At 36.6% G+C, this 144,179-nt stretch overlaps 1 protein-coding gene across 1 annotated transcript; it reads left to right on the top strand.

Annotated features, from left to right (window-relative positions):
* Positions 1 to 30,400: 30,400 nt before the first annotated feature.
* On the top strand, positions 30,401 to 131,388 carry LOC150088546 (aftiphilin-like). Its single transcript, XM_090370798.1, has 6 exons — positions 30,401 to 31,886; positions 47,215 to 47,345; positions 53,974 to 54,094; positions 66,981 to 67,103; positions 107,645 to 107,792; positions 130,688 to 131,388. The coding sequence occupies exons 1-6, from the start codon at positions 30,741 to 30,743 to the stop codon at positions 130,924 to 130,926; spliced, it is 1,908 nt and encodes a 635-aa protein (XP_090226924.1). The 5' UTR covers positions 30,401 to 30,740; the 3' UTR covers positions 130,927 to 131,388.
* Positions 131,389 to 144,179: the final 12,791 nt, after the last annotated feature.

The raw sequence follows: 144,179 nt of genomic DNA, 5'->3' as shown, positions 1-144,179 counted from the left end.
CCAGTTTTCTCTCTGATCGCTCACTGAGGGTGAAGGTAGATGGCTCTCTGTCTTCTAACTTCTCCACTAATGCCGGTGTCCCCCACGGTTCAGTTCTTTCCCCCACTCTTTTCCTCTTGTATATCAATGACCTTCTTCCATTGACTGGAAATCCTATCCATAGTTTTGCCGATGATAGCACATTGCATTCAACTTTCCATTTTGAGAAATCTTGTCCAGCTCAATCAGCTTCAAGTTCTCGAAAATCTGCTGCCAATTCCTTAAATGCTGATCTTCAGGTAATTCTCCAGTGGGGCAAAGACAACTTAGTTGATTTCAACCCTTCTAAAACTCAGTCTTGTCTTATATCTCGCAAAAAGGATTCTTCTGCTCCTATGCTTATCTTTAGTGACACTCCAATTTCTAGGCAAAATGATATATCTCTTTTGGGGATTACCCTGACTTCTAATCTCTCTTGGCACAATCACATTACAAATATTGCTTCCTCTGCATCTAAAAAAGTTGGTTTTCTCTTTCGCTCTTGGCGTTGCTTTTCTTCCAAACAGCTGCTCACTCTGTATAAATCGCAAATCCACCCTGCCATGGAATATTGTTCCCACATCTGGGGTGGTGCCCCCAAAACCTCTCTTAGGCTTCTTGATTTCATTCAGAAGAGGGCAGTTAGGTTAATGAATGATTCATCTCTAACAGAGTCTCTCCACTTGCTTTCTCATAGATGTACTGTTTCTGCTGCATGCCTCTTCTACAGATACTTCCGTGGGCACTGTTCTTCTGAATTGGCTTCTGTAATTCCCGCTCTCTGTTTCGAGACAGTCCGAACACGTGCCGCCACCAGCCAACATCCATTTACTGTCCAACTTCAAACCCACAGAACCAACTTTTCATCTTCCTCATTTTTCATTCAACTGCCGTTTTCTGGAACAACCTTCCTTCATACGTATTTCCTGAAAATTACAATCTACAGAAGTTCCAATGTCAACAAATATCTTCTTTCTTCTTCTCAACCTCCAACCCAAGCACGGTACTAAGTACTATAGGTTCTAATACCTCTCGTGTTTGGAGTTCACAAAAAAAAAAAAAAAAAAAAAAAAATAGAAAAATTCCTGTATATCATTGATGAGACGCCATGAGCTACTCTTGCAGCCCGTCTGCACTGCTCAGAGAACTTCATATCTGCCTGCACAACCACCCCCAAGTCCCTTTCATTCTCTACCACTGTCAGTGTAGTACCACAGAGTTGATACGTTGCTCTGGGGTTGCTGTTTCCCATGTGTAGTACTTTACATTTTTCAATGTTAAACTTCATTTGCCACCTCTCAGCCCATCTGCTCAACCTTTCCAGATCCTGTTGCAGCAGCATAGTGTCAGTAGTGTCCTTAACAACCCTGCCAACCTTTGTATCATCTGCAAACTTGGACATTAAGCTTGATATACCATCATCAATATTATTTATAAATACAGAAAACAACACTGAACCCTGAGGGACTCCATTAATAACATTAGTCCACGATGAGCAGTGTCCATTAATTACCACTCTGTCTTCTGCCTCTCAACCATCCCTTTATCCATAGCAATAATTTGCCACCAATGCCACACTGCTCCAATTTGTGTGTCAGTCTTCCATGTGCAACAGTATCAAAAGCCTTTCTAAGATCCAAATATATAATATCAAAGTTATTCCCTGCATCCAATTCTTTTGTGACTATATCATATATCCAATCAAATTGGTCAGGCAAGACCTTCCCTTAACAAAACCATGCTGTGTCTGAGCTATAACTGAATACTGGATACGGCAGGGGTGGCCAACTTAATTTGTGATGTGATCGACTTTTTTCTTCAAAATGTGTTGAACATTTCTTCAAAAAGTTCATTGAACATGGTTAAAAAGGTTAATCAACACATATTGAAAAAAGTTGTTTATAAATTTTAAAATTAAATACAATTCAGAATTCTTATTTTAAACTCATATGTATTTAAATTTTTAATTTATGTGCAGTTTGTTTCTTAATTTCATCTGCCAAGCTTTCAAAATCAGGGATATACTGTGAAAAGGTCAACCATAAAGAATCTTCTATATGCAAGTCCGTAAGTGTAGAACAATCCATCTTTTTTTTGTTTCAAATACTAAAAGGCCAATTCACATAGATATATGGAATCAAAACAGGAATTTAAAATTTCACTGCATTTTTTTACAGTACTTTTCTCAGCAAGCATTAGCATTAGTAGAGGCATTTGATGCAAGAAAGCAAGCTTATGCAGCATCAGCCAAAAAAAAAAAAAAAAAACCACTTCCACTTCACCCCTCTGTTTGTTCAAAATACAAGTCCAGCTGAGCCTTAAACTTATTTAGGCTATCAACTTCCACGACAAGGGATGGAAGTCTGTTCCACCAACCAACCACTCGCTGGCTAAAGGGGCGCCTCCGTAGCCAGGTGGGCAGGAGCAACAGTGCATAGCACACGCTTCTTGATTAGACCGGGGTTCAAGCCCGTGACAACCAAATACGGAGGATGCGGAAAGGTCAGGGAATGACCACCGCATATCCCCGGAGCAATATGGCCTTAGTTGCTAATGCTCCTAAAAACCAAATAACAAACAAACAACAAACAAACAGCTGGCTAAAGGCAAATTTCCGCACATCTATCCTACATCTGTCTTTCCTCAATTTGAATTTATGCCCTCTCAGGTGATTATTCTGAGCAAGAGGAAGAATCCCATCAGCATTGAGCATGCTCAAACCATTCAAGGCTTTATACACCTCTATCAGATAAACTCGCTGGTGCCTAGTCTCCAGACACTGTAATTTGCAAAACTTAAGCCTTTCTTCGTAAGAGCACCCCTTTGTTCCATTCACTAATCTTGTTGCCCTTCTCTGTACTCGTTCCAGCAGCTCTACATCCTTCTTGAAATGAGGCCTCCAGGCCTGTATACAGTACTCTAGGTGTGGCCTGACCATTGCCTTATACAAGGGAATAATCACCTCCATATCCCTGCTAGAAAAATTCCTATATATCATTGACAATACACCATGAGCTACTCTTGCAGCCCGTCTGCACTGCTCAGAGAATTTTATATCTGCCTGCACAACCACCCCCAGGTCCCTTTCATTCTTTACCACTGTCAGTGTAGTACCACAGAGTTGATACGTTGCTCTGGGGTTGCTGTTTCCCATGTGTAGTACTTTACATTTGTCAATGTTAAACTTCATTTGCCACCTCTCAGCCCATCTGCTCAACCTTTCCAGATCCTGTTGCAGCAGCATAGTGTCAGTAGTGTCCTTGACAACCCTGCCTACCTTTGTATCGTCTGCAAACTTCGACATTAAACTTGATATACCATCATCAATATCATTTATGAATACAGAAAACAATAATGGACCAAACATATTTCCAAAAGGCTTTTTCCGATGACCTGGCTTTTAAGAAGATATTATTTCGCAATGTAATAATTTCATTTTCAAATAATATTTTCTCCATATGAAAAATCTCAGCAATTTTTTTTCTGCAATTTGTTTCGTATCTAAGTCGACTTTAAATAGACAAGAGATATATTGAACAATGTCTTCAATTGTTTTAAAACCACGGAATCTGGTTTCAAAATCATCCACAACTTTCTCAATTTCAGAAACATATTTCTCACCATTAAATTCAAAAACAGAATATTTTTGCAAATGATCTTGCATATTTGCAAAATTATTGAATTTTTTTTCTTTGAGATCATTAGCCATTGCCAAAAATTGATATTTATATGCAGAAATACTACTAATCGTGTCACCCACATTTTTATTTTTTCCTTGTAATTCCAAATTCAGATCACTTAATTTACTGGTAAAATCTGCCAAAAAAGCCAGATCACACAACCACATTGTATCTTGCAGCTGCTGATAATCATCTCACCTTTGATCTACAATTTTTTAATTTTATTCAGAAAATTTCGAAATCTGCAGGAACTCTCTCCGATTCAACCACCTCACATCTGTGTGTAATATCAGATCTGGTTCATTTTCATCGAGGTGCATTTTGAAAAGTCTCCTTTTAAGAGATTGTCCGCTTAAATTACGTATATGCACTGTCCAGTTCTTAATATTAAGTAGGCTAAATAAGAATTCAACACATACGCTATGCTCTCCTCAATGTAACAGCATGAATTTTCACTAGATAAGCCTAGTGGCTGCGTGACGACAAGAGTGGTCATGTGGTTCAACGGATTTGTAATAAGCATATGCAGTGGGGTGCATAATAATAATATTTAGATTTTAACTAATCTCTTTTTTTATATATATTTAAAATTTGTTGTGATCGACCGAAATTAAAGCTGCTGTCGACTTGTTGGCCACCCCCGGGGATATGGGATCTATCCAGTTATATTAAGCAAAGTAAGCAAACCCTTAGTCATAATTATGAGAGCTTCCTTGGACTCGGGAGGTCCCCATGGACTGGAGATGTGCAATGTATCGCCAATTCACAAAGGGGGTTAAAAGGTGACACAAGTAACTATAGACCTGTTAGTTTAACTTGTGTTCCAGGAAAAATAATGGAGTCACCGTTAAAGAAGCATTGCAGGATCGTCTAGACAAGACTGCAGTAATAGTTAAGACATATCATGGGTTTGTTAAAGGGAGGTCTTGTCTGACCAATCTAATTGGACACTATGATGTGGTCACAAAGGAACTGAATGTCAAAAATAATTTTGATATCATATACTTGGATTTCAGGAAAGCTTTTGATACTGTTGCACATGGAAGATTGCTGTACAAATTGGAGAGGTATGGTGTCAAGGGTAAGTTGCTACAATAGATGAAGGGATGGTTGAGTGTGAGACTACAAAGAGTGGTAATCAGTAGACACTGCTCTTCGTGGACAAATGTTATTAGTGGAGTTCCGCAGGGTTCGGTGCTGGGCCCATTGTTGTTTTGTGTATTCATCAATGATACTGACAAAGGTATATCATGATTAATGTCTAAGTTTGCAGATGATACAAATTTTGGTAGGGTTGTTAACAACAGTAAAGACAGTATGTTACTCCAACTGAATCTAGACAAGTTGAGAAAATGGGCTGAGAAGTGGAAACTGAAGTTTACCATTGTTAAATGCAAAGTACTGCATATTGGTAGCAATAACCGAAGAGAAACATACCAACTGTGTGGTACTACACTCATGGAAGTGGAAAGTGAAAAAGACCTGGCGATGATTGTGCCGTAAAATATCAAGTTTGCTGAGCAGTGCAGACGGGCTGCCAGGTCATGGAGTTTTGTCAATGATATATAGCAATTTTGCTGACAGAGAGGTGATTATCCTGTTGTACAAGGCAATGTGCCTTGTACAACAGGATAATCCTAGAGTATTGTGTACAGATCTGGAGGCCTCATTTTAGGAAGGATGTAGATGCTAGAACAAGTACAAAGAAAGGCAACAAGATTGGTGAGGGGAACAAAGGGATGCTCTTACCAAGAAATGTTTAAGTTACAAATTGCAGCACCTGGAGAGTAGGCACCTGCGAGGTGATCTGATTGAGATGTATAAGGCCTTGAATGGGCTGAGCAAGCTGAATGCTGATGGGATTCTTCCTCTTTCTCAGATTACTCATCTGAGGGGCCATAGATTAAAATTGAGGAAAGACAGTTGTAAAATAGATATGTGGAAATTTGCCTTTAGCCAGTGGGTGAATGATTGGTGGAACAGACTTCCATGTTTTGTTGTGGAAGTTGATAGCCTAAATAAATTTAAGGCTGATCTGGACAGGCATTTGGAATGAATGCAGGGGTGAAATGGGAGTTTTATTTTTATTTTTTTGCTGATGCTGCATAAGCTTGCATTCTTGCATCATATGCCTATGCTAATCCTCACTTTGAAGTGTGACAATATTGTGTTCGTTTTTATTGACCACGGTTGCACTACTAAAAGTACTTTGCTTCTCGTTTTAAAGTTCCTTTTTTCAACCACAAATCCATGGTCACATATTTTAATAATAATATTTTGAAATACTAATAATTATTAAAAAAAAAAAAAAAAATTTATACAAGGAAGTGAGTTTAGTGATGATATCGGTACTCTTCCTCGTCTCCTTTGATCGGTATACTCCAGGCTAAATTGCATGCGAATGGGATATGAGATCACGACATTGCTACTTTTTCATAGATATCATTACCTCTATGCATACTTCTCTATACAAAGCTGGCGAAAATAATTTGTTCCACGGTCTATTTGGTTATTAATCCATGCCAGTACATTAATAACCAAAAAAAAATAATGTTAAATATTATAATGATACAAAAGTGGTGTACGCTACAAAGATGAAAAATTATTTATTTTTTTAATTATTAATTACATTTTTTCGCAGAACAGTTTGAGAAATGCTGATATAATTAATATATTAATTATATAATGAATATATTAATACAATATATTTTAGTAATATATTAATTAATGAATATATATAATATTCATTAATTAATAGTGGAATGGCACGTTGATACAGGGTGGAATGGGCAGCATTAGGCTGCCCATTCCACCCTGTATCAACGTTGGAATTAATATATATATAAGGTAATAATAATAGCTTCTTAATTTAGAAGCTGGTTCAAACTTATTATTTTTCAAGAGAAATTCAAAATGTATAGCCATCTCTCTTTAGAAATAAAGATGTTGGAAACAAAAAATATATTGCTTGTTCAGTGTATGTGAAATATTAATGTAAATATTTTTACATTAATATCCTAGATAGGCTATCCTAGAAACTTAAAAGCTCTATATTATGACTCTCAGTAAATTACCGAGAACACCTATTACGAAATCATAAAGAAAAAAGCAATCAACAAGTACAAAAATGAATTTTTAAATTGGAGGACAGTAGTTCTCCATGTGATGGATGGCATTATGAAATCACCATGACCAGGGAAGTATTAAGGGGAGATCTGATGCCATCCATCACATGGAGAACTACTGTCCTCCAATTTAAAAATTAATTTTTTACTTATGGATTGCTTTTTTTCTTTATGGAAGGTACAAACAAAATCTTGGGGAATAACAGAAAAATTTTGAAGTTCACATATTTGCAACGGGCTGTCAAATGTTGGAATAAAATTGCCTCCCACTTTGAGTTTAGTCCAGCTCCCTGCCTGTACCACATGGCAAAGACAGGGAGTCTGGCTAAATTCAAAGCAGAATCGGAATGTGGAAAAATGGTAATAGCATGAATATTATGCTTCATTTATTTTATATTATTTATTTGTTTTTTATTATTTTTTTGGGTGATGCAGAAAAAGTAATTTCCTTGTTTCCTACCCTTACTGATACCAAACTTTCATACCCATTGTTACCTTTTTGCAAAAGGAAAAAAGCATGTGCTATTCACGGAATGTTGTTTTTTGAAAATTGTATTGTTGCAAGATCTTTTTTTTTATATATATATAACCTAATAGCAAAATTTCAGGAAAAACTTTTCAATTGGAAGCTATGTTATAAACAAATTGAAAATAAACTGGAATAAATTAGATTTTTTTTTAAAATCCCATTTATTCCAGTATCTGTTTAAAGAAATAGCTACTGCTATTATTAATAAGAAATTTTTGCTTTGAGAAATATAGTATTGTTAACCAGGGGGGAAAAATTAATTTTTGTGAATGCTGCTGCATTACTGAGTTTTTAAAATTATGTGCAGGCAGAGTCACTTGACCCTGTGCAAGTGTAAAAGTTCTGTAAATGTACACACTTGCAGCTTAAGGAAATTGAAACTGCTGTGGAAGCTCCTTTCCAAAGAGTGTGTACTGTTCTATCAACCATAAACTTAAAAGTATAGGCAGTGATATATAAAGAGTATGAAGCTAAGTGATAGTAGTAGTAGTGGCATGCGATGCAAGAAAGCAAGTGTATGACCTTATGCAGCATCAGCCAAAAAAAAAAAAATCACACCATTCCCTCCAAATGCATGTCCAGTTCCTCCTTAAATTTATTCAACCTATCAACTTTCACGACAGATGGAAGTTTGTTCCAGCAATTAACCACCCGCTGGCTAAAGGCAAATTTCCACACATCTATTCTACATCTGTCCTTTCTTAATTTGAATTTATGCTCCCTTAGATTCGTAATCTGAACAAGTGGAAGGATCCCATCAGAATTCAGCGTGCTCAACCCATTCAAGGCCTTATACACCTCAAACAGATCACAGTGCAAGTGCCTAGTCTTCAGCCACTGCAATTTGCAGAACTTAAGCCTCTCTTGGTAAGAGATCTCTTCATTCCCCTCACCAATCTTGTTGCCCTTATCTGTACACGCTTGAGCAAATCTACATCCTTCTTAAAATGAGGCCTCCAGACGTGTACATAATACTCAAGGTGTGGCCTGACCATTGCCTTATACAGAGGGACAATCACCTTTTCCCTGCTAGCAAAATTCCTATATATCATGGACAAAACCCTTATGGCCTGCCTTGGAAGCATTGCTCAGAAAACTTTATATCTGACTGCACAATTACTCCCAAGTCTTTCATTTTCTAACACCTTAAGTGTAGTACCACACAGTTGGTACGTTTCTCTGGGGTTACTTCTACCCATATGCAGTATTTGCTTTTTCAAGGTTTAACTTCAGTTGCCACTCCTTAGCCCATCTGCCCAAATTAACTAGGTCCTGTTGCAGTAGCACACTGCCATTTCTGTCATTAACAACCCTGCAAACCTTTGTATCATATGCAAACTTTGACATTAAGCCTGATATACCTTCATCAATATCATTGATAAATATACAAAACAACAGTGGACTCAACACCGAACCCTGTGGGACTCCACTAATAACATTAGTCCACGAAGAGCAGCACCCATTGATTACCACCCTCTGTCTTCTCCCACTTAACCATCCTTTTATCCATTGTAGCAACTTGCCCTTAATACATTCTGCTCCAATTTGTGCAATAGTCTTCCATGCGCAACAGTGTCAAAAGCTTTCCTGAAATCCAAATATATGATATCAAAATTATTTTTTGCATCCAGTTCCTCTGAATTATTGCTGCAGTCTTGTCTAGATGATCCTGCAATGCATCTTTAACCAGTGACTCCATTATTTTATCTGGAACAGAAGTTAAAACTAACTGGTCTGTAATTACTTGTGTCACCCTTCGATCCCCCCTTTGTGAATTGGGGATGCATTTGCACATCTTCAGTCCGTGGGGACCTCCCCTGAGTCCAAGGATGCTCTCATAATTATTGCTAAGGGTTTGCTTAGTTGCTTTGCTGCCTCCTTTAATATAACTGGATAGATCCCATCCCCACCAGGTGCTTCTCTTATGTTTAACTTCAACAATTTTCCTCCACTTTGCTCTCAGTTATTACAAAATCATTAAGTATCCTGCTACAATTTGATAACTTTCTGCTGTTTTCAAATCTTAATAATTCCTCATGTGTGAATGTAGATGCAAAATACTCATTCAGTTTGTTTGCTATCTGAGCAGGATCATCAACAGTCGAACCGAACCATCGATGTCAATCGGATTCATCTCCTTCCTTTTAGAGTTTATATAAGTAAAGAAATCTTTGCTGTTTTTCTTAGCATCTTTTGCCAAGGATTTCTCGTAATCTGCCTTCACCTGCCTAACCTCCTTTGTGACCTGATTACAGCCTGGCTTATATCTGCCATAGGCCTCTGAGTCACTTGATAATTTATATGCATCCCATGCATTTTTCTTCTTTGTCATGAGTCTCATTAGTTCATTAGATAACCATTTAGGCCTAAACCTTGAACGATATTTCTTAATAGGTATGAAACTTTTAGTAGCATCCACGATTAATTCCTTGAATGCTTCCCACTTAGAATTTACTGTTGGTAACATCGTCAGTCGATCCCACTGTACAGAATTTAAAAACTTTCTGAGACCACTGTACTCACATTTACGGAAGCAAAAACCCTTTCCTTTACCCCTGATGGTAATTAAATCTTTAAGTAAATCCCACATCAGTACACTGTGATCACTACCACCTAGTGGTTCCTTTATGTGCAAATTCTTAATACACGAATGATCACTGCTGATAACCAGATCAAGAGTATTACTCTCTCTGATTGCCTCTCGAACATGCTGCTGCAGTAAACAGTCATCCAATAAATAAATCCACAAAGTCTGACTAGTGTGTGAGTGACCAACCCACAAGTTCCAGTCAATATCTGGGAAGTTAAAATCCCCCATTATAAGACGTTGTGATTTACTAGCCCACTCTATTTCTCTGTGCAATTGTTCATTGTACTCATTCGAGTCATTAGGCCTATAACACACTCCTACTCTTATTTTTGCTTTCGCAGTGCTTATGTCACACTAAACTGACTCAACAGTGCACTGTTCATCTATATCAACTGGGTGCACTTCTTTTGATTTTATGTTTTTCTTAATTAACAGCATAACACTTCCTCCATTTCTATCCTGTCTGTCCTTTCTGTACACATTGTATTCCCCAAATTCCAGTTCTGCATTCCTTATATCTGTGTGACACCACGTCTCTGCTACCCCAACAATATCCACCTTTGATGTCTTAACCAGCACTTCAAATTCATCAAATTTATTTACTATACTTCTAGCATTGGTATACATGCTATTCCTAGTTACCCTAAAACATCCCATATACCCACCTATTTCACGATGACTGCCGTCCGTCCCTGAAACCCCAACACCCTTCGTCCCAGGCTGCTACTTATTCTAATAGAAGTTGCGCAAGAATCACCTTCACCTCTGCCTGCAGCGGCGCTCCGTAGCCAGGTGGGAAGGAGTAGCAGTGCATAGCACACGTTTCTTGATTAGACCGGGGTTCGAGCCAGTCACCACGAAATACGGAGGATGCTGAAAGGTCAAGGGAATGACCACCGCATATTCCCGGAGCAATATGGTCTTAGTTGCTAATGCTCCTAAAAACCAAACAAACAAACAATCTGCCTCCAGCTACTGTTAAATTATTAGTCCTTGTATCCCCCAAGCTAGCAGTTTTCCGACCCACCTAACACTGCCTCGATAGCATCAGCAAATATTCTTGCACCCTTTCTATTTAAGTGTATCCCATCCCTGTAGAAGCAGTCTCTCCTGTTAACAAGTACAGACCAGGCTGAAAAAAATTTTATCCCTTGAGCCTTGCACAATCTTTCCAGGGCCGAATTGATTGACAAGGCTCTCATTTTACTCCCTTCTATCGTGTCTGGGCAAAATTGGAGACTCTTTCAAATTCAACCCTATAATTCCTGGCTTTTTTTTCAACAGTGACCTGTACTTGTTAAGTAATTCTGCCAGTCTCCTACTCTTAATATCATTAGTGCCAACATGTACAACTATATCACCTTTTGTGCCCTTAAAAGATGATATCCGCTCTACAATGTCATCAACCTTTACCCCTGGCAGACATACCTGGTCCTGTTCCACCTATCTTTTTTACCAAGCATGTTCCTAAAAACTTCCCTGTTTTTCTGTTCCTAAAAACTTCCCTGCATTCCCTGTTTCATTGAAAATAGAGTCACCAACAACTACTAGTTCCTGTGGGACCAGCGCATTCTGCCTTGGGGTTTGCCGCTGTGTTGTGTGATGACCAAGTGCAAGCTCTGCCTTTGATGGGCCCCTCAATTTAGATCCTTCGAGGGCATCCACCCTGTTCTTCAAGCTCTCATATAGGCCCATAACAGCGCTGAGTTGTCACCTGATTTCCTTACATCGCGCGCACACAGAAAGACATCCCCCATGGCAATATCATGTTCCATTCCAGAGAGTTTGGCAAACATTTCACAAGTTGCACATTTTTTTAGGCTGTGATGCGTTGGAGAATCGCCCCCCTCAGTTCTCCCCCGAGTCACAGCACCCTTGCCACTTTGTGCTGTTGCTTTGCTGCTCTAGTGTGGGGCATGACTTTTTAAATTAATAAGATCAATAAATTAAATTAATTAAATGTCAATACTACGCTATCTAATAGAAACAGTGAAGCGTATTACGCTATATAATTATACATTAGAGCTGCCTAGTTACCTGAATTAAAAAATTTGAATTCCCTACCACTATATACAAAAACAATGGCTGCAAGATTCGAACGAAATAACGGTTTTACGTATATTAAGTAGTAATCCACAAAAAACTCTTTATCTAAATTAAAATAAAAATAACCAGCGTAACTATAACTATAAGACTATGTATTAAGTACAATATAAAATAACAATTATGTAAATAAAAAGGCAAACACTTATCGCTTTTTCGGAGCCTGTAACTCACAGCTGTAATTTTTAAAGAGAGTCAGCGCCCTCTCTTTAAATAGGAAGGTCATAAATTTTATTACAGATAATGGTTGGAGGCATTCTATATAAGAATGCAGCCCAAGAATCTTAACCAAAATCACAGTACATTCATCTGGTATTGAGTCACTTGTGCTATGGATGGACCTACACAGAACATCTTTCTGAGATGCCTCCATCTGACTGTTGCTGGTGTACAGCCTGCTTTCTGCTCATGTTATCTCCTCCTTTTCCTCCATTTCCCTTTCTTTCTTCCTCTCTTATCCTTCCCAATTCCCTCCCCTTTCCTCACATTCTCTCCTTTTACTTCCTTCTTCCTTCCCTTTCTTACTGGCTTTTAGTGCCTTCTGCTGATACGTGACCTTCCTGTCATATATCTTGACATCCTTTATGCATTGTTTCCTCTGCTTTTGAGTTTCTGGTTAATAAAGATTATAGCTTGTATTCAGATGGCTTTCTATGTGGCAATTTTAATTTTTCTTAGTATTATTTTATCCATATACAGTTTTATTTGTATATAGTTATTTTATTTTAGTTTTTACATATATTGCAGCAATTTATTATTCAAGCTGAACTTTCAGCTCTTTCTTCAACTCCAAGAATAAGGTGAAATCACATGGTGCAAGGTAAGGAGGGTAGAGGGATTTTGGCATTATGTTTGCATAACATTAGTAGTGTGTGGTCTGGTAATCCCACATTGCAAAAATCATTTTTAATATCAAAGCTGAGGAAACTTCTGATGTGTTTGGGTATGATTTCTTTTTCAATATTTCTTAACTGGCAACCCTCCCTCGCGACTCCTTGAATTTCTTCCATGACCCCCAGGTTGTGCACCCTTGTTATAGATTAAAATTTTATAGATAATTTTTCAGCAAAGCTGATTTTGTATGGTAGTCTACCTCCTAAAAAGTGCTCGTGTACTCTTAAGGACGTGCATACCACTCTCTGGGGGGAGACACTGACCTGGACCAGAGTTCTCAACTGTTTTGCCTCTTTATAACACACAAAACATATTTCTCATGGACATAACCACTATATACTTCTATCTGCTGAACTTAAAAAGTAACATTTTAAAATCCCAGTGTTACTTTAGTAGAGAGGCGCCTCCGTAGCCAGGTGGGAAGGAGCAGCAGTGCGTAGCACACGCTTCTTGATTAGACCGGGGTTCGAGCCCGTCACCACCAAATACGGAGGATGCGGAAAGGTCAGAGAATGACCACCGCATATCCCGGAGCAATCTGGCCTTAGTTGCTTAATGCTCCTAAAAAAAACCAAATAATAATAACAACAAATAAGTTACTTTAGCCCAAATGTGAATGTTCCACCAAAAATTATCACTTATCTACATTTTAATATTTTGATGCACTTTAAAATAAAAATAAAATATACTTAATATACTTACACTAAAAATAAATTCTCATTGTGTAATTACAATAAAATCTCTAATTAATGGATTCTATAGGGGTTAGGCTTGTTCACTAAGTCCAATTTTCCATTAAACTCAAAACAAACATATCAATCTTTTCAGTTGCCAGTATGCCACAAAAAGAGTGCTGCAATAAGAAATAAAAAAAAACATTAAATGTTATAATACTGTATTTTATTGCAATTATTGTGTGGAGTAGAAGAGCTTGAAATATTACTATTTTGTACAGCAACAGTGAAAACTCTAACTAAAGCTCATTCAGAGTCTCAGTTCTCGAATACCCTTGATTGGAGGTTCATATGACATCTTTACTGATGTCTGACATGCTTCCTGATGGAAGGTGATAGTGAGGAAAATCCTTGCTTCCTCACATTCCTGTGAAAATATTTTAATGTGGGACCACGTTCCGTACAAATTTTTATTTCTGCGGAACCTGGTTCATATCACATTATGTCACCAGGTTCCATACAAATGAAAAGCCTGGTTCGGCAGATGCTGACTGTTATTTACAGAGTTTGTTAAATTGAGGATTTTCCATATTTTTGTTTCTAGTCATGAAGACAAAGGTGAAGGGAATATAATAAAGTTATGCATTCAGTGGTCTGCAAATATTATTATTATTATTATTATTATTATTATTATTATTAGCCGTACGGTGCAAAGAAGCCTGAGGCTTATGCTGCACCGGCCAAAAAAAAATTTTCCGAGGGGGGGGGGGGGAGAGAGAGAGAGAGAGAGAGAGAGAGAGAGAGAGAGAGAGAGAGAGAGAGAGAGAGAGAGAGAGAGAGAGAGAGAGAGAGGGAAAAAACCCGACAGTATATAAATGTGTCCAGGTGGGTCCTTATGGACATGCAAACATGAGGTGTATTAGGATTACTAAAAGTAAAACAGGTACACATATATACATATTTATTCCTACAACAGTGCTAAGAATATAGTAAAAAAATTTGGTGAATTTGAAGTATTGGTCATCAATTCATCATTATTGGTCATTTGAAGTCATTAAATGCAGAGATATCGGAAATATGGTACCACCAAGATGTAGAGGAAGAGCAATCTGAATATGGTGAGTACAGTGTGTGTGTGTGTGTGTGTGTGTGTGTGTGTGTGTGTGTGTGTGTGTGTAGATAGGACAAGAGGAAGGGAAAAGTTATGCTCTTCATTAAGAAGCATGTGGAATCTAAGCCAATGCATCCGGTTAACATGGCAGTGTAATGATGAGTCAGTTTGGTGTGACATAAGCTGGAGAAAACAAAAATGACAGGAGTGTGTTGTAGGCCTAATAATTGTGATGAGTGTAACAGACAACTATACAGATAAATACAATAATAGAACCTGCCAGTAAATCAGAATGTATTTTAATGATGGTATTTTAATTTTTCAAATGTTGACTAGAACTTGTGGCTTGAACTTCTCTAGATTTATTGGATGACTTGTCTTCAACACTAGATCATTAGAGAGGCATCAAGTGAGAGCTGTATTCTTGATTACCAGTGTGACCTCTCCATATATTAATCTCCATGTAAAGGAACTTCTACATGTCAGTGATCATAATGCATTCATGAAGGTTACTATAGTGGTCTTAGTTTTTAAATTCTTTTCAGTGGAACCAACTGATTGATTGTATTGATAACTGTGAATTCTAAATGGGAAGCATTCGGGGAAGTAATAATAGAAACTACCAAGCTTTTTATGCCAACTAAGAGATACTGTCCAAAGTTTAGACCTAAATGGATGTCAGATGAACTGATGAGATTAATGACAGAGAAGAAAAATTCATAGTATGATTATAAATTATCAGGAGACAAAGAAACCTGCAGTAAGTATAAACTAGTCAGCAATCGAGTCATTAAGGAGATTAGGCAGTTTAATGCAGATCACGAGAATTTCTTTGGGTCGGATTGCAAAGAAAAGTAGCAAAAAATTGTTTGGTTATGTTAATACTAGAAGGAAAGGGATGAACCACATTGGTTCACAGATATGAATGGCATAACTGTTGATGATCCTGTTCAGGTTGCTGACAAACTGAATAAATATTTTGCATCTACACTCACAAGTGAAGATTTTGGGGATGGAGATATAAGTATACCAGGTTAGAATTAGATATTAAATAATTTTGTGATAACTGAGAAGAAAGTTGAAGAAAAATTGTTGAAGATAAAGTATATAAAGCATTTTGGGCTGATGGTTTCTATGCAGCTATGTTAAAAAAGCAGCAGAATAAATTAAGCAAACTTTTGGTGATAAACATGAGAGCCGTGGATTTAGAGAAAGTCCCTACCATTTGGAGATGTGTAGATGTTTCTCTTATTCATAAAGGTAGATCAAAGTGTGAATTGAACAATTACAGACTTATAACCTTGACATCTGTCCCAGGGAAAATAATGGAATGGAGTCAGTGGTTAAAGAAGTAGTGCAGGATCATCTTGACAGGAATGCAGTTATATAGCAATTGGAGCAATGTATTTGTTAAAGAGATATCTTGACTGACCATTTTGATTAGCTACTATGATGCAGTAACAAAGGAACTAGATGAAACAAAATGATTTTGACATCATATTCACCTATATTTAAATAACGCTTTTGATACTGTTGCTCATAAAACACTGCTGTACAAATTGGAGCAGTATGGCATTCAGGGCAGGTTACTGACGTCAATAAAGGGATGCTATAGTGAAGGTGATGGAGGGTGGTTATTAATGGAATGGGCAAAGCTTTTCTTGTACTGTTGTTATTAGTACAATTCTTGAGGGTTCATTGCTGCCCCTTTGCTGTTTTCATATTTATTAACAATATTGATGAAGGCATATCAAGTTAATGTCTTAAGTTTGCTGGCGATTAGACATTAGATAATATGAACTTAAAAATATGGAAAATATGCATTCAAATATTTAATAAAATATATGAAAATATGCACTGGAATATTATATGCAAAAACATTTTTATATTTTATAATATATAATATAGTTATAAAATTTTAAAATATACTTAAAAATAATTTTTATTGAATATTATAGTAGCAAAATACACAACTAATTTTTACAGTGAAAAATATAGGAAAAATCATCTAATATTAATATCTTTAGCAAGTTTCTAGAAAAAACTTTACCACCCTCCGACCAAAGACTTTTCTCAGTATCTTCCAGTTAAGACCAACTACTCTGATCCTGTGTTTAGATTTAAGCCACCTACATCTTATAATAATTTCAAATTAAAAAATATATATACAGGTAGTTCTCGACTATACGAGTTAATTCATTCCTAGCGTACGCTCTTAAAGTGGGAATTTATTTTCCATAGACCTAATGTTAAAAATAGGGGTAAAGTTATCAACAGTGAAATTAGTTAGCTAATTAGTTTGTTTAAACAATGATTGATTTATCCAAAGGAATGAAAACATAGCCTGTAAAATCAAGCAAATTATAATAATAAAGAAATTCGAGTTTTAAAGAATGTTTATTCTTCATTATCGATTAAATGCACACTCGTTGATCACTCATTATTAGCTTGGCACTCGATTTGTTACAAGGAGTCGTCTTCTTCAGAAATGCTTCAAGAGGCATTTATTTCCAAGATAAAGTAAAGTAAAAAGTAAAGTGCAGCCATTATCAACCCACTGCAGGATGGAAGCCTCCTCAACAATTCATGTTAAGGGAAATGGACCATAATCTGCCACGCTGGTCCAGTGCGGGTTGGCAGATCGACCATATTCAGCAGTCAGGGGCTTGAACCCCGGTCTACTCAAAGAGCGTGTGCTACTGCACTCCCGCTCCTGCCCACTCGGCTACGGAGGCCGTTCCAAGATAATCTTACCTTTTCTTTATAAATTTCAATAGCATGCATAAGCATTTTTTAATGGAATGCACAAATTACAACTAACACGATTTGCGCAGAGTAACAAGTTTACGAAGCTTAAAAAAAAAAGAATGAAGAGAAGATTCTGAAAATTTATTTATGTTTTTTATACAATTGAAGATTTCAGTAAAGGACAAACACATTTCACCATAATCGCGTAAAAACCCACACAATTCCAGCTATCGGTATTTTTGCAAATGCAATAACATCAAGTTTACTACCCGTTTATAATTGCTTGCAGTGACAGAAAAGCCCAATAAACTGGAAAATACAAATTGTTTTAATGTCGTGACCTTCAGAAATGTGCTTTAGAAAAATATCACAAAGCCATTCAAAATTGGTTCTTATAACAAGATAACAATGAAAGTGTAGGGCTTTAATGATTTGAATTGGTAACTAATACAATTTACATTATAAAAATGACCTTTTAGGGAGTTATATAGCGAAAATTGGAACTTTCAAGATCATGGAATGAATTACCAAAAACAATTTGTTATTGGGTTCACGTTACGATATTTTCGCAATACAATGGTAATGGATTAATATTGTATACCTTCATGCGTGGTTTGAAATGCGATATTTATGAATGTTTAACATTTATTTTTTGCGATTAATGTTCATATTTTCGATTTTGTTGATATTTGAAAAAAACCCAAAAAACTTGTAAACCCAGGAACTCACTGAAAGCCTTAGACCATAGGTTCCCAAAGTGGGTGGTACCGCCCCCCAGTGGTGCCAAAGTCTTCTAGGGGGGCGATAGTGGGTTCAGAAGCAATTGGGGGGGTGGTCTAGGGGTCGGTGGTTCCTTATCTGTATTTTTATCTCCTCGGGTCCAGTGGACTCAGTTCAAAGGTCAACTAATAAATTCTATAATTTTTACTCTACGGACACAGCTGAAATTCACTATAGGTGAAGCCAGAACTGTTTTCTTCGATTTTCCCACTTCAATTTTCAAAACCTTCTATTGAATTTCACGCAAATGACAAAAATGTGACTTCAAGTGTGTATTTTTTTAGGCCTTTTTCTGTTATTTTTCTAAACCCACCCTAGGCTAATTAGGGTGGGTTTAGAAACACGACAATGCGAGCTACTGTGAGTTGACATAAGAAGCAATAAAGCGAAACAGTAGCAACAACTGTTTTTGAAAGTGAACAGATCGTATTTCCTTTCTTCAACGTGTATTGCTCCCACGAACAGAAAATCAGGGAAATTCATCTTTTAGAAACGAGAAAAACTGGTGTAAAACTGATAACACTACAATGCGCATTTGATAAAAAAAAAAAGAAAAAAAGTTTGCTTTATTGTAATTGTTTTTAGTAAACAATATCGGAACAGTAGTTTCCTGGGTTTGATCCTCTAATGAAATTTCGAGAAAATATTTCTATTTGTAGCTGCGTTATAAACTTAGAAAACTGGTGTGCAAAAGAAGGGAAAAAAAATCATTCGTTATGAATAACGTATTGTTTCTTGAAATGTGTATTCTTCATAAAACTGCAATATTTTCTAACAGTACAAAGCTAACAGATTGCGACTAACAGCTACCGAAAAAGTATTCTTAGAAGATATTTGCTTGTTACGCTTTGATGTCATTGCAAAGGGAGAAATTCTGTTTTAGTACAGAAGCCGAATAAATTCACTATCCACAGTCATAATGCTGTTCTGAACTGCAATAAACAGATAAACCCCGCTGAAAAATAGATTTTCTCCCCATCACTTCTCTTGCTTTGCTGTGGTTATTGGCAAGTAATTTCACACAATCAAGTCGGTGACTGATAAATATGATGCGGTTTCTTGTATTCTCTCTCTATTTCGGGATCTCTGACCGTGTGGTCATCATGGAGTATAAACAGAAAATTTGTTAGTCGGAATGCTGCCCACCAATGGCACCAATTATCAACTGTTTTACTGTCCTAATTTTCAATATGTGCAGATAAGACTTGGGCAAAATTCGAAAGTGCTACTTCAATTAGGAGCAAAAACCATTTGCCCCAACATTAAAAAATTACTTTAGGTACAATAAAGGACGACTACTGATGATTTTACTGACTGGAAGGAAGTGTCCACAACTGTACAAGGCTGTCACTCAAAGGAAAGTAACTGTAGTCATTTGTATTCAAGGGCAAGCTATACGACGATGTTTGAAATGTATAATGCAGTTCACTGGCTAATATTTCCAGGGGGATTATAGCAAAATATTGTTCCGAAAAACAATTACAATAAAGCAAAGAGGGTTTTTTATGGAATGCACACTGGACAAAAATCGGAGTAATCTGAACTTAGGCATCCTACAATGAAGCTGACTTATTAGAACTTTAGCATCTGTTGTGAAACTGAATGCAATAAAGAAATACTTTCGAATCTGCGATGAAACTAACTTACTAGAACTTCAGCATCTGTGATGAAAGTTACAGTTGTGTACCTTTGACAGTCTCCTGGCCTTCCTCCCACCAAAAGAGTATTTTTATTTCTTTCTCTCTGTCTCTTTCCCTTAGGGTCGGACTAGAAAGGGTGAACTCCCTCCCCTAAAGAGATTTTTTTCCCTCGAGTGAATGAAAGGAAGTGGAAATTTCAGGAAAATGAATCCAGTTTTCCTTCATTTGGCAAACAGCAGCTCTGTCAGCACAAGAGAAGTGAAATTACATTTGCAGCTCAGAATGGAATTCAATCAAGCAAACACTTTATGGTGAATTTTTCGGGCATGTGTGTGATAGTGAAAATTCAATTTTCCCCTCAAATTTTTTGATGGTATCAAATGCATATAAAACAACCTGTTGCTCGTAGCATATATATATATTTCATTTGCACACCAAATGGATGCATTTGGTGTGCAAATGAACTTCGAAACCAAATGCATGCGAAGTGAACGCCTGCATACTTCGCTCCATTACATTATTAGAACAGTCAACAAGATTTGAAACAATTCATAGAGTGACAGATTGTTTAGCCAACTTTGTAGTGAAAACGATGAAGATTTCAATCGTTTGCTGCTTCACACAGAAGTTCGTTGGATTTCAAAAGGTATTTGTCTGAATCGATTTTACAATTTGTTTGATTCAGTACTAGAGTTCCTAGAAAACAGAGACGATGGATTGCGGGCCAACCTGATTACATCCAAAAATGACATCGCTTATTTGACAGACCTCTATAAAATATTTAATGAAGTCAATCTACAATTACAAGGTGATGAATGGAATTTAATTAAAACTAAAAACGTTATTGCTGCTTTTGTGGGGAAACTTCTTCTGTTCAAGCGGAATCTAGGCCGAGGGGAATAGCCACTTTTCAAATTTATCAGCAGTGTCTCTCAAAAAGGAAGATTTACTTACATACTGCCAACACTTGGAGTTTCTCCATGCTGATTTTAATGAGTGATTCAAGGATATTCTAAACGTGAATATACCAAATTGGGTTCTAGATCCTTTCTCACATGTAAACACAGCAGGATCATCAAATTTAGAAGAGGAACTCACAACAAATGAAGAACTAAAAATAAAATTCAAAAGTGGACACCAAGAGTTCTGGCTTCAGAAATCAATACCGACACTGTACCCCGGATTATGGGAAATAGTGCAGAAATTTTTAATTGCATTTCCATCTTCTTATTTGGCTGAGCATGGGTTTAGTGCTGTAGCGAATTTACTATCTAAGAAAAGGAACCGATTGCATATAACTGAGCGTGGCGATTTACGACTGTTTTTAATGAAAGTCGAACCCGATGTTAACAAACTTTTAAAAATGCATCAGGCTGATCCTTCACATTAATTTGTTATTTTTTCTTTGTATTTTTACTTTGTAAGTTCGAAATAAACAATTTTGTAATATATTTGATGGTGTTTTAATTATTACAATAAGATTCTTACTAATGCATTTGCAATCTCTTAATATGTATTCAGAATTTTCATATTTAAACCATTGTATGAAACTGTGCATAATGTTATTTGAGCATACACTTTACAATCTTTACATGTGGGCTATGTTTCATCAAAATTGGTATAGCAATAACTGTGTTCAAGATGAAGCAAATATTTGCCACTACTTTTTCAATAATTTAAGGGCATAAGCAGTAATATATCATTAGTTGCTATTTATGTCAAAAATATTAAACGGCTTGAATGCTGAAAACTGTTATAATGGGGGGCGTTACAAAATTTATGTTTTGCAAAGTGGGCGGTGGCCCGAAAAAGTTTGGGAACCTATGCCTTAGACTATGGAAAATTCACTAATCGAACAAGTTAGTGCCAAGCATCATTTTAGTTTGTAGTAAACCACCGAAGTAGGTGAAATCACCGTTTCTGTTATATCTTATATTATGACTACCTTTACGAGTTGCCCTGATATTGAACTACCTGAACTATACAGGAATACAGGAATTTTGCTAGTAGGGAAAAAGAGGTGTTATCCCTTAGTATAAGGCAATGGTCAGGCCACTCTTTGAGTGCTGCATACAGGTCTGGAGGCCTCATTTTAGGAAGGATGTAGAGTTGCTTGAGTGAATACAGAGAAGGGCAACAAGATTGGTGAGGGAAACAAGGGGTTGCTGTTACCATGAGAGGCGTAAGTCTGCAAATTGCAACATCTGGAGACTAGGCACCTGCGAGGTGATCTGATTGAGGTATATAAGACCTTGAATGGGTTGAGCAGGCGTAATTCTGATGGGATTATTCCTCTTGCTTAGATTACGAACCTAAGGGGGCATAAATTCAAATTGTGGAAAGATAGTTATAGAATAGATGTGCAGAAATTTACCTTTAGCCAGCGAGTAGTTGATTGCTTCCATTTGTTGTTGTGGAAGTTGATAGCTTAAATAAATTCAAGAAACTGGAAAAAACTGTTGTAGGGAATGGATGTGTGAAATGGTGTTTTTTTTTTTTTTTTTTTTTTGTTGATGCTGTGTAAGCTTGCTTTCTTGCATCACATGCCTCCTCTGCCACTACTTCGCCAATGGATTCTTGGTGGGTATGACCACCCCATTGCTGCCGAAAATAAGTAACATTAGCATTAGTAAAAGCATATGATACAAGAGAGCAACCTTATAGCTGACCGGGCTAGCTGGGTGGGTAAAGTGCTTGCCTGGCAACCCAAAGGTCGCGGGCTTGGATCAAAGTACTGCAAAAACCTTGGGAGGTGCATTATGGCCACAGAAGCCTATGCGCCAACAACTACCAAAAAAAAAAAAAAAAAAAAAAAGCAACCTTATATAGCATCAGCCAAAAAAAAAAACCCCTTCTCATTTCACCCATCTACTCGCTCCAAATGTTTGTCTAGTTCTGCCTTGAATCTCTTTAAGCAATCCACCACCTGCTGGCTAAAGGCAAATTTCTACACATTTATCCTACAACTTTCTTTCCTCAATTTGAATTTATGCCCTCTCAGGTGATTATTCTGAGCAAGAGGAAGAATCCCATCACCTCCCATCATGCTCAAACCATTGAAGGCTTTATTCACCTCAGTCAGATCACCTCGCAGGCACCTAGTCTCCAGACACTAATTTGCAAAACTTAAGCCTTTCTTTGTAAGAGAAAGGCTGTACTCATTCCACTGGCTCTACATCCTTCTTAAAATTAGGCCACCAGACCTGTACTCAGGGTGTGGCCTGATCATTGCCTCATACAAGGGGATAATCACCTCCTTATCCCTGCTAGAAAAATTCCTGTATATCATTGACAAGACACCATGAGCTACTCTTGCAGACCATTGCACTGCTCAGAAAACTTCATATCTGCCTACACAATTACCTCCAGGTCCTTTTCATTCTCTACCACTGTCAGTGTAGTACCACACAGTTGATATGTTACTCTGGAATTACTGCTTCCCATATGCAGTACTTTACATTTGTCAATGTTAAACTTCAGTTGCCACCTCTCAGCCTATCTGCTCAACTTTTCTAGATCTTGTTGCAGCAGCGTACTGTGATTAGTGTCATTAACAACCCTGCCGGCCTTTGTATTGTCTGCAAACTGACATTAAGCCTGATATACCCTCATTCGTCTTCTCCATTTGAGAAGTGTTTCTTATTGGCGGTAGTGGAATATCAGGGCAACTCGTGAAGGCTTCCACAATATGAGATACACGAATATCAAAAATGATGCCATTTCGCCTAATTCGGTGGTTTACTATGAACCAAAATGATTCTTGTCACTAACTTGTTTGATTACCAAATGTTTATGTTGTCTAATATTTTTTAATAATAAAAATAAATAATTTATATATTTAAAAAAATGTATTAAGTGGGAAAACATCATTATAATAATATGCTGTGTATTATTATTATTAAAAACATCACGAACTTTTTATGCAGGGAAAACTTTTTATCCGGGAAACTTGTTACACAGGAAAATAATACATTACAACATATAGAGGTGAAACTAGGACTGAAGAAACCAAACCTAGTACAGGGGAAAACTTCTTATGTGGGAATTTCTTATCCAGGTTCTACTGTGTGTGTGTGTGTGTGTGTGTATATATATATATATATATGAGACTAGGCAATTTTTTGGGACCGAAGGCTGAAATTTAGGACTGTTTTTTGCCTACTACAAGACTTTTCTCATTTATTCATTTATAAATGCAGTTCTAATGATAAGCTTCTTCACAATAAAGAAGTTTTGATTACATTAATTAATTGTATAAATTCCTTAACCATCATCCCGCTTTTGGATACTGTGCTTTCAGTCTGAAAATGTAGCAGTAGTTACAAAAAAAAAAGGAAGGAAAATGACTTTGTTACAGAATTCATTAATTATATAATATCAGTGTCGATATACCATAGTTTACCCATAAATTTGAACTCCATTTGTAGTTCAAATTTATGGCTAAACTATGGCATCGTTTTAATTGTAACTCATATTGTGGCTGCCTTCACAACGAGATAGCAGTTATTGCACTACTTCGAATTAAAAAGATGCCATTACACTACAATTGTAGTTCAAATTTATGGGTATCTACACCATATTATATAATTAATTACCTAAACCCGTGTGAAATTTTGCCTTGTGCATTTCATCTTCAAATACAGAATTCATTTATAAATTAGACCAAATTGTGCACCAAGAAAATTTCAACTATGTAAATTTATGAATTTTGACTTTACATTTCCAGAACTTCAGAATGAGATTCTCAAATATATTGGTATTTGAAATTATTTCATAATTTATCAACTGCATCATTTGAATTTCTTTCTTAAATAAAATTTTTAAAATAAAAATGCATCTTAAATAACACTTACATTGCTAGATCATATTTTAGCATTAGCATTAGCATTAGTAGAGGCATATGATGCAAGAAAGCAAGCTTATTCAGCATCAGCCAAAAAAAAACAACCACTACTCCCATTTCACCCCTCAATTCGTTCGAAATACCTGTCCAGCTGAGCCTTAAATTTGTTTAGGCTATCAACTTCAACAACAAGCGATGGAAGTCTATTCCACAAACCAACTGCCCGCTGGCTAAAGGCGAATTTCCGCACATCTATCCGACATCCGTCCTTCCTCAATTTGAATTTATGCCCTCTCAGGTGATTATTCTGAGCAAGAGGAAGAATTCCATCGGCATTGAGCATGCTCAAGCCATTCAAAGCCTTGTACACCTCTATCAGATCACCTCGGCGATGCCTAGTCTCCAGGCTCTGTAATTTGCAAAACTTAAGCCTTTCTTCGTAAGAGCAACCCTTTGTTCCATTCACTAATCTTGTTGCCCTTCTCTGTACTCGTTCCAGCAGCTCTACATCCTTCTTGAAATGAGGCCTCCAGACCTGTATACAGTACTCAAGGTGTGGCCTGACCAATGCCTTATACAAGGGAATAATCACATCCCTGTCCCTGCTAGAAAAATTCCTGTATATCATTGACAAGACACCATGAGCTACTCTTGCAGCTCGTCTGCACTGCTCAGAGAACTTCATATCTGCCTGCACAATTACCCCCAGGTCCTTTTCATTCTCTACCACTGTCAGCGTAGTACCACAGAGTTGATACGTTGATCTGGGGTTACTGTTTCCCATATGTAGTACTTTACATTTGTCAATGTTAAACTTCATTTGCCACCTCTCAGCCCATCTGCTCAACCTTTCCAGATCCTGTTGCAGCAGCATAGTATCAGTAGTGTCCTTAACAACCCTGCCAACCTTTGTATCGTCTGCAAACTTGGACATTAAGCCTGATACACCATCATCAGTATCATTTATAAATACAGAAAACAACAATGGACCCAACACTGAACCCTGAGGAACTCCACTAATAACATTAGTCCACGTTGAGCAGTGTCCATTGATTACCACTCTCTGTCTTCTGCCACTCAACCATCCCTTTATCCATAGCAGCAATTTGCCTCGAATGCCACACTTCTCCAATTTGTGCAGCAGTCTTCCATGCGCAACAGTATCAAAAGCCTTTCTAAGATCCAAATATATAATATCAAAGTTATTCCCTGCATCCAGTTCTTTTGTGACTACATCATAGTATCCAATCAAATTGGTCAGACAAGACCTGCCCTTAACAAACCCATGCTGTGTCTGAGCTATAACTGAATTCTTGTCCAGATGATCCTGCAGTGCTTCTTTAACCAGTGCCTCCATTAATTTTCCTGGAACCGAAGTTAAACTAACAGGTCTATAATTACTTGTGTCAGCCTTTGATCCTCCTTTGTGAATTGGGGTTACATTTGCACATCTCCAGTCCATGGGTACCTCCCCTGAGTCCAAAGAAGCTCTCATAATTATGGCTAGGGGTTTGCTTACTTCCTTTGCTGCCTCCTTTAATATAACTGGATAGATCCCATCCACCCCGGGTGCCTTTTTTATGTTTATCCTCAACAATTTCTCCTCCACTTTCCTCTCAGTTATTAGAAAATCATCTAGCTCACTGCCAATGTTTACTTCACCTACGACATTCCCCTTCCTGAATAACTCCTCATGTGTGAATGTAGATGCAAAATACTCGTTTAGATTGTTAGCCACCTGAGCTGGATCCTCAACTGTTGAACCATCAACATCCAGTGGACCAATCTGATTCATCCCTTTCCTTCTTGAGTTTAAATAGGTAAAGAACTCTTTTCTGTTTTTCTTTGCATCCTTTGCCAAGGATTTCTCATAATCTGCCTTTGCCTGCCTAATCTCCTTTGTGACTTGGTTACAGACCATCTTATATCTATCATAGGCTTCCACGTCACCCATTAATTTGTATGTATCCCATGCATTTTTCTTCTCTGCCATATGTCTCATTAGTTCATCTGACAACCATTTAGGCCTGAACCTTGAACAATATTTCTTGGTTGGTATGTAAAGCCTGGTAGCTTCCAAGATTAGTTCCTTGAATGCTTCCCATTTTGAATTTGCTGTTGGTAACATCATCAGTTGGTCCCACTGTATAGAATTTAAATACTGTCTCAGACCAGCATAGTCTCCTTTACGAAAGCAAAAACCCTTCCCTTTACCTCTGATGGTAGTTACCTCCTTGAGTAAATCCCACTTCAGCACACTGTGATCACTGCCACCCAGTGGTTCATTTATCTGCAGATTCCTAATGCATGAAGAATCACTACTGATAATCAGATCAAGAGTATTACTCCCTCTAGTTGCCTCCCGAACATGCTGGTGTAGAAAACAATCATCCAATAAATCCACAAAAGCCTTGCTAGTGTGTGAGTGACCAACCCACAAATTCCAGTCAATATCTGGGAAATTAAAATCCCCCATTATAAGACTCTCTGATTTACTGGCCCATTAGGCCTATAGCACACTCCTACTCTCAATTTTGATTTACCTATGCTTATGTCACACCAAACTGACTCAACACTGCACTGTCCAGCGATGTCAACTGGCTTCACTTCCTTGGATTTTATGTGTTTTTTAACTAATAGCATAACCCCTCCTCCCTTCCTATCCTGTCTATCCTTTCTGTAGACGTTGTACTCCCCAAATTCCAGTTCTGCATTCCTTATATCTGTGTGACACCACGTCTCTGATATCCCAACAATATCTGCCTTTGATGTTTTGAGTAATACCTCAAATTCATCAAATTTATTTACTAAACTCCTAGCATTAGTGTACACGCAAGTATACATGCACCTGTTTCTATTCTTAGCTACCCTAACACAACCCATGTGTTTACTTGTACCGCAATGACTTCCAGCAGTCTCTGAAATATCCTGCATCTTGTTTTTCAGGCTTCTGCTCATTCCAATAGAAGCAGTGCAAGAATCTCTTTCACCTCTGCCCGTGGCTACTGTTAATCCATTAGTCTTTGTCTCCCCCCAAGCTAGCAGTTTTCCGACCCACCTAACACTGCCTCGATAGCATCAGCAAATATTCTTGCACCCTTTCTATTTAAGTGTATCCCATCCCTGTAGAAGCAATCTCTCCTGTTAACAAGTACAGTCCAGGCTGAAAAAAATTCTACCCCTTCAGCCTTGCACAATCTTTCCAGGGCCGAATTGATCGACAAGGCTCTCATCATATACTCCTAATTTTTATTGGGGATTACCTTAACTTTTAATCTCTGTGGCATTATTATTATAATGTCTGTGGCATAAGCAAATCACAAATACAGTATTGCTTCCTCTGTATCAGAAAAGCTGGATTTTAATTTTTGCTCTTGGTGTTACTTTTCATGTAAACAGCTACTGACCCTGCATGAATTTAAAATCAATCTTAGTACCATGGAATATTGGTTATTGTCTCCAAACCCCTCTCACACTCCTGAACTCCCTCCAAAAAAGGACATTCAGTTTCATTAATGATCCTTTCTTACAAACTCTCTCCATTCTTTGGACTTAGATGTTCAGTTTCTACTGCATGCCTTTTCTATGGATGTTTTTATGGGTACTGTTCTTCCGATATATCTTTTGTAGTCTACAACTTTGTTTCAATCCTGTTTTAACACATAGACTAATCAACATCTGTTCACTGTCTCTTACTGTTATTTCATGAATGCTACTTAAAGGAAGCTATAGCCTGAACTTGTTGCTGATTTCCCTGAATTCCAAAAGAGATACTTGGAAAAAAATGCAGCAAAGAATTGTTGAGCTAGATAACTATTAAGTTTGGAATTAGGGCACTGTGATGTTGAAGAATGGTTGGTAGCATATGCTGAAGAGCTCAAGACCTGGTTCAATTTAATAAATTCAAGATCCGAGGACATTATCTGATTAAGGAATTAAGAACTTCAACACTGATAAGTTTCTTCAAGCATTGATTGAGAGCAATGGAGTTTTTAGTTGATTACCAAAATCCAGATATAGAGGGATTTTCCTTGTAGCGATGATGATTAGTTTCTACTGATCTTCATTACTACAAGGAAGTTCTGAATAAGAGGAAAAAGGTTAGGAAGCATTGAACTCCATATTCCTTTTCCAAGAATAAGGATGATGCTTCAGGAAATCCACAGTTAACTTCTGGATTTTAAGTTCCCCTTCAAGAAATAAACTGATATGCACATTGTGTTTAAATTGTGCATATATTTAAACCTGTTAAAATCAATAAAACCTATTGTAAAATTTTTTTATTGTTTAATCTGAAAAATGAGTTAGTGCTAAGGTTTGACTTCCCTAGTACCGATTATCATTATAACATGTGAGTCTATTGCTCCATTTCCTTATGTCACACTTTTGAGGAATCAGTTAATGACATATTAAAAGCCCCCTGTATTCAACAATTTTTTTTTTTTTTAATTCAGTAAACAGTAGGAAGAATTCGTAAATACACTATTTACAGAAGGGTTCATCACTTTGACTTCTCAGTTTTTCATATCCAAATTATAACTAACAAAAAAAAAAATGCATCTCCAATTAATACCATCAGGAAAACCGAGTGATTAAATAAAATGCGTAATATTTTATTAATATAATTTACACAAAAACAAGTACTTATGCATTACTACATATTTTATTTTTATATGTGATCTTTATGTTTTACTCATTCTATGAACACCCAGAATTTTTTGACCCAGAAAATTTGAGATTTTCAACAAATCCAGTTATATCTCACTGGTTTTTGCCAATGGTATATAATTGGCTTTGTTGAAAAATCATAAATTTAATATTTATATGGTAAATTTATTTCTATTAATCATCTTTGTGCGTCAATTTGTCAGTCATTATTGGTATTATCTTGAATATTTTGGGGACAGATTTCATACAACAATATAATAAAAGTATAGTATTCTTCAAAGAAATTGTAAGGGTATGCCGACAAAAAAGGTTGAATTGTAATCAGTATGTTAACAAAAGATAGAATTGTAAGTTTATACACCAGCAGAAAAGGTTGAATAATACTGATTTATGCTATTTACTAGTGTGAATTTTCAGATTGAGCTGTTCCATCAAATCATAAAATAAGTTCTGTTAATAAGTTTTTCTAAGTTAAATTTTATAGATATCTTTTCACTGATATCATTTTTCTGCTTAAGTATAATATATGTATATAATTTTATTATAGGATGACACAGGTGAGGACAGAGATGTAGAACTCTGCTGCCAAAGCAGAGTTCATTTAGATGATGGCATCTAATTTCTTTCCTATGCTTTCCTCCAGTCCACCTCCTCTTGATGATGGAGATACTCCTGATGATGATGATTTTGGAACTTTTGCTTCTGCTCATCCAATATTTAGGGAGACTTCAGAGACCACTTCATCTGTTCCTTCCCGGGCCACCAGTGTCAATGCCAAATCTCAAAACAGTATTCACATTTACGATCAAGAAAATATTACGAAAAAAGTATCTACACAGCGTGTAATTTGTGGTGGTGATGGATATGAAGATTTTGCAAGGTTTTCTTCCCGTGCAAATATAAGTGAAGTAGTGAAACATAATAATCAATCAAATGATATAAATCATGAATTTAAAGAAGCTTCCACAATTTCAGATTGTGGAAATTATGAGGAAAGGCTTCCCAAAATTGCATTCAGTTGCTCAACAGACTGCAATGAAGTTAACTTCCATAATTATAAAGAAAAATCACCTACAGATGGAATAGGATTACAAAATAATGAATCACTTAATAACCTCTGTAGAGCAGTGGCATTTGAAGATGAAGTTGAGAGGTATAGTCTTAATGATGAGGAATTTGATTTTGGAAAAAAGTCTCCTGTAAGTAGACAGTTATCGCCTAGATTAGAACAACAGGATAATACTAGTCAGGAATCTGTGCCAGATTCTGGACTGTGCAATAGTAGCCAACACAGTGAAACGTCACCACCTCCTACATCTGAAGGTATATTTTCTGATATGTCACCTGAGAGAGAACTTCCCTCAAAAGTACAGGAAACTTCAAATGGCAGGATTATTTTTCAGGAGACAGAGAAATCAGATGTCTTGCATATTGTAAGAAATAATTCTCTTGATGATGAAATTAGAGTGCCACCTATCCAGGAAAGCAAAAATACTAGTGTTGGTGAAACTTGTAACCCCGTTAATATCAGTTCAGCGCAATCTTTTCAAAATAGTATCGGCGATACTAGTGAACTAAAATTCTCTACATCCAATCTGCAAAAGGATCACATGGTTTCAGAATTGGAAATACCAGCACATACAATTCCAAATGGACTTTGCTCAGCAAGTTTGAGCCCAATGTCACAGAGTGAGGAATATAGCTCTGTACAGGAGGTTTCAAGTAATGCTAATTTTAGTAGTGACACTTCACACTTTGATACTGCTTGTACATCTTTAAGTTCTCCTTGTTCAGTGAAAGATGGCATTTCTCAGGATGAGAACAGTATTTCATTATCTGAGGAAATCTGTAACCAAGATAGGACAACCACAAAGAAAATTACTAAAGCCTTTGCAGAAGCTGCAGAGCAAAGGTACTGTCTAAGTAAAAATGAAATGAGTGAAATGCATTCTCCACACTCTACCAAAGAGTATTCAGATTTTTCTGAATTTACCAATAAAAATATTGCAGAATATCCAGTATATCCAAGTGATGTTCCTGAAATATCACTGGTGAATTCCAGTCAAACTTGTGATGACTTTGATGATTTTTGTCAGGCTCCTGAAGTTGTACCTACCAGTACTACTCAAATTGAGAATGCAAGAGTATTAACTGTTGATACTGTTTGTTCAGATGTTGATTTTAATTTACAGGAGAGTAATGTATATAATGAAGATGATTTTGGAGAATTTGAGGAGGTGAAAATGTTTAAACCCTTAAGCATGCCTGAATTTAATAAAGAAAGTGGTGGTTTTGCAAAATTTGAAACCAGTGATCATGTTATTTCTGAATCATCAAGCTTAGCAATGAGAAATGACGTTCACAACACAGATGACTTTGCAGATTTTGAAAATGTATCTTTTGAGCAGCTGCCTCATCCAGAATCAAAACAGCTTTTAGTAAATAACAATGGTATAAAGCCAACTTCTCAGTTAGCAAAACAGGCAAGTTTTTCTTCTGAATTTATAATTTAAGAATATACTTGCATACTTTATATTCAAGTAACTTTCTAATTCTTTATTATTTAATTATAAATTTATAAATGACTTGATGTTTTATTTCAGTATTTATTTTTTATAATTTGAGTGGCAGCTATCTTGTTTGAAGAATTCCATAATGTGTGTGTGTGTATACACACACACATATTATGGAATATACACTTTTTTGTAAAGTGTATATTCAACAACAGACTTTTGTAAAGTAAACAAAAAACTAAGATTTTTGCACATTTTGCTGTTCTAAATATATATGCAAATTGATTTTTGGAGGTGTTAGATAATGTAATAATGACCTTGACAGCAAAATGCTTCTACTCAATTGCTAGTTAAAAAATAAGTATTGCCTTCTGATTTTTGTATTAATTAATTTTTGCTATTAATAAAGTGGCAGATGGAATTGATGATTTTTAGAATATTTAAATTTTTCAAAGATGTTCAAATTTCACTATGATATATATACTTTATATATTATAGTGAAATTTGATATGAAGACATAGTAGCTAATGCATATCTGGCATTGCCTAGAGTAATTTAATGTTAAATATGAAACATTGGTAAACCAGAGGCACTTGATTTTTAAATTTCTTTGATAACTTACTTGCCTTGATAAACAATTTTAATAACTTCTAAATTATTTTGGAGTTAAAAAAAAAAACTTCTTGGAAAAATGTTTTGATTGTTTCACTGACAATTGGATCAAAAAAATTGCTTAACATGACAGTATTACTGGGGATAGTGAAATTGAGGAAAGCCAAAAAAGAATCGGTATATGACTGCCCAACATTACAAGTAACCCGGGGAGGGGAACGGGGAATACAAGACATTGTTGTCAAAAGTTTGAATCCAAATGTGGACCTCCACTTTCCTTTGGATGAAAGAATAAACCACTTGAAAACTGTCTACTGCAGTGAGGCAGTTAGCATTAGCATTAGTAGAGGCATTTGATGAAAGAAAGCAAGCTTATGCAGCATCAGCCAAAAAAAAAAAAAAAAAAAACCACTTCCACTTCACCTCTCTGTTCGTTCAAAATACCTGTCCAGCTGAGCCTTAAACTTATTTAGGCTATCAACCTCCACCACAAGGGATGGAAGTCTGTTCCACCAACCAACCACCCGCTGGCTAAAGGCAAATTTCCGCACGTCTATCCTACATCTGTCTTTCCTCAATTTGAATTTATGCCCTCTCAGGTGATTTTTCTGAGCTAGAGGAAGAATCCCATCAGCATTAAGCTTGCTTAAACCATTCAAGGCTTTATACACCTCTATCAGATAAACTCGCTGGTGCCTAGTCTCCAGACACTGTAATTTGCAAAACTTAAGCCTTTCTTCGTAAGAGCACCCCTTTGTTCCATTCACTAATCTTGTTGCCCTTCTCTGTACTCGTTCCAGCAGCTCTACATCCTTCTTGAAATGAGGCCTCCAGACCTGTATACAGTACTCTAGGTGTGGCCTGACCATTGCCTTATACAATGGAATAATCACCTCCTTATCCCTGCTGGAAAAATTCCTGTATATCATTGACAATACTCCATGAGCTACTCTTGCAGCCCGTCTGCACTGCTCAGAGAACTTCATATCTGCCTGCACAACCACCCCCAAGTCCCTTTCATTCTCTACCACTGTCAGTGTAGTACCACAGAGTTGATACGTTGCTCTGGGGTTGCTGTTTCCCATGTGTAGTACTTTACATTTTTCAATGTTAAACTTCATTTGCCACCTCTCAGCCCATCTGCTCAACCTTTCCAGATCCTGTTGCAGCAGCAGAGTGTCAGTAGTGTCCTTGACAACCCTGCCAACCTTTGTATCGTCTGCAAACTTGGACATTAAGCTTGATATACCATCATCAATATCATTTATAAATACAGAAAACAATAATGGACCCAACACTGAGCCCTGAGGGACTCCACTAATAACATTAGTCCACGATGAGCAGTGTCCATTGATTACCACTCTGTCTTCTCCCCCTAAACCACCCCTTTATCCATAGCAGCAATTTGCCTCCAATGTCACACTGCTCCAATTTGTGTAGCAGTCTTCCATGTGCAACAGTATCAAAAGCCTTTCTAAGATCCAAGTATATAATATCAAAGTTATTCTCTGCATCCAGTTCTTTTGTGACTGCATCATAGTATCCAATCAAGTTGGTCAGGCAAGACTTCCCCTTAACAAAACCATGCTGTGTCTGAGCTATAACTGAAGTCTTGTCTAAATGATCCTGCAGTGCTTCTTTAACCAGTGCCTCCATTAATTTTCCTGGAACAGAAGTTAAGCTCACAGGTCTATAATTACTTGTGTCAGCCTTTGATCCTCCTTTGTGAATTGGGGTCACATTTGCACATTTCCAGTTTATGCGTACCTCCCCTGAGTCCAAGGAAGCTCTCATAATTATGGCTAAGGGTTTGCTTACTTCCTTTGCTGCCTCCTTTAATATAACTGGATAGATCCCATCCACCCCGGGTGCCTTTCTTGTGTTTATCTTCAACAGTTTCTCCTCCACTTTACTCCCAGTTATTTCAAGATTCTGTAGCTTACTGCTAGAGTTGAATACACCTCTGGCATTCCCCTCGCTGAATAACTCCTCATGTGTGAATGTCGATGCAAAATATTCATTTAGTTTGTTAGCTACCTGAGCAGGATCATCAACAGTTGACCCATCAATATCAAGTGGACCAATCTGATTCATCCCCTTCCTTCTAGAGTTTACATAAGTAAAGAACTCTTTGCTGTTTTTCTTTGCATCCCTTGCCAAGGATTTCTCGTAATCTGCCTTCGCCTGCCTAACCTCCTTTGTAACTTGGTTGCATATCAACTTGTATCTATCATAGGCTTCTGTGTCATGTGTTAATTTGTAACTATCCCATGCATTTTTCTTCTCTGCCATATGCCTCATTAGTTCATCTGACATTCATTTAGGCCTAAACCTTGAACAATATTTTTTAGTTGGTATGTAAAGCCTAGTAGCTTCCAAGATAAGTTCTTTGAATGCTTCCCATTTTGAATTTGCTGTTGGTAACATTATCAGTTGGTCCCACTGTATAGAATTTAAATACTGTCTCAGTCCATCGTAGTCGCCTTTACGGAAGCAATAACCCTTCCCTTTACCCCTAATGGTAGTTACCTCTTTGAGTAAATCCCACTTCAGCACACTGTGATCACTGCCACCTAGTGGTTCATTTATCTGCAGATTCTTAATGCATGAAGAATCACTGCTGCTAATCAAATCAAGAGTATTACTCCCTCTAGTTGCCTCCCGAACATGCTGATGTAGAAAACAATCATCCAATAAATCCACAAAAGCCCTGCTAGTGCGTGAGTAACCAGCCCCCAAATTCCAGTCAATATCTGGGAAATTAAAATATCCCATTATAAGACTCTCTGATTTACTGGCCCACTCTATTTCCCTGTACAGTTCCTTATTATACTCATCAGAGTCATTAGGCCTATAGCACACTCCTACTCTCAATTTTGATCTCCCAATGCTTATGTGACACCAAACTGACTCAACACTGCACTGTCCAGCGATGTCGACTGGCTTCACTTCCTTGGTTTTTATGTGTTTCTTAACTAATAGCATAACCCCTCCCCTCTTCCTATCCTGTCTATCCTTTCTGTAGACATTGTACTCCCCAAATTGCAGTTCTGCATCCCTTATATCTGTGTGACACCACGTCTCTGATATCCCAACAATATCTGCCTTTGATGTTTTGAGCAATACCTTAAATTCATCAAATTTATTTACTAAACTCCTAGCATTGGTGTACACACAAGTATACCTGCACCTGTTTCTATTCTTAGCTACCCTAACACAACCCATGTGTTTACTTGTACCGCAATGGCTCCCAGCAGTCTCTGAAATACCATGCATCTTGTTTTTCAGGCTTCTGCTCATTCTAATAGAAGCAGTGCAAGAATCTCTTTCACCTCTGCCAGTGGCTACTGTCAATCTATTGGTCTTTGTCTCCCCCCAAGCTAGCAGTTTTCCGACCCATCTAACACTGCCTCGATAGCATCAGCAAATATTCTTGCACCCTTTCTATTTAAGTGTATCCCATCCCTGTAGAAGCAATCTCTCCTGTTAACAAGTATAGTCCAGGCTGAAAAAAAATTCTACCCCTTGAGCCTTGCACAATCTTTCCAGGGCCGAATTGATCGACAAGGCTCTCATCATATACTCCCTCCTATCGTATCTGGGCAGAATTGCAGACACTTTCAAATTCAACCCTAATTCTCTGCTTTTGTTCAGCAGTGACCTGTACTTGTTAAGTAATTCTGCCGGTCTCCTACTCTTAATATTATTAGTGCCAATGTGTACAACTATATCACCCTTTTGTGCCCTTAAAAGATGATATTCGCTCTACAACGTCATCAACCTTTGCCCCTGGCAAACATACCCTGGTCCTGTTCCACCTATCTTTTTTACAAAGTATGTTCCCCGTTTCCCTGACAATAGAGTCACCAACAACTACTAGTTCCTTCGGGACCAGCGCATTCTGCCTTGGGGGTTGCCTCTGTGTCACGCGATGCCCAAGTGCAAGCTCTGGCGTTGATGTGGGCAGCTGAGAGCTTGATGGGCCCCTCAATTTAGTTTCTTCGAGGGCATCCACCCTGTCCTTCAAGCTCTCATAAAGGCCCACAAGAACACCGAGTTGTTGCCTGATATCGATACACTCCTTGCATCGCGCACACACAAAGACATCCCCCATGGCAGTATCATGTCCCGTACCCGATTGCTCTGCAAACATCAAGCAAACAGTGCATTTTATAAGGCTGTGAGTCAGAGGACAACTGCCCCCCTCAGTTCTGCTCTGAGCCACAGCACTTCCATTAGCTTGAGCCTTTTGCTTTGCTGCTCTGGTCTGAGTCATGATTCTATTAATTTATTAATTAATTATACTATTATATATTAATTATAATTAATTTATTAATTAATTATCCTTTGGATGAGAGTGGGGGAGGATTAATTATACTATGGGTTGGTTAAAATTTAAACCTAAACCAAAAAAGTCTAGGTCTAGCCCTTTTGATTGTCCTTGATGAAAGAGAAAGTCATGCAAGGTTTAGTTGCATATTGCCATGTATACAACAGAGAATATATGTATTACCATATATAGTAGATAATTCAAAATACAAAATATTGAGTTTCCTATCCATCAAAAGGATTCTGTTAGCTGAGAATTTGATTTAAAAAAAAAAATTTTCTCCCCACTTGCAAAATATAACAATTTCTATGATTGGTTTATGCAAAAAGATTTCAAGCAAAAAAAAAAGAGAAAAGTTGCTGAATGGTTTACTTATTAAAATACTTAATATCATTAAGTTACTAATTGAATAGCATAATATGTTAGCAAATTGTAAAATAACTTGTTGCTCATCAAAATTCCAAATCCAAAACTATTTATCTTATCACTCTACTCATGGAGTCCCTCAATGCTTAGTACTTAGTGCTACTCTGTTTAACATAAAAATAAACTCAGTAATGAAGAACCTATTTCCAACAGTCATTGCTACTTTTTATGCTGATGATTTTAGTATCTCTTTCTATTCCTGTGTGAATGATAGAAAAACATTTGCAGGGAACCATCAACAAAGTACCCACCAGAATCCATAATAATGGTTTTTGTATTTCAACGCTGCAATATACTTTGCAGGAAACAACCTGTACCCAGATCCACAACTACAATTAGAAAAACAAAAAATCAATATTTTTGGTCTCTAATTCTCATTTCTTAGATATAATCTTTGACAGAAAACTTAACTTCTAGAACATTGAAAGCTGTTTGAAATATTTGCCTTTAAAATTTAAATTTTGTATGTATGTTATCTGCTACAACTGGAAAGCTGAGGCATTTACATCATGCCTTAATGCAATCATGTCTGGATTGTGGTCCCCCTGTCTGTAATTCTACCAGACTGATTGCTCTCAGATTGCTGAATCCCATCTTCCACAATGCTCTGCATGTAGCAGATGGGATTGTACGGTAGGGGGATGTATGCTAGGTGCCTTGGGCACCTACCATGCATCTCCCATTCAAAGTTTATATGTTGAAGCTAATAAATCCCCACTGCAACTACTTATACAAACACTCCTTTTAAACTATGCTATTAAAATAAAAGAACAACCAAATCATCCAACTTGCAGAGCACTTTCTTCTCCAAAATGGGAAAATATTTCTTCTCCAATATGGGAAAATATATACGGGGTGTCTCAAAAATATTGGTACAAACGTTTAGGGGAGGTAGGTAACATCTAAAGGAATCTGAATCGCATAGGAACCCATAACCGGAAACGTCACCGTAAGTCAGTAGACGGCACTGTTCATCAGTTCGCGAGAGGGAAAATTTCTGGTTTACTCATTCAAGCAGTAGTCGCCGCACGAAGAACATGCATCGATATACAAACTGTGAGCTGGCAGACATGCACCTAGTGTATGGATTAGCAGAGGGCAATGGACAAGCCGCTCAACGAATTTATGGAGAACACTTCCCAGACAGACATGTACTGGACCACCATTTGTTTACACGTGTGCATCAAAATTTGTGCGATTATGGGTCATTTAGAGGTAACAGGAGTAGTGTGGGCAGACCACGTTCGACACGAACTCCCGCCATGGAAGAAAGTGTGTTGAATGCTGTCCAGAATAATCCTACTACCAGCACACGCGCCGTTGCCTCTGCCTTAGGAGTGTCTTGTTGCAGTGTACAGTGTGTCTGGCACGACGATTCCTCATCTCCAAAGGGTTCAGTTACTGCTCCCCAAGATCATCCTGCATGTGTGGCTTTTGCGCAGTGGTTTCTCCAAGAAAGTGTTCAACAAGACTTGAATTTTCCAGCCTATGTTTTGTTCACGGATGAAGCTTATTTCACTCGGGAAGGCTTATTCAATCAGCATAATGCCCATATGTGGGCTCACGACAACCCACACTGTGTGCGGCCCCATGCGGCACAACATCGCTTCACAATAAATGTGTGGGCAGGTATGGTCGGTGACTGCTTAGTCGGCCCATACCTATTACCATCCCGCACGAACTCCTCTAAATATCGGATCTTTCTTGAACAAGTTCTACCAGGGTTACTTTACGATGTTCCAGCAAATGTGAGACGTGACATTTGGTTTCAACATGATGAGGCGCTTGCCTATTATGCAAGGTGTGTTTGTGACCATTTGAACAGGCATTTTGGGCGTTGATGGATTGGCCGTGGTGGACCCGTTGCCTGGCCCCCATGCTCCCTGATTTATCGAGCCTTGATTTCTTTCTTTGGGGAGCCCTCAAATCTATCGTGTATGAATCGCCTGTGGAGACGGAAATGGATCTATTGGCGAGACTCGTCTGCGCTGCTGCTGCTACTGTCAAAGAAACTCCAGGTGTGTTCGACTGTGTCCGCCAATCCATGCTGCGTCGGTGTCACGCATGCATCATGTCTCATGGTGGAACCTTCGAGCATCTGTTGTAACATCACGAAATGCATCAATCTCGTACTCCATTGTTAATATTATGTGAAATAAATGTTTGCCACTAATTACTGTCTTGTGTAATTTCTGCTTCTTGTGCCTCTGCTACTACTTCCCTGTGACGTTTCCGGTTATGGGTTCCTATGCGATTCACATTCCTTTAGATGTTACCTACCTCCCCTAAACATTTGTACCAATATTTTTGAGACACCCTGTATAAAGAGCTTAACCATCAAAGGCATCCCAACAGGATACACCCTCAAGTTGTACTTGGCAAATGGTGGCTTGGCCTCTGAAATAATGCCCCCAGTACACTTGCTACTCTGTTAGCTCTATGGCCTCAGAAAAAGTGAATTCAAATAAAGGAACAATAAGTATAAGTTTTTATTTTTGTTCCCATACAAACTGTGTTGGATAATAATCTTCAGCGTAACTGGAACCTAGCATTAGTAGAGACATATGATGCAAGAAAACCAGCTTATAGAGCATCAGCCAAAAAAAAACAAAAAACCTTCCATTTCACCCATTCATTCATTTCAAATGCTTATCTAGTTCTTCCTTGAATTTATGCTATCAACTTCCACAACAACAGATGGAAGTTTGTTCCAGCAATCAACTGTCTGCTGGCTAAAGGAAAATTTCTGCACATCTATTCGACAACTGTCTTTCCTCAGTTTCAGTTTATGCCCCCTCAGGTTTGTAATCTGAGCAAGAGGAAGAATCCCATCAGCATTGAGCCTGCTCAATCCATTCAAGGCCTTATACATCTCATTGCCTAGTCTCCAGACGCTGCAATTTGTGGAACTTAAGCCTTTCTTCTTTAGAGCACCCCATTGTTCCTTTCACCAGTCTTGTTGCCCTTCTCTGTACTTATTCTAGCAACTCTACATCCTTCCCAAAATGTGGCTTCCAGACCTGTATGTAGTAATCAAGGTGTGCATTGCCTTATACAAGGGGATATCACCCACTCATCCCTGCTAGCAAGATTCCTGTATGTCATTGACAAGACCCCATGACCTACTTGGGTAACCTGTCTGCACTGCTCAGAAAACTTAATATCTGACTGCACAATTACTAGATAATTGGTAAATAACTAGCATTAACATTTCATTTTCTGCTTTAAAAATTCAGAAGAAATATTCAACAAAGTGTTTGAGACAGGTGAACTACGTCGAAGCACTTCAGAAAAACCCCCACAATGTCCAAACCATGTGGATTGTGTTCCATCTGTTATTTCTTTGAAGAAGTACACTCTAGGCCTTCATCTCTACATCCTTTCCTTCCTTTCTTTCTGGATTGTAGAGTCAGTTCAGTTTTGTTAGAGAGCGAAGTGGGGGCTTTTGTTTGCATTTTGTATGTAATATTTGTTGCACATTGGGTTATTGTGATGAAGTTGAAATTCACATTGCCTAATCATTTTCAACGACTTCGCATCAAACTATCATCATGTAGTGTGTGCTTCATTTACATGTTGTAAACTGTGACAGCATCTCTTGTAAACTTAATCCTGTGAAGTTCTTTACAGAAAACTTCATTTTGACCATTATAATGGTGCCATCTAAGAGAATAAGTGAAAGTGGTATCACTTCACTGCTGTCCCCAGATAAAGTTTTTAATTGTTATGGTATATAGCTATTTTTCTTCATTCTTCTGAGGATATTATGTGATTTTTGTGATTTTGGCATATCTGGGATAGAGTAGCAATATTTTATTAATCTTTCTCGACTTACGTAAGAAATCCTGGAATGTATCTCTTACATATGTCAGGGACAGACTGTATTCTGATTGATACAGATAGCTCCATTTCTGGAAGTGGCTGTCTTTTCTGATATTATCTGATGCGGAAGTTTTTTCTGATATTATCATAACCAGAAAACTTGCAACTGAATGTAGTAGTTAACTGCTGAACTTTGTGATCAAATTAGCTTTAACCCATGTTTGGAATGTATCACACATTATGTACATATGGACTCAGTTTTCTGATATTTGTAAAACCTACAGCTTTCTGATAAAACTATACACCATAATAATCCATTTGAAAAAAAGTCATATTCAGTTACTTGAGAAAATTTATGATATTTAATAATAATAAATGATAAAAAAACAAGTTATCCTCTTTTGTTGGATTTCTGGCCACATAGACATCCAGGGAATGAACCTTCAGAGGAAGCTGCCAAATCAGTAACAGATCCCTAGGGTGCTTACACATAAAACACAGCTAGCCACTTACTGGAAACCAGCAGTGACATGCAGCTGAAGCTTCTCATTGACTATGAACACATAAAAAGCAGTTTACCAGTGCAACTTCTTGGTATATGATGGGGTAGGTTTTACGGGCGCCATTGCGGAGTGTATGATTTCTATTAATAAGCTAAATATAAGGTGTACTTTTCAAAATAATTACATTTCATTTAATGTTAATTTCAGATGGAAAAATCTAGATTAATTAGGAAATATGAAACCTGTGAGCATTAGCAATTGCTGTCTTTTTTAGGCCATGCTTTAAAATATTAATGCATTTTTATGCACTGTGCAGACTGCAATTTGTTGTAGAAGACAAAACAGTAAGAAACCTTTTGCAAAAAATCAATGATAATAAAACACAGTCTGATATTTTCAGAAACTGAGTAAGTATAAATCTGAAAATGAAGTAAAAAAAGTAATTTAATTTTACATATTCCAAAATTTTATTTCTTCATTGTCATACTGATAAATTTTTGCTTGTTTTTTTTTATTTATTTTTTTTCCAAGATTTGGAAACAGTAAGGAACTGTACATTGCAGTCGACAAACATTTGGATATCATAATTTATGTAATGAATTGGAAATTTATGAAGGACAATTTTAAATATGAATCGAGTTTAAATGTGAATTTTAAATGTGAATAATTGAATGAATCGAGAAACATTGTTTTAATTTGATTAATCAAAACATGGACTAACTGATTAAGTCTACTTATTTATTAGTACTTTAAAAAATATCAGAAAAAAATGAACCATGATATTCTTGTTTGAATGCAGTTTGATATTTTTGTTCCATATTGCACATTTTACATAAATCCATAAACGTTTGAAATTAAAATTTCAGTATTCATGCCTAAAACTTCTGTATTACAAATTTTCTGTACATCATCATGAATTCTTGCTTTCCATAGCAAAAGCAGTTCTTATAATCGTCTAAAGGGCAGAGGTGCGAGCAATGCATACCCAGTTGAGTGACATCTGTACTTCTGCTGGGAACCAGCAAGCTTAATTTGCTGAGGTAAGCTGGTGGATTAACTCATCAGTGGGCTTGCTGGCCAGGTACCCTGGTAATGCAGACATGCCATCTTGTTGTGAAGGTAGCCACAATATGAGATGAAATCTAAACGATGCCGTTACACTACACATGTAGTTTAACTTATGGTTAAACTATGGTGTATTTACACCGATATTATATAGTTAATTTCAACCCATAACGTATTATGCCTTGAGCATTTAGTCTTCAAAACATTATCATTATCTTCACCATTTGGCATCTGATATTGTGGAATTAACTTCGCAACCGTGATGGCATGTCTGCATTACCAGGGTACCAGCCTGCCCACTGATGAGTGAGCCAACAAGCTCCGAAACGTGTCTGGATGGTGGTGCCCACTGAGAATAAATAACAGTAGTCTCCTCTACTAGAGAAGCGTTATTTATTTGAAGTAGTGCAATACTAGGTATCTCATTGTGAAGGTAGCCACAATATGAGATAAAATCTAAACAGTGCTGTTACACTACGTATGTAGTTAAACTTATGGGTAAACTATGTTGTATTTACACCGATATTATATAGTTAATTTCAACCCATAACGTATTATGCTTTGAGCATTTAATCTTCAAAACTCCCATTAACTTACATTGTTCATTTAGGCTACTTGTGGCTGCTTGTTAGAGGTATGCATGCCACCTACGTAATACGTGTAAGCACCTTAAGTTAAGTTATACCCTTCAGTGATTATAAATCTATTATAAAAGAATGATGTATTGAAAAATGGCAGTACATCTGGCAAAATTAAGTGAATGATATTCTATATGGCATTAAATATAGGCCTAAAGTCTTGAAAAACCAGTTTTTGAGATGACAGACACGAAGAAGTTGTGCTAACTAGACCACACTTGTGGATAGGCCACACTTGATCTGCCCCAGTGCTTAAATTGTAAGACTTTACTTACTGTCCAGTAAATCATTATACAGGGTGTCCAGTAGAATTACTACCAATAAAAAATGTATATATTTAGTAAACTAATAATGATAGAATAAGTTTTTTTGAAGGTGCAGAAACCTGCTAAATGTGTGTAGCCAGAAGAACAATTGATCATGCATACGTTGTGCACGCATAGCATCAAAATGACGCTATTTATCATGTAAAAGAATGTTCAGTGTTGCTTTTTGGCTTGCTGAATAAAAATTTCCTGTTGCTGTGCAAAGGAAATTCAGACAGGAATATGGCAGGCCCCACCTGATCATCATAGCACAGTTTTTGGCCAGTACAACAGAAGCCTGTGGCTTCTGTTGTACTGGTCAAAAAAAAAAAAAAAAAGAAAGAAAAAAAATAAACAGATAAGAAAATACAAATTATGTGCTTGCACCTTCACAGGTAACTGTCCAGTTAACTTTTGAATTTATTTTTAACCTTAAAAATAAATTTACAAGTTAAGATTAAAGAAACTTTTAACCTTAACTACCTGCAAAGGCTACCTGAATACGATCGATCTGCCAATCCGCACTGGACCAGCGTGGCAGATTATGGTCCATTTCCCTCAGCATGAATTGTTGAGGAAGCTTCCATCCTGCAGTGGGTTGATAATGGCTGCACTTTACCTTTTTTTTTTTTTACCTGCAAAGGCAACTTGTTTCAGCGATCAGTGACTTGCTGGCTAAACGAAAATTTCCTACAATCTAGTCTAAACCTCTTCTCCTGTAATTTGAATTTATGGTCCCTAGTTCTGGAATTCTTTATAACAATGTAAATGCCACCTTCATTCATTTTACTAACCTCTCTTGTGGCCTTATAAACCTCAGTCAGGTGGCCTCTGATGTGCCTGGTTGGGAAGTTCTGTAGCCCACATAATTGGAGTCTTTCCTGGTGTGGCCACCCATTTGCTAATGTCACCATGTGAGTTGCCCATCTTTGGACCCCTTCAAGAAGCTCTTTTTTTCAGATGAGATCTTTGTACTTGAACACAGTATTCCAAATATGGTCTTACAATTGCCTTATACAGTTGGATTATGACTCCCTATCTTTACAGGATAATATTCAATAAATCATTGATAGGGCACCATGTTTTTTTTTTTTTTTCTTTTTTCCTGGTTACCTGTTTACGCTTCTCAGAAAACTTCTTACTGCCCATGTTGTAACACTCAGATCCCTTTATTCTACTGTTTTTAATTCAACTCCACCAAGTGTATAATTTATTTTGGGGTTGCTATTCATTCCCCAAGTGTTTTGCATTTTAAAAACCTTTCATTTTATTGATAAGAATATTGCAACCACTGACATGAACCTTAAACAGTTTATTTAAAAATACACTACATAGGCATTAAAATAACTATAAAAGAAAACCATTAGAGCATAAAAGATATTAAAAAAAAATAAAAGTGCATGATATAGCAGTTAAAAGTGATAAGAATGCAATATGTGCGAAACAGCAAATAAATGATAAGATAAACATACAAGAAGCTTTCAAGGTGTAGGGACCTCTTTTTAAACTTTGACTGAAGGAATGACAACAGCCTTTCTTGCAACCATAAGCTGTGCTGGATATACAACACTGTGTGCATTGATGAATGATTGGCTGAATTACTGGATGTTAATTCAGGAACTGGATGTTACAATGCTGCTCAACCCAATAATGCTCCATAATCGCAGAGCTGCTAAAATCAGCCTAGTGATTAAACCCAGAAACACAATCATATAGTCTGCACTCAGATTCGCCAATGTAACCTACTCCACAATTTGGGCAAGCAGTACAGTATACCACCATTGAACAATGTAACAATGGGCCTATTTTATCCTAGGCTTAACAGATTGCAGTCTTCTACCAGGAAGTTATACCCAGCCAATACAGTAGCCTCATAAAATCCTGGCATGACGAGTGGGGACACCCAGATAGTAGGGGATGTATGCGGTGGCAATGCATAAATCATTGTGCCCAAAACAGAAATCAATTTCATTGCATTGAATCTGTATTCTATCCAGAACATGAAGGGGGTGGATTTGCTCCGTTAGTTGGTAATACTGTATACAGTAGAGCGTATATAATTGGGACGGTGGGGGGGGTGTAGTTTGGACTTCCGATTTGCTCAGATTTTCGAACTTATCAAAAATATTGTTCTGGAGACTAAAAATAAAAAGTTTGGTAAACTTAGAAATAAAAACACTAAGTTTTACTTACATGTTTTAATTCATAGGTAATGGAAAAAATGGAACTTTCAGCCAGAACGACACACGTCATTATGGCTTTTAACAAAAATAATTACTTATTTTTTGCTGCACCATTTTCGAACTTTGTTTCTTTGCTGCTAGAGCTCTCACTCTTTTCAGAAAGAGTAGTTGAGTTGGACAACATTGTTTGTTGATTTTCACGTGTCATTTAATTTTGATAATTGATAAGGTAATAAAAGTGTAAATTTGTGTTTTATATCTTCATCTTTATAGCCTGTGGATAATATTCCTCTGATTTTCGCTTATTAGAATTGTCGTTTAATAGAATAAAAGTTCAATTTGCAAACCTGATCACAACAACCTGCACTTACTGTAATTATTTTATGGCACCAGCATAAAAAAAAATAAATGCTGACTTATTCAGCTCATTGGTATTTGGATTTTCGACACTCTACTGTACCTGGTTAGTAGTACAATTTGTAGTTCCCAATTTTTACAAGTTGTTAGACAATTTAATACTTTGGAGAGTGAGATCATGGTTTCCTTCAATGTAGTTTCCCTGTTTACCTGCATTCCCATCCAACCTACTGTTTGCTTTTGCGAAGTGGTTAGCGAGGGATTCCACGTTTGGGGACAGGACCTCCCTCTCCATCGAGGATATATGCCAGGCTTTGAGTATTTGTCTAATTGTGCCATTGAGTTTGGTGGGGGTTTGTATAAACAGATTCAAGGGACTGCTATGGACACCTATTGCAAATGTCATTATGGAGGTGCTTGAAGAAGAAATATTTGTAGGTTTACCTGTCCCCCCCCCCATTTCAGGTTGAGGTACAGATATGTGGATGATGTTTGTGGTTATTCCCTGGTGTGTTCTGAGGTGCTGCTACAACAATACCTCAATTCTCTGTTAACATACATCTTTTACTATGGAAATGGAGGCTGGACAGTGCCCTGCTGTTTTTAAATATTCTGATCTGCCACTTGGGGTAAGGGTGGCTGATTGGTTACCTCAGTGTATAGGAAGCCTACGTGCCGGGGTCAGTTTACAAATTATAAATCAGCCCATGCTCTGGGGCACTTGTATAGTACAACACGGAAGTGTTGTTCCACCGAGCTTGGCTGCATACTGACAACATTACTGACAGAGAGACTGAGTTTTCCAGAATTCAGGCCGATTTGTCCAAATGCGGCTACGCCCCACCCCATGTTTTGGAAGAGAGATTGTGGCCTTGGTTGCTCTTGCACTTAAACTCTGACAACAGTGAAACCAACATGTCTTTATGCACATGTGCACAACTATTATATATATGCAGAATATGATGATTAGGAAAGTAATAGTTACATTTGTATAAGCAGAATAATTTCTTTTCAGCTTTGATGGGAGTCAGTTAAATTTTTTCTTTCCTCTATATAGGACTGCAGTGGCAATCGAATAGCTCAATTATTTATTGCCACATTTCCAACATCCTGTGAGCAGTTTGACTTAGAAGATATCTCAGTGGAAACAGATTATGAAAGTTTGCTACTTGAGCAGCATTCAAAAAGGTTAGAATTTTAAACTGATTTTTTTTTTTAGCTAAATGCTTTTATTGAAAAAAATATTTCATTGCATAATTTGGCAAAATATTTAATTACAGATCTTTTCAGGATATGGATAGAAAACTATATGTTACATTAAGAGGATGTAAAAATAAATCGCTAAAATAATTTATGGCTGGCTAACAAGATTACAAAAAAGGAGAAATAGCCATGATCTCTAGTGAGTTGTTTGGATGGAGGGCTCTTATTGGAGCTGGTCCATGATTAACTTCAGTTCCCTAGAACAGCGTTTTCCAAACTTTTTTAGTCAGGGAACACTTTTCATCTCACAATACATTGACGGAACACTTGCGAAACAAGTTTAGCGGGAGCCAAAGAACTGTTTGTAATATTTTATTACATATGACGCACTGTGCATCAGGAACATCTTTATTTTCAACACATGTAAAGCTGAAATTCAAATAATTGTCATTATACTTTCGTTTTGGTCTTTTATTAGTTGGTTCTTGTTTTTTCACTTTGGAGTTTTCGGGAACGAAAGACTGCGATTGTTCATCCTCACTTTGAAGTGCGACAGTATTGTGTTCCTTTTCATTGACCATGGTTGCAATACTAGAAGTACTTGCTTCTCATTTTAAAGTTCCTTTTTTCAACCACAAATCCATGGTCATTTATTATAATAATAATATTTTGAAATACTGATAATTATAAAAAAATATATATTTAAACAAGGAAGCGAGTTTAGTTATGATATCAGTTGGCTTCCTTCTCTCCTTCAACCCGTATACTCCAGGCATACGAGTGTCATACTAGCATTGCCACTTTTTAGTAGATGTCATTACCTCAACCATACTTCTCTATGCAAAACTCTCCAAAATAAACAGTTTCACGGTCTATTTGATTATTAGTCTATGCCAGCATATTAATAACCAAAAAAAAAAATAATGTTAAAAATTATAATGATACAAAAGTGGCGTCTGCCCAAATATGAAAAATTTTGTTTATTTTATTTTAATTATTAATTACGATTTTTCGTGGAACACTTGTTCACATCCCACAGAACACTAGTGTTCCGTGGAACACAGTTTGAGAAACACTGCCATAGAATATGTGCTTGTTGATAGCTCCCAGTCAGCCATTTCTACTTTGTATTAGTAGTGTCAAATGCTGCAAGAGAGCAAGCGTATACTGCATCGGCCATAAAAAAAAAAAATAAAAAAAAACACATCACAATTCCCTATAATATTGTCCATTGTCTAGTTCTTTGAATTAATTCAGACTACCCACTTCTGCAACACCAGATGGAAGCCTGTTCCAACAATCAGCTACCTGCTGGCTGAAGACAAATTTCTATATATCTGTCCTGCAACCATCCCTTCCTCAATTTGAATTTATGCCCCCTCATGCATATTCTGAGTAAGAGGAAGGATGCCATTGGCATTGAGCTTACTCAATCCATTTAAAGTCTTAAACACATCAGTCAGATTTCCTTGCAGGTGCCTAGTCTTCAGACTCTTCAATTTGCAGATCTGAAGTCTTTTTTGGTAAGAGCACCTCTTCTGTTCCTCCCACTAATCTCATTGATCTTCTCTGCACCCATTCCAACAGAGTCACAAATGAGGCTTCCAGACCCGTATGCAGTACTCAAGGTGTAGCCTAACTGTTGCCTTATACAATAGGATAATCACCTTGCTCTCAAAATTCCTTTATATTTGCCAAAACTCCATGAACTGTCCTAGCAGCCTGCCTGCATTGCTTAGAGAACTTTGTCTGACTGCACAATTACCTCCAGGTCTATCCAGCATGGGGGATTCTGTGCTTTCTCATTAAATAAGAGAGGAACCTTCTCTGTGCCAGACAGTTTGCCACCAGGAGAATGGTAATCCATTTATTTGCCTTTTTTCTGCCAATACATTTCTCACCTTTAAATAAAAGTGTTTTATCTAGTATTAACTGAAAAAAAAAGTCCAGTTTCATCAGCATTGAAGATGTCATTCTGGTTGTATGTCAACAAAATATATTTTTTAAACAATTTTTTCCATTCTTTTGTAGCTTCAGTGTTGACAGTTGCACATTTGCCACATACCTTTTTTGAAAGGTAGCCTGTTATGAGTTTTAAATTTCTGTAGTTGTCTATCGGAAGACTTCAAATTTTCAATATTCATCTGATGTGCAAACAGTTTGGCCTTAGTTTTTAAAAGATTTGTCTACTGGAATGTTTTTTGCATGTATCATTGTTAGCCATTCCAAGAGTACCTTTTCAAGATTTAGGTACTTTACATTTTGTGCTCTGATCCTACTTGGTGTGGAAGATTGTGCTAAGCTTTCAATTTTTTTTTTTTTTTTTTTTTTCAGTTCTCAGAATGTTGTGAACAGTATATTATTAGGAATACCCAACTGTTTAGCAATATCGGTCTTAGAACACATACCATTGTTTGCAACTTGTAAAATCATAATTTTGTCTGCAATTGATAAAGCTATCTGCTTTGTAGGAGCCATACTGATAAACCAACATATCTATATAATGAAACAAACTTCTAGTCAAAGTTAATTTGATTATGCCAATGGGTGTGAGAAACTGCTAATGAGGGTGGAAAATTAGTAATTTCTCATGCTGACTGAGAAATCGCTAGATAACAAGCTTGGCACTAGTTTTAATGTTATTTCATTTTGAAATAAATATTGCAATAAAACCATAAAAAACAAGATATAGAGTGGTGAAAATTTTTGGATTGTTATGGAGAATTTGTGCATCTTTCAAGGTTGTTATAACAAATGTAAAATAGTGTTAGGTTTATGGGAAATGGGTTAGGACCTACTACGTGGTTTTTAGAATGTGCTATGTTGTTAAAAAGAGTTGGCTCCTTATTGTTGTTAACAATAAGGAGCCAACTGCAAACTGTGTGGTATCCCATTTGTAACATTAGTCCCTGAAGTGCCATGTGGGCAGCGCTGGATTGAGGATGAAATAGGCCCCTGGCCATATTTAAATTTGAGGCCTCTTTATATATATATACAGGTAGTTCTCGACTTTATGAGTTAATTCATTCCTAGCGCATGCTCGTAAATCGGGAATTTATTTCTCATAGACATAATGTTAAAAAAAGGGTTACGTTATGAGCAACAAAATTAGTTAGCTAATTAGTTTGTTTAAACAGTGATTGATTTATCCAAAGAAATGAAAACATAGCCTGTAAAATCAAGCAATTATTTATGACTTACAAATGTTAAAAGAATGTTTATTCATCATCATCGACTAAATGCACACTCGTTGATCATTCATTATTGGCTTGGCACTCGTTGGTTTGTTGCACAAGGAGTTGTCTTCTTCAGAAATGCTTCAAGAAGCGTTTATTTCCAAGATAATCTTCTCTTTTCTTTATAAATTTCAATAGCATGCATAAGCATTTTTTAACGGAATGCACAAATTGCAACTAACGTTATTTGCACGGAGTAACAAGTTTACGAAGTTTAAAAAAAAAAGGAATGAAGAGAAGATTCTGAAAATTGTTTTTTTATATGATTGAAGATTTCAGTAAAGGGGAAACACATTTCACCATAATAACATAAAAACCCACACAATTCCAGCTATCAGTATTTTCGCAAATGCAATAAGATCGAGTTTACTACCCATTTATAATTGCTTGCAGTAACAGAAAAGCCCAATAAACCGAAAAGTGCAAATTGTTTTTATTGTTTTGTGGTCGTGACTTCCAGAAATGTGCTTTAGAAAAATATCACAAAGTCGTTCAAAATTGGTTCTTAACAGAACATATGATAATGATGTAAGTGTAGGGCGTTTAATGATTTGAATTGGTAACTAATACAATTTACACAATTAAAACGACCTTTTAGAGAGTTATATAGTGAAATTTTGAACTTCTGAGGTCGTGCAAAAAACAATGTCTTATTGGGTTCACATTATGATATTTTCGAGATACGATGGTAACGGATTAATATCATAAATCGGGGTACACTGTATTGTATAGCTATGTGCGTGTTTTGAAATACAGTATTTATGAGTGTTTAACATTCATTTTTTGCAATTAATGTTTATATTTTCGATTTTGTTGATACTTGATACTCGGGGGGGGGGGAAATCTCGTAAACCTGAGAACTCATAAAATGAGAACTGCCTGCACATACATATAAATACAAATACTACATAATTTTTATATTTATATTGTGAAAAATAATTCCTTGATGAAAATGTAAAATAAGAGGACAAAAATGTTTGTCGTCTTATGTCAAAAATGTTTTGTCTCTTATTGTAAAATAAAATGGTATAAGAATAAAATTTAAACACTTAACGAGTTAAGTATGCTTTTATATTACACGATTTCTTGGTTTATTATTATTATAAATTTTTATCACTACTTTAGAAATTATTTAGACTGAAAATGAGGCCCCTCTTCGGGTGAGGCTCCCCGGCCATGGCTGGTTTGGCCATAGCATTAATGCAGCCCTGCCGGTGGCCATTAATCATCTCACAAGTAGAAGGAATCGACTTTGCTTTCTTTAGATTGGGAGAAGAGTAATGTTTGGACTGCTCCTTTGTCTATGGCTGAAAGTGATGGACCCATGTCTCATCCATGATCACAAACCTTTCAAGGAAATATGCTGTATCTGCTTGAAAACGATGCAAATGTTCACTTGATTTGACAATTCTTGTGAGTTTTTTTTTTATATGCTGTCAGACTTTGGGACCTATCATGCTGACACCTTTTTCATAGCAAGAACCATTGTTATTACGTGGTACACATGTTCAGATGCCCAAGATGCTGGCAAGGTACCAAACTGTCACTTGCTGATCACTCATCACCAAATCATGCACTCTGTCAACAACTTTTGGAGTGATGGACATTGCAGGTCTTCCACCGTGTGGGTCATCTTCCAGGCTCTCCCTACCGCATTTAAATTCTGCAGCCCCCTTCTTAACCATGGAATAGGAAGGGACATCCTTCCCATCGTTGTAATCATATCCTCATGAATTGTCTTTAGCATTAGTCCGTCCTTTTTTTTTTTTTTTTTTTTTTTTTTCCAAATATTGGATGACTACACGATGACCTATTTTATCCATCTTTCCTCATTTGCACAACTTTGGGGACTTCCGGGACCTGTAATTTAAAAAAAAATTGTTTTTGAAACTACATGAAACTATTGGGTTACTATTTGAAGTAGTGTTATATGTTAAGTACAAAAATGTTTAACAGTGTACCACCATTTTTGTACTCAGGCCACAAACTTTTTCAATACTTTTTAAAAACAAAAAGATTCTCTTAAAAAAAAAAAAAAAAAGCATTGAAAATAATAAATTGCTTTCCTTTGAAATTTTCATTACCACCCAAGAATTTTAGCCGTGGTGGAATGTTTCTTTAGCAGAATAATTAACTATCAAATAGTGATTTGGTAGTAATTAATTATTTACTTTTACAACTGTATGTAAGAATTTACAAAAAATTGTGCTTGGCCAGATGCAAATTAAATTATGTGCAATTAAATGAAAGAAATGGAGTCTTAGGGTGTTTATCTTCCCCCCCCCCCCTGCTGTTTTTTTTCCGATAGGAAACAAACTTCTTCTGTCACTACCAATAACATGCACCATCGGTAGAAGTTGTTTTCCTATTTTAAAACAGCGGGAAGGGGAGATAAAACCCTTAGACTGAGGCAGTATGGAGAGTGTACCCGTAAGTAAATTTCAGCCGCGAAGGCATTACACTCATGAACTCCAGTAATCTGCTTTTGATAATGAGAAAAAAACTAATCAATACATCGTTATTGACTTCTACTGCCACTACCGGTAACACGCACCATCTGTTTACCGAGAATGCAAGGAGAAACTGTGGTAGTGGGAAAAGAGTTTGCCCGGTGCATTTTCCCGTGGTTCTCATGTTGGCTTTCTTTACCTTTGCCAAAGGTTGTTTATATAATTATTGAATAGTTTTCTTGTAAGATACATAAAAGAATCTCTCACGTTCACTTCAGAAAAAGTCTCTTGCATGTTAGCTTTACTGGAACTTTACATTAGATGCAATGAGATGAGCATGAGAGTACATGTATAGAGATAAAAAAAAAAAATTTAGAATAATCAGCCTCCACTAGAAATATTTTCATATTCTGAATCCAAGAGTTTTTTTTTTTTTATTTTTTTTGTCTTCTCATAGAAATTTGCCAGATTTTCCTTACAGCGTTTAGTTTTCCCACCTCTCTTAGTTTTTGATATCAGGACTTCTGTATTTACAAGAAAAATGGATGCAGTAAGTTATAATAAAAAAATATTCAGAAACCACAATGATAAATCTTTTCTGTACCATTAACTAGTAGCTAACAAAGTAGTGATCATACATAGCCATATCAGAACTGATGCCTCATCTTAACCAACAATTACAATGTTGACTGATGTCTGTTGCATATCAGAGGTCACAAACCCTAGGTCCCACATAATAGCATTAGAAATAAGTGTTAATGCAACGTTCAAAGTGAATTTAATTCTATTGTTGAAATAATGTTGTCTAGAAATTTTATTGTAGCAAAGCACTTGCACTCTAGCATTGTTTTTGGCATCAGAGAATTTGTTTTCATTCATTTTCTGTTAGACTGTCTGACGCATGCACACTTTTTTTCTTCCCTCTAGCCGAAGGCTTTGGGACAAACTACAAGATTTAGATCAGACACCAGCTCTGCATTTTCAGTGGGGTGTCTCGCACTCATTCCAGCAAATGTTACAGTCAGTCAGCATTGACTACCACAGTATTGTAAGTAATTTATTAAACATTGCTAATAGTTTTTTTTTTGTTGTAGTGATTATCTTAAGTAAATTATTGATTTAGACTAAATATTGTAAACTGCAACTGCTTATATTTATCCATATATATAATTTCCAGCTATTGGTCATGCTCCCATCATGCATTACTGCAGTGTTTCTCAATCTTTTTACTCTCCTGGCACATTTTCCAAAGAAGAAAAATTTTGCGGCACACCTACGTAGTCATAGAAGAAGAAATTTCTAAATTAAATAAATAGAATGAAAAATAATATTAACAATTTTTTTATTTATACTTATATTATATCTGTGTTATGCAAACAATTCTTACAACCAAAATAAAATATTCGGACAATGATGTTAAAATAAAAATGACGCTAGTTTTTTTTTTTTTTTTTTTTTTTAAGATTTCGCGGCACACTTAAAAAATTTTGCGGCACACCCTTTGAGAAACATTGCATTACTGTGTTCCCTTATCAACATTTACGATAATGCAAGCTAGAGGCTATATTGTTGCGTCACATTTTCTCTGTTTATATATATCTTGAGTATGTGAAGATTTTACACATAGTGGAGTGTATCCTTGACCCCTTTGCTGCTGGATTTACCGACGATATTTGTGAATTGAATTCAAAAATTACAGGATTGAGTCAATCTAGATTGGGGAGGGCAGAAACATTTTTGGGCTTTCTTCTTCTGGCTGAATTAGTTAGCTGCTGGCAAAGGTTGCTTGACAAAACTATCCAATTGTTTTCCTTTCAAATCAGAAGAAAATGATCCTTAAAGTCAAGTGGTTTTTCTCCAAACAAATTAAAAATCCCATGAGCACATGTATCAGCACACAGTTAATGTGTTAATATGCTCATCTAGTCTTTATTGAAGTGGTCTGTATGATTCTCTGATGTCTCCAGAGTCACAGTTGATGCTGGTATATGAAGCTTCTGGAATTTTTATGACATCATTGTAGCTGTTGTTTGAAAGAGGAAGAACTCCTCTTTTAAACAACATGTGGCCACTGTTTCTAGCTTCCTTTATGCTACTCTTGTGATACATGGATGTAAGGAAGGCAGATATTGGATAGGTTCATCTGGCTCTTCAGTTCATTGAAATATTTGGAGCTTTGATCTGTAGTATTCTTGATTATGTGGAAAAGATATCTATTTATCCATTGCTAATTGGGTTACTAAAGAAAGTCCCTTTTTGACAAGTGGTCCTTTGCAAATCTGCAACACCACTCAGAGGATGTCAGATTTCAGAACACCAATTTTTGTTGATTTGGGGCTCAGCAGAGTTGAACTCATGTTGCTTGGTTTTTTTGTAGATAGACATTTAGATTACCATGGGTTTTCTATACAGTTGTACATCTAACAATGAAAGAATAGAAGAATAGACCAAACTACCAAAGATTTCAATGAACTGAAAAACCAGATGAACCTACCCAACATCTGCATTCCTTATGGCCCAACCATTATTGCAAAAGAAGCTGGAAAACATGGAGTAGCCACATTTTGCAGAAGTTCCTCCTCCCTCAAATAACAGCTACATAAACTTGACAAAAATTTCAGAGGCTCTATACACTGCATCAATTACAGCTGTGGGGATACTTGCATTAGAAAATGACAAAAAACATCATCAGTCCAGATTATATGAACATATTAAGGATGTTCAGTTTGGGAGATCCTGACAAATCTACTGTGGTTTTCCCTGCATTCCAATTCCAGGACCAGTGGAATTAAAGAAACATCTGTACTTGCAAGTGACTAGAACCTTCAAAGAGGCATTCTTCATCAAATTCTTTAATGACCTAGCTATCAAAAGAAAACATGGGATGAATTGACTTTCAGTATTTCAGCATATTCAAGAAAAGAATAGAAGCAGACACCAGGCAGCAGAGTAGGTACCATCATCCACCAGATTCTTATCCCTGACAATACTACCCTGCAAGTCCACATTAATTTCCTTGAATTACTGTGGACCTGCACATCTGTGAAAAAAGGCACAGCAATTGACCTTGAGCCTTTCTCTAGTTGTCTGCCCTGTCAGGTTCCAACACACTCATTTGCTTTGCAGTGAGACAGGTTTTCATTACCTTATGTTTTTTCAGTTTGTTTGCCAGAAAAATGACACACAAAAGAATCGAAGAACAAATCAGCCTTAAATTTTTAATAAAATTAAATAAAACACCAACTGAAAGTTATGAGTTGTTATGCTAAGTTTATGGAGAAGATACTACATCTAGAGTGCACATGATTGAATGGTATAAAAGATTTTTAGAAGAAAGAGAGAATGCAGAAGACTGTGAATGACCAGGCTATCTGGTATCCATGAAAACTGATGATAATGTGGACCAGGCAAGGACGTTGATTAGAAGTTCTTATTGTTTAAGCATTAGAATGGTAGCATCAGAACCTAATATGGACAAAGAAATGGTTAATATAAATTTTAACTGAAAATTTAGGCATGAGAAAAGTGTGTGACCAGATGGTGTCAAAAATTTTGAATGAAGAATAAAGAATGAGAGCACTGCAAGTTTGTGAAGATGTTTTGAAAAAAAAAAATTGAAGATACAGACTTTTTGAGTACTGTAATTACTTGCGATGAAAGCTGGCTGCTCACTTACTACCCAGAAACTAAAAGTCAATGCAGTGTAAGGTAGAACAATACTCCAGACAGTGGGGGCGAAAGACTGTTGAAATCAAAACTGAAAACCATGTTTCTTGTTTTCTTTGATATTAAAGGAATTATTATGACTGAATATATCCCACCAAATCAGAATTTCAATTCAACATACTACATTGAAGTTCTTATAAGGCTGCATAAAAAATATTCAACGGAAGAGAAGTGAATTGTGGAAGGTTGGTTGAATGATCCAAGATGATGCTCCAGCACAAAATTTGCTCTGTTTGCCAGTTTCTGTCCAAAAAAAAAACGATCCCTGTGTGTGAACACACACCCTACACACCAGATCTAGTTCCTTGTGAGTTTTTTCTCTTTCCTGAACTGAAAAGTATAAGTATAGTTAAGGGAGCCCATTTTCGGTCGATTGAAGGTATTCAGAAAGAAATGACTGCACTGTTAAAAGTGCTTACAGAAGATGACTTTCAGAAATATTTCTGTGCTTGGAAAAAACGTATGGAACAGTGTGTGTGCAAGGCCAAGGCAATTAGTTTGAATGAGATAACTTTAAGGTCGAAAATATTTAATTATATTTATTTTATTGCAACTCTCGTTATTTAATAGCTACACCTTATACAAAGGGTACTAGGAAAGTTTTGCAATATGACGCAACAATGAATCACAGGAAGCTGCTTGTTGCTGCATGTTGAGACATGTTCATACGTGCATAGTAGCCGCCACGCCAAGTCGATGGGCTCAGTTATTCATTAGTAGTGAGAGTGTAAAGTGCTTGCGATGGCATCGTGGTCACGAAATGAGATAAGGACAGTTTTGTGGTATAATTTCGTGCGTGGTTTAACCATAGACCAGTGCTTAGAAGAAATGACTCTTGCACTAGATGATGCTTGTCCACATCGTACAACGATATTCAGGTGGTATAGAGAATTCCAAAGGGGAAATTTCACTCTGGAGGATTCTGAGAGGCCGGGAAGGCCACGAACGTCAGTTACGGAGGAAAACGTTACTGCTGTGAGGAAAATGCTTGACGAAAACAGGCGAGTGACCTACCAACAGATAGAGGATACTTTGGGCCTAAATGCACCAGCAATTCGTTCGATTCTGCAAGATCATTTGCACGTGAAGAAACTTTGTTCTCTCTGGGTGCCGCATCAACTGACTGAAGAGCAGATGACACGACGTGTGACTTGGTGCCGGGAGATGTTAAAAAAGTTTGATAAGGGACAATCTCGGTATGTGAACAACATCGTGACAGGTGACGAGACTTGGCTGTACTATTACGATCTGTCGACCAAGGCTCAAAACAAAGTTTGGGTCTTTGATGATGACGACACACCCGTAATTGTCAGAAAATCCCGATCTGTAAAGAAGAAAATGATAGCTGTATTTTTCAAATCGAGTGGAACTGTGGAACGTGTCGTTTTGGACACGCAGAAGACAGTCACAGCTAAGTGGTATACTGAACAATGCCTGCCTAAAGTCATTGGATCTATGAAGAACCTGCGGCCAAAGTCAAGAATGGACACCTGGTACCTCCATCACGATAATGCTCCAGATTACCGCGCCAAAGCCTGCACCGAATATTTGACCACGACAGAACTGAAACTTCTGGCGGACCCTCCCTACAGTCCAGACCTTGCTCCCTGCGACTTTGCACTGTTCCCGCATGTGAAAATGAAGCTAAAAGGGAGGCGGTTTTCCAGTGATGAGGACCTTCTACGGGCTTGGGACAACGAGTGTGCTTTACTCCCTAGTGAAACTTGGCAGAACTGGTTTAAAGATTGGTTTCGGAGGATGGAGAGGTGTATTGAATGTAGAGGAAATTACTTTGAAAAAATTAAATAAACAAAGCTGTATTGCAAAACTTTCCTAGTACCCTTTGTATATATATATGTACAGTAGACTCCCAATATAACACTCCTGCTTGTAGTGCTATTCTGCTTTTAGTTCTCCTTTCATCTGGTTTCAAGGTCAATATTCTATCAAGAACAATGCATTTTTTAACAGCTATAGCACTTCTTTTTTTTAATGCTTTCCTGCTTTAATGCTTTTAATGCTTTTTTTAATGCTTTCCTAAATGTTTAAATGCTTTCCTGCTTATATCGCTTTTTTTAAAGATTCCAAATTTTATAATAATGTTTTAATATTTTTATTAATTATTATAATATTTTCCAAAGTGCAATCTGTTCAGTACTCTGAAGTGATATGGAATATTTTCAAGATGTTGATATAACTTGGTGTATATCAAATTTAGGATCCTGCATCATTTTACTTACTATATTAACTTTATTTAAAATTATGGCAAAGAAATTTGAAAGAAGATATTTTTGAGATGCCCATGCTCCTGAATCCACATTTTTAGTTTTACCTTTGGTTATATCTAACAGGGTTTGATAAATATCACCATTATTATTTTTTATAGGCTTGATTACCTCTATCCAACTCTTCCCCCATAACACATTATATGATGGTTTAAGATTTTAAATTTTTAAGATGTAATTTTAATACAGTTCAATGCTTTGTTGAAACAGAAAAATAATAATTATTAAAAATAATAATTTATTATAATTATATAATTAAAACAAACTGTGCTCCTGAGCTTATTCCCATTCTGTATTGCCTTTTTACGCTTTCTTATTCCACCAATGTTTTCTTTTCTGCTTGGAAATTTGCTCATATCCATCCTGTTCCTAAAACAAGTGACAAATCCTTCCCATCCAATTATTGTTCCATTGCACTTACTTCTACTCTTTCTAAATTAATGGAGAAATCCATTAATCACCAGCTCCTAAACTATCTAGGATCCTTCCATCTGATCAGTGATTGCCAGTATGGATTCTCTGTGTCAATCCACTGGTGATATACTGGCTTATGCTACCCCTCTATGGATAAATTCAGTGGAAAAGTTTGGTGAAACTAAAGTTGCTCTTGACATTTCAAAGGCTTTTCATCAAGTTTGGCATAAGTCTTAATTTACATCTTATTGTTTGCCCAGTAGTTTTTTGTAATTGTATATCCAGTTTTCTCTGACTGCTCACTGTGAGTGATGGCAAATGGCTGTCTTCTAGCATTCCTTACTAATGTTGGTGTTCCCCAAGGTCCAGTTCGTTTTCCCACTCTTTTCCTCTTGTATATTAATGACTTTCTTCCATTGACTGGAAATCCTATCCGTAGTTTTTCTGATGATAGCACATTGCCTCCCACCTTCCAGTTCGAGAAACCCTGCCCTGCACAAACAGCTTCAACTTCTTAAATATCCACTACCAATTCTTAAATGCTGATCCCCAGGTGATTTTCCAGTGGGGCAAAGATAACTTAGTTGATTTAAATCCTTCTAAAACTGAGTCCTGTCTTGCAAAAAAGATTATTCTGCTTCAATGACACTCAGATTTCTAGACAACTTCATATATCTCTATTAGGAATTACCCTTACTTCTAATCTCTCTCTTGGCATAATTGCATCACAAATATTTCTTCCAGCCAGTGACTCAATCTGTATAAATCACAAATCTTCCCTACCATGGAATATTGTTCCCTCATCTGAGGCAGTGCCTCCAAAATATCTCTCAGGTTTCTAGATTCCATTCAAAAGAGGGTAGTTAGGTTAATTAATGATTCATCTCTAACATAGTCTCTCCATTCTCTGTGTCATAAACGTTTTGTTTCTGTTGCATGCCTTTTCTACAGATACTTGCATGGCCACTGTTCTTCTGAATTGGCTTCTATAATTCTGCTCTTCCTTCCAAACCAGTCAACATCCTTTTACTGTGACTCCAAACTCACAGAACCAACTTTTCTTCTTCTTCATTTATTCCTTCAACTTCAATTTTTTTTGAAACAACCTCCTGTAGACTAATTTCCTGAAAATTAGTCTATAGAAATTTAAGTCTGATATTAACAAATATTTTATTTCATCTTCTCAGCCTTCTACCCATGCTTGGTACTAATTATTATAGATTCTAATACCTTTCATGCTTGGGGTTTTTTTATAAATAAATAAGTGTTATCTTTAGGAAAATTCTAATTACATTTTTGGGGAGGACAGTTTTCTGTTAAACAATCTTTGTTTTGTAGACAAATATTTAAGGCATATACCTGGATCATCTCAAATTATGTTTATAAATTTACTTTTATCTGATTTTAAATAAGGTTTGAATTCACTGCTTTTTCTAGATCTGCTAACCCCATTTCATCATCTAAATTTGTTGAAGACATGGGATCTGAATCTGCTAGAAGAGTAGCTGTGACTATTGTTTCTTCACCTTCTTTTAGCATTCCTTTCTTCTGCTTCAATTATGCTATATCTTCAATATGCTATATATTTACTATATCTTCAATATGCACTTTTTCTTCTTTGGTCTTGTTCTTGTGCTTCTATCAGTACAGTTTTTTGTCTCTTTTCTGCTGTTCATAAATTTTCTGTTTATTCTCTTATGGCTTTTCTTTTCTTATTTTGAGACCCAGATAATTCCTTTTTTTTTTTCTTTTTTTTTTCTTTTTTTTTTTTAACTTTCTGAATAAAATCTAGAATAAAATTCAGTAATAAATATGTAAATGTTTTTTACAAGGAACATTAATTATACCAAAGTATTCTCATCTTTGTTTTTGTGAATATAAATTCAGTTTAGAAAATGGACATGTGTAATCAGAAAATATGACATAATAAGGCTAACTTTATATAACACTTCAAACTATATTACTTATAATGATTATAAAATATTCCTTAAAACTGTTCTCCATCACAATGACATTATAAATCAAAATATCAATTGTTCTTAGAACTCCATTGTTTGTTTGGCACGTTAAATACAAAATGAATGATTACATTGCATTGTAAAAGTTGTTTTACTATTTTGCTGTGCTATTAATTATAATATCAAATTCTGTATGTGAGCAGTAGAAAAAAATAAAAAGAGACTGACTGCTACAATACAGGTTTTCATTAAATTTCAAAATGTCAAATTTTATATAAATTTTTTAACATATTAATATTAGTATTGACAAATGATGCAAGAAAGCAAGATTATATAGTATCAGAAAAAAAAAAAAAAAAAAATCCTTCTCCACCTAATGTTTTTTCCATCCCCTCTAATAAATTGTCTAATTCTTACTTAAATTTATTCAGACTACTCACTTCCACAACACCAGATTTTGTTCCAACAACCAGTCACTCTCTAGCCAAAAGAAAATTTTCACACCTGTCCTACACCCAACCCTTTTCAATTTAAATTTAAGTCTCCTTATGTATGTGTTTCCTGAGAGAGAGTAAAGATGCCATCAGCATTTAGTTTACTCAATCCATTTAAAGCTTTAAACACTTCAATCAGTTCTCCTTGCAAGTTTGCTAGCACTGCAACTTTCAGAACTGAAGTCTTTTATTGTAAAAGTACTTTTTGTGTTCTTGAATAATCTTGTCATTCTTCTCTGCATCCATTCCAACACAAGTCCACATCCACCTTAAAATGAGACTTATGAACTTGTATGTAGTATTTGAGTTGTGGCCTAACCATTGCTTTATAAAATGGGATAATTGTCTCCTTGTGTCTTCTGACAGAATTCCTGTATATCATTGACAGACCCTCATTGAGCTGTCTTAGCAGCCTATCTGAACTGTTCTGAGAACTTTTATGTTGGGCTATACAATTATCCCTAGGATAATTGTATAGCCCAACATAGTGATGGAGAACAACAGAAACCCTGGGTTTCTGTTGTTCTCCATCACTTTGAGTGTGGTACCACCAATTGGTATGTTATTCTGGGATTACTGCTGCCCATATGTTGTACTGTCTTGTATTTAAAAACATTAAATCTCAGTTGCCATTCTCAGCCCATCTGTTCAGTTTTCTTATGTTTGATTCCTTTGCTTTGAATCCTGTCATTAACCACCCTCTCGACCTTTGTATCATTTGCAAACTTAGAGAATAAGCTTGATGTGCTTTCATCACTATTGTTGATAAATATCGAAAACAGTTAGGGCAGCATCACCGAACACTGAGGAACTCCACTAATAACATTGGTCTAAGAAGAGCAGTGCCCATTTATAGTCACCCTCTGTCTTCTGCTACTCAACCATGGGTGCTGGCAGCATGGTGAAAGGTGGTGCAAATGCACTACCTTTGGATTTTGAAGTAATACCCAATTTTTAATATTTTCATTGATTTATTAAAACATTAAAACAATACAAATTCTACAAAAAAAAAAAAACTAAAATATTAATTCAAGTACTTTCTCCCACCTATCACGAGAAATGTTGGCTCTACTGTACATGTAAATCACTTAAACTTGACTTAAATAAGATATTGCGTGTATTCGAAAATTTGGGAAACAAAAAATTTATTCCCACATGCACCACACCACCTTGCAAAATATCCTGCTTGTGCCCATGCACTCAACCATCCCTTTATCCATAACTTACTACTAATGCCACATTCCAGTTTGTACAACAATCTTTCATTTGGATCAGTGTCAGAAGCTGTGCTGAAGTCTAAATATATTGAAAATTAAAATTAAATCTGAGATCTAAAAATTAAGAGTTTTTGAATTTCTCTACTTCAATATATGTCATATATGATGGGATTACAAATGATATTTTAACTATTACCAACACACTAAAAAAAAAAAAAAAAAAAACACGAGAGATAATAAATTGCTGGGTCACTCCCCAACTTTACCATCCTACATGCAAACAAAGCTCGATAAAGGTAAACAGTATAATGTTTTCACGAATGAACCATCGTTGAATATTTATTTTATTTTATTTTATTTCATATGGCAAAATGAGGATACATTTGTAACAGACAATATCAAAAAATATAAATAAATTATAATAGGCCTAAAAACAATATTTACAGAGAAAATTATAGATAACATTTTGATGAATTAAAATGTAATGTCCAGTTTTTTCAGCCAATTAATAGCATCGTCAGTAACACTATGTAGATCTTGGATGGGTCCTTCAAATCTCCTCTTTGGGCACTCCGAGACGACATGCTGGATGGTCTGTGGCACATTGTAAGTCACAGAATGGGTTTTCAGTTTTCCCCCACTTGTGCAGCCAAAACTTGCATCTTTTCCTTGATCAGTTAAAAAAGAATAAAGTGCTGTGTTGATTCATTTCATAAAATAACACCATCAATAGTTTAGTGTCTGTACCAGTAGTCCATTGTAGTGCATTTTTGTTGGAAGTCCCGCCAACATATAAATCCCTGCAAGATATAAATCGTGGCAATCATAAAACAAAGAATTAGCAGTTCAGCCTCACTGCTGCCAGACTGACTTGTAGAATACTAGTCACAAAGCAGGATTTCTTAGTTACCGTGGTGACAGCATTTGTCAAGCCTGATCAGGTCCAGCTATTCTTTCTAGTAGTTGGACTTGGACCCAAACTACCCAGACACCATTGCAAGGCACAAGTTGATACTTTTCTCAAGACTTGAAAAACAAAGTTTAGTTGGAAATATTTCCAGAGTGGTTGAATATAGATCCTACTTTTACTCTTTAGACACTAAGTGTAAAGAAATAACTTTGTAACCAGGTAATCTCACTGTTTTAGCTCAACCGTTGTGCATTACTTAGCAATTTTTATTTAGTGATCCACTGGTCATGCTTCTGAGTGTCAGCCAGCTAGCAATTGTAAGATTCTTAACAACTTCTGCCCTGCCATTACACAATTGGTACTTTGGAGTATATGATGTGGCCAGTGCTGGACTAAGGCGCCCTTTAGTTGAATTTACTTTTGTGCTTTGGTTTGGTCTTTCTTACATGTTCTACTGACCATAATCCCAGAGCACCATGATTCCATTCCATTCCTACCATTTTTGGTCTAGTCCCTACACTGGTAACTACACCAAAATTCCCCGAGAGGCAAATATCAGATCCATCAGCGTTTTGTTTTTTTTTTAATCTGCAAGACAGAAAAAACCATTAGTATTAAGTTTACATAGTGCTACTGTATTTTATTAACTGTAACATATTTTCCTCATGTCCAAGTATCATCTTTCAAAACGATTCATACATTGTGTTTAATGTGAAAATGCGGTAGTTTTCCCAGAAAGGAGTTAGGGAGATAAACACCAAATTCTCACAAAAGCTATCAAAGTAGCTGATGATCAGAGGCACAGAGATACTGAGAATGCTATGAGGTACAAAACTACTTTGTTACTTGCAATGAGTTTGTAACCCAATGTAAACCTATAACTTTCAATGTGGTTTAAAAGTATATGCTATAATTGCATTTGTTATCCAAGCCTTACAATATACTTGATTGCCACTAGTACAGTATGTGTTCTGAATAAACACTAACATCTTAAATTCTAAGGCAAATTTAATCATTAGTTTAATAAAAATAAGACAAGTTTTCACACATTTGCATTATCCGTGTGTATAGAAAGCCTGCTGTATACTTTACTACCATTAAGCATGCTCATTATTATGTATTCACAACATAAATTAACTTTACCCTCCCGCACCCTTCAGTTCTTGTTATACGACCATTTACTTAAACCCATACAGAGGTGGTATTTATAACTGTCTCATTTATTCCATGTGTTATCATAAACTCCAGTCAAGTATAAGTGCCTGTACATACATACATACATACATTCAGGCATGCTGCTTAACCCATACAGTACTTATAAATGCCAAGTTGTCAAACCATCATTCTGGCTGAAAACAAAATTTTTGGCTTTTGTGAAACCAGCACGCAATAGTCATTGGCCACTTTAACTTTACTACTGCTGTATGTTGACCTAGGAATTTTCGTGTATTTCAGTTGTGCAGCCTTTGTGTATTTCAGTTTAATTTCAACTCAATCATGACATTTAATGCTGTTCCAGTGATATATAAGTTCCTTCCTGGTCTTTGATCATATTTAGAACCAGACCTTAACTCATAGTGCTTTTGAAGATAATCAGATCTTCATTTGCCTATTGAGTAAAGAAATGGCAAAAATGTGAAATGGCTGTTGATGTGACTGTTAGAAAAGTCAGCTTTGTGGTTTTGTTTTAATGATTTGTGGTCTGGAAAGCTGTTTTCTATCATTTCTGAAGTTGTTTGTCATCAAGGAAAATTTGCATCCCTCCGATAATTTTATTCCTGCTGCTGCACGAGGATTTTGAAGAATTTTTTCATTCTCTATTATATTTGTGGAGCAGATATTGGATTATAGTAAACAAACACAAAAAACTTTCCAAGTCATATACAAATCATGTTTGATTTGTATATGACTTGGAAAGAATTTAGTAAGAGATATAATGGAAAGAATTTAGTAAGAGATATATATAGGCTTCTAAATTAAATATGCAAAAATTATCCATGCGAGCACTTAAGTTTTAAAATATTTTTTTAAAAATTACCTTTTGCTATGATGAAAATTTTATTTTTACAATAGTATTATAATTAAAAATTTATGAGAAATACAAAAAGATTAAAAACAAGTTTCTTAAAACAATATCATTTTTCAAAGTGTTTGACCAAGGATGTAATTGGGGAAATCAATTTTAGAGAGCTCTATCTATTCCCAGTGATATTCTTAGTTTTTAAATATTGGATACAATAACTAGTCAGAACACAATATACAACCACTTCAGTAATGATTTAGGTGATTTTTCACATCAGGAAATGTGGTTAATTTCAGTCCATTTGAAATTCATTCCTGTTTTACTTCCTGGTGGTGGGGCTTTATACCTAACATTTTGGAACTGATGTTAACTATGTACAAATCTGTTTTACTATGGAATACTGGTAGTGGGAAAGAATCTCTAAAACTCCTCGACTCAGTCCAAAAGATAGTCAAGTTCATCACTGATCACTTTCACAAAAACTCCCTTTACTTCCTATCACACAGACATTCATTTTCTGTTTTTGCTCCATGCCTTTTCTATAGATTTTTCATGGAGTGTTAATTTGAATTCATCTGTACTTTCATCTGTTCCATATCTGTCCATCTAGCATCATCTAGACATCATTATAGAACTCTAAATCCTATAGTAAATATAAATTAGTGTCTATTAAAGTTATTCAGGAGATCAGGCTTGCTAAGGTATATTGTAAGAGAGCTGGCTAAGAATAACAGGTATTTCTATGGAGCTCTTATACTTTGTTTGCAATTTAATGAGCTCTTATACTTATTTTGTTTGCAATTTAATGAAACTATGTTCTTTAATTTTTTCCTTTATTTTTTTTTGGATGTATTAGTTCCTTAGGAAAAATAGAAAAGGATAAAGATGTTATTTATTCTGTTTTTAGTTAAGAATGTCATCCGTCCCTATTTTTGCCTCTGGTCTCAGTTTGCTGGAACCCACTAAAGGGCCACCAGCTCCTGCCAGTTTAGACATGGAGGAGAAATCCGGCCACCTGCAGAGTCCCAAGGTTATTTTTTTCTTTTTTTCCAATTCCCTCTCACCCAATTATATATTAAGTAATTAGTGATTATAGTTTATATGAACTCTTTATTTCATGTTTAAAATACATATACTTAATGTATACAGGATGTCAGTATTGAAATGTAATAATTCTGAGGTGTTATATTTGTATCAACTAATGCACACAATGCACGGGAAATAATTAAATTATTTTGGTATATGAGCACAGACTACATGTGACTGTCACAGTGCTACTCAGTTTCCCTCCACATATTGTCTGGCATTGCAAGTATAATGGAGGTCATTCTCTGTGATGCATTGCTTCAGCTCAACTATTTCTGCACCTTTGAGGAGTATATTTTCAACTTAATGTTTCAACCCGCAGGGGGGGGGAATCAAGTGAGATAAGGTCAGGCAGTCTCAGTGACCAAGAGATGAGTCTCTTTTTACCCACCTAGTGGTCCAGTATCTAAAAAGAAGCATGGAATCAATAGAGAGGAGCTCTGGCATGTTGGAATGTGAAGTTTAGTTGGCAGCTGCAGTGTCACAAATATTTGAAGCGTAGCATATGTAGGTTACAGGGGCTGTCATATATTTTACCTATAGAAAAATGAACCAACAGTGTTTTTTGCATAAGATCACACCAAAAATTAACATCTAGGCTTTCTTTTTCATCAACTTACACACATGGATGGTGTGTAAGTCGTTTGCTTCCCAGATGTGGCAGTTATGTCTGTCGGAACCCACATGTATGAAGTGTTGTTTCATCAGAAAACATACCCGTGTTCAGGTAATTAGGAATGTTGTTGAGACTATGTACCATGTACATAGCATAATTTCTTCATTTGGTATGACTACTCTGTGTTGAACCAGTTGCAGCTTGCATGTGCACGTGACTTTATGTACTGTTGAATGCAGTATTAGTTCTTGTACTGTCAGAATGGATGAACTTCTTTGGAAGACAGCATATAAACATTCAGCTTACCCTTCTGGTGTTCTGGGCTTTTTTCAGGTTGTTGCTAGTCTCTTCAGATTTTTTCATTGATAAGTGTAGTTCCTTTCAACTCTGTGGTTTCTTGCCAAATGCTGTGAAAAATTGTCATTATGACAAAGCAGCTAACCTTAGTTTAGCCGCCCATAACATGTTTTATCTTTTCTTGAAGGTATATTGTAACTCAGTTTGGAATACTGAAGAACTTCACTGTTTCAAACTGAGGCAAACTTAAGGGGAGAAACTTAGATATATATATTATCTACAAAAGATTAAATATTATCATCTTCATATATAAAAAATTGTTTCAAAGTTGTTACATTTCAATGTGGATACCCTGTATGTTACTATGATATAACTAGTCTTATCCCCCATCTAGTGAGCTCTCATTACTAAGAATGATGTATATATTTTTCAAATAATTATAGATAGCAACTGGGATGGGGGACACCTGATTCTTGGTTCTCAAAATTAAGGAAAAGCTCTCTCTGTGCAAAAATACTTAGTTACATCATTCTAGATTAAGGCTTTTAAGTTTTGTTTAGTTCATTCAATAAATATATGTATTTTTTTATGAGATTAACTGTAATCAAACTTATTTTAAGAAGAGTAAAAAGAGATGAGTCTCTTTTTACCCACCTAGTGGTCCAGTATCTAAAAAGAAGCATTTTGAAAAAGAATTTTTTTTTAGAAATTGAATATTTTATATTCAATTTCTAACAAAACAAAACAGATGTAGGGACTCAGTTACATAGGATAATTGATATGTTTCACTCCTTTGTTATAGTAGTTAATTTTTCAGAAATCCTCAGCAATACCTTGAAAGTCTAAAGAATTAGAACGATTAAGCCATATTATGAATCCTCTCCTACGAAAACAAATGTCCTGTAAATAGTATTTATATCCTCCGGAAAGAGATCATTCAAGACCATACTCAAGGAATTAGCCCAATGTAGAGTAGTATTTTTTCATTACCTATAGTACAAGAAACATTGGCTAAGTACTTCTTGTTAGTTAACTTTAAACATGGAACTCCATGGATATTGAGATCCTTGCTCCTCAACAAAATTTTTCCAACTACTTATCTTAGCATTACTGACTGCACCAACATATAAATTCCTGTGCTGCCTGTACAAATTGCCATAGTGGTTTATGAGTTCTAAATCATCTAACCTCCTGTATCTTTGATACTTTCTTCTTAAACTTATAGTCTCTTTACACATTCAAGTTAATTCTTCATTCCACCAGAAAATAGGTCTTGTTACAAAACACTTTTTCTTCATGGACACTTGACATGATTTTATCAATATATCAGTTATAGTCTTTAAATATTCACATGAATTCAGTTTAAGCCAGTAAAACAACAGATATTAAATCTAAGTATTTTTTATTAAATTTACTCCACATCGCATTTTTAACGAGAAATCTACTTATATCATGCACATCTCGAATTCCATCTTGTGCAGTTATCTTGAAGGATATGCTGTGATGGTTGCTGGTCATATATCCCTTTAGCACTTTCTAATTCCTAATATTATTCTTAACTGCACCAGTAGCCATAGTTAAGTCTATATATGACTGCCCATGCACAGTCAAATAAGTGGGCAGATGTCCTTCATTAATCACTTCCATTGTGGATGCAGCAAAAAAATCTTCCAGTAATATTCCTCTGTCATCAGATACCTCATTGCTCCACAATGGAGATTTAGCGTTAGTCTAAAGCAACCACTATCTCATAAGAGCCAAATGCCTGCTGCAGCCTCTCAAGATATTCCACATAAGGATCCATTTCTTCAGAATATTGACAATACATTACAATGAGATATATTCTGCCAAAGCTACCAATTATTTTGCAACATATAATGTTCTTGCTACAAAAGGCTACTACCTTTGTAACAACTAAATCTTGTGAGTGTACAATAATGGCAGCCATTGGCTTATCTCCTTCTGATATTACCTTATATCCTCGTGGATATCCTCCAACTTGTCCACGGACTACATAAGACTCCTGCAAGAGGGCAACCGCTATGTTATCTCGCTCCATTAAATAATTTAATTGAGATGCAACATTTTTTGCATGTTGAGCATTCAGTTGCAAAACTCCAAGCTCAATGGCCATAATTAATTTTTTTCTTATAAATCTCCAACACTTCCCTATATTTAGGACATATCTTATCAAATGGTGCATGAGCAGCCTCAAGTTTATTCCTCTTACAATTACAGCATACTGGTTGCTGACTACGATTTGGGCATTCTTTATAGGAATGTCCTTCTTTGGCACAGTGACCATACAGCCTCTCCCTCTTAAAAAATTTTGCTACTTGTCCAAATGATAAATATTTGTAACATTGAGTTTCAGGATATATTTCTCTAAATCTACATGTTGACCAGCCTATAAACAATCTTGACATATTCTTTATCTTCAACCACAATACTTGAGTCAACTCTATGACCCAGTTCTCTGCCTGTGAGTTGTTGGTCTTATTTACTGATAATATTTCAATACTATCATATTGTTGTACACGTTGGCACTAATGATATTAAGAGTAGGAGACCGGTGGAATTACTTAACAAGTACAGGTCAATGTTGAAAAAAAAGCCGTGACTTAGAGTTGAATTTGAAAGTGTGCAATTCTGCCCAGACACGATAGGAGGTAGTATATGATGAGTCTGTGCTTGTTAACAGGAGAGACTGCTTCTACAGGGATGGGATACACTTAAATAAAAAGGGTGCAAGAATATTTGCTGGTGCTATCGAGGCAGTGTTAAGTGGATTGGAAAACTACTATCCTGGGGGATACACGGACTAATAGATTAACAGTAGCCGCTGGCAGAGGTGAAAGTGATTCTTGCACTGCTTCTATTGGAATGAGCAGCAGCATGGAAAACAAGTTGCAGGGGATTTCAGAGACTGCTGGGAGTCAATGCGGAACAAGTAAATACATAGGCTGTGTTAGGGTAGCTAAGAATAGGAACAGTTGCATGTACATCAATGCTAGGAGTTTGGTAAATAAATTGGATGAATTTGAGGTGTTGGTCAAAGCATCAAAGGCAGATATTGTTGGGATATCAGAGGCGTGTTGTCATCAGATATAAGGAATGCAGAAATGGAATTTGGGAAGTACAATGTGTAAAGGAAGGACAGACAGGAAAACAAGGGATAAGGGGGGGGGGGTTACGCTATTAGTTAAGAAACACATAAAATCCAAGGAAGTACAGCTAGTCGACATGAGTGGACAGAGCAGTGTCGAGTCAGTTTAGTGTGACATTATGTCACACTGGGAAAGCAAAATTGAGAGTAGGAGTGTGTTATAGGCCTAATGACTCTGATGAGTATAATAAACAACTGTTCAGAGAAATAGAGTGGGCCAGTAAATCAGATTGTCTTATAATAGGGGATTTTAATTTCCAAGATATTGACCAGAAGTTGTAGGTTGGTCACTCACACTCTAGCGAAGCTTTTGTGGATTTACTGGATGATTGTTTTCTACAGCAGCATGTTCGGGAGGCAATTAGAGGGAGTAATACGCTTTATCTGGTTATCAGTAGTGATTCTTCGTGCGTTAAGAAACTGCAGATAAAGGAACCACTGGGTGGCAGTGATCACAATGTGCTCAAGTGGGATTTACTCAGATAGGTAACTACCATCAGTGGAAAAGGGGAATGTTTTTGCTTTTGTAAAGGTGACTACGGTAGTCTGACACAGTTTTTAAATTCTATGCGATGGGACCAACTGATGATGTTACCAACAGCAAAAATTCAAAATGGGAAGCATTCAAAGAATTAATCTTGGAAGCTACTAGGCTTTTCATACCATCTAAGAAATATTGTTCAAGGTTTGGGGCTAAGTGGATGTCAGATGAATTAATGAGACATGTGGCAGAGAAGAAAAATAATGGGATGCATATAAATTAATGGGTGACACGGAAGCCTATAATAGATATAAGCTGGTCTGTAACCAAGTCACAAAGGAGGTTAGACAGGCAAAGGCACATTACAAGAAATCTTTGGCAAAGGATGAAAAGAAAAACAGCAAAGAATTCATTACTTATGTAAACTCCAGAAGGAAGGGAATGAATCAGATTGGTCCACTTGATATCAATGGTTCAACTGTTGGTGATCCTGCTCATGTATCTGACAAACTAAATGAGTATTTTACATCTACATTCACACATGAGGAGTTATTCATGGAGGGGAATGCCAGAGGTGTATTAAACTCTGGCAGTGAGCTAGATGATTTTGTAATAACTGAGAGCGAAGTGGAGGAGAAATTGTTGAAGATAAACATAAGAAAGGCACCTGGGGTGGATGGGATCTATCCAGTTATATTAAAGGAGGCAGCAAAGGAAGTAAGCAAACCTTTAGCCATAATTATGAGAGCTTCTTTGGACTCAAGGGAGGTATCCATGTACTGGAGATGTGCAAATCTGACCCCAATTCACAGAGGATCAAAGGGCAACATAAGTAATTATAGACCTGTTAGTTTAACTTCTGTTCCAGGGAAATTAATGGAGGCACTGATTAAAGAAGCACAACAGTATCATCAGAAGACTTCAGTTATAGCTCGGACACAACATGGGTTTATTAAGGGGAAGTCTTGTCTGATCAGTTTGATTGGATACTGTGATGTGGTCACAAAGGAACTGGATGCCAATAATAATTTTGATATCATATATTTGGATCTTAGAAAGGCTTTTGATACTGTTGCACATGGAACTGCTGCACAAATTGGAGCATTGTGGCATTGGAAGCAAATTGCTGGTTTGGATAAAGGGATGGTTGAGTGGGAGAAGACAGAGTGGTAATCAACGGACACTGCTCTTTGTGGACTAATATTATTAGTGGATTCCCCCAGGGTTCAGCCTTTAGTCCATTGTTGTTTTCTGTATTTATTAATGATATTGATGATGGTATATCAGGCTTAATGTCTAAGTTGGCAGGGTTGTTAATGCTAGTATGCTACTGCAACAGGATCTATAAAAGTTGGGCAGATGGGCTGAGAGATGGCAACTGAAATTTAACATTGATAAATGTAAACTACTGCAGACCTGTATATGGGAAGCAGTAATCCCCAAAGTAACCGTATCAACTGTGTGGTACTACACTGACGGTGATAGAGAACGAAAAGGACCTCGGGGTAATTGTGCAGGCAGATATGAAGTTTTCTGAGCAGTGCAGACGGTCTGCAAGAGTAGCTCATGCTGTCTTGTCAGTTATATACAGGAATTTTTCTAGCAGGGATAAGGAGGTGATTATCCCCCTGTATAAGGGAATAGTCAGGCCATGCCTTGAGTACTGCGTACAGGTCTGGAGGCCTTATTTTAGGAAGGATGTAGAGCTGCTGGAACGAGTGAGATGGGCAACAAGATTAGTGAATGGAACAAAGGGGTGCTGTTACGAAGAAGGGCTCAAGTTTTGCAAATTACAGTGTCTGAAGACTAGGCACTTGCGATATGATCTGATTGAGGTGTGTAAGACCTTGAGTTGTTTGAGCATGCTCAATGCTGATGGGATTCTTCCTCTTGCTCAGAATAATCACCTGAGAGGACATAAATTCAAATTGAGGAAAGATAGTTGTAGGATAGAAATGTGGAAGTTTGCTTTTAGCCAACGGGTGGTTAATTGCTGGAACAAACTTCCATCTGTTGTTGTAGCAGTTGATAGCTTAAATAGATACAAGGTAGAATTAGACAAACGGTTTGGTGCGAGTGGATGGGTGAAATGAGAGAGGTGTTTTTTTTTTTTTTTTGTTTTTTGCTGATGCTAGCTATATAAGTTTGCTTTCTTGCATCATATGCTAATATACTTCTTCTCTGTCACGTCCTTAAAATTTGTCACTCACTGTTGTTTTAGAAAGTCATCTTTTGTTATTCTCTACATCAAATCTCTACATCAAATATCACCACTTTAGGCATAATAAGCTTAGGCATGATATATCTTAAACCCATACTCTGTATTTTCAAAAATCCCTTTAGTTTTGCAATGTTGTCATCAGTCTCTGCCTCCAGAATCACACCACGATCTCTTATAGGCCTAATATTTCTTACATGTACTGATGATAACATAGGTCTCAAGCATTAGGTCTCACTTCCTTAAGGAGAACTTTTGGAACAATTACACCAGATTAAAGTTCTTTTCGAGTTACTGCTGCATAAGTTTCTTGACACACTTTTTCTTCAACTTTTCTTTTAACATTATGTTCTCCACTTGTACATCTTGCGCTTTGGCTTCCAACTTGTCCCAAAAATCAAGAATGGATCGTATAGCTGTAGTTGGAACCTTACTGTTAATGTCCCATAAAAAAACTTCTTAAATTACTTTTTGCTTCTCTTATATATTCAAAACCTTCAACTTTATTCATAACATTATCATTCTTTCTTTTTTTTTCTTTTCTTTCTTTTCTTGAACGTTTGAATCAGAATTAACTTTTTTGGCTGGCACCTTAACTTTTTTTTCTTTTTTAGAGCTTGTATTCATAATGAAAAACCTAATAAGTAATTTTTTTTTTTCTTTTTTGTTAATTGTTGGCACATTGACTTCTGTGGCCATAATGCATCTCCCAAAGTTTTTGCATTTTACTCTGATCCAAGCCCGAGGTGGGATTTGAACCCGCAACCTGTGGGCTGCCAGGCAGGCACTTTACCCACTTGGCTAGTCCGGTCAGCCTAATAAGTAATAATATAGGCATTACATTCACTACAAAACACAAAAATTAAATAAAATCATGGTCATTTATTGCAATGCCATAGTTAATACAATGATGTACAGATATCCCAATATTAAGAAATAATTTAAAATTCTTCTTCTTCTTGGTCCTTAGCTGGCAGCTGGGGCAGGCGGTTGGCCACGCAACCAGTATGCTGCTGTAGGTGCCGCAGGGTTTCGGACTTGCTCTGTGATGTTCTTCCATACTTTACGATCCATGGCGTCAGTCCTGGCCTGGTTAAGGTCAAGACGTCGGCTCTTCAAGTCATTTTCCACTTGCTTGGCCCACGTTTTCCTAGGCGCGGTCCGTTGGATGCTCCATTGGGTGGGTCGTTGTCTCCAAAGGAGTGTGGATGGTATTCTGTTCGTGCTCATTCTACGTACGTGGCCAAACCATCTAAGCCTTCGCTTCTGGATTTGGTCGGCAATGGTTGGTTGCTGTTGGCATCTGGTGCGGATGGTATCATTAGTGATGCGGTCACGAAGTGAGATTCCCAAAATCTGCCGCAGGCATCGCATTTGGAATACCTCAAGTTTGTTTAAATCTAGCTTGAGACAAATCCATGTTTCTGATCCATAAAGGAGAATGGGCAGGATCAAAGTCCGGAAGAGTCAGATTTTAGTCTTTGAGGAAATGTTGGTCCTCTTCCACAGATACCATTTGAGCGAGGCGAACGCAGTGGCCGCCTGTCCAATTCTGCTGTGGATTTCCATGGTGGATGCAACTTTCTTCTCCTGGACCAGAGACCCAAGGTATTTAAAGTCCTGCACTTGCTCGATCTGGACACCTTCGAGATAGATGGTGGCTTGCGACCCATCTGTTGTCAGGGCCTTTGTCTTATCAGCATTGATCTTCAAACCGTATGGCCGGGCAATGCGGGCAATGTCGTAGAGGATGTCCATGGCTTCAGAGTCGTTACCAGCAAAAATAGCACTATCATCGGCAAACATCAGGTCAGTCACATAGTGATCCTTGTCATATTGTATGCCCCGCCTGTTTCTGAATGCTTGCCTCATAATGGCGTCGACCACGATGATGAAAAGCAACGGGGAGGCTACATCCCCTTGGCGGACTCCAGTTTGGATGGTAAATTCCTCAGATAAATCATTCTGGATGCGCACCTGGCTGGTTAAACCGTTGTATGCAGTTTGGAGGAGTGTGATGACTTTTCGAGGTATATGTTTGACCTCTAGTAGTTTCCATAAGGCAGGCCGATGGATACAGTCGAAAGCAGACTTAAAGTCAATGAAAACAATGACGGTTCACTGTCCACACCGGATCCTCTCCTCCATCAGCTGACGGATGGCAAAGATTTGATCACAGCATCCTCGCCCGGGTCTAAATCCTGCCTGTTCTTCTCGACTGGTTTGCTCACGATGTTTTTGCAGCCTTGACTGGATGATCTTCATAAAGACCTTTCCGATGATAGAAAGGAGGCTGATGCCACGGTAGTTCTTGCAATCCCGGTTATCACCTTTCTTGTGGATCGGTACGATAATGGCTTTCCTCCATGTTAGCGGAATTTGTTCAGTGGTTTTGAGGTTCAGTGGTCCAGATGGTTTTGAAGAGTGAGTGTAGTCGGCGAAGCAGTACATCTCCCCCGGCTTTGATCGCTTCTGTGGTGACTTGGTCCACTCCTGGTGCCCTGCCATTCTTTAGGGATTGTATGGCTGCTTTCACTTCTTCTACTGTAGGCTCAACATCGACCATGGAGACTTCAGGGGGATCGATCGATAGTGCGGCTTCTGGCGGTCCCTGAGATGGGTTGTGATTATACAATGCTTTCGAGAATTCACTCCACCGTTGCAGGCATTCGGACGGTGATCGCACGAAGGTCCCATCAGCATTCTTGATGTTGTCACTAGTCAGTTTGGTCTTTCCACTCGGACATCTGAAGGTGCGGTACTTTTTCTTGGATGCCGCCACTTCAAGATCGTGTGCCACTTGGTTCCAGTATGCTTCTCTTTCAGCTGTCATCCTCTGTCGGACTTCTCGGTTTAGCTGCCGGTACCGTTCAAAGTCGACCAACTTTGCCTGTTTCCGTTTGTCCACGAGGTCAAGGCACTCATCTGATATCCATGGTTGCATTCAACGTCGGGCAGGTGGACATAGGGGCTTGGCACATTCCAGGATGACATCAGAGATCTGCTTTTCTTCTTCATTTATATCCTCGGGCACGGCTAGCGTCTCGAAGCGGTTGGATAGGGCGATCTGATATACCCCTTTGTTGGCAGCATTCATTAGCTGCCTCCAGTCCAGCTTGGCTGACAGAGATGACCTTTTTGCATGCCGTAATTTGAGCTGCACCTTAGCCCGGATGAGGTAGTGATCAGATCCACAATCAGGTCCCCTCGTGGCACGAACGTCCATGAGTGATGAGCGAAATCGGGCGTTGATCAGAATGTAGTCCAGGATTGCTGAGTCCTTGCCAGATGGATTTTGCCATGTAAGTTGATGTTTTTGAGGGTGCTGGAAATGGCTGTTTCCGATGATCAGGTTGTTAGATGCGGCAAAGGACAACAAACGTAGTCCGTTGTCATTGATCTTCCCATGGCCAAACTTGCCCATTGTTGTTTCCCAACCAGATCTGTCCACGCCAATGTGGGCATTAAAGTCCCCTGCGAGGATGATCACTTCTGTCTGTGGAATTGAATTCAGCATATGTTGGAGCTGGTTGTAGAGTCATTCTTGGTCGGGTCCAGGCTAGTCTCAGTTGGTGCATAGGCGGAGATAATATGGGTCTTGATGGTGCCCTTGACAGTAAGGACTGCCAGGCGGTCCAATATTGGTTGGAAATTTAAAATTAATATATATTACCCTGCAGAAAGTATCTGGAGACAATTTATTGACATTCTGCCACTCACTTAAGTATGACTAGTTGAGTCAGTAATGTGGAAAGCATTTGTCTGGCACTCGCTCAACATTTCACGTCATCCCATAAGCATTCCATTCATTCAAATCAGGACTGTAATGGCTATTATGGAAATATTGACAGTGAAGTGAAAAGAATTAATTGGTAAAGAGTTAGTTGTTTATTTTCACTTCTGTTAATCATTTAATTGAATTTTTTTTTTTCATTTTCATTTAAGAGAGAATCAGATGTTCCTGAATAGTAATAAATGTCCATTACCATTAATTACCATAAATGTCCAATAAATGGCTTATACTGCATTAAGATTGGAAAGCATCTATCCACTAAGTATATTTCATCATCCAGTGAAACAAAGGGCAGCTTCATTCTTGTTTGTGGCACCTCCATAGCCAGGTGGGAAGGAGCAGCAGTGCGTAGCACACGCTTCTTGATTAGACCGGGGTTCAAGCCCATCACCACCAAATACGGAGGATGCGGAAAGGTCAGGGAATGACCACCGCATATCCCGGAGCAATATGGCCTTAGTTGCTAATGCTCCTAAAAACCAAATAACAACAACATTCTTGTTTGTCCTCTGTGATAGTAGAAATTTCAACACGTCACTAATTTGAATAGATCTTTGTTCAAATCCTGTGGTGTCTGGAATAATTCTTAATTTCAGTGCCAGGCTGAGGGGAATAGTCCCCTCCCCATGAATTATTCCAGGTTTTTCCATCTGTGAATATATACTGCAGATATAATAGGATGGAGCAGTTTAGCATAAATGCTTAAGCTCCATAAAACCAATAACAACAACAAAAACATTTTTGTTCTTCTTGGGTTGGGGATAGGGGACATGTATGCCAGTGCTCTATCCCAGATGGAAGGTGACTGAATATTATTATTAAAAATGTATGCCTTGTTACCATACATTTGTCAAAATTTAAACGTTTTCCAGTACACTTTGCCCTTCAAATAAACATAGAACCAAAATTTGCAGAGTGAAAAATTATAGTACACAATATCACACTGGGAATGCATTGGAATTTCATCAGTGTCATGTTTTCCACATCCAGCAATTCTGATTGTTGCAAATGTGCCTCATCACTCTACAGAATGCTCCTGTCAATTAATTACCTTGTCCTAGAAGAATTTTGGTGTATTAGCTTCTTAGGTCAGAATGTGCCATTTCTTATGGTGCTCTTATTTGTATGGTTTTTGTATATTATGTCTGCAAGCTCGGTCTGCATGTTTTGGACTGAACAATTCAGTATAACTAATTTAGCAGAGGCATCTCCCTCCACCTAAAATCAGATAATTACAGCTCCAGTTGAAGAGTGATTTGCAAAATTCTTCCAATTTCTATTAGGATTATAATCTAGATCTCTCCAAATGCATGACAAGTAGACAAACCACTGTACTGTCAGAGAACACAAACTGTCTATACTGTCCACTTTAATCTTAGTCAGCATCTGAGCAGCATAATCCAAATGTTTCTCAGGTTCACTTGAAGTTACCTTCACTTTATACAAATACTAATATAGCATATTTTGTAGGACTTTGCAAACCATGAAAAGTTGAATTATTCAGCAATTGCTCTGCTGCTATCAAATAATTGCAATCCGCACTCTCAGTCATTATAACACCAATCTCATCAGCAGTGCCCTTATAAACTGGTTGCCTTCCTTTGCTATGGCATACAAGCAAACTACTCTTCTCAGATTTCTGTATGAAGTTTCATAATCCATTTTGTGACCACGTCTTAATTTTTTCCATTTGTAGTATTTGTTAGAGTATCCAAGGAATGGTTTATTTTAGTAATTGAACTTAACTGATAAGGCAGAGCCCTTCTGTATGTCTTATTATGATTGTCTTTTTCTGTTATCGCTTGTTATTATGGAACTTCTCCATACATATCATCAGAGTATAATTTGTATAGTTCAGACAAATTTGATTGGATACTATGATGTGGTCACAAAGGAACTGGATGCAAGCAATGCAGTAAACCCCCACTATTCGCGGGGGTTCATCAGGAATACCGAAAACGCGAATACTGAGTTATGGCTCCCATAGTAATAAAGGGTTTCCGTTCCAAAGTATGAAATATATAAGAAAAACTAATCTAAAATTTTGTCTATGTATGTATTATATGTGCCTTCATAATATGACAATGTACATAGACAGTACATTGTGAAATGCAAGCATATGGCATCGAAATGAAAATAAGAAACAATTTAATATTATATGTAATATTTATAGAAATTTCAAACAAATCTTTCAAACCAGTGCCTTTGCTAGCTAAAAAACTTTTCCCGCCAGTGCTATCACCAGTTTCGCTAAAGTGTTGATAAAGGAGTTTTACCTTTTCACGAATGATGAGTGAACTTAATGGAATTTTGTTATGAGTTCCGTCTTCTATCCACAGATTTAAAGCTTTTTCCATTTTTTTATAATTTAACATCACGAGTTACAGAGCAAATTTTTGAAGCAATTAGCGCGTTTTCACAGACACTACGGCAGATTTTTTCTTCTGATTTCTTAATTGATCGTACCATTGACTCATTGATTTTATAATGTTTTGCAACTGAGGAGACACTTTCACCATTAGAAATTTTATCTAATAACTCAATTTTATTCGCTAATGTCATCGCCTTCTTTGATCTTTTCACATTTCCCTTGTTATTCGTAGCCATATTTTTGTACGGGTTAGAAAGAATTTGTCCATAATAAAGTCACTTTCTTCTATTAACACACTAGAAAAAGTCTGTTTTACACTGCAAAATGGTAGATTTATCACTTTTAAGCATATCAATTTATAAATTGATAAGTTTATTCGATTTATAAGCATACAGTAATACCCCGACTTACGCGAACTCGGAGTTACGCGGTTCTTGATTTTTTCGTTTGGCAACGCTGCCGCCCACTATCTTCAAGGTCGTTTTTCATATGTTATCGATATCCGGTGCGACGGCGGAGATTGAGAGCGAAAGATGAACAAAATTAAACTTTGCTGCTTTTATGTTTTTTATATCAGTGAAGGGGAAACACATTTCACCATAATAACGTAAAAACCCACACATTTCCAGCTATCGGTATATCGCAAATGCAATTAGATCGAGTTTACTACCAGTTTATAACAGATTTCACTAGCAGAAACGCAACTGGATTTTTATTGTTTTATGGTAGTAACCCCTAGAAATGTGAGGTGTTAATAGTGTATCTCTGCCTTTATGGTGTTGTTTATTCAGTTGCTACATGCGCGCAGCTTTGTTTATGCGTATCAAGCGTGCTCCTCGTTTTGTAATTGTGCTTTATTCCCTAAAAATGAGTAAAATACTTAATTAAAAGGTGTGAAAAGGAAGCGTCCTGGTGAAGACACTGCAGATTCAGAGAGAAAAAGAAAAGCAATTATCGATAAACAGAGGCGGACTGGATCAAAAATTCTTACCCGGGAAAATTTATAGTGGCCTCGCACTATGGTTTATGGCCAAAATCACACTGGCCCACCGGGGTTTCCCCGGTAAGGCTTATGGCCAGTCCGCCTCTGTCGATAGAGAAAAAATATGAAATTGTGAAACGCTTTGAGCGAAATGAAAGACCATGTGATATTGCACGTGCTACAGGCCTAAATGAAGCAACGGCGAAAAGCACATGACAATTGCAAACTTGACAGGTTGAAAATTGAAAAGATCTCAATTGTAAAGGGCTTAAAAATTTTAGAAAACATAGACTCCAACGAAGAACGCGTTATAGCTACAAAGCAAGGAATAAAAAAATTATTAGCTTGCTACGAAGAAATTCTGCGTGAAAAAAAGGAACGCGCTGTGTCGTCAGACGAATTTGTTAGATTTTATGAAGCCATCGACATCGAAATAACTTTTTAACGTAAGTCATTTGTTTTTTTAATACATATTTTGTATTAATATGTATAAAGAACTGCAATTTTATTAATATTTTTCTTCTAAACTAGTGTTTTTGTTAGTCCTTGGTCCCAATTAAGCAAAATTTATATGTATTTATATGCAAAGTTGTACCCCGACTTACGCGAATTCGACTTATGCGATTTTCGTCGGACCCACCTATCGCGTAACTTCGGGGTATTACTGTATATAATTAAAAGCAAACGACGAAACCTTCCATGACAAGCGCATAACACATGCTGAAGAAGGATTAGCGAGAAACATCCACACTCCAATTTTGTCACCCCCCCCCCAACCCACTGAGCGCTGTTTTGACTGTGAAAGGTAATTTTAGCCCATGTTTTTTTTTTATGGCGGAAAATGTTCACGGCGCTTTAAAATTCGCATTTTTTTTTTTTTTTTAGGTTTCATTTTATATTAAATCAGCGACCGCGAATACAGATACCACGAATAGCGGGGGTTTACTGTAATTTTGATATCATATATTTGGATCTTAGAAAGGCTTTTGATAGTGTGGCATTGGAGGCAAATTGCTGCTATGGATAAAGGGATGGTTGAGTGGGAGAAGACAGAGTGGTAATCGATGGACAATGCTCTTCATGGACTAATGTTATTAGTGGAGTCCCTCAGGGTTTAGTGTTGGGTCCATTGTTGTTTTCTGTGTTTATAAATTATATTGATGATGGTATATCAAGTTTAATGTCCAAGTTTGCAGACGATATGAAGGTTGACAGGGTTGTTAATGACAGTAATGATAGTACGCTACCGCAACAGGATCTGGAAAAGTTGAGCAGATGGGCTGAGAGGTGGCAAATGAAGTTTAACATTGACAAATGTAAAGTACTGCATATGGGTAGCAGTAACCCCAGAGTAACGTACCAACTGGGTGGTAGTACACTCAGAGTAGTGGAGAATGAAAAGGACCTGGGGGTAATTGTGCAGCCAGATATGAAGTTTTCTGAGCAGAGAAAAAAGGCTGCACGAGTAGGTCATGGTGTCTTGTCAATGATATACAGGAATTTTGCTAGCAGGGATGAGTAGGTGATTGTCCCCCTGTATAAGGCAATGGTCAGGCCACACCTTGAGTACTGTATACAGGTCTGCAGGCCTCATTTTAGGAAAGATGTAGAGCTGCTGGAATAAGTACAGAGAAGGGCAATGAGATTGATGAGTGGAACAAAGAGTTTGTGTTACCAAGAACAGCTTAAGTTCTGCAAATTGCTGCTTCTGGAGACTAGGCACCTGCAAGGTGACTAGGCACTTTGTCTCCAGATTTAATTGAGGTGTATAAGGTCTTGAATGGATTGAGCAAGCTCAGTGCTAATGGGATTCTTCCTCTTGCTCAGATTACTCACCTGAGGGGATATAAATTCAAATTGAGGAAAGACAATTGTAGAATAGACGTATGGAAATTGGCCTTAGCCAGCGGGTGGTTGATAGTTGGAACAAACTTTCATCTGTTGTAGTGGAGGTAAGCAACTTAAATAAGTTCAAGGCTGAACTAAACAAACATTTGGAGTGAACGGATGGGTGAAATGGGTTTTTTTTTTTTTTTTTGGCTGATGCTGTATAAGCTTGCTTTCTTGCATCATATGCCTCTACTAATTAATGCTAATAGTTCTTCTGTACAGCACTTTTCTTTTTACACTTAACAGAAATAATTTTTTTTTTTTTTTGTTTCATGTCATTTTAGCCTCTGCATTTGGCCATTTCCCATGTATTGGTCTTCAGAGTGAGGCAGTTTAATTATAACCATCCTATATATTAAATTTGTTGAAGTTTTATATTTTAAAGAAAGTTATTTTAAAAAAAAATACATATAGGTGCTGTTGGCAAAATTTGCTATAGTGAAAATAGAACAATGATGTGTTACAAAAGCCACTGAAAATATTCAATTTATTTCATTATAAACACGTGGCATGAAACATCTTTTTTTTCCCCCTGTAATAATTCATATTTTTTAACTACACACATTATGTATTTTGGATACACACAAAACAAAAGGAATAATTTATTTTTGAACAACTTTTTTATTTTTTAAACTGTTAATTCTAATCAATTTTGAATGACTCTGGCAATAAATTAATTTAAATACAAATAATTTTTATACTTATATTTTGTTTGCATTTGTAAGTAAACTTAAATTGTATGTTTAGCACTTAAATTGTATTTTAAATAATTGTTATTGGCGGTGGCATGGATACATGGATGATTTCTATAATGGGTCCTCCAATATTTTCCATTTGCTATAAAGCAGGAAGAATGAATTTATATCAGATATTTCTGGTATAAGATAAAAATTAATAAGGTAGGTAGCAAAATTTTCATATCTTATTTCCTCTGTATTTGTGGGGGGAAGAGAGAGAGAGAGAGAGAGAGAGAGAGAGAGAGAGAGAGACATTGATGGACAATAGTTGATTTTTATTTTGCGTTATTAATTTTTCACCCTCTGTCACACTGCAGCATGTTTTGTATTTCTGATTAATTTTAAGTCATCATAGCATAGTCATCATGCAATTTTAAATAGTATGTGGTTTTGCCAGTGGATAATCACCTGTAGGTTTTTAATTTATTTGAAATGTGGGAGAAAGTTTCTGAACTTTGAATTGTGTACTTTCTGAAGTATGTTTGCTTAGAATTTTAAATGTAGGTGCACCATACTGCATATAAGTAATAGATTGTGATAAATAAATTTCTGTTTAAAACTTCATTGTAACTATTTATATGGCTGCCAAAACTAGATCAGTTTACAGCTGTATTGCAGTTATTTTATTGCAGCAGATATAGCAGTGTTGCAGTTGAAACAGGCTGAGTAATTTTAGGGCAGTGTTGTTATTGTTTGGTTTTAGACACATCCCTGACTTAGGCCATATTCTTCCATTCTGTATTATGTCTGTACAAGTGTGTTCACTGGTTGATTTTCATGTTGTGCAGGCTGAGAAACCTGTGATACCTCAGGGAATGCCCTATTCCCTCTTCCAAAGATCAGGAACTACAGATCTGATTGAAGAAGCCTTTTGAAATTCCTCCATTTATTGATGGGGTATAAACCTTGATCACTCTAAATGAGTGACAAATGGTGAAACCACTGTACTTGTCACAAGGACTTGTGGCAGTGTATAAGTGCACTTTTGGCCACATGTTTTCAAGGAACATAGCCAGCTCAGAGTCTGTTGTTCTCTATTACAGCTCATATCTACTGTAATAAAATAGTTACAATGAAGTTGAAATTATAAATGAATGATTATATTTATAACTTGCAATATGATATCAATTATAAATAAATAAAATTTGTTTATTTATGATTGATATATTGCAAAAATATGTAGTTGTAAGTGTTGATTTCTCTTTACTTTCACGTTGTTCTATGTTTAGGAAGCCGTAGATGTTTTAATAATTAAGCTAAATCTTTGAACCTTAAATTTGTAAATTTACATGACACATCTTCACAATTATTGTTTGAATTTGTTAAAATGAATATTTGTTCCCTAGACAATTCAATGCAGGTCACTTTGTTTGCTTTCTCATTTTAGAAATAATCCTAAAAATGCGGTGGTTTCAAAATATGATGTGGTGCTTCCTCCTTAGTTTAGCAATATATATATATATATATATATATATATATATTACATCCACCGCTCCTTTATATTGATTAATTGAATTTGTCAAAACAAACGTACACACCAAGACTGTGTCCTTGCTCGAGTAGGCATATAGTTTGTGAGTAGGTACATAGCACAATACTTTCCGGACTCCACTGTTTGGAAATTGCTATGCTATTGAATGAGGAGCAGAGACAATCACAGTTATTAGTAATGACAAAGTGATGCAAGGAAGCAAGCTTGTACAGTATTAGCAAAAAAAAAAAAAAAAAACACACTGAATACTTCAGATGAAAGCACTTCACCTATGTAATGTTTAGAATCTATTTATGAGGTGATTGTAATCTTGCTGGACTGTCAAAAACACCAAAAGACAATACTGGCAAGCCTGCTGCTTTCATTTTAGGTATTTTGATTGCCATTTAAATATTAATGGTATTTTGCCATTTAAACATGAATTCTGGCAAAGATGCTCGAGAGATAAAACTTACTGATGTTATGCCTGTCTCCTCTCTTTTTTTGTAATTTTATAATTTTTAATTTTTTTTTTAAATTGCAAGCTTTTTTGTAATGTTTCCTGCCTATGAGATAAAAAAAATTGAATAACTACAATAAATAATTCTATTTACATGTTTGTCGAACATTTCTTTTTTGATTCAATCAATTCAGTGAGCACAGTTGTGAGTGCTGCACAAGCGTGGGGGAATTCCGACTTACGTAGCGTTTCACAGAATGCAACTCTTACATAAGTCTGGGAGTTCCTGTATATATATTGTCTAGCAGACTGCCTATAACTACACTTATCCACATCCAACTCTTAATCTGTTTCAGAATAGGCACAGATCTTATAAACAAGAAATTAACTGCAACTTTGTAGTTGCCATTAATTCCTTGTTTATAAGACCTCTGCTTAAGATTTATAGGATTTTTGCTTTGTAAGCATTTAATTTTTGCTTATTACCAGCCAGAGTGTTAGTGATGATACTCCATTGATTCTCCTTAGAAAGTGGGCATAACAGTTCAATATTATGAAGAAACTTATTTCAAAAATATTTTTTGAAATATCATTTATTTATTAAATTTCTTCCCACCCCATCATATACAGGTGTGGGACCATTTATCCGGCTACCCAGTAACCTGAGGGGTGCCGGATAGGGGATTTTTCCGTAATTCTGATAGCCAGGCCTAAAATGCACAAAAAACACAAGAAAAAATGTAAGAAAATAAAATATGAATATTCATTGAGCTGAGTTGATTCATATCAGTTACATGGCATCATCAGAAGAAATATCTTGACAGTTTTGGGAAGATGTAGTTTATGGGATAGACACACCAAGAAGTTGAAGGCTGGGATTCAGGTGGAGATGCTGTACATGTGCCTGTAGAGTTTATCTTGGAAACAAGTTTCTGAAATGTATCCTTTAAACTAAGTTGTTTTAGATATTTAGGTCTTTCTTTTATAAGCAATTCTTGAATTTTATAAAGAGAAATTATGTGATGCCCTGTAGCAAAACTCCATTCCATTCCACGAATCAGTTCTTCCGTAAGGCTTATCATTCTTTCAATACCAATTTTTTCTTCAACACTATCATCATCCTCGTCTAACACACTGTGGAATAGACAAAATCATCACTCTTGGTACCTTCATTTTCATTCATTACCATGTCACAGATTTCACTGTCTGTTAGTGAGGGTAACTGGAGCATCATCATCAATATGGAGGCACTCTTCCACTGCATCATAATCCAACAGCTGGGCCTCAGGAGATGACAAACCTTTAGCAAAATTCATCAAGTCATTGACAATTTTCTTCTCTCTTGACACCCTAAGTCCAATGAATTTATGATCATCATCAAAGACTGATTCTTTATGGGTTGCATAAATTATGCAAACCATGTCCCAGGCTTTTACAGCAATTCAGATTGCATCCTTGCTATTAAAATCTTTTTGAAATGTCTTTATCCCCAACATAGTTGCATTCTGTGAGCATTCCATGCATGAATTCATTCTTATAGATTGCCTTGAATGACCTCAGTATCCCTTGATCCATTGTCTGGATCAAGGACTTACATTTAGGTGGCAGATATATGGCAAACACATTATCTTTGATAAGAAACTGTGCATCAGGATGTTCTGCACAGTTATCAAGAATTAACATTATCTTGCTATCACTGGGAAACTGTGCAGACATACAATGTTCTTTAGCCTCTGGTACAAAATGGTTTTCAAACCAATCAAGAAAGATTGGTTTGGTAATCCATCTCATTTGTTTGCCTTGTAAATAACTGGAAAGATGTTCCTTTGAAAGCTCTTGGATTTTTGCTTTTACCAATAACAAGCAGTTTCATTTTATGTGACCCCACAGCATTCACACACAACCTAAAGCTGTTAACCGTTCTTTTGGGTCTTTAAACCCACTGGGTGCTGATTCCTTGGGTGCAACAACAGTTTTTCTAGGAATATATCTCCAATATAAAGAAGTCTTGTCAGCATTATACACCTGCTCTGCAGTAAACGTGTTATCATCAATTAATTTTGAAAACTCTCCCAAATATGGCTCTGCAGCATCATAATCAGCCAATGCTTTTTCATCAAACACTGCCAAGATACAAAGACCATTGCATTTCTTAAATTTTGCATACCAGGCTGATGTATACTCACAGGGTATTGTTATGCCTAACTGCTCATGGAAAAGGTTTGCCTGGGCCACGATAATAGAACAATTGAGAGGGTATTTTTTGCTTCGGCGCTGTCAGATCCGTTCCATTAACACTTTGTCTATTTCTACATTCTTTGTCTGGTCTAATGTGTTCCTGAGTTCTATTAACTTGGGTAAATCACTGTCAACATAAAATTTTAACAGTTTTTCTTTGTTTCATCAAATCATCGACAGTAGATGAACCAATACCATACTCATCACACAAAAACTTGGTAGTCTTACCACCCAAAGGTTTCTCTGCTGGCCTTCTTGACATAATGACTGGGTATAAGTGAACAGTAGTAAGAATTTTTTAAAAATATATTTTAAAAATAACTTTTATATTAATATTTTTAGGACTTTCAAAGCAGTTTCTTTTTCTTTCAGTCATGTTCGATATTGCCAGTGTGTACATTGTCAGTCGGTTGTTTCCTAATAGTAGATGAATATTTTTAGTTCTTATTAAATGGGAAACGATTGCAAATTCTCAGACTTGCAACTTCACAGACAACAAATTTTCTTTCAATTAATTTTGAAAACTCGCCCAAATATGGCTCTGCAGAATCATAATCAGCCGCTGATTATGATGACCATTGCTTTCAGTTATCTATAAAATAGTGTATGATAATTTCCATTCGGCACCCCCTTACAGTAGCCAAGTGGTCAGGAGCGGGAGTGCAGTAGCACACGCTCTTTGAGTAGACCGGGGTTCAAGCCCCTGACTGCTAAATATGGTCAATCTGCCAACCCGCACTGGCCCAGCATGGTAGATTATGGTCCATGTCCTTTAGCATGAATTGCTGAGGAGGCTTCCATCCTGCAGTGGGTTGATAATGGCTGCAGTTTACCTTTTTTTTTTTTACAAGGTTGTGCCCTGGTTGCTCTGCCTTCACTATGGCTCATGTATTACAGTATATGTATACTTGACTAAGTTAACCCCTTCATGGATTATCCCGAGATATCTCATTTTCAGTTTTAAAAGTTATTTAGAACTACCCGAAATATCTCAGGATACAATAATACCCAAAGCAAACAATAATACCTCCAAATTTAGGATTGAAATGTATTTTCTTGGGAATTTATCTGCCTAATTTTGCATTAGCCAGATAAATCCTGAGATTTCTCGGGATTTTCTTACGTCTGGCAGCAGACAACTGGCTTTCATTTTACTTATATGTATTTATTGTACAGCAATGTCAGAACGGTTGCTCGCATCCCTGTGTGTCACCAGTAAGCAAAATAAAATTTTCCGTCCTAAATGCTGAATACTGATAAGCATTAACCAATTAGAAATCTATATCAAAAACTATTTCGGCACCCTCTTGGACTGCTGCCCGTAAGCGACGCTTATCTCGCCTATCCACTTGTGGAAGCCATGTGTCACAATGTAGTTAGTTCATGGTTATTGATTGTGATGGGAGGTTACTGCTTGTGCGTTCCACTTGATTTTTTAAATTTATTTATATAATGAGTAGTGAAGAGTTTTTCTGTTCCTTTCTTTTAGTTCAAGCGCTTATTTATTAAAAAAATCTGTATAATTTGCAAACTTTTTGGCATACACGAGATAACTTGGGATAGCCCAAATGGGTTAATTACTCCCATGTATTTTCTACTAAAAAATTTATAAAAAACACAAACTATACAATGAGTATTTGCATGATGCATACTTTTAATCTGTAAAATTAAAAAAAGTCTCTCCATTGTGGCACATTTTCCTGAAAAAAAAATGTTCCAGGAAGGGGTTAATATAAAGGTTATTAAAAACTCTTTAAGGTTGTGAGCAAAAATACCAATACTATAAGCTTTTTAAATAATTCACTTTATTGGTTTCCAGTTTTAGGAACTTCCAGATACTGGGTAGCCAGATAAATGGTCCCACACTGCACAGTCAATCCTCGTATAACACGTGTTTACACTACACGAATTCGATCATACATGATTTATAAATAGGGGAACGGTATCGTTATATAACATGAACCGAATTCTGCTTATGCACAATTCGCGTTTGTGTTTACAAGAAATGGCTGTCGAACGCGGAATCACCCCAACTGAATGCAACACAATAGGAATGAAGAGAAGAGTCTGAAAATGTATTTATGTTTTTTATATCAGTGAAGGGGAAACGCATTTCACCATAATAACGTAAAATTCTAGCTATCGGTATTATCGCAAATGCAATTAGATCGAGTTTATTACCAGTTTATAACAGATTCCACTAGCAGGAACGCAACTGGAAATTGTTTTTATTGTTTTATAGTAGTAACCCCCAGAAATGTGCTTTAGTAAAATGTGAGCTAGTGAGGTGTTAATAGTGTGTCTCTGCCTTTACGGTGTTGTTTATTCAGCTGCTACATGCGCACCGCTTTGTTTGTGAATCAAGCGTGCCTCCTCATTTTGTAATTGTGCTTTATTCCCTAAAAATGAGTAAAATACTTAAAAGGTGTGAAAAGGAAGCATCCTGGTGAAGACACTATAGATTCAGAGAGAAAAAGAAAAGCAGTATTGATAAACAGAGGCAGACTGGGTCAAAAATTCTTACTCGGGAAAATTTGTAGGGGCCTCACACTAGCGTTTATGCCTAAAATCACACCGGCCCCCGGCCCACCGGGGTTTCCCCTGATAAGGCTTGTGGCCAGTCCGCCTCTGTTGGTAGAGAAAAAAAATATGAAATTGTGAAACACTTTGAGCGAAATGAAAGACCATGTGATATTGCACATGCTTACAGGCTTAAATGAGGCAATGCTGAGAATTACAAAGAATGCAGAGAAAATAACTTTCATAGCAGGAACAACTCAAAGTGTAATTAAAATCCATTAGATTAAGACACAGAGAATTGGAAGAGATGGAACAGCTGTCATCTATTCATTTGGATAGAAAATCAAACAAAAAAACAAGTTTGCTTACGATAGAAGCAAAAGCATTAGCAATATTTTATTACGTAATGGTCATAAAAAAATACGTATTTTATTACGATTATTTATTGTGTTTGGTAATGTTTTGATTACCAACACAATAAATAATCCATAGTGTTTGGTTACCAAACACTATGGGAAAAATAGGGCACCTAACCCTATTTTTCCCATAGGGCCTGTTGTTTATATTGCATGATTTTGCATTGCATGAGAGTTTCTAGGAACACAACTATCGTGCTATACGAGGACTGACTGTATATGATATTATTGGCGTCATTGCTGACAAATAAATATGATATATTTATTTATCCATATGAAATGGCATATGAAAAAAATGGCATAAGCCTTGAGGGCAAACAGTAATTTAATATAAGTAGTTTTAAGCACTTCATAAACAAATTTCTGTTAGCTGTAATCAGAGGCGGACTGGATCAAAAATTCTTACCAGGGAAAACTTGTAGTGACCTTATACTAGTGTTTATGGCCATATTGTCAAGTGTGTGTGTGTGTGTGTGTGTGGAGGGGGGGGGTTACAAATAACTAGAGTATCGATCAATATTTTTTTAATGAATTTTAAATATAAATCACAATTAATTATTTTATAAAAAAAAATAAAGCACAATTCACAATTAAGATAAAGATTTATTGCGAATTGTGGAATGAATGAAAGGGATTACTATTCCACTGCATTGAGGAATGTTATTCCCTTCAAATCTTAATTCGTGAGAGGTCCAATTAACACAAATTATAAGCTAAAAGAATTAACATTCTGCAATTCAGCGGTATCCATAAAACCTGTACACTGCCTCGCCTACATACTGTACTGAGAAGTCATGCCTGTCATAACCACACCACAATGGCAACCTGGTGGTGCTGCTTTTACCAAACAAACTCCAACAGTGTTGATGTGATTACTATATAGGCTTAAACATTTCCAAACTGTTAGTAATCCTGGGTATAACTTCCATGCACAAGCACATGGTGGGTGACCACCCAGGTGTGAACCAATGTAAGCAGGGGTCGAGGTGTGGTGCCCACACCACATGGAGGAATGCTGCCCCTCCTGTGTTACCAGGCAGTACTAGGTGGTAGATAACTCTCATCAACCGGTGCAATACCACCACTTTGCTTATTGGAGACTTGAATTGGTGGAACCCATGTTTAGTCTCCACAGCTAAGTTCCGGTCAACCCTTCCCCATCTCTTCCATCATGCAGTATGATTGATGACTTTTGAGGTTATGATGAACATTGTGGCGAGAACCAATCTTCCTTACATTTCGAGGGTACAGCTCTAAAACGGTGTTTGTAGGCCGGCCGCTAGTTAGTACACCAGACCGAACCAATTGGTAACTCTTTAGAAGGCTTCCGGATCAGCTAGTGTATAATCTTGCTATCTCTACTCAGCCAGATAGTGACTGGAGGGAGTAAGAGTAGTGTGTATTCGGGGGCATTGTCGAGGCCACATTATGTCACGGATCTGAGTATATTCTTATCATGTGTACGCCATATCCAAAAATTTCTTTACTTCATACAGCATGTTCCACCCACTTTTTCTCACTATTGAATATACCATGAATTGTCAAACTAATAGAGTAAGCTTATCTGCAAAAAGATCTAAACCTCCCAAACACTTCCTAATTCATTTCACAAATATACGTGGTCTCAATTCTAATCTCAACGATGTCCATTTCCACTTGCAGTCTGCCAAACCCCATGTACTTTTTCTGACAGAATCCCAGTTATCGGTTGATTCAACTACTGTTCATCTTATTTGCCCAAATTATTCGCTGTATGATTCCTTTCGCCTCAAAGGTGTACTTGTGCATATGTCCGTTCCGATATTCCCTGTCAGAGACTTAGTAATTTGGAATCTCCTCTTTTCGATCTTCTCTGGCTTAAATTTCTCTACCTCATTGTATCAAATTCATCTGTTGTCTCTACCGTTCTCCCAGCTCCACTAATCACTTGGAACTCTTTGACTTCCTCTCTTTGCAACTTGACTTTCTCCAGTCCAACTTTCCTAACAGTGAAGTAATTTTCCTTGGTGATTTTAATGTTCACAACTCCAGCTGGCTTCCATTTTTCTAGTCACACCGACCCAGCTGGTCGAGATGCTGAGGCTTTTGCAATTACTAATGACTTTACACAGATTGTTCATTTACCTACAAGAATACTGGACAATCCTAACCATACAGCCAACATTCTTGATCTTTTTCTCACAAACAACCCTTCTAAGTAAACGGTTGAAGAAAAGGCGCCTCCATAGCCAGGTGGCAAGGAGCAGCAGTGTGTAGCACACGCTTTCTTGATTAGACCGGGGTTCGAGCCTGTCGCCACCAAATACAGAGGATGTGGAAAGGTCAGGAAATGACCACCACATATTCCCAAAGCGATATGGCCTTAGTTGCCAATTCTCCTAAAAACCAAATAGCAGCAAATAACAACACGGTTGAAGTGAGAGGCACCTCAGATCACAACTTGGTGATTGTCTCTTCTCCAATGGAGCCTTTATCTCATTGCTATTCCCAACCTCGTATTGTTTAGCATTACAAGAATGCAAAATGGGATGACTGCGAGATTTATTTTCTTCTTTTCCTTGGTCAGATTACTGTTTCAAAACTTCTGATGTCAACGTTTGCTCAGATCGTGTCAGTGAGTTTATTCTTGCAGGAATGGAATCCTTTATCACACACTCCACTTTAAAATCTCATCCTTTATCTAAACCTTGGTTTTCCAATAAATGTGTTAAGGCTGTTCAAGAGAAGAACGTTGCATATCGTAATTGGCTTGTTTCTAATTCTTCAGTTTCATTTTCTGTCTACACCAAAGCTCGCAACAATTGTAAGGCAGTTATTAATCAGTCCAAACTAGAGTTTGAACAGGCTAAGAGTAGAAACTTGCTTCTTGCCCTAATGGTAGCTGATCATTCTGGTCTCTTGCCAAAGCTATTGGCCGCAATTTTTGCCCATCTCTGCTCCCACCTCTGTCAAAACCAGATGGGTCTGTTGTCACTTCAGCCAAGGATAAAGCAGACCTGCTAGCATGCCATTTTACTTCCAACTCATGTATTAGTGATTTTGGAAAAAAAACACCTCCCACCATTCAACGCCTCCTGTGGTCTTCCATGAAAAGGATGTCAAAAGGGTTTGACGAATCGATGCTAAGAAAGCTCCAGGTCCTGATGGTATTTCTCCACTTGTTCTCAAAACCTGTGCTCCTGAACTTACTTCTGTTCTTTGCCAACTTTTTTCACTTTCTTATTCCAAAGGTGTTTTCCCTTCTGCTTGGAAATTTGCTCATATCCAGCCAATTCCTAAAAATGGTGACAAATCCCTCCCATCCAATTATCATCCCATTGCAATTACTTCTACTCTTTCTAAATTAATGGAGAAATCAATTAACTGCCAACTCTTAAACTACCTAGAAACCTTCAATCTGATCTACGATCACCAGTATGGATTCTGCCAGTGTTGATCCACTAGTGATATTCTAGCTAATGTTACCCATTTATGGACTAATTCAATGGAAAAGTTTGGTGAAAATCAAGCAGTTGTTCTCGACATCTCAAAGGCTTTCGATCATGTTTGGCATAAATGTCTTCTAAACAAGCTTCCGTCTTATGGTTTGCCAACTGTTTTGTAATTTGTTATCTAGTTTTCTCTTCGATCGTTCACTGAGGGTGATGGTAAATGGCTCTCTATCATCTCACTTCTCCACTAATGCCGGTGTTCCCCAAGGTGCAGTTCTTTCCCCTCACTCTTTTCCTCTTGTATATTAATGACCTTCTTCCATTGAGTGGAAATCCTATCCATAGTTTTGCCGATGATAGCACATTGCATTCCACTTTCCATTTTGAGAAACCTTACCCTGCTGAATCAGCTTCAACTTTTTTAAAATCTGCTACCAATTCCTTAAATGCTGATCTCCAGGTAATTCTCCAGTGGAGCAAAGACAGCCAAATTGATTTCAATCCTTCTAAAACTCAGTCTTGTCTTATATCTCGCAAAAAGGATTCTTCTGCTCCTATGCTTATCTTTGGTGACACTCTGATTTCTAGGCAAAATGATATATCTCTTTTGGGGATTACCCTGACTTCTAATCTCTCTTGGCACAAGAACATTACAAATATTGCTTCCTCTTCATCTAAAAAACTTGGTTAACTCTCTGTTTTGCTCTCGGTGTTACTTTTCTTCCAAACAGCTGTTCACTCTACAAATCGCAAATCCTCCCTACCATATTGCCCTTCCACGTCTGGGGTTGTGTTCCCCCCCCCAAAACCTCTCTCAGGCTTCTTGATTCCATTCAGAAAAGGGCAGTTAGGTTAATTAATGATTCATCTCTCACAGAGTCTCTCCACTTGCTGTCCCATAGATGTACTCTTTCTGCTGCGTGCCTCTTCTACAGGTATTTCCATGGGCACTGTTCTTCTGAATTGGCTTCTATAATTCCCGCTCTCTCTCCCCCTTGCAAAACAGTCGTGTTCTTTCAAAACAGTCGCCACCAGCCAACATCCATTTACTGTCCAACTTTTCATCTTCCTCGTTTATTCATTCAACTGCCCTTTTCTGGAACAACCTTCCTTCATACGTATTTCCTGAAAATTACAGTCTACAGAAGTTCAAGTCCAATGTCAACAAATATCTTCTTTCGTCTTCTCAACCTCCAACCCAAGCACGGTACTAAGTACTATAGGTTCTAATGCCTTGACTCGTATATTACTGTGGATAAGGAAGTTCCATATTTTTGTTATTATGATTTTTGTGCATTTAGTTTTTATTAGTCAACAAATAGAATGTATCAGAGGTTAGAGTGCAATATTGAAAATCACACCAGGGTTTCCCAGGTAAGTAGTCTTACGGCCAGTCTGCCTCTGGCCGTAATGCTTATTTTGTGACATTAATCATGAGTTGGAATACTTACGAATTGATGTCACACCATTATTGCAGCCAATTAGCATTTAGCATTTGTTTCTTCCCCAAAAAATCATGCTTACATGCATTGGTTCTGTCTTATTAGATTTGTGATGGGTAGTCAGTGTTGATTTAAGTGTTTTGTCTTGGTTGGTTTTTGGTTGTATCATTGCAAATTAAGGGAAATAATTTTCGATGCTGGCAACATTTATAGTTCTTTTCTTAGTTCTATTTAAGTCAGTATTGTAAAGTGCATAAACGTAACCCTTTTCTGCAATGATTACCAATAATAAAAGAAGAAGAAGCTGCAGGCAAAAGTTCTTTGTTTGATGAAAAATGGACGAATAATTATTTTTTCATGGAAGTAAATGGAAAGTGTGTGTGTGTTTGTGTCTCATTTGTAAAGAATCAGTTGCAGTTTATAAAAAGTACGATCTTGAATGCCACTATTTGACTAATCGTAAGGAATACGAAAAACTGAAAGAGACTCAGCATTTAAACAAGCTAACATTTTAAAAAGATCTTTATACAAACAGCAGTCTATTTGCAAAAGACATTCATGAAAATACATCCATAATGCAAGCAAGTTATGAAGTGTGTGAACTAATTGCAAAGAAACTGAAACCACACATCGAAGGCCATTTGGTTAAAGAGTGTATAGTTGCTGTTGCACAAATTTTAACTCAGGAAAAAGTCAGATTGTTTAAGAATATTTGTTTATCACGGAGGACAATTTCTGACCATATAAAAGACATGGCTAACGAGATCCAAGTATCCTTGAAACAGTCAGCATCAGAATTGTGTTTTATTCCATAGCTATAGATGAGACAACAGATATAGCAAATACAGCACATTTGGGTATATTTGTATGTGGGATAATGGCAAACTTTACGGTATGCAATGCACGGAACTACTACAGGTGAAGATCTCTCTTTTTTGAAGTCAAATCAGTAATATGTGATTTCAAAAAAGGAATGGTTTTATTGGATGGCACATCAACAGAATTTCATCCATATTCAGAAATTGGCTAAACTCTGCTATCACTGGGTAGTCTTGGTAAACCAATAACTTTAGAGAATCTCATTGGAGACAATGCAAATATTTCCAAATTTTTCAACTTCCTAAAGCAAACTGGACTTTTTAATCAATTCTGACTTTATGAAACTTTCTTATTTCCTTATATAATAAATGAATAGGCACATTATAGCAAAGTAGCTTGTGTGCCATCAAACTCCCATAACAACCAAGTTGGCTAAGATCTTAGTTGCTTCATTTTCTGGTATTAAGGACAAATTGATGGAAATCTAATATTTTCTGTTCGTCCTCAGCTATTCTAGTTCTTGTGCGTAAATTTATCCTTTTCTTTTCATGAAGCAATAACACCAAAATTCAGTTTATTTAAAGTCATGTATCCCAATATCGGCTGCTCTTTTCCATGCTTCTGCTATTATCATTTTAATACTCACTGCAATACCCACATCTCTACGTTCCATTATCAAACTACACAAGTTTTCTTCCAAATTTGGCCATTTAGGTGGAATTTTATGAAGGTTGTGCTTTGTTTTATCAGCTTCTTGTAATAAAACTTCCTGCTGCCTCCACTGACAAATCATCTTCTCAGTAAGTGGTGGTCCGAAATTTCGTTCTGCTGCTCTGTTCCCATGTTCTTTGGCATATTGTGCTACTTTTAGCTTAAATCCAATAGTATAATTTTGCCTTCTTGATGTGCCTGCCATTGATTAGGGCTTAAATGTATAACTAGAATTCACTCGTTACTCCAACAACAGCCTGGTAATTACTGAAAAGTGTACTAATGTATAGTAGTTAATTATCTGTTAACTACTATGTTAACACTGTGTTGCGCATATGCTGTATTGCCACTTTCGGCTTCTAAGACACAGGGTGATTTTTTTTAAGGTATTTATAAGGAAAAAAGTGCATCTTATAAGTTGACAGATACGGTAATTATGTTTACTTTTCACTTCTGTTAATTACAGAAAAAGAAAAAAAATCAAACATGCCTGAAATGTAATGCACTGCATACATTTAACTGATTTTTTTAAACTTTTGCTGTTTTCAATATCATAATTGATTGTTTGATTTTGCACATGACTATCTGTGGAATATTAACAGTACAGGCTACCGAAGGAGGTGTAATGATGTGGGGCATGTTTTCATAGCCATATCTTGGTTCCTTGGTCCTTGTGAGTAATGTGAACACCAAAACACATCTGAACATTATTGCAGATCAAATACACCTGGCAGTTTTTGCATGTTTACCCCTATGGACAAGAGTACTTTCCAGATGACAGTGCAACCATTCACATCACTGAATTTGACAGTGCAAAGGAGTGATTTGAGGCAATTCAAAAAGACTTCAAGCATCTGCTGTGGTCAGCCTGATCCCTGGATCTCAATCCCATTGAGCATCTATAAAATGAACTGGAAGTACAGTAAACCCTTACTAATCTGGATTTAATGGGGGGGAGGTCATCTGGATAGCGATAACCCGGATTAGCGAAGCAAAAGATGTTCTTAAAAGAACAAAAACTTGGAACATAAATATGTAAATGGAAAATTTTAATAAATAAAATATAGGTAGTGTTGATGAAAATGAATAAAATATCACTGTAAAGCCTTTATTTAAAAACTATAAAAAGACAATACATTTATCCATCTATCAATGGATAAATATATTGTCTTTTTATACATTTATCAGATGGTGCTGGCATGACACACCATTGCCACTTGATTGTTGCTGTGAATACCACTTAAATACAGCTTCTTCCAGCAACACTTCCTTTGGCTTTTTTAATGTCTGTCTATTTGATACCCTGCTTTTTTCACTTTCCACATTGAATTTTAAAGCAAATGTCTTTATAGATTCTTTTTGTTTCTTAATATCTGACACAGTCTGTTGGCCAATACCAATTGCTTCAGCATTTTTCCCCCCTACAGGAACGGCATTTCAGTTGTTCTATCACTTTGAGATTGTTAATGATAGTTAAAGTAACGTGTTTTCTTTTTATTCCACTTTTCAATTCTTTAGAACCCATAATTATGTAAAATATGTATTTATATATATATAATTTAATATATAAATATGTATATGTAACTTATGTACATATATATATATGTATAAAGAAGTACGCAAATGAAGCGACATAAGCAATAACATCCGTCCAACTCAACAATGATACTGAACAACATGCAAGACAATGTAATGTATGTTCTGTCACTCTCTTTGCATAGTCAGAGTGATTCATCTGCCTTCCTAAATCTCATGGGTCTTTCAAAGTACTCAACTGTGAACAGAATTTTTCATATTTAACTGCACGCCACTGCCCACCACTGCCATGTCAGTGGTGTGTAGTGTGGCACAGAAATATATTGAAAATTAAAGGGATCAGTTAATGGAACTCTCGAGTAATGGGGAACTTCAATTAATTCAGGAAAGAATTTGTAATTTTTTTGTATGTATTCAATAATACCTAAGCACATATTCACTCTTATATATGCACATTTATTTTGGAAAGACCTTAAACTTTTGTGTTATGCAAACTTCTGCATTTTGATTTGGTGGTACAAAAATGAAAAAAATTGAGGTATTTGCTCTGAAGATATCCTGTCAGTATGGCAGAATATCTTCAGAGCAAATATCTCAATATTTTGAAGGAATTCTGTCAGTATAGTATTAGTATCAGTAACGGCCGCATGGTGCAAGAAAGCCTATGGCTTATGCTGCACCAGCCAAAAAAAAAAAAAAAAAAAAAATCCGAACAAAACAATGATAAAAACAAAAAAAAAAAATAAAAAATAAATAAATAATAATAATTAATAAATAAAAAAAAATAATAATAAAAAATAAATAAAAAAGAAATTAAACCTATCATCCTATGCGCTTCCCTTACCCGAAAGTACTATCCAGATGACCTTTGAATTTCCCCAAACTGTCGGCCTCTACCACCCATGAAGGCAACTTATTCCAGTAATTTATAACTCGCTGGCTAAAATAGAACTTCCTGCAGTCCAATCTAAACATTTCCCCCCGTAACTTAAATTTATGTCCCCTAGTTCTAGCATCATTTATAATCTTGAAAATTTTGTCCTCATTCATTTTACTGATGCCTCTCAGAGCCTTAAACACCTCAATCAAATCTCCTCTAAGGTGTCTAGTTTCCAAACTCTGCAACCCACATATTCGAAGTCTTTCTTCATAAGGACGCCCTTTTGCCGATCTCACCAGGCGAGTTACCCTTCTTTGCACCCTTTCAAGAAGCTCGATGTCTTTCTTCAGGTGCGGTCTCCATACTTGAACACAGTATTCCAAGTGTGGTCTAACATAAGCCTTATATAATGGGATTATCACGTCCCTATCTCTACTTGCAAAAGTTCGATATATCATCGATAGGACACCATGGGCCTTCCTTGCAACCTGTTTACAATGCTCAGAGAATTTCATGTCTGACCGTATCGTAACACCCAAGTCCCTTTCCTCCAGTACTGGGTTTAGTTGAACTCCACCAAGTGAATAGGTTTTTTTGGGATTACTGTTTCCCAGGTGTAATACCTTACACTTTGTTGGATTAAAGCACAGCTGCCATTTTTCTGACCATTCCTGAAGTCTATCTAGGTCTCTCTGAAGAAGCTCAGCTTGACAGTGATCATTAACTACTCTACCAATTTTAACATCATCTGCAAATTTAGACATCACGCCCTCTATCCCTTCATCAATGTCGTTTATGAAAATTAAAAACAACAGTGGTCCTAATACTGATCCTTGGGGAACCCCACTTCTTACATCAACCCAATCTGAGGAATAGCCATTTATCACAACCCTCTGCCTCCTGCCCTGAAGCCATCCTTCTATCCATCTAAGGATTTTCCCAGTGATTCCAACCTGTTCCAGCTTATAAAGCAACCGCTCATGTGGGACTGAGTCAAAAGCTTTGCTGAAATCTAAATAAACAATGTCGAAATTATTCCCTAAATCCAGCTCGTGAGTGACCCTTTCGAAATAGCGAACCAGATTTGTTAAACATGATTTTCCCTTTACGAAATCATGCTGAGTATCCTTGAGAATTTCAATTCGATCCAAATGATCCTGAATTCCACCCTTGATCATTGCCTCCATGATTTTCTCTACTACTGAAGTCAGACTGACAGGTTGATAATTTCCAACTTCACTTTTAGAGCCACCCTTATGTATGGAAGATACATTTGCAATCCAAGGGAATCTCCCCAGAGTCTAGTGATGCTCGCATAATTAGCCTCAATTAGGTTCAATGCACTCGCTTGCCGCCTCTCTTAAGATTATAGGGTATATTCCATCAACTCCAGGAGCTTTACTGGTCTGTAGGCTCGAAAGTTTTTTCATTAAATAATCTTGCGAAATTTCAATATCATTAATTACATATTTTTTAACTTCGCTCCCACAATTTCCCATTGCCACAAAAGGCTTTTCATTTGTAAATATCGATGCAAAATAACTGTTGAGTTCATCTGCAACGGCAGCTGGTGTATTTATTACTATCCCCTTTCCATTACGTAAAGGTCCGATCTGGTTTGTCCTGCTCTTCTTGGCATTTATATATGTGAAGAATTCTTTATCCCCCCTCTTTGTTCTGTTTGCTAGTGATTTCTCATAAACTGCCTTTGTCTGTCGAACCTTTTCTGTGGCTCTATTACACATCACCTTGTAGCTGTTATAGGCTTCAGTACTTTTTATTGCTCTGTAACCTTTCCATGCCACCTTTTTCTGCTCAAGTAATGCGGCAACTTCGCTATTCATCCAACTTGGAACCCTCCTCGTGGAGTATTTTTTTAATGGTATATACGCATTAATGTTTTAAAAGCGTATTTAAAAGTGATTAATGTTTTAAAAGCGTACCACAGTTCAATTGTATTCATTCTCTGCACGAGATCTACCCAGTTAATAGAGGCCATGTGGTACCGTAAGGCATCGTAATTTCCTTTTCTGAAATTAAAACCCATTCCTTTGCCTTTTACTTCTGCTACCTCTCTCGTCATCACCCACCGTAGAACTCCATGATCACTTCCTGCTACTGGTTCCTCTACTGTCAGCCCTGTTATGTCATCTGATTCATGTGTGATGATGAGGTCTAGGATATTCTTTTCTCTAGTACTTTCCCTGACATGTTGATACAAATAACAGTCATCTAGTTGATTTAAAAATTTTGTTCCCCATGTCGAGTTTCCTTCCCATTTACTCCAATCAATTAGAGGCAAATTGAAATCGCCCATAATAAGGTATTGACGCTTACTTGCCCATTCCATTTGCATGTAGAGGCTTTTGTCATAATCTTCACAATCACCTGGTCTGTAGATTACTCCTACTCGCATTATACCTTTCTTTCCAACTATCTCACACCATACAGACTCTATACTAGCATGTGAAACGTCTGAATCCGGGAAAGCTATCGTCGCACTCAGGCTGCTTCTGATAAGAAGCATTACCCCACCACCCCTTCTATCTAACCTATCCTTCCTAAATACATTATACAAGCCGTACTGAAACTCATCATCCCCAATTTCCGGGTGGCACCACGTCTCTGTTAGCCCTATTATGTCCGCGTTACTTGTTTTAACCAGCAGTTCGAATTCGCTCATTTTATTGACGACACTTCTAACATTACTGTATAAACAATTAAGATTTACTGTTCTTGTATATTTAACTACCCTAACACAACCCTTGAAGTTTTTTAGGCTCTCTTCCCTGATATTAGCTACCCGCTCAAGTGAAACGTCTTTGCCCCCAGAACATCTAGATAATACGTCCAGTTGGGGTAACAGATAAGAACTCTTAAGGTATGTGCAAGAGTTACATTGACCAATATTATCAGATAAACGCATGTCAGTATTACCCACATCCCCCCTAACTAGCAGTTTCCCTGAACCTTTAAGGTATCCTCAATAATACTGGCAAAAACTTTTGCACCACCTTTGTTTAAGTGTATCCCGTCTCTACAAAACAAATTCCTTCTACCTACAAGTGTGGGCCGTGCTGATAGAAATTTACCCCCTAAAGCCTTGCAGATTCCTTCAAGTCTTGAGTTAATCCACAAGGCTCTTAACATATAATCCCTCCTATCGTGTCTGGGCAGAATTGCAGACACATAGACATTATGGCCTAGCTCGCGACATTTCCTCAGCATGGTCCTGTATTTTTCCAACAAATCGTCAGATCGTGTACGTTTAATGTCATTTGTCCCCACATGAATAATAATATTTTCTTTACCCCCTTTAAAATCTGACAATCTGTTGGTGACATCATCAATAGTTGCTCCCGGCAGACATACCCTGGTTCTCCTCCACCTATCTTTATTACAAAAAATATTCCCCATTTCCCTGACAATGGAGTCTCCTAATAAAACAATGTCCTTTTTAACCAGAGTAGTTTGCACTTGGTTTTTCTGTTTTGAGGCTCGAATCGGGTGTGCATCACTTGGTAGATTGCTGGAGTTTTGAGTCCCTGACGAGCTCCCAGATGCATTATTTTCTAGGGCAAGCATTCGTTTTTTCAGGGACTCAAATTGTTCCATCAGTGCACCATATGTGTGATATGCCAGTATAATGAAGTGTCTCTTTTCATTGATGCATATGTGCGACTTATATTTGAACTAATTTGATGTCAGTGTGATTACGTTTCTTAATGCAAATCTCTATGTAATATCAGTATCTAATTATGTAAGTCCCTCTGTCTTGTGAGCAGGAGCAGCAGTGCGTAGCACACGCTTCTTGATTAGACCGGGGTTCGAGCCCATCACCACCAAATACGGAGGATACGGAAAGGTCAGGAAATGACCACCGCATATCCCGGAGCAATATGGCCTTAGTTGCTAATGCTCCTAAAAACCAAATAAAAAAATAACCCTCAGTCTTGTGTGCAATCCATATAGTTTATAGTACAAGTCAGGTTTGTAACAGTCAGTGTGAGTTCTGTACACAGAGCACACAGTATAGCAAACCTGATGGACTAAAAATCAGTAAAACTGATATTTATTTTATATTTTGATTAGATTGACATTTCAAAGGGATAACATATCTTTTCAAGAGCAAATCTTGTACTATGCTGCATTTACACAGCATTTTAAGTATTTTGCTGTATTTACACAGCATTTATGTATATAAAATATAGGAAACTTGTTTAAAACAGTGAACTATGCTGAAGTAATGGAGGGAACAGAAAACTCAAAGATTGGTCTTAAAGGATGGAGAAAATATCTTAAGATTTTTAGACATTTCAGACATGATCCTCAGATGACCTGTAACTACAACATATTACATGATTTGCTTGCTCTGAGGATGATATGCAATCACCTTTGAAATATCAGTGTAATTAAGAGTTTTTTGTTTTTCTTTCACTGGATATGTTTGCAAGTGATCTTTAATCAACTTGTTTGCATGATACTATTTAAGAACTGTCTGCTGTGTGGGTGATTTTTTTAAACATTAGTGTAAGAATACATGTAATTTGTGTGTTAAAAGAAAGTTCATTTTCTATGTTATATGCTTTCTTATGTGTTTTTCCTTATAAACTTATAAAATAAAAAACACAAATTATTTTACTGTAGCTCTTCTCAAATAGAACATTATTTTGAACTTGTACATTCTGTATACATTTCAATCTCCAAAATAGAGCAATCCATTATCCACCATCAGCATTGTTTTTTTTTTTTTTTTTTTTGCTGTTTTTCTAGGATTTCACTACTCAATTATATTTTTCTTTTTTTCCAACTTGTAAAACCCTGCATCTATTCTTCAACTGTGTTCATTATGGAGAAGAGAAAAATAAATTTTATATTTATTTTTTTTCTCCCAGAGTGAAACCATATTTGTTGCAGAACAGCTAAATAGAAAGCTTGATGCACAACAAAATCACACATATTTCATATTTATATAAATACAGCAATATGTATTACATTCATAACTATTTCAGCAATAGTTATATTAAAGTTATTTGTAATTGCATTGTCTTGTAGGTAATGCTGTCTGTTTTAGAGAGAGAGAGAGAGAGAGAGAGAGAGAGAGAGAGAGAGAGAGAGAGAGAGAGAGAAGATAAAAAAGCATGTTGCTGTTGCCAGGAAGGGAATTTACTGTTAATTAAAAAAACTAACTGCTGCCCATTAAACTGAAGCCTTATTTTTGACCTTTGTATTATTCATATTTTTAATTTGGTAAAAAAAAAAAAAAAAATTTTAAATTTGACTTTACTGAATATTGGAGAATGTGTGTTGATGAATGTAAGGAGTTAGTAAGTTCAGTATTCATTTAAAAAAAAAAAAAATCCACATGCTAAGAAGTACAGTTATCTTCCTCACCCCACTACTATAGTGTGGTTCACTCAGTGCTTGTTCACTATAGCACTGTGTATATTTTAACACCCTTTCCCAAAGTTGTGCTCTCTTCCACCAGAATAGTGCTGTTCACTCCAAATGTTTGGGTGACAGAGAGACTTGTGTTGAAAAAAAAAACTTTAATGCTCTTCAGTGCATGCCTCCAAAGTGTGTTCTTTGAACCTGTACATTTCAGGCTGAATTGCTGGCTAAACTGGAAATGCTACATAGCAGCATTTCCCAAACTGGGGGCTGCAAACCCCTGGTGTCCGTAGACTAGTTCCATTGGGTCCACAAAACGTTCAGAAGGGGTATCAGGTAATGTGTTTACTTTCCTAAAAAATATACTGATAGAATCATAAGTTTTAAAGAACATTACTTATTTTTGATACGATTAGTATGTATAAAAGTCGCTTCCCTAACAGAGCACGTTCAATCCCCACCACTAGTGCACGTTTGCACTTATGCACATATGAATCTTTGACACAGTCAGCTAGTAGAAAACAGCTTGCAGAATTGTTCTGCGACTTGCAGACATTGCAGATTTAAACGAACCTTGAGTATGTATTTTTTTATATATGTAATTTATTTTATCTATTTTTTTTACTTTTAATTGTATACATATTTAACATTTTTCGTTATAGCAAATTGATGATAAATAAAGTTATTATATATCTATGTAAAAATAAGAATAAAGTTGAGTTGTTTCACACAACTTTTTGAATTTTCTTTTCAGAAAATCCAGCTTTCGTACATATAAACACACAAACGTATACACACATATATATGTATGTAGGCGTCCGCAAATGTTTTTCGATTTTTGAAGGGGTCCATAGGCCTCAGTAGTTTGGGAGCCGCTGCTATAAAGCATTTCCAAATTATGACTAGGAGAAACTTTGAAAGCTGCCTGTTTATTGACCGAAAAGTTATTTTTCTTGCCCATGAGTAATTTATATCTTTGTGTTAATTTTCAGTAGTGGTTTTTACTGCTACAAGTTTCGTGTGTCCAAGGCTGTAAGATATTACAGTCACACAGCACTACATCTTACAAAATATGCACTTTATGTATATTTTTATACATAATCTGCAGTTCTAAATAACTGAAATTTATTGAAATGTTATTTATAAAACTTCTCTTTGGGAACTTCGTTTCCTGTTAGGAAACAAAGTTTCCAAACCTGTACGGGCAGTTTGGTAGCACTACTCAGTGCTGATTTCAGTTTAGGTTTAATTTCTAGTGAGTTCCAATTTATTGTTTAAACACATTTTGTGGCCTAGTGATTGATTTTAGTTTGCCTTATAGGCAGTTTCAAATGCTCTTCTTTTTTTTTTTTTTTTTTTAAACAGCCTTAAAGAGATCATGTGAGTTGGCTAGTGCTAATAATGCATAGGAGAAAAACTCATTATTTTAAACTAATTGGATGGACATAAAATGACAAGGTTCAGGAGCACACTAAACTCCATTTAGTAGTTTTGAGCGATCTGAAAATTAACAGTACCATAAGCTGTTATTATAAATAATGTAAATATGATATGGGGTCCATAATTTATATATATATATAAAGTTCCTTAGTGTGTGTGTGTGTGTGTGTGTGTATATATATATATATATATAGAGTTCTGTAATTTTAAGGTAAGTTTCCTTGCATTTTCTTGAACATCTACTATATTTGTTTTATAGCATAATTTATACTTAAAGGTTTAACTATTCTACTACGTTTAATATTGTTATATAGAGGAACACCACCTTAAAATCAGCAAGAAATACTGGTTGGTCACACCAACCAGTTAAAATTATTTACCTTATTTCTTATGGGTAAATCAACCCCCACAAACATGATTCGCTTTTATAGCCCCAATTAAAAGCAATAAGGAGGGATGCCTGTACTTTAAATCTTACCAAGTGGTATACCAAATCAGATCAGTTTGTTACACACATTGTAATTAAGCATGTTGATATACAGTATATCAAGTTTCTTAGTATATATATATATATATATATGTAAAGTTCCGTAATTTTAAGGTAAGTTTTTGAAGGTTCTTAAAGTATGGGAAGTAAAACATTTATATTTCTGAATTTATTTTCTTGTAGACTATTTAATTCATTATTAATCACAAATACTTTTGTTCTTGAAAGTTTTTTTGTATTTTTTAAGTTTAGAATACTTTCATTTCACAATTGTATCTTTAACAAAATACATATTTTCCTTATTCTGTTAGTAATTCAATTGTCATAAGAATCTTGGGAATATGTCATAAGAATATTTCTACCTGTATTCATCTCACATTAGCACTAAATATTGGCTTTAATATGTATATATGATTTTTTTTTTTTTTTTTGAATAGAAAAGCAAATGCTTATTATATTTATTTGTCACCAGTTTGGTTTACCAGTAGTCGTTTATCAAAAGAATTGATTTAAGTGTTTGATAGCCAGTCCTGTTATCACTATCACCAGTCATGTCACTTCAAGATTTAAATTAAGTTCTGTATGACCTAACTTTAATCTTGAAGGTTGAAACCCCAATACTATCACAAATATTTATACATGTAGATTCCCAACAAATATTTTAGTAAATGATATATTTCTGCTTGTATTAGGAACCTATACCCCCTGTTCAATTTGACTGGAGCAGTAGTGGGCTGGTGAACCCCCTTGACTCTGTTCAGGCAACATCTGCATTAATGGACCTCACTTTTCTGGCATCTAGTGAAACTTTCTCCTCAAAATCTACAGGCAAAGCACTTGGTATGTTAGTGTGGGGTTTATTTTGCTTTAGCAGTTTATTTACTTTATTCTAAGTGTGGCAGAGGATGATAATTTTCTTTTTCATATTGATATATATATACTGTTCAAATGTTTATTTTTATTATGTTCAATTTTGATTTCAAATACAAATAATATAAAGTCATACACTATAACTATTTTCTCATATTTATACAATTTTTTCCTCCTGTGTGCATGCAAACACCTTTTCTTTTTTCCCCGTCATTTGCAAGCAATTTGATAATATATCTTTTAAAAACATGTATTTCTATTATCTACAAAACAGTTACATATACAACTTTACAGATATATTATTAACACAAGAATCATTATTAATGTTGTGTTTTAAACTGATTTATTAAAAACTTATGTTTCATAAATGGTTGCTAAGTTGTATCATTATAGTCTTTCTGACAATGGCAATGTAAACTATCTGTAAAATGTAAGTGCTTTTATTAAACCAGTATAAAACATAATACATACCATTTGTTTCATATAGTGAGTTAAGTACACAGCAGAATAAAATATTTGGAAAAATGTGGGGATGGGGGAGTTGGACTTGCCTATTGTTGAAATACATACACCTAATAACATGTAAAAATGCTACTATCCCATTCCATTTCAAAATGTAGCCACCTTGTGACAAACTCCACAAGTTTATCAAACATAAAACAATATTTGCCATCCTGCTTCAGATATGTTCCATTACATGATGGTGTCTATGCCCTGGACATTTCTTTAACTTTATTCCATAACTGTATGATTAGAACTGCGGAGCTGACTCTAGAAAAGAGGATGAAATCTCTTGAAGTTGTGTAAAACATCATTTTGTCTCCAGCTAACAGGTTGTCTGTCAGGTATTCTTAGACTGTTACATAAAATATGTGGAACACATGAAACAAATATTAGATGTACTATATAACATTAATATTAGATGTACTGTATAACATTAAACTACATTTTCATTGTATTTGTGATATGAAGCTAAATTTGATTTGTCAATATCCTTTGGTAAAATTTCAAAGAAATATGATGCAACATTTAAGAAGAGACATTCTCAAGATTTTTCATGTTTTATGAAATCTGGAAAAGGTAACACAAATGGTGGGAAATGCTATAATCAGACATTTGCAAACAATGTATGAGAGGTTCAAAAAATATTTGTATTAACCCAGTAGTTGTGATAGAATGTTGAAAGAAACACCTTGTATTTCACTTTTTTCAACATAGTCACCAGATGAAATTACACATTTATGCCACTCTTGGTACACTTCCACAGACCAATTTTCTAGACGTCCTCTGACTGTCCTTCAAACCAAGGCTCGGTAGCAGAAATCACCTCATCATGAGCAATGTGTTTCCATGAACGGAGGACTTCAGGGCAGGAAAGAGAAGAAAGCTGAGGGTGCATGGTCAGCAGGATGGCAATATTTCAAACCCACATTTGTGGGCACATCTCACTGCCGCATGCAAGGAAAGCACAGGGGCATTATTCATGGGCAGGTGCTCTCATTTTGACAGCTTTCCAACTTTTTTCTTTTATTGAGATTGAAATGCTACTTCAGTCACAGTACAACCATTTTGAGGTAATCTGTCAGTATTACACCATGCTGATCCCGAAAAACTGATGGCATCACCTTGCCAGCACTTGGTTGCACCTTTGCCTTTTTTTTTTTTTTTTTTTTTTTGTGCAGGGGTGATTCTGCATGCCTCCATTGTTTTGACATTTCAGTTTCGGGACTATAGTGATGGATCCAAGTTTCATCCATGGTGACTAGCTGTGAAAAAACTCCTCTTGCTTTTCCTGGCACATTGACAACATTTCGTGTGCACATTGTGCCATTGCATTCTTCTGGTAAGGGGTCAGAAGTCTGTGAATCCATCTAGCAGACACTTTACTCATATGCAACTGTTGATGGATGATGTTCTCTGCAGATCCTACACTGATTTGGAGCTCTGCTCTAGTTTTTTGAAGCTAATACAGCAATCTTCCAGGAGTAACATCTCTATTTTTTCAGAACTCTCTTCTGTTATAGCAGTTGCCTGGCATCCTGGAATTTCTTCATGCACTGAGGTTCTTCCACATTTTAATTGTTTATACCAACATGCAACAACAGTGTGGCCTGGGCAGTCTTCCCCATAAACAGTGATCATTTCTTCATGGATTAGCATTAGCAGAGGCATATGATGCAAGAAAGCAAGCTTATGCAGCATCAGCCAAAAAAAAAAAAAAAAAAAAAACCAAACTTCCCATTTCACCCCTCCATTCATTCTAAATGCCGGTCCAGCTCAGCCTTAAATTTATTTAGGCTATCAGCTTCCACAACAAAAGATGGAAGTCCGTTCCACCAATCGACTACCTGCTGGCTAAAGGCAAATTTCCACACATCTGTCTTTCCTCAGTTTGAATCTATGCCTCCTCAAGTTCTTAATCTGAGCAAGAGGAAAAATCCCATCAGCATTCAGCTTGCTCATTCCGTTCAAGGCCTTATACACCTCAATCAGATCACCTCGCAGGTGCCTACTCTCCAAGTGCTGCAGTTTGCAGAACTTCAAGCTTTTCTTGGTAAGAGCACCCCTTTGTTCCCCTCACCAACCTTGTTGCTCTTCTTTGTACTCATTCCAGCAACTCTGCATCCTTCCTAAAATGAGGCCACCAGACCGGATTGTTTTGGGTATTTTTCCCCTTCATAGCTAAATTAAATTTCATGGACCAAAACTATGTGAAATTAATAGCATTTTACATGTGCTTTTGTGCATGATGTGATAGCACAGTGGGATGGATATTTGTTGTTCATCCATGTCCAGTATTTGATTACTCTGACAGCTTTTGTTTCCTCTCTCTCCTAATATTTTTCTTGTTAAAATACAACTTTCATTTAATGAACTACTCTAGATATAAAGATTGTAATCAGAAGTGATTTGCTTGTGCAAGTTTCAGATTTGCATATATTATTGTTTTAATCAACTTTCTAATCATGGCGTTCATATTTTCAGTGACATCTTTTTGCTAGTTTAATTTGTAAATTAATGTTAAGTATTAATTTATTTTTGCTTTGTATATTACTTTAAACTTGTAAATAAGTGTTATATAGCATTCCTTTTAGTGTTAATTTTTACACTAAGATTTATCTAAAATTAAGTTTTTTGTTTGTACTTTTTTAAGAAATTTTTCTTCACACCACAAAGCTTTGCAAAATATACGAGTACACATGAATGGTCGAAGAATTTTGAGCTCGTGGAAATGGATAAATTTGTTGGAAATTCTTACTCTTTTTGATTAATTAACATATTAAATTGTTTGACAAATAGTTTAATAGTCCTAGTCATGTTCGTTAGCTTGTTTTTTAAATTTAGCTAGGGATTTTGTAAATTGCAACTTATTATTCATACTGCTATTGTTTTGGTGTGAAGATAGTAACACCTAACTATTAAACTTTATTTTTTGTTTGTTTTTTTTTTTTTTTTTAGCTAAGAAATTTCACTTTTTAGTAAGGATATAATTAATTTAAAACTGCAGTCATAACAGTACAGCATAATGTATATCTTGAACTTGATAGTTTAAGATGTATCACTGCATTTAGGAATCTAGTAGCTTAGTGTAGTATTGTAAATTAATCAATTAATCAATTAAATTATATTTGAATAGAAATCATGCCCCAGACCAGAGCAGCAAAGTGACGGACACAAAGCAGCTGGAGCATTGTGACTCAGGGAGAACTGAAGGGGTCGATTCTCCCGTGGATCACAGCCTAACAAAATGTGCAAGATCTGCAATGTTTGCAGATCTTTCTTAAACAGAACATGATACAGCAAATAGTTTAAATAGCCTGAAAACATTCATTAGCTTATTTTTAAATTTAACCAATGATTTTGAAGTTACGACTTACTATTTGTACCATTATTGTGGTGTTTTGGCGTGAATATAATACCATATAACAAGCAGTGCAGAGGAATAGTAGGGTTTTAATTGTGATAAATAAGTAGCTCGAAGGTTCTAATCACTTGTTGGGCATAACTTTTTTTGTGTTTAGCTAAGGAATTTTTACTTTTTTTAACAAGGATATAACTAATTTAACGTTGCAATCATTCTCTATAGTGTAGCTTATATCTTGAACTTGATAGCATAAGGCAGTGGTTTCAATCAAGGTGTTGCAACATTCCTGGGGTGCCATGTAATTTGGGTTTAAGTTACTTAAACGTATTTTTTTTATTTTATTTATATATTTATTTCATTATAAAAAGATGTATGATATCTTTTTAATTTTGTGGTGATCTATAATTGATCTTTATTTAGTACCTCTATATAAAGAATAAAATTATTATATATATATATATATATATATATATATACTATCAGATCTAACAGGCAGAAAATTGAATAAATTACTAGCCACAAAATAAAACAAATTACTTAGGGATGCCGTTATTAAAAAAAGGTTGAAAACTACTGGCATAAGGTATAACGTAAAAGTAGATAGCATAATACTTATCACTGCATTTAGGAATCTATTAGCTTAGTGTAGCATTGTCAATTAAATTGATCAAGTAAAATCATGCCCCCGACTATAGCAGAAAAACAATGGGCACAAAGTAGCAGGAGTGCTGTGGCTTGGCAAAGAACTGATTCTACAATGCACCACAGCCTAAAATAATGTGCAACTTGTGAAATGTTCGCAGACCTCTCTGAAACAGAACGTGATCCAGTCAAGGAGGATGTCTTTGTAAGTGCTAAGTGCAGAGAATGTGAATATATTAGGCAGCAACTCAGCATTCTGATGGGTATTTAAGAGAGTTTGAAGAGTAGGGTTGATGCCCCTGAGGGAATTAAAATGAGGCCCATCAAGCTCCCAGCTGCCCAACTCAAGACAGAATGCACTGGTCCCACAGGAGCTAGTTATTTGTCAGTGACCCTATCATCAGGGAAATGGGAAATGTGTTATGCAAGAAGGATAGGTGGAATAGGACCAGGATATGTCTGCCGGGCAAAAGTAGGCGACATTTTGGAGTAGATATCATCTTTTAAGGAACAAAAGGTAATATTGTTGTACATGTTGGCACTCGTGATATTAAGAGTAAGAGACAACATTTCCCTGTACTTAACAAGTACAGGGAAATGTTGGCAAAAAGTCACGAGTTAGAATTGAATTTGAAAGTGTCTGCAATTCTGCCCAGACTCAATAGAAGGGAGTATATGTAGAGAGCACTGTCAATCAATTCGGCCCTGGAAAGAATGTGCAAGGCTCATGGGGTAGAATTTTTCTCAGCCTGGTCTGTGCTTGTTAACAGGAGAGACTGTTTTCACAGGGATGGGATACACTTGAATAGAAAGAGTACAAGAATATTTGCTATCAAGGCAGAGATAGGTGGGTCAGAAAACTGCTCTCTTGGAGAGGGATAAACACACATTACTAGTTTAACTAGAGCCACGGCCAGTGATGAAAGTGATTCTTCTATTGGTACATGCAGCAGCCTGGAAAGAAAGGTGTCTGGGATTTCAGGCCCTGCTGCAGGTCATAATGGAACAAATTAATACGTGGGCTGTGTTAGGGTAACTAAAAGTAAGAACATGTGCATGTATACTTGCATGTACACTAATGCTAAGAGCATTGTAAATATGACTAATTTTAAGTACTGATTAAGTCGTTGAATGCAGACATTATAGGAATAGCAGAGATGTGTTGTAATGGCTGATTTTAACTTTCCAGATATTGACTGGAACTTGTGGGTTAGTCATTCACGCGCTAGCAAGACCTTGGAGGATTGTTTTCTATAGGAACATGTTCAAGGGACAACCAGAGGGAGTAATAAAATCTTGATCTGATTATCAGCAGTGATTATTCATGCATTAAGAATTTGCAGATAAAGGAACCACTAGGTGGCAGTGATCACAGTGTGCTAATGCAGGAGTTACGTAAAGATGTAACTACCATCAAGGGTAAAGGGAAGGATTTTTGTTTTCACAAAGGTGACTACAGTGGGATCAACTGATGATGTTAAAAACAGCGAATTATAAATGGGAACCCTTCAAGCAATTAATCTTGGCAGCTAGTAGGCTTTTCATACCAACTAAGAAATACTGTTAAAGATTTAGACTTAAATGGATGTCAGATGAAATAATGAGGATCATGGCAGAGAAGAAAAATGCCTGGGATGCATATAAATTATCAGGTGGCACAGAAGCCTATGGCAGATATAAGCTAGTCTGTAATCAAGTCATGAAAGAGATTAGGCAAGCGAAGGCTGCTTACAAGAAATCCATGGCAAAGGATGCAAAGAAAAACAACAAAGACTTCTTCCCTTATGAAGGAAGGGGATGAATCAGATTGGTCCACTTGATATTGGTGGTTCGACTCTTGATGATCCTGCTCAGATAGCTGACAAACTGTTAATGACAGTAAAGACTATGCTACTGCAACAGGATCTAGAAGCCGACCGGGCTAGCTGGGTGGGTAAAATACCTGCCTAGCAACCCAAAGGTCGCGGGTTCGAATCCTGCCTCGGGCTTGGATCAAAGTACTGCAAAAACCTTGGGAGGTGCATAATGGCCACAGAAGCCTATGTGCCAACAACTACCAAAAAAAAAAAAAAAAAAAAAAAAAAAGATCTAGAAAGGTTAGGCAGATGGGCTGAGAAGCGGGCACCTGAACTTTGACAAATTACAAGTTCTGTATATGAGTAGCAGTAACCCAAGAGAAATTTACCAACTGTCTTTCCTCCACTCAGGGATGTGGAGAATGAAAAAGACCTGGGGGGTAATTGTGCAGTCATATATGATGTTCTTTGAGCAGTGCAGACGGGTTGAAAGAGCAAGTCATGGAGTTTTGTCAATGATCTATAAGAATTTTGCTTGCAGAGACAAGGAGGTGATTATCCCTTTTTATAAATCCCTTTGTAAAAAAAAGGCAATGGTCAGGCCACACCTTGAGTAATGCGTACAGGTCTAGAGGCCTCATTTTAGGAAGGACGTAGAGTTGCTAGAATGAGTACAGAGAAGGGCAACAAGATTGGTGAGAGGAATAAAGGGGGTGCGCTTAAGTTCTGCAAGTTGTAGCATCTGGAGAATAGGCACCTGCAAGGTGATCTGATTGAGGTGTATAAAGCCTTGAATAGTTTGAGCAGGCTCAATGCTGATGGGATACTTCCACTTGCTCAGATTAAGAACCTGAGGGGGCATAGATTCAAATTGAGGAAAGACAGTTGTAGAATAAATGTGCAGAAGTTTGCCTTTAGCCAGTGGGTAGTTGATTGCTGGAATAGACTTCCATATGTTGTTGTGGAAGTTGATAGCTTAAATAAATTTAAGGCCGAACTAGACAAACATTTGGAGTGACCAGATGGGTGAAATGCGAAGGGGTTTTTTGGTTGATCCCATATAAGCTTGGTTTCTTGCATCATATGCCTCAACTAATGCTAATGTGGTATAACTCAGACACAAGTGATGCTGAATTTGAATATGGGGAATGCAATGTAAACAGGAAGGACAGACAAGAGAGATGGCGGGGTTATACTCGTAGTTAAGAAAAATATTAAATCTAAGGCAGTGCATCCAGTTGACTAGGGTGACAGGTGCAACGTTGAATCTGTTTGGTGTGTGATATAAGCACCTGGAAATCAAAATTGAGAGTACGAGTGTGCTATAGTGCTAATGACTGTGATGAGTATACCAAACAACTATACAGAGAAATAGTGGGCTAGCAGATCAGAATGTGTCATAATGAGGGATTTATCTTTCCAGATGTTGACTGGAATTTGTAGATTGGTCACTCACACACTAGCAAGACTTTTGTGGATTTTTTGTATGACTGTTTTCTATAGCAACACATTAGAGAGGCAACAAGAGGAAGCAATACTCTTGATCTGGTTATCACCAGTGATTTTTCATGCATTAAGAATCCGCAGGTAAATGACTCACTGGGTGGCAGTGATCACAGTGTATTAATGTGGCATTTAATTAAAGACATAACTACTGTCAAGGATAAAGGGAAAGGCTTTTGCTTTCATGGGGGCGACTACAGAGGTCTCACAGTTTTTAAATTGTGTGTAGTGGGACCAACTGATGATGTTACCAACAGGAAATTCTAAATGGGAAGTAATCAAAGCTGCTAGGCTATTTATACCAACAAAGAAATACTGTTCCAGACTTAAAGACCTAAATGATGTCAAATGAACTATTGAGACACGTGGCAGAGAACAAAAGTGCATGGGATCCACATAAATTATCAGATGATAGAGAAGCCTGTGGTAGATATAATTAGTTAGTCTGTAATCAAGTCACAAAGGGGAGTTAGGCAAGCCAAGACACATTATGAGAAGTCTCTGGCAAAGAATGCAAAGAAAAACAGCAAAGATTTCTATGCTTATATTAACAGTAGAAAGAAGGAATCACATTGGGTCACTTGATGACCCTGCTCAGGTTAGAAGAGACAAATTGAATAGGTATTTTGCATCTACATTCACACATGAGGAATTCCTTAGGGAAAGGGGATGCAAGAAGCTTATAATACTCTCACAAGGATCTAAATGACTTGTGATAACTGACAGGAAATAAAAGGAAAAATTGTTGAGGATGGACATAAAAAAAGACACGTGGGCAGATGGAATCCATCCACTTATATCAAAACAGATGGAAAGGAGGTAATTAAACCCTTAGCCATAATTATGAGATCATTGTAACAGTCGGAGGGAGGGGGGCTTACCTATGTAATGGAGAAGTGCGAATATATATGTCCAATTCCATAAAGGGGGAATCAAAAGGTGAAATGAGTAATTACAGACCTGTTAGTTTAATGTCTGGTCCAGGGAAATTAGTATTAGCATTACTAGAGGCATACGATGCAAGAAAGCAAGCTTATGCAGCATCAGCCAAAAAAAAAAAAAAAAAACTTCCCATTTCACCCCTCCATTCATTCAAAATGCCTGTCCAGCTCAGCCTTAAATTTATTTAGGCTATCAACTTCCACAACAAAAGATGGAAGTCTTTTCCACCAATCAGCTACCTGCTAGCTAAAGGCAAATTTCCGTACATCAATTCTACAACTGTCTTTCCTCAATCTGAATCTGTGCCCCCCTCAGGTTCTTAATCTGAGCAAGAGGAAGAATCCCATCAGCATTCAACTTGCCCAACCCATTCAAGGCCTTATATGCTTTAATCAGATCACCTCGCAGGTGCCTCCTCTCCAGGCACTGCAATTTGCAGAACTAAAGCCTTTCTTGGTAAGAGCACCCCCTTTGTCTCCCTCACCATTCTTGTTGCTCTTCTTTGTACTTGTTCTAGCAACTCTACATCCTTCCTAAAATGAGGCCTCCAGACCTGTACACAGTACTCTAGGTGTGGCCTGATCATTGCCTTGTATAACGGGATAATCAGCTTCCTGTCACTGCTAGAAAAATAACTAATATATATATCATTGACAAGACTCCATGACCTTCCCTAGCAGCCCGTCTGCACTGCTCAGCGAACTTCATATTCAACTGCACAATTACCTTCAGGTCTTTTTCACTTTGCACTTCCCTGAATGCAGTACCACAGTTGGTACGTTTCTCTTCAGTTATTGCTACCCGTATGCAGTGGCAATAGAAGTTTAACATTTGTCAATGTTAAACTTCTATTGCCACTTCTCAACCCATTTGCCCAACTTATCTAGATCCAGTTGGAGTAGCATATTGTTTTTACTGTCGTTAACAACCCTGCCAAACTTTGTATCATCTGCAAACTTGGACATTAAACCTGATATACCTTCATCAATATCATTGATAAATATACAAAACAACATTGGGCCCAATACTGAACCCTGGGGAACTCCACTAATAACATTTGTCCACGAAGAGCAGTATCCATTGACTACCACTCTCTGTTGTCTCCCACTCAACTATCCCTTTATCCATTGTAGCAACTTACCCTTGATGCCATATCTCTCCAATTTGCACAGCAGTCTTCCATGTGCAACAGTATCAAAAGCTTTCCTGAAATCCAAGTATGTGATATCAAAATTATTTTTGGCATTCGGTTCATTTGTGAAGTATCCAATCAAATTGGTCAGACAAGACCTCCCTTTAAGAAACCCATTCTGTGTCTTAACTATTACTGCAGTCTTGTCTAGATGATCCTGCAATGCTTTTTAACCAGTGATTCCATTATTTTCCCCGGAACACAAGTTAAACTAACAGGTCTATAGTTACTTGTGTCACCTTTTGAACCCCCATTTGTGAATTGGTGATACATTTGCACACCTCCAGTTCATGGGGACCTCCCCCGAGTCCAAGGAAGCTCTCATAATTATGGGAGGGTGGGATCTATCCTGGGGTGGATAGATCCTATCCACCCCAGGTGCCTTTTTCATGTTTAACTTAAATAATTTCTCCTCCACTTTGCTCTGTTATTACAAAATCACTTAGCTCCCTGTTAGAGTTTGATAAATTCTGGCACTCCCCCTCATTGAATGTACATGCAAAATACTCATTCAGTTTATCAGCTACCTGAGCATGATTATCAATAGTCAACCCATCTATGTTAAACGGTCCAATCTGATTCATCCCTTTCCTTCTAGAGTTTACATAAATAAAGAACTGTTTGCATCCTTTGCCAAGAATTTCTTGTAATCTGCCTTCGCCTGCCTAACCTCCTTTGTGACTTGATTACAGATTAGTTTATATCTGTCATAGGCTTCTGTGTCATCTGATACTTTTTATGCATCCCATACATTTTTCTTCTCTGCCACAAACCTCATTAGTTCATCTGACATCCATTTAGGCCTAAACCTTGAACAGTATTTCTTAGCTGGACTGAAAAGCCTAGTAGCCTCCAAAATTAATCCCTTAAGGCTTCCCATTTAGAGTTCAATGTTGGTAACATCATCAGTTGATCCCATTGTACAGAATTTAAAAACTGTCCGAGACGCCTGTATTCACCTTTACGAAAGCAATAGCCCTTCCTTTTAGTCTCAATGGTAGTTACATCTTTAAGTAATTCCCACATCAGTACATTGTGATCACTGTCACCCAGTTGTTCTTTTATCTGCAAATTCTTAATGCATGAATAATCACTGCTGATAATCAGATCAAGAGTATCACTCCCTCTGTTTGCCTATCGAACATGTTGCTGTAGAAAACAACAATCATCCAGTTAATCCACAAAAAAATCTTGCTAGTGCAAGTGACCAATCCACAAGTTCCAGTCTATCTGGAAAGTTAAAATCACCCACTATAAGACATTCTAATTTACTGGCCCACTCTATTTCTCTGCACAATTGCTCATTATACTCATCAGATTCATTATGCCTATAACACACCTACTCTCATTTTTCCTTTCCAATGCTTATGTCACATCAAACAGACTCAACATTGTATTGTCCACCAACATTAATTGTATGCACTTCCTTAGATTTTGTTTGTTATCTAACAGCATAACCCCTCCTTCCTTTCTGTCTTGTCTATCCTCCCTGTACACATTGTACTTCCCAAATTCCAATTCTGCACTGCTTATGTCTGAGTGACACCATTTCTCTGATATCCCAACGATATCTGTCTTTGATGTCTTGACTAGCACTTCAAGCTAATCAAATTTATTAACTGTACTCCTAACTGCATTGGTGTACATGGAAGTATACATGCACCTGTTTCTACTCTTAGTTACCCTAACACAGCCCATGTATTCATTTGTTCGACTATGACTCTCAGCAGTCCTGGAAATCTCCATTGCCTTGCTTTCCAGGATGCTGCTCATTCTGATGGAAGCAGTGCAAGAATCACTTGCCTCTATCTGCAGCCACTGTTAACCTTTTAGTCTGTTTGAACCCCCCCCAAGCTGGCAGTTTTCCAATCTGCCTAACACTGCCTCGATAGCATCAGCAAATTATGGAATCACCTGGTTAAATAAGTAATGCAGACCATTTGGACAGGAATGCATATACATTAACAACAGCATGGATTTGTCAATGGCAGTCTTGTCTAACCAATCTGATGGTTACTGTGATGCAGTAACCATCAGACCAAAGAACTTGATGCAAAAAATAATTTTGACATCGTATACAGTAAACCCCCGCTATTCGCGGTATCTGGTTTGGCGTACTCGCGATCGCCGATTTAATATAAAATGAAACCTAAAAAAATGTGAATTTTAAAGTGCCGTGAATATTTTCCCGCCATAAAAAACATGGGCGTGGCTAAAATTATCTTTCCCAGTCAAAACAGCCCTCAGTGGGTGGGGGAGAGGGGGTGACAAAATCGCGAGCGTGGATGTTTCTCACTAATCCTTGTTCAGTATGTGTTATGTGTTTGTCATGGAAGGTTTTGCCATTTGCTTTTAATTTATATGTTTATAAATTGAATAAATTTATCAATTTATAAATTGATATGCTTACAAAAATGATAAATCTACTGTTTTGCAGTGTAAAACAGACTTTTCCAGTGTGTTAACGGAAGAAAGTGACTTTATTGTGGACAGATTATTTCTAACCCCTACAAAAATATGGCTACGAATAAAAAGAGAAATGTGAAAATATCAAAGAAGGTGATGACATTAGCGAATAAAATTGAGTTATTAGACAAAATTTCTAATGGTGAAAGTGTCTCCTCAGTGGCAAAACATTATAAAATCAATAAGTCAACGGTACGATCAATCAAAAAATCGGAAGAAAAAATGCGCCATAGTGTCCGTGAAAACGCGCTAATTGCTTCAAAAATTTTCTCTGTAACTTGTGATGTTAAATTAGAAAAAATGGAAAAGGCTTTAAATCTGCGGATAGAAGACCGAACTAAAAATAAAATTCCGTTAAGTTCACTCATCATTCGCAAAAAGGCAAAACTCCTTTATCAACACTTTAGCGAAACTGGTGATAGCACTGGCGGGATGTTTTTTTTTTGCTAGCAAGCAAAGGCGCTGGTTTGAAAGATTTGTTTGAAATTTCTAATAAATATTACATTTAATATTAAATTGTTTTTATTTTCATTTTGATGCCATATGCTTTCATTTCACTATGTACATAGTCATATTATGAAGGTACATATAATACATACATAGACAAAATTTTAGACTAGTTTTTCTTATATATTTCATACTTTGGAACGGAACCCCCTTTATTAACTATGGGAGCCATAACTCAGTATTCGCGACATTTCTCAGGAACGTAACCCCCGCGAATAGCGGGGGTTTACTGTACTTGGATTTCAGGAAGGCTTTTGATACTGTTGCACATGGCTTTTTTTTTTTTTTATTTATGAAAACCCAAAACACGAGAAGTATTAGAACCTATAGTACTTAGTACTGTGCTTGGGTTGGAGGTTGAGAAGACGAAAGAAGATATATGTTGACATTAGACTTGAACTTATGTAGACTGTAATTTTCAGGAAATACATATGAAGGAAGGTTGTTCCAGAAAATGGCAGTTGAATGAATAAACGAGGAAGATGAAAAGTTGGTTCCGTGAATTTGAAGTTGGACAGTAAATGGATGTTGGCTGGTGGCGACTGTTTTGAAAGAGAGGGTGGGAATTATAGAAGCAAATTCAGAAGAACAGTGCTCCTGGAAGTATCTGTAGAAAAGGCATGCAGCAGAAACAGTATGTCTATGAGACAGCGAGTGGAGAGACTCTGTTAGAGAGAAGTCATTAAATAACGTAACTGCCCTCTTCTGAATGGAATCAAGAAGCCTGAGAGAGGTTTTGGGGTCACCACCCCAGATGTGGGAACAACATTCCATGGATGGCAGGTTTGCAATTTGTACAGAGTGAACAGCTGTTTGGAAGAAAAGTAACGCCGAGAGCAAAATATAAAACCAAGTTTTTTAGATGCAGAGGAAGCAGTATTTGTAATGTGCCTGTGCCAAGAGTGATTAGAAGTCAGGGTAATCCCCAAAAGAGATATATCATTTTGCCTAGAAATCAGAATGTCACCAAAGATAAGCATTGCAGCAGAAGAATCCTTTCTGCGAGATAAAGGACAGGACTGAGTTTTAGAAGGATTGAAATCAACTAAGTTATCTTTGCCCTACTCAAGAATTACATGGAGATCGGCGTTTAAGGAATTGGTAGCAGATATTCGAGAAGTTGAAGCTGATTGAGCAGGCAAGGTTTCTCAAAATGGAAAGTGGAATGCAATGTGCTATCATCAGCAAAACTATGGATAGGATTTTCAGTCAATGGAAGAATGTCATTAATATACAAGACGAAAAGAATGGGGGAAAGAACTGAACCTTGGGGGACACCAGCATTAGTAGAGAAGTTAGAAGACAGAGCCATCTACCATCACCCTCAGTGAGCGATCAGAGAGAAAACTGGATAACAAATTACAAAAAACAGTTAGCAAACCATAAGATGGAAGCTTGTTTAGAAGACCTTTATGCCAAACATAAAAGCCTTTGAGATGTCAAGAACAACTCCTTGTGTTTCATGGAACTTTTCCATTGAATTTGTCTATAAATGGGTAACATAAGTCAGAATATCATCAGTGGATCGACACTGACGGAATCTATACTGGTAGTCATTGATCAGACGGAAAGTTTCTAGGTAGTCTGAGTTGGTGTTAATTGATTTCTCGATTATTTTGGAAAGAGTAGAAGTAATTGCAATGAGACAATAATTGGATGGTAGGGATTTGTGACCCTTTTTAGGAACTGTCTGGATATGAGCAAATTTCCAAGCAGAAGGAAAAACACCTTTGGAATAAGAAAGTGAAAAAGGATGGCGAAGAACAGGAGTATCAGCTGCACAGGTTTTGAGAACAAGTGGAGAAATACCATCAGGACCTGGAGTTATCTTAGCATCAAGATTCGTCAAAATCCTTCTGACATCCGTTTGACGGAAGATCATAGGAGGCACAGAATGGTGGCAGGTATTTTACCAAGATCATTTATACATGAGTTGGAAGAAAAGGTGTAAGGTAAGGTGTATTTAGTGTCAGACGGCACCAGGGGTTTCCCCCATCTCCGTGTTGCTTTCATTGTGGGTGTACCAGTTCACTGGGAAATGCCAGAGATTTAAAAGTGTGTGGGCTTTGTATCTGTGTGATGTCGTGTACCGTTGTTCATCTGGTCGTTTAGCCGCTGGACCCCTGCTGAGGCCCTATGTTGCCCCACCTTCGCCCCGTGCAGACCAGACCAGGAACCCAGTAGTTTTAGTTTCACTCTGGCAGGTCCTGCCACCTAATTTCCTGAGATTTCAGAGGCTAGGACCTAAAAAAAAAAAAAATGCGCGCACTCTTTTATATGCACGTACGTACAGACAGATACATATATCCATCATCGTCGGTTTGATGATCGTTAGGTGAGGGGGATAATGCTTGCATAATAAAGGCCGAAAGAATGGGCGAACGGGAATTTTGACATAATTATGTTTTTGTGTGTGGGACATTCGCTAGCATAAAGATAGAGTGGGTGGGAGACGGAAGGCTGGGGGGGGTTAAGAGTTGGAAGAAAAATGAGATGCTAGAAGAATGGGAGTTGGAAGAAAAATGAGATGCTAGAAGAATGGGAGTTGGAAGAAAAATGGGATGCTAGCAGGTCAGCTTTATCCTTGGCTGAAGTGACAACAGAACCATCTGGTTTTGACAGAGGTTGGTAAAAGTTGCGGCCAACAGCTTTGGCAAGAGACCAGAATTCTCGGCTAACATTAGGGCAAGAAACAAGTTTTCTACTCTTAGCCTGTTCAAAATCTAGTTTGGACTGATTAATAACTGCTTTACAGTTGTTGCGAGCTTTGATGTAGGCAGAAAATGAAACTGAAGAATTGGAAACAAGCCAATTATGATATGCAACATTCTTCTCTTGAACAGCCTTAGCACATTTATTGGAAAACCAAGGTTTAAATAAAGGACGAAATTTTAAAGTAGAATGTGGAATAAAGGAGTCCATTTCTACAAGAATAATTTCACTGACACGATCTGAGCAAACGTTAACATCAGAAGCTTTGAAACATTAATCCTACCAAGCAAAAGAAGAAAAGAAATCTCGCAGGTCATCCCATTTTACATTCTTGTAATGACGAACAATACGAGGTTGGAAATAGCCATGAGATAAAGGCTCCATTGGTGAAGAGACAATCACCAAGTTATGATCTGAGGTGCCTAGATGATCACTCACTTTGACCATGTACTTAGAAGGGTTGTTTGTGAGAAAAAGATCAAGTGTGTTGGCTGTATGGTTAGGATTGTCCGGTATTCTTGTAGGGAAATGAACAATCTGTGCAAGTTCATTAGTAATTGCAAAAGCCTCAGCATCTCGACCAGCTGTGTCTGTGTGACTAGAAAATGGAAGCCAGCTGAACAAACTGGAGAAATGTGGCATTAAGGGCAAGTTATTGCTATGGATAAACTGATGGTTAAGTGGAAGAAGACAGAGTAGTTATCAGTGGGCACTGCTCTTTGTGGATTAATGTATTTAGTGGAGTTCCTCAGGGTTCAGTGCCTGGTCTATTCTTGTTTTGAGTATTTACCAATGATATTGATCATGCTTGATGTCTAAATTTGCAGATGATACAAAGCTTAGCATGGCGGTTAATGACAGTCATCAGGGTGAGCTACCGCAACACAATCTAGTAAAATTGGGTTGATGGGCTGAGAAATGGCAGTTGAAGTTTAACATTGACAGATGCAAGGTGCTGCACATGGGTAGCAGTAACCTTGGAGTAACGTATCAACTGTGTGGTAGTACACTAAGGATATTAGTATTAGCAATGTCCACATGGTGCAAGGAAACCTATGGCTTATGCTGCACCAGCCAAAAAAAGAAAAGAAAAGAGAATAAAATAATAATAAGAAAATTGAAAAAAGTAAATAATTAATAAACAAAAAGGAAATGGATAACCTTTTGAATTTCCCTCCTCCTGCCCTTTGAATTTCCCTAAACTGTCAGGCTCTACCAACCATGTGGGTAACTTATTCCAGTTATTTATAACTCACTGGCTAAAATAAAACTTCCTGCAATCCAGTCTAAATATCTCACCCCTTAACTTGAATTTATGGTTTCTAGTTCTAGTGTTATTTATAACCATGAAAATTTCATCCTCATTTGTTTTACTTATGCCTCTTAGAGCCTTAAATTTGATTTTGATTTTTCGTCATACGGACAACCTTTTGCCGATCTCACTAAGCAGTTTCCCCGTCTTTGGACCCTTAAGAAGTAGTCTTTCTTTAGGTGCAGTTTTTATATTTCAACACAGTATTCCAAGTGAAGCCTTGTATAATGGGATTTTGACTTCCTTATCTCTACTAGCAAATGTTCGATAGAATACCGTGGGCCTTCTTTGCAAATTGTCTTGGTGATTTTCCCTGTGATTCCAACCTGTTCCAGCTTATAAAGTAACTGCTCATGTGGGACTGAGTTGTGACATTTATCACAATCCTCTGCCTCCTGCCCTGAAGCCATCCTGCTTTCCATCTAAGGATTTTCCTTGTGATTCCAACCTGTTCTACTGAGTCAAATGCTTTGGTGAAATCCAAATAAACAATGTCGAAATTATTCCATGAGTGACCATGTCAAAATATCTAATTAGATTTGTTAAACATAATTTTCCCTTACCAAAACTATGCTGAATTCCATTTCTATCTAAATGATCCTGAATTCCACCCTTGATCATTGCCTCCACGATTTTCCCTACTACTGAAGTTAGACTGACCGGTCAGTAATTTCCCACTTCGCTCTTAGAATTGCCCTTATGTATTGAAGATACACTGGCACTTGTCCAATCCAATGGAATCACTCCTGATTCCAGTGATGCTCTCATAATTAGCCTCAATGGTTCAATGCACTTACTTGCCGCCTCCCTTAAGATTATAGAGTATAGACCATCAACCCCAGGAGCCTTACTTGCCTGTAACCGCGAAAGTTTTTTCATTAAATAATTGTGTGAAATTTCAATATCATTAATTACATATTTTTCAGTTTAACTCCCATAATTTCTCTTTAACATAGAGTTTTTCTTCTGTAAATATGGCTGCAAAGTACCGTTGAGTTTATCTTCGACATCAGCTGGGGTATCTGCTAATACCAAGTTACAAAGGAGGTTAGGCAGGCGAAGGCAGATTACGAGAAATCCTTGGCAAGGGATGCAAAGAAAAACAGCAAAGAGTTCTTTACTTATGTAAACTCTAGAAGGAAGGGGATGAATCAGATTGGTCCACTTGATATTGATGGGTCAAGTGTTGATGATCCTGCTCAGGTAGCTAACAAACTAAATGAATATTTTGCATCGACATTCACACATGAGGAGTTATTCAGCGAGGGGAATGCCAGAGGTGTATTCAACTCTAGCAGTAAGCTACAGAATCTTGAAATAACTGGGAGTAAAGTGGAGGAGAAACTGTTGAAGATAAACACAAGAAAGGCACCCGGGGTGGATGGGATCTATCCAGTTATATTAAAGGAGGCAGCAAAGGAAGTAAGCAAACCCTTAGCCATAATTATGAGAGCTTCCTTGGACTCAGGGGAGGTACCCATAGACTGGAAATGTGCAAATGTGACCCCAATTCACAAAGGAGGATCAAAGGCTGACACAAGTAATTATAGACCTGTGAGCTTAACTTCTGTTCCAGGAAAAGTAATGGAGGCACTGGTTAAAGAAGCACTGCAGGACCATTTAAACAAGACTTCAGTTATAGCTCAGACACAGCATGGTTTTGTTAAGGGGAAGTCTTGCCTGACCAACTTGATTGGATACTATGATGCAGTCACAAAAGAACTGGATGCAGGGAATAACTTTGATATTATATACTTGGATCTTAGAAAGGCTTTTGATACTGTTGCACATGGAAGACTGCTACACAAATTGGAGCAGTGTGACATTGGAGGCAAATTGCTGCTATGGATAAAGGGGTGGTTGAGGGGGAGAAGACAGAGAGTGGTAATCAATGGACACTGCTCATCGTGGACTGATGTTATTAGTGGAGTCCCTCAGGGCTCAGTGTTGGGTCCATTATTGTTTTCTGTATTTATAAATGATATTGATGATGGTATATCGGGCTTAATGTCCAAGTTTGCAGACGATACAAAGGTTGGCAGGGTTGTCAAGGACACTACTGACACTATGCTGCTGCAACAGGATCTGGAAAGGTTGAGCAGATGGGCTGAGAGGTGGCAAATGAAGTTTAACATTGACAAATGTAAAGTACTACACATGGGAAACAGCAACCCCAGAGCAACGTATCAACTCTGTGGTACTACACTGACAGTGGTAGAGAATGAAAGGGACTTGGGGGTGGTTGTGCAGGCAGATATGAAGTTCTCTGAGCAGTGCAGACGGGCTGCAAGAGTAGCTCATGGAGTATTGTCAATGATATACAGGAATTTTTCCAGCAGGGATAAGGAGGTGATTATTCCATTGTATAAGGCGATGGTCAGGCCACACCTAGAGTACTGTATACAGGTCTGGAGGCCTCATTTCAAGAAGGATGTAGAGCTGCTGGAACGAGTACAGAGAAGGGCAACAAGATTAGTGAATGGAACAAAGGGGTGCTCTTACAAAGAAAGGCTTAAGTTTTGCAAATTACAGTGTCTGGAGACTATGCACCAGCGAGGTGATCTGATAGAGGTGTATAAAGCCTTGAATGGTTTAAGCATGCTCAATGCTGATGGGATTCTTCCTCTAGCTCAGAAAAATCACCTGAGAGGGCATAAATTCAAATTGAGAAAAGACAGATGTAGGATAGACGTGCGGAAATTTGCCTTTAGCCAGCGGGTGGTTGGTTGGTGGAACAGACTTCCATCCCTTGTGGTGGAGGTTGATAGCCTAAATAAGTTTAAGGCTCAGCTGGACAGGTATTTTGAACGAACAGAGGGGTGAAGTGGAAGTGGGTTTTTTTTTTTTTTTTGGCTAATGCTGCATAAGTTTGATTTCTTGCATCAAATGCCTCTACTAATGCTAATGCTAATCTGATACTATCCCACATCCATTACATAATGGTCTAATCTGGTTAGTGGAGAATGAAAAAGACCTGGGGGTAATTGTGCAGTCAGACATGAAAGAAATTCTCTGAACAGTGCAGACGTGCTGCCAGGACACCTAGCCGACCGGGCTAGCCGAGTGGGTAAAGTACCTGCCCGGCAACCCCAAGGTCGCGGGTTCGATTCCCGCCTCGGGCTTGGATCAAAGTACTGCAAAAACCTTGGGAGGTGCAATATGGCCACAGAAGCCGATGCGCCAACAACTACCAAATCAAAAAAAAAAAAAAAAAAAGCCAGGATACCTCACGGGGATTTGTCATTGAGATATAGAAACTTGCTAGCAGGGATAAGGAGGTGATTATCCCTTTGTATAAGACCGTGATTAGGCCACAGCTGGAGTATTGTATACAGGTCTGGTGGTCCTTAGGATGTAGATCTGCTGGAATGGGTGCAGAAAAATGGTGAAGGGAACAGAAGGGTGTTCTTACCTCAGTTCTGCAAATTGCGGTCGCAAGACCTACAGGAAAATTTGATTGAGGTGTTTAAAGCCTTGAATGGATTGAGTAAACTGAATGTTAATTGTATTCTTCCACTTGCTGAGACTACATACATGAGGTGGTATAAATTCAAATTGAGGAAGGATGGTGAGCATGGTATATGTGCTGAAGTTTGCCTTCAGCCAGCCGATGGTTGATTGATGGAACAGGCTTTGATCTGTTGTTGTTGTTGTGGAAAGTGTGGATGGGTTGTATAAATTCAAGGGAGAACTAGAAAAATGGTTAATGCTATATAAGCTTGCTTTCTTGCATCATCAGCAATTGATCAAAAACTTGATTAGTACTACTACTATTTCATAGCAGTAACTTTCCCCTATGCCACACTGTTCCAATTTTACAAAATAATTTTGACATAATATTTAACATTGTAGCAGCCTTTCATGTGGAACATTGTAAAAAACTTTACTGAAATTAGCATTAGTAGGGGTGTATGGTGCAAAAAAGCAATCTTATACAGCATCAGCAAAAAAAAAAAAAAAACCTTCCCATTTTGCCTATCCATTCTTTCCAAAATTTGTCAGGTTCTTCCTTGAAGTTATTTAAGCCTCCACAACAACAGATTGCTGGAAGTTTGTTCCAGCAATCGACCAATTGCTGGCTAAAGGCAAATTTCTGCACATCTGTGTGCAGTACAAGATATGTGTGGCCTGACCATTGCATTATACAAGGAATGATCTTATCCCTGCTAGCAAAATTCCTATATATCATTGATCAAATCCCATGAGCTATTCTGGCCGCCTGTCTGCAGTGCTCAGAGAACTTCATATCTCACTGCACAATTACTCCCTGGTCTTTCTCATTCTCCACTATGCTGAGTGAAGTACTGCACAGTTGGCATGTTACTCTGGGGTTACTGCTACCCATATGCAGTACTTTGCATTTGTCACTGTTGAACTTTGGTTGCCACTTCTCAGTAGCATACTGTCATTAACAACCCAGCCAACCTTTTTATCATCTGTGAACTTGGACATTAAGCCTGATATACCTTCATCGGTATCATTGATAAATATAGAAAACAACAATGGGCCCAATGCTGAACCCTAGGGGACTTCACTAATATCAAGTCCATGAAGAGCAGTGTCCATTGGTTACCACTCTCTGTCATCCCTCACCAACCATCTCTTTATCCATAGCAATAACTTGCCCTTAATGCCACACTGCTTCAATTTGTACAGCAGTCTTTTATGTGCAACAGTATCAAAAGCTTTCTTGAAATCCAAGTATATGATATCAAAATTATTTTTTGCATCCAGTTGCTTTGTGGCCACATTTTAGTATCCAATAAAATTGGTCAGACAAGATATGTCAAAATTATTTTTTGCATCCAGTTCCTTGATTACAGCATCATAGTAGCTGATCAGATTGGTCAGACAAGATCTCCTCTTAACGTATCTGTGCTAATATTTTTGTCATATAACTGCATTCCTGTTAAGGTGACCTTGTATTACTACTTTAACTACTGACACCATTGTTGAACATCTGCTAGCTCCAGACAGAATTTGTAGATAGCAAGTCACCCATTTGGGTTATCAGAAGTGTTAAGTTAAATATTTAACTTAACACTTCTGATAGTATTTGGATAACCAGTTCATCACCCAGTAATGCTATCTGGAGAACAAGTTTTTTGAAAAAAATTTATTTCACAATAAAAAATCACCAGTACTTACAATATCATTGAAGGTACAGAAATAGATGTATTGTAGATTAGTTCTGTTAGTTTCAGTGCGAGAACCTACCAGATGCAATTATGAAAGAAGAAGGAATCGATGTACAGTGGTCCTTGGGGAACTGAGGAAGCGTGAAATACAACAAGTTATCCCAAGTCATTCTAATAATTCTCATAGCAATGCTAAGTGTCAGAGAATATTCAGACAGAGATTTTAGCTAATGTCTAAAAATATACTTTACAGTTAAACAACCGTAAAGTATACTTTTCAGTTGTTTAACTGTAATAATGTGAAATAGATTTGTTTCAGTTTGGTTCAAAAAACTATGGCTCTATTTTAGTATAAGATGTGTATTCTGTTGATGAAATTTAATTTTTAGTGCATTGTTAACTTTAAAAAAACCACATGCTTTTCCAAAAAAATCTCATTTTTCTTCCTGTTTTGCTCTTGCCTACAAATACCTAATCTCCAGATTTGTCAAAGGTTGGCAGCTGTGTCTTTAAAATAACCACATGAATTTTTAAAAATCTCTCTCTCTCGTGTGTGTGTGTGTGTGTGTGTGTGTGTGTGTGTGTGTGTGTGTGTGTGTGTGTGTGTGTGTGTGTGTGTGTGTGTGTGTGTGTGTGTGTTCCAGCCATTTGAAAGGCAAATACTGATAATAATTATGATCAGTGTCTAATAAGCACAGAAAAGAAGTGAACACAGTTTAAAATATTGTTAGCATTTTAAGATATTTTTATATATTCTTTATAAATTAAAGTTAGTGCTCATTTTTCTTAGATCTAGAAGATGAACTTCTTGGTCCTAGTCCTGAGATGCCTTGTCCATACAGAAGTAACAAATCTCCTCTTTTGGAAAAACTTCTTTCACTTTCAGCCATAACCTCCCTGCCACAGTCAAGACAAGGCCTCCGTCCAGCTGACTTGAGCGAAGAGGCAAATCGTGTTCTTGACCAATTGCCAGACTTATCATTCATGAAAGCTAAGGTGCTGATGTTTCCACTACGGAGTAGCAATTGATCAAAAACTTGATTTAAAATACTACTGCCACCATTGTATATCGCTAGAGATTTAGACAACACAAAAAGAATGTGAAACATATTCTGTGTTTATCCTTTCTGTCCCTTCCTCTCTCATTTTTGGAGGACAGGAAAGGGATGGGGAGAAAAAGAGAGAGAGAGGGGAAGGGAGGGAGGGAAAGAAAGAAAGAGAAGGTCCTTGTCTTTGAAAAATCAGTATTAACTTAAGATATTTAAGACAAGACTGATATGCAATCAAATGAAACTTAGAGTACAGGTAAGCTTTTGTTCTTGCAAGTTGTGCAGATAACATATCTTGGTCCACAGGACATTGAAAATACTACTTCCAAGTAGTGAAACAATGCAGTATTTCTGATATTTCCTTGCTTTCTAGGCCAACAGTTAAGTGATAGTAGAATCCAGGGTAGAATTTTAAACTCAACAGTCATCATTCATTCTCTTATCAAGCATTCATATTTAGTTGCTAAATGACTGAAACTTAAACTGTAAATAGCTTTCTATAAATATTTTGAGTATATTATACAAAACATTCCATGAAGCACTATTTGCATTTCTTTAATGTGTTATTTTTAAGAGGAAATCTGTGATGTGGGATTCCTAACCATATTCAGATTTTCAATTATATAATTGTTATATATGTACATACATAAATCTATGTATATTTGGTTGTGTATTATTTAATATCTAACTCCCCTTCAACTTCAACTTTTCCGTAGATCCCTTTCCTAAAATATCTCCACTTAATAACATATTCAAGCATATCCAGACAGCTTTCATCAAAACTATACCAAGAATGTAAGAATTTTGTTTTAACTCAAGAAATAAATTGATTCTTTTGGATAACATTAAAAATTTGTAAACATTTTATTGCTTGAAATGCTGTAAAACTATGATAACATTATGAAATGTTATATAGACCCAAGAAGACTATATTCTAATCAATTCATTTGGTATACTAAAATTATTTACGCCTTTTAAACTTATAATTGAATATTACAGAAATTAATTCCATGTAGTCAGTTCCAATATTTCAAAATAATGCATAATTGATATATTCAAAAGCATACACATTGTTTATTTAATTCACTGTTCAGTAGAATCATGGACTTAATTTCTAGGCTACATTTTAATGGCTTTCACTCTTAAAATCTAGTTAGAAAAAATCAAACCACAAGATTGATATATAAAGAAAAATTTTGCTGATTCAGAAAATTGTGAATCAGATCAATTGATAGTTTCAATGCAGGTGAGAATTAGATTGAAACTTATTAGAAGTTGAACTTTTGAAAGGCAATTAAATAAATTCCTTTTACCTTATCTGCTGTACATTAAAATTGAGATATGGGTAGATAATTTATATCAGTGGACAGCAGTGAATAACACCCAAATAATTCAAGTCAATTTGGATTTAAATGGAAATGGTCCACTTTAAATTACTAGTTACCAGATATGTATATTGCGATTTTAACCTAGCAGGTATGTCAAAAAAAAAAAAAAAAAGAAGTCGGGGGAATCTGAATGTTGAGATGAGGTTCTTTATAATTTTTTTTTGATAAAAAACAAGATAGATAATAAGAACAAATAATATACGGTGGATTCCTGCTTTACGATATCAATCCGTTCCAGAAACACCGTCGTATCATGGAAATATCATAATATGTACCTAATGACACATTGTTTTTGGTAATTCATTCCAAGGCCTGGAAAGTTGAAATTTTTGCTATATAACTAAGCTATTTATTTCTCTAAAATGTCATTTTTATAATAGAAATTGTATGTATTGATTAAAATTAATAAATTGATTAAAGCACAATACAAAAATCACTTCAACTAAAGGATGTAAAAACAAAACATGCAGCCAACACGTTTACAAGTACTGCTATTGGCTGACAGCAAGAATCACGTGGTCTGGTCAGAGACAGTTGTAAGCCCATATCATTGTAAAGTGAAATAAGTAGGCGCCAGTTAACATGATCACTGGTTAGTGGAATTGGCTGCTTTAATTTCAAAAAAACAATTAAAATGCACTACACTTTCATTATTATCATATAGTAATCGTGGCATGTGATGCAAGAAAGCAAGCATATGAGCTTATGTTGCATCAGCCAAAAAAAAAAAATTCACACAACCATTCCCTCCTTAAATTTATTTAACCTATCATCTTCCACGACAGATGGAAGTTTGTTCCAGCAATTAGCCGCCTGCTGGCTAAAGGCAAATTTCCGCACATCTATTATACAGCTGTCTTTCCTCAATTTGAATTTATGCCCCTTAGATTCGTTATCTGAACAAGTGGAAGAATCCCATCAGAATTCAGCGTGCTCAACCCATTCAAGGCCTTATACACCTCAATCAGATCACCTTGCAGGTGCCCAGTCTCCAGCTGCTGCAATTTGCAGAACTCAAGCCTCTCTTGGTAAGAGGATCCCCTCTCACCAATCTTGTTGCCCTTCTCTGTACATGCTCGAGCAAATCTACATCCTTCCTAAAATGAGGCCTCCAGACCCGTATGCAGTACTCAAGGCGTGGCCTGACCATTGCCTTATAGCAGCGTTTCCCAAACTTTCTGAGCCCACGCCTCCCTTGACCTGTAAAATTTTCCCGACACCTCCCTTGAAGTAAAACATCCATAATTATGCAATTTCTAGTTCTTCGGCAAAACTAGAGTTTCTCCTATTGTGTGTGGTTTTTACATTTTGCAATTCTGTAAGAAACTTGGTACCATGCTAGCAATGCATTTGATGGAACAGAAACTATTTTTTTGAAGGTTTGCTTTTGTTTATTAAACTCATGTATATATAATTTTTTTATTTATATATGTTATGTTATGAAAATTACATTTCTGTTAAACTTTTCGCGCCTCCTTTTGCACTAGTTCGCGCCTCCCAGTTTTGAAATCGCTGTCTTATAGAGAGGGACAATCGCCTCCTTTTCCCTGCTAGCAAAATTCCTGTATATCATTGACAAAACCCCATGACCTGCTCTTGCAGCCTGTCTGTATTGTTCAGAAAACTTCATATCTGACTGCACAATTACTCCCAGATCTTCATTTTCTACCACCCTAAGTGTAGTACCACAGAGTCGATACTACACTTAGTTCAGTTATAAGAATCAATTTTGAACGCCTTTGTGATATTTTTCTAAAGCACATTTGTGGAGGTCACTACCATAAAACAATTTGCAGTTTCCAGTTTATTGGACTTTTCTGTTAGTGCAATCTGTTATAATCAGGTAATAAACTCGATCTTTGCATTTGTGATAATATCGATAGCTGGAATCCTGTGGGTTTTTACATTATTGTGGTGAAATGTGTTTCCCCTTCCATGAAAGCTTCAGTCATATAAAAAACAAATTTTCAGAATCTTCTCTTCATTCCTGTTTTTTAAGCTTCGTAAACTTGTTACTCCATATCTCACTTGTGTGTACATGTTAGTTGCAATTGGTGCGTGCCATGTTCTTTTGTTATTGGTTGCTTATCATTTTTTAAATTTTACAACCTCCCTAAAAAAAGTTAGTGAACAGAAATATCAACTAGTTAACATGTACATATTACAGTATGTATTAATTAAGCTATGTGAGTATGTGTATTTATTTTTATTTTGCTAACCTGTGGAAAATTTTCTTTCAGTTTTCACGTATCATTTAATTTTGTTAATTGGTACTGTAATAAAGTGTAAAGTTGTGAACTTTACTTTTATAGCCTGTGGATAATATTCCTCCTATTTTCGCTTATTAGAATTGCCGTTTAAAAGAATTAAAATTCAATTCACAAACGTTGATCACTATGACCAGTGCTTACCACATATCGTATAGTGAACAGTATTTTATTATGGAAGGTCCATCGTAAAGTAATTTAATCATACAGTGAACCAATCATAAAGCAAGGGTCCACTGTATTTAATAGCAATATTATGATCCAAATAAAAAATAATAACAAAAATTGTTTCCTGACTGCCTCACTTCCAATGTTTGCCAAGCAAGCAAAACCACTAGCTGAAACCAAAGATCTACAAAAAATTGATATAGGAGCAAGCAAAAGACACACTTTGTGCAAACACAGAATTGTAAAGAAATTGTTTGCAGCTATACTCTTTCTAATTAAAAATAATGCAGATCAAAAAGTGGGAATGCCATACTGGAGAAATAGTAAAATTCATACTGCTTAATTGTGTCATTTAATACTTGTGTGTATATATATATATATATATATATATGTATGTAGCCAGTACACTGGGTGCCTGCTAGAGGGATAAGAATGAACATAAAGGACTGAATAATTGATGGCTTAAAGTTAGAGATAAAGGCAAACCTTGTTGACTGTTTGACTCATGCTACTGATATCAACTGTCCCAGACTTAAAACTAATTTCAAACCAAATATTAAGTCCATTTCTATGTTACTCCAGTTAATTGATTAGCATTACTAAATATTCTTAACACCAATTATTGTGCCAATGCAGGGATAGAAAGTTTTGTAAGTATTCTTGTCTCACTTTAATTATAGGTGTGAAAACAGGCACATGAGTTTATTTGTGAAACTGTTCTATAACTAAGGTTTAAAGATAAGTAAAAGGCCAAATTAGATTTAGTATAATTCAAGTCTGCTTTCAATAAAATAAATACCCCAACACATAAGGAAAGAAACACATTGGTTACAAAGCATGTAACCAATTTCTGAGGCTGACTTTTGTAACAAATAAAAGGAACTATTGAACTAACAACAAGTGAAGACAAATGTCCATTTCTATCAGTATTTCAAGATGAGAAGAAAATAAAAGTAATATGTAATACAATGTGCTGATTACATTCCTGTCTGTCACTTAATAAAGTAGTTTTATATTAGTTTTATATATAAGCATAAGATGTGATCAGGATATGTCAACCCTCTAGGTATTTAGTATTACTTTTAGCCATGTGGTGCAAGGAAGTTCCAGGCATTTACTGCATCAGCAAAAAAAAAAAAAAACTGTTTGTGTGTTGAATCAAATAGACTACTTATGTGTTTCTCTCCTCACAAAGGTACCTATCCAATTGACCTTTTAAATTCTCCAAGCTATCAGCCTCAACTCTCCACACAGGTAACTTATTCTGCTGACTAAAATAAAACTTTCTACAATCAATTCTAAAAATAATTAAATTCCTCCATAGTTTGAATTTTTCGAGAAATCTGTTTAGATGGATTCTTCCTGGTTCTAGAATAATCACAATTGTGAAAATCACCTTCATCCATTTTGCCATACCCTCTGAGCCTTGTAGATCTCAGTTAGGCCCCCCCCTCTAAAGTACTAGTTACCAAGCTCTGTAAACTGCATCATACCTCAGGATTTAAATACATCATTACAGGATCTCAACTAAATAATTAGCAATAAATCATAAAAAAATTAAGGTCTCAGAATGGATAAAAGACAGCAAGCTTCCTAGGTTCTGGGAAGAATTCCACTGGAAGAAAGAAGCACGATTTCAGAAGTTGCAAAGTGCAGAAATACAGCAGAAAGCTTAACTTTCAATATAGAGATTAAGAATATGTGCCTATCTGCCATATAAGATGAGAGATGAATTATGAGGAGAGAAAGGGGTGGCTCTAATCCTGTGCCCCAGCTGCTTCTAGGTACAAGGGTCATTGGTGCTGTTTACGTGAAAATACGTTAGGCTATATATCCACCATACTTAGAAATTCTTGAGTATTCCACTGTATCTACAAATGTAATGTGGGAAATTCTGGTGAGAATGAATGTTCCTGTAATATGGAACTTCGTATAAGACCTCAAGATTCTTCCCTTATATGTTATAAAACAAAGCATCCTAGACCTGGAAAATATAAAATAAACTTGCTGATATTCAGTTAACTCATGGGGTGTGATTACGATTAATAAATCATTATACAGATTCACTCTTATCAAAAAAATAAAATGTGGAATGTAAGGCATGAATCTAGAAGTTTGACAATTCATTTTTTGAAAGAACGGGCAATATTATTAGATAATTCTTAATCATTCTTCTTCTGTCCTCCCCTTCCTTACATTCTGTAAGGAAGGGGAGGACAGAAGTTTACTAAACTCTAACAGGGAGCTAAATGATTTTGTAATAAAAGAGAGCAAAGTGGAGGAGAAATTGTTGAAGGTAAAAATAAAAAAGGCACCTGGAGTGGATGGAATCTGTCCAGTTATATTGAAGGAGGCAGTGAGGGAAGTAAGCAAACCCTTAGATTCAGGGGAGGTCCCCATGGACTGGAGATGTGTAAATGTATCCCCAATTCACAGAGGGTTCAAAGGGTTATGCAAATAATTATAGACCCACAATATCCTGAAAGAGGCCTCTGAGGTCGGGAAAACTCATATCTAGAAAATATACACCGACCATTGAACAAAATTTACTGTAACTAAAATTATACAAATAGTATAAAAACAAATTATTTACAATAAACTAATAATTGTATATTGCGGAATACTAAAAACTGTAATAAAAGATCGTTTACCATAAAATAAGCTAAAATATAAAATTAAAAGCGCTAAAAACCTGGAGCTTTCGAGAGCGTCAGCTCTCTTCTTCAACAGTAATATGACTTTCTGCAACATCTCCTTAAATAGCAGATTCATGGTACCTCCACACGTGGTATTTCTCCACGTGGTTCAATCGGCACATGGTCAGAACCGGAAGCGGAAATGTCTTGGGTACGTGGCAAATAAAATCGTTCATCCGAACTTAATACAATTGTTTCAAAAATAGGATGAATACGCATGCCTCTATCTCTATTCATGGTATTCTTACTGGATGAACCAATCCGTAAACCCTCAAGCCATTTTCGCTCCCAGTATCCGTGTGCACGATCCAAAATAATAGCGTCCTCCGGGGAGATTTGATGCTGCTTCTCCCAAAAATGTTCGGCCACGGCAGACTTACTGTAATCAGCGGTTCTTATGGCATTTAAATGTTCCCCCAGACGATCCCTAAGCCATCGTTTTGTTTCCCCCACAATCCAGGCATTCTATTCTATAAATAACTCCGCTACTGAGATCTTTTGGTATACGGTCTTTGACCTGAGACACAGCTGTGTCTCAGGTCAAAGACCGTATACCAAAAGATCCGCCCAGGAAGCTTTTATTACAGTTTTTAGTATTCCGCAATATACAATTATTAGTTTATTGTAAATAATTTGTTTTTATACTATTTGTAAAATTTTAGTTACAGTAAATTTTGTTCAATGGTCGGTGTATGAGTTTATTTTCTAGATCTAAATTATAAACCCGTTAGTTTAACTTCTGTTCCTGGGGAAAATAATGGAGTCACTGGTTAAAGATGTGATACAGGATCACCTAGACAAGACAGCAGTAATAGCTCAGACACAGCATTGGTTTGTTAAGGGGAAGTCTTGTCTGACCAATTTGATTGGATACTACAATGTGCTCACAAAGGAACTGGATGCAAAAAATAATTTTGATATCATATACTTGGATTTGAGGAAAGGTTTTGATACTGTTGCATGTGGAAGACTGCTGTACAAATTGGAGCATATGGCATTAAGGGTAAGTCGCTGCAATGGATAAAGGGATGGTTGAGTGGGAGACAGCAGAGAGTGGTAATAAATGGTTTTGTGTATTTAGCAATGATATCGCTGAAGATATATCAGGTGTAATGTCTAAGTTTGCAGACGATACGAAGGTTGGCAGGGTTGTTAATGACACTAGTGCGAGTATGCTACTGCAACAGGATCTAGAAATTTAGGCAAATGGGCTGAGAGGTAGCAACTGAAGATTGACATTGACAAACTCAAAGTACTGCATATGGGTAGCAGTAACCCAAGGGAAATGTACCAACTGTGTGGTACTACACTCAGGGAGGTGAGAATGAAAAAGATCTGGAGGTAATCGTGCAGTCAGATATGAAGTTCTCTGAGTGGTGCAGATGGGCTGCCAGAGCAGGTCATAGGAATTTTATCAATGATATATAGGAATTTTGCTAGCAGAGACAAGGAGGTGATTATCCTTTTGTATAAGGCAATGGTAAGGCCACACCTTGAGTACTGCATACAGGTCAGTGGCCTCATTTTAGGAAAGATTGTATTGTTGCTAGAACGAGTGCAGAGAAGGGCAACAAGATTGGTGAGAGGAACAAATGAGTGCTCTTATCAAGAGAGGCTTAAGTTCTGCAAGTTGCAGCATCTGGAGACTAAGCACATGCAAAGTGACCTGATTGAGGTGTATAAGGCCTTGAATAGTTTGAGCAGGCTCAATGCTGATGGGATACTTCTGCTTGCTCAGATTAAGAACCTGAGGGGGCATAGATTCAAATTGAGGAAAGACAGTTGTAGAATAAATGTATGGAAGTTTGCCTTTAACCAGCGGGTAGTTGATTGCTGTAATAGACTTCCATATGTTGTTGTGAAAGATGTTAGCTTAAATAAATTTAAGGCTGAACTAGACAAACATTTGGAGTGACCGGATGGGTGAAATGGAAAAGGGTTTTTTTTTTTTTTTTTGTCTGGTGCTGTATAAGCTTGCCTTCTTGCATCATATGCCTCAACTAATGCTAATTATCAGTGTCAGCATTCCTCATACAGAGGGCTTAAACTTGAGAATAACAATGAAAAACATCCATTCAGATGCATATAAGCAAGTAGCAACAAAGGTAATAGCCATGTTTTGAAGATGTGTAGAGAAAATAATGTAGGTTGGCAACCCTGACAAATGAAAATTGCATGGGAAAATTTCCAACGACAGATAGCACAGGGACAGACAAAAATAATAACACACAAGAACACATGCATGCATATGTGTTCTGAGGTTTAAAATATTCCAAGTTAAATATAAAATTTATAATTCATCAAGCCCTGTAAATTTTTTTTTTCTCCCTCCATACATTCAAGGAGGGATGGTTCAAAAGTTTTTGGGGTATGCATATTTTGAACCTAACTCTTTACATTGAAATACTTCAGCTATTTACCTGCTATCAGTATGGGTCACAAAAGATGCAAGGAAATAAGGCTTTTGCAGAAACAGTAAAAAAGAAAATATATACAACCTCTACCCACTGCTAGACGATATTGATTTGATATCCTTTAAATTTCACAAGACTCAACTCTAACCTGCCCTTCACTTCAGGATCTTTCCATAATTGTATAAAACCTTGTAAATGCAAGACCTGAGTTTGCTCTATAAAATGATGCAACAAAAATTAGTAGCTTAAAGAAATGCAATAATCTATGCATTGTACCCACTATATAGAGAACTGGAGTTTTTCCCAATAACATAAGTTAACTTGATAGTATATAACAGAGCTATGGTGCTCAATACATTCTACATTGATATCAATATTTGTAGTAGAATGAAAAACTTACCTCAATATGATACGTAGAACACTTCCATACGATACTGTCCAGAAATTAAAACGAATACAAGATTAACGCAAAATGATTACAGTGAAAAATCAATTTTAAAAAATTATAAAGTTAAATATAAATTTTGAAATTTTCCTTGTTTTTGAAAAATCGTTTTTCAAAATTTACATTTAACTTTAATTTTTTAAATTGTTGTTTGTTTGTTTTTTGAATTTTAATGAATTTTTGAATTGTTTTTATTTGATTTTTTACTGTAATCATTTTGTGTTAATCTTTTATTCATTTTAATTTCTGGAGAGTATCATATGGAAGTGTTCTGCATATCATATTGAGGTAAATTTCTCTTATTCTTCTACAAATTCTAAGTTAACATAAATTTTTATATATAATGTAGAAATCTGACACAACCTGTATATAAGGTGAGCCTGAACATTTTTGATTTTTAAAATGTCCAAAATTTCTCTACTTATACTCGAGTATCTACAGTAACTGCTTTGGTGCTTAACAGACATCAATCCCTTAATGTAACACAAATACATCAGCATATGCAACCTCGTACTCACATTTATGCTCAGAACACATGCATGCATATGTGTTATGAGGTTTAAAATATTCAAGCTAAATATAAAATTTACAGTTCATCAAGCCTTGTGAATATTTTTTCTCCCTCCACATATTCAAGGAGGGCTGGTTCAAAAGGTTTTGGAGTATGCATATTTGGAACCTAACTCTTTATATTGAAATACTTCCGCTATTTAAATCTGAGTTGTTTGAATGTAGAGTGGTGTTATTCACTTACTGTCAGAAGATAAAAGTTAATTACAGTTCTTAGAGACAACTGAAGTTCAGAAGTAATGTAGTATTTTTTGAGCTGAGAAATTGTCATAAAGTCAAGTAAATAACTTTAAAAATATTAATTTTTGAAGTTGACAAAAAATAAACAATTTACATAAATCATAAAGACAATTTTTTGCGTAATAATGAATGTGTATTTTCTTGTGTTATTGCTATAAAAATATTCTGAAGAAGGCTATATCTAAAGAATTACTCAGTCAGTTAAGTCTAATGAAAAATTTAAGTATAGTATATTCAAATCTGTGACTGGTGTTTTTTTTTTTTTTTATTATTATTATCTACTCAGATTTCAACAGTTGCTCTAGAATTGAATTGTGATCATCCTCTTAGAGAAATTAGGGTGTTTAAGAAATTACTTGGAACAAGTACCAATAGTGTTGTCATGTAATATTTATGTGGCAATACTGTCAAGACTATAACAATTCGATTTAGTTTTTAAAACAAGTAATCATTTTATTGCCCTCCTCCTGATAAGCAGTTGTAGGTTGGTACCTGGAATTGCTGTTTTTCTTTTTTAGGCTAACCCTTTGCATAGCCCTGTTTGCCAGACCTGTTTTTCAAATTGCATTGCTGACTGAATAAAAAATGTGGCACATTGCATTTTTAAATGTTGTCAAACAAGTTGCTAATAGTAACTAACACTTGTGGGAATAAGTGTAATTGTATGGGAATACCCATCAGTTTTCAAAATTATGCCATTTTAAAAAGAATGCCATTTATATAGTGAACTTTATATTATAAACAAATAATTAAAATGGTATACATACATAGAGTCAAAAGTATTAAAAATCCAAAATATTGGTTATTGGTGTAATTCTTTAATAAAGTAATCAAAATGGTAGCCATTTTATCCCATTCTATTAACAGTTCATGAAATATGAGTTTCAGACTATGAAGTACATATCTTAAATGCACAGTGGCATTATTTTGAGATGCTGTAATTTTGTCTTCAAACAGGTTATATAATATAGTGTCCTTAACTTCTGACTTATTTTAATTAGATTCTCAACTCAGTCATTTTTAAGAGAATGGGAAAATTTTATAAGAAGGAAATGCATATCATGCACCACTCCCAAGTTCACAATCAAATCTAATTATGGTTTCTTACTTTTGCGCACAGTTGCTATCCTGTGTACAAAACTTCAAGATTGAAATTTTAATTTGACTAACTGAGCCATCTAATGAAAATGTGTCATTGCTTTAAACTTTTCATGAACCTATATTTCTGTGTTCTAATAGTGTTCCAAATTTTCCCTTTAAAAAATTTATCTGATCATTTAGCATAACTAATTCTATTTTACCAGATATATTTTATTTATTACTATGTCAACCTTTAGCAATTTTTCTTCCTTGTAAAATTGTAGACACCAAATTATATTACAGAACTGTACTTCTATACCCATTGAAACTTTGTTTACAGTCATTTCATTTCATTCCCCTGTCTCTCTCTCTCTTCCACTTCAGTAACAGTGGAATAACAGTCAGATAATTAAATTGATTTTTGCAAATATACAAAAGTAAGTTTTTGTATATACCAAGTTTGTGATTTTACTATCCTGTCAGAATTAGCAAAAAACTAATTCAAGTAAGTTTTCAAATTTAACTCTATTTCATAATTTTTGTAATTATTGAGGGGGTGGGGGGAAATAGCATTAAAGTCATATGCCCAGATGGAATCCTGTTATTGTCCACTCAGGAGTCAGATTTTAAATGCTTGATTTTGTTTTTGATGATGTACATTTTCTCAAATAGCCTTGCTTTCTATAATAGATCTTCTACACGTGGCTTCTAGTGGGGGATTGACATAAACAATCAAGGGAAACTGTTTGTTTGTTTGTTTATGAAAAATGGCAACTTAAAGATGCTCTGTGGAAGTGTTAAAAATAGGAGATTTTACAAAAAAATTAAAAAAAACTTAACCTTTTAGTGCTGTGAACCTGAAATTTTGTTTGCAATGCACATCCTGGCAGTTTTCTTTGAAAAAAAAAAATTATATTTAAACATTTTAATGTGTTTTTAAAACTTTATTTTGAATAAAATATTTTTTCATATTACCAATCAAAGGAAGGAAAAAACCAAAAAAAAAAAAAAAAAAAACCAGCAAGACTTACTCAATTCTAGTCATGGTGTAGCACTTCTAAAATATTCATTAAAACTGTGCTCAGGTTTGCAGATTATATTTTTAAATAACCACTAATGGTATGAATGTGATATTTTGTTTTTATAGTGAATATAATATTGACTAAAAGAAAAACATTCATGAAAATGGTCTATTTGTGACCATGCTGTAAATTTTTAAAAGTTCCAATATGAAAATAGCCTTACGTCAAGAAAGTAAAAAAAAAAAAAAAATTTTGGATTATAAATGCAACATTTTATTTTTATAGTAAATATATCCTCATTAACCAGGCAAAAATTAATCACTGAAAATTCTCTAATGAGAACTGCAAAAAAATTGACTCCATTATGTGAACTTCTAAATTCAACTGATAGTTTAAAAAAAAAAAAAAAAATTTTTAAATAACTAATAAATGTTACTGCATTAAACTGCACACCCTCCAAATGAGCATTAAAATTCATATTTAAGCCTGAATATGAATCACTATCCAGTGTCCATGTTTTCTGTATAATGTTTACAAGCAATCCATGACAACCATTATTAAACAAGTGCAAGCTCTCTCTCTCTGCATTAAGATGCTATTAAGTTTATTTGGAAAGTAGTATTACTGTAAAATCTTTATGTAATATTGCATGTCAAATGCAGTGGAATGAATAAGCAAATATTGAAGAATGTTAACAGGTCAAACAGTGATAATTTGCTGATAATGTAAGAATTACGTTATTAGCAAATTATCAGCAAATGCAGGGTGCCTATAATTAACATTCACTTACTCCAATCTCTACAGGAAAAACTGTTTATCAGAAGATTTTTTAAGTTTGATAGTTATGCTATGAAGACAACAGGAAAGCAAAATATGAAAAAAAGTTCCATAAGAAGGTGATTGTGAACTTAAGCACCACAAAGTTGTGGTGCTTAAGTTCACA

The sequence above is a fragment of the Mastigoproctus giganteus genome, chromosome 3 (genome assembly GCF_048544385.1).
Source record: "Mastigoproctus giganteus isolate SK-2022 chromosome 3, ASM4854438v1, whole genome shotgun sequence".
NCBI lineage: Eukaryota > Metazoa > Arthropoda > Arachnida > Uropygi > Thelyphonidae > Mastigoproctus > Mastigoproctus giganteus.
This window is presented reverse-complemented; position numbering and strand designations above follow the sequence as displayed.

Bases quoted from the DNA above. Each gene is read 5' to 3' on its own strand.
- LOC150088546 (XM_090370798.1), top strand. From the start codon at position 30,741: ATGTCACCTGAGAGAGAACTTCCCTCAAAAGTACAGGAAACTTCAAAT. The intron at 54,095-66,980 runs GTAAGTAATTTA...TTCTGTTTTTAG, and splicing joins GCATTGACTACCACAGTATT to TTAAGAATGTCATCCGTCCC. The intron at 67,104-107,644 runs GTTATTTTTTTC...TGCTTGTATTAG, and splicing joins GCCACCTGCAGAGTCCCAAG to GAACCTATACCCCCTGTTCA.